The sequence below is a fragment of the Tursiops truncatus genome, chromosome 11 (assembly GCF_011762595.2).
Source record: "Tursiops truncatus isolate mTurTru1 chromosome 11, mTurTru1.mat.Y, whole genome shotgun sequence".
Lineage (NCBI taxonomy): Eukaryota > Metazoa > Chordata > Mammalia > Artiodactyla > Delphinidae > Tursiops > Tursiops truncatus.
The window spans coordinates 4,308,513-4,450,690 of record NC_047044.1 but is presented as its reverse complement, the minus strand read 5'-3'; the positions used below and the strand labels follow the sequence as shown (position 1 = coordinate 4,450,690).

At 43.6% G+C, this 142,178-nt stretch overlaps 3 protein-coding genes across 18 annotated transcripts; 2 read left to right on the top strand and 1 right to left on the bottom strand.

Annotated features, from left to right (window-relative positions):
- Nucleotides 1–16,179: 16,179 nt before the first annotated feature.
- Nucleotides 16,180–24,074, top strand: UPK3A (uroplakin 3A). Of its 2 annotated transcripts, XM_033865613.2 has the most exons (6): nt 16,180–16,231; nt 17,198–17,353; nt 18,229–18,508; nt 20,037–20,119; nt 21,974–22,106; nt 23,815–24,074. In XM_033865613.2, the coding sequence occupies exons 1-6, from the start codon at nt 16,180–16,182 to the stop codon at nt 23,972–23,974; spliced, it is 864 nt and encodes a 287-aa protein (XP_033721504.1). In that variant the 3' UTR covers nt 23,975–24,074. The 2 variants fall into 2 exon arrangements, with proteins under 2 accessions (XP_033721504.1, XP_033721505.1); XM_033865614.2 differs by lacking the exons at nt 18,229–18,508; nt 20,037–20,119.
- Nucleotides 24,075–29,762: 5,688 nt separating this feature from the next.
- Nucleotides 29,763–76,948, top strand: FAM118A (family with sequence similarity 118 member A). 15 transcript variants are annotated; one of them, XM_073788077.1, is made up of 10 exons: nt 30,497–30,758; nt 38,808–38,947; nt 40,672–40,798; nt 41,587–41,842; nt 44,930–45,151; nt 46,926–47,054; nt 48,238–48,523; nt 50,079–50,111; nt 51,978–52,061; nt 57,504–57,735. In XM_073788077.1, the coding sequence occupies exons 3-10, from the start codon at nt 40,752–40,754 to the stop codon at nt 57,656–57,658; spliced, it is 1,212 nt and encodes a 403-aa protein (XP_073644178.1). In that variant the 5' UTR covers nt 30,497–30,758; nt 38,808–38,947; nt 40,672–40,751; the 3' UTR covers nt 57,659–57,735. The 15 variants fall into 15 exon arrangements, with proteins under 15 accessions (XP_033721742.1, XP_033721747.1, XP_073644178.1 ...); XM_033865849.2 differs by having other exon boundaries at nt 30,498–30,758; nt 38,808–39,007; XM_073788078.1 differs by having other exon boundaries at nt 30,499–30,758; nt 38,808–39,007; nt 41,590–41,842.
- On the bottom strand, nt 59,534–134,090 carry SMC1B (structural maintenance of chromosomes 1B). Its single transcript, XM_019944565.3, has 24 exons — nt 133,905–134,090; nt 130,756–130,868; nt 130,462–130,665; nt 127,133–127,371; nt 125,174–125,432; nt 124,084–124,224; nt 107,202–107,284; nt 106,402–106,609; nt 103,625–103,810; nt 101,765–101,944; nt 95,497–95,643; nt 85,045–85,182; nt 84,631–84,747; nt 83,082–83,188; nt 76,772–76,913; nt 75,765–75,910; nt 73,847–74,000; nt 70,150–70,248; nt 68,143–68,299; nt 67,489–67,643; nt 66,348–66,499; nt 64,175–64,244; nt 61,025–61,135; nt 59,534–59,668 (listed from the first exon to the last, which is right to left on the bottom strand). Exons 1-24 carry the CDS (start codon nt 134,077–134,079, stop codon nt 59,576–59,578), a joined length of 3,576 nt encoding a protein of 1,191 aa, XP_019800124.2. The 5' UTR covers nt 134,080–134,090; the 3' UTR covers nt 59,534–59,575.
- Nucleotides 134,091–142,178: the final 8,088 nt, after the last annotated feature.

Sequence of the window (142,178 nt, the reverse complement as noted above, 5' to 3'; positions counted from 1 at the left end):
GTGTGACCCCGAGGGACAGGGCCAGCCATAGGAGTGCAGCTACTCCGGCGGGCAGCAGGGGACAATAGCGGCCCACCGCACCCCCTCAGGACACCCAGCCCCTGCTTCTCCTGATTCCCACCACCTGAGACCCAGAGCGAGGCCGACCAGCTACTTTCATTCTCGCGGGCGCTTCTCTCAAAGGGAGCGATGGCTCTGGTGACGGGACTTCAGGCAGCGTGAGCGGCCAGCGGGGTCTGTGTGCCGGCCAGGGTCTCCACACTGTTCCCTTCAGTCCACCTTCATGTGATGGCCAGAGTGACATCCCCAGACCTGAAGTCTGATCCTGCCACCTCTGCTTCCTTCTCACATAGAATAAAACCCCAGTTCTTCGCCTCTGTCTACACAGCCCTGTGCGTGATCCGGTGCCTGCAGACCTCGCCGAGCTCTCCTAGAACCAAACCAACAGTGATGCCACGGAGAGGGGCCAGAGGCTGCCTGTGAGCAGGGGCCTCCCTCTCGGAGGAGGAGACACTGACCAGGAGATCATCTCGGGGCAGAGGGTTCTGGGCCAGGATGGAGGTGCAGCTGCAGGCCTGAGGCAGGAAGTGCCTGGCTAAGGCAGGCCAGGGGGTCTGCATGGGAGACAGAGGACAGGCAGGACCCATGGCAGTTGGATCAAAGACGGGCTTCTCTTTGGTCTGCACCATATACTAAAAATATTTGAGTTAGTTGGAACAGAATTGAAAGCCCAGAAATAGACCCACACATATACAGTCAATTTATTTCATTTATTTATTTTTGGCTGCGTCGGGTCTTCGTTGCTGCGCGCAGGCTTTCTCTAGTTGTGTGGAGCGGGGACTGCTCTTCGTTGTGGTGCGCAGCCTTCTCATTGTGGTGGCTTCTCTTGTTGCGGAGCACAGGCTCTAGGCACGTGGGCTTCAGTAGTTGTTGCTCATGGGCTCAGTAGCTGTGGCGCACGGGCTTAGTTGCTCTGCAGCATGTGGGATCTTCCCGGACCAGGGCTTGAACCCGTGTCCCCCGCATTGGCAGGCAGATTCCTAATCACTGCACTACCAGGGAAGCCCTGGTCGATTGATTTTTGACAGAGGTCAAAAAGCAAAGCAATTCAGTGGGGAAAAAAAAGTGTTTCAACAAATAGTGTTGGATCAATTTGGACGTTGAAAGGAATAGTTGATAAATTGGACTTAACCCAAATTTAAAATTTTTGCTCTTTGCAAAACACATATCCAACAAAGGACTTGTATCTACAATGACGTTTCTCAGCCTTTTTTCACCCCTCCCTCCCTCACGGAGCCTTTTTAGGCATTTTTTTTTTCCTAATTGCCCCCATGAAATTTTAATAGCACAGATACTGCTTCTGTACTGTATGTATATATTCACGCTTTCTACATAAAAAGAACACGATTTTTTTCACTCCCTCAGAACCAATTTTCACCCCCTTGGGGGCAATACTGCCCCCATTGAAACTGTATGATCTAGAATATAAAAAGAACTCTATGACTAGACAATAAGACAGACAAACCAATTTTCATTTAACAGGCAAAAGATTTGAATAAACCTTTCACCAAAGAAGATGCAGGGATGACAAATGAGCACATGAAGAGAAGTACAACAGCGTTAGTCTTTAGGGAATGAGCTCTCATAATGAGGTAGCTCTCATAACGTCGGTAAATATTTGCAGAACTGGCCTGCATGGCTTCAGCCACATCCCTTCCCCTCTTCCCTGCCTCGGTTTCCCCGCCTCCAAGGGGGAGGAAGACTTGATGCTTTCCAGGGGCCATGATATTCCAGGATTCCTTGAGGATGCACCTCTTCTTCACGGCTTCCTCCTCAGAGCTGCTAATTACTGAGATCAGGAGCATGACTCCTTGAAGGTCCATCCTGTGACCCAGAATTTGCCCGAAGCTCTGTGCTCTGGTGGTCCAACCAAATCCACTCTGGGGGAACTTTGGGACCCCAGGAATCTTGGGGAGTCAGGGGAATCTTTCACCTTTGACTCCTCACTATTCCTGTGCACTGAACCAATAAGAGAAACAGACGCTATTTCCCGCTGTGCTTTGGTCTCCAGGAAGCTCAAAGCACTCCTCCTTGACTTTAGAAACGATGGAGGATCTCCCGTATCTACTCCTGGGTTTGCTTCCTTTTGAGCCCTAGGGAATGAGGTGGGTGGGATGTCTAGACACACATGTCCACGTTGGGTCCTTCCTGCTGCCACACGGATGCAGCAGCAGAAGCAGGAGGGCCTGGAAGGAGTTGAGCCGCTTATCCCAGGAGAGACGGAGAGAGCCCAGGCAGCAGACATTTCAAGTTAAGCCTTGTACATACCAGAATGACTTCCGCAAACCTCAATATGTGAACATTTCTTCATCATTAATTAAAACTGTTTTACGACTGCGTTAGTATAGAGACAAATATATCAAAGTTATACGCTAACATATTTTCCTCCTCCAAAAGCTCGTTCTCTTTCTTCTGATTCGAACAGAACTGGGATAAGTCAGCCTGATGGGTCTGGCCCATTCCCAGCACCGCCACCACCCCGCCCGGTCCCTGTCCGACCTGCGCGCGGGGCGCCGCCAGGGGGCGCCCGACACCAGCCCGCGGCCCCACTGACCGCGGGAAGGAGACAAGGGAGGGGCCAGCGCTCCGCAGGCAGGGCGGTACTCTGGGGGCTCCGGTCCCCTACAGTCCCCGCTGCACCAAAAACCCACTCCATGCACCTCATGGCCCCTCTTCTCCCTATAAGACCCAGTTGAGGTACCACCGCCTCCAGGAAGTCCTCTGGGCCTCTGGCTGGGCCAGGCACTTCCCTTGAGCTCCCAAAGCGCCCTGGGGCCCTGTCCACACTCAGTCACTGTTTCCTTCTCCCAAGACAGTGGACGGTGAGTCCTCAGGTAGGGATGGGCCTGGGTCACGTATGACCCCAGTATGGCCACTTGGGAAATGGTTTTCAGGTGAATAAATCTGGGAGCTGGGAGGCCCACACAGCTTTCCTGGGTGGTCGGTGGTGGAGGTCCTGGCCCCCCCACCCCACGAATGCTTAGGTGGGCACAGATGCTCAGTAACTGGGCTCCTTGCCTCCAACCCCGACCCATCACCTCTGTCTGTAACTTCTAAGGACTGATTCTTCCTCTTCCAGATCCGGGGTGGTGGTGGGGGACTCGCCCTCCTAGCCAGCAGGCCGCCCTGAGCCTTCCCGCTGGGCGAGCTCTCGCATCCGACGCTCATCGCCCCGCCCCCTCCACGGCCCCACAGCAGACCCTGAGTCCCCGAGACCGCCGCGCCACGGTCTCCCCTGGACGCGGCCCCCTGTGGGCTCCTCCCTGCACTACAGCTTCCTCCTCCCTGTTTCTCACGCTTTTCACGGCCACACTTCTTGAAAGCTCTCCCCGTATTTCACCCCCTGCTCACTCTTCCGCTGCTTCCTGCATCCTGGCTAGCAGCCCCTGATCCTCTGAGCCGGCTGGCATAAGGCCCCCGCGGGACCCCACGTCACCAAGTCTAACGTGCGCTCATCAGCCCCGAGCTATGTGGCCTCTGGCAGCACATGGCACAGCTGGTCATTCTCATCCCTTGGTGTCCAGCACGCTGCACGCTCAGGATTCTGCCGCATCACCCCGAAGCGGACCGCTAGAGCAGACGCCACTCTCCTCCAGGTGCTGTATTTTGCCCAAAGCTGAAAGCCACCCAGAACTGAACTACCGTTGTATTACCCACCCGAATGGGAAGCAAAAGGGAACGTGGCAGTCGCTGTCTGTTAAGTGACTGCTTACAGGCTACACAGAGTGTGGATGACATATGCCTTAGAGCAGAGTTTCTCCAACTCAGCACAGTGGACCTTTGGGGCGGGATCACTCTTTGCTATGTGGGGCTGCCCCGTGCACTGTAGGATGTATGTTGGCATTTCTGGACTCCGCCCAGTGGATGCCAGCAGCACCCCTCCCCATCACCCTGGTTGTGACAGCCCACAATGTCTCCAGACAGTGAGAGGGGTTGATTGATTTGTTTTTTGTTTTGTTTTGTTTTTTAATGAAGTATAGTTGAACTACAATGTTGTGTTAATTACTGTGGAAGCTAAGCAGGGTGGGGCCTGGTTAGTACTTGGATGGGAGGCTGATTTATTTTTAATAAATTTGTTCATGTGATCCTGGAGGCTCGGTAAGTCCAAAATCTACAGGGCAGCTGGCAGACTGGAGACTGCAGAAGAGCAACAGGGAAGAGCTGCCGTTCAAGTCCAAGGCCAACGGAGGCAGAATTCCTTCTTGCTCAGCAGAGAGAGGTCAGTCTTTTGTTCTGTTCAGGCCTTCGACTGATTGGACGAGGCCCACCCACTTTATGGAAGGTAATCTGTTTTACTCAAAGTCCATTCAATTTAAACGTTAATCTCATCCCAAAAAACACTTTCATGGAAACATCTAGAATAATGCTTGACCAACTAGCTGGCCACCGCGGTCCAGCCAACTTGACACATAATTAACCATCACAAAGGGATGCGTAAAAAGGAACTTCTTATAAAATCCTGAACTTGACTCAGCAGTTTTCTTTTCTTTTCTCCCGTATGAATCGGGCAGAGTTCTTTTGGAACTATTTTATTGTGTTGTAAGCGAAAACAACTAAGTATATATGTTCATATGATAGGAGTCAAGATTTTCAGATAAGAACATAAGTAACAATTATAGAATCAAATAGTGTAAGTGGGAGTACTCTAATGTTTGAACTATATTGGAAATAATGACACAAACTCATGATTTGAAATAACTACATTAGCAATTATTAATGATGATATATAAATATCTTCCTTATCCCCACGTGTGGGCCAGGAGCCTCCTGGTGAACCTGGGCCATCTTGATGAGTCACAGGGCAAGGAAGCTTTAAGGATCACTGCGGGGGCTTCCCTTGGTGGCGCAGTGGTTGAGAATCAGCCTGCCAATGCAGGGGACACAGGTTCGAGCCCTGGTCCAGGAAGATCCCATGTGCCGCAGAGCAATGAAGCCCGTGTGCCACAACTACTGAGCCTGCGCTCTAGAGTCCATGAGCCACAACTACTGAGCCTGCGTGCCACAACTACTGAAGCCCACGCACCTAGAGCCTATGCTCCGCAACAAGAGAAGCCACTGCAACAAGAAGCCCGTGCACCACAATGAAGAGTAGTCCCCGCTCGCCGCAACTAGAGAAAGCCCGTGTGCAGCAGCGAAGACCCAACATGGCCAAAAATAAATAAATTTAAAAAAAAAAAAAGGTTCACTGGGGTCATGTCAAGAGGACACAAGAGCCTACTTAAAGGGCCTCCCACTGGCCACAGGTCTGGCAGTTTGAGCACTAAAAGAAGTAAATTGACTGGGCTTGATTGAAACACGTTGAATCTATGAAATACCATGACTCCATAGTGACACATAAGATAAAAAGTTACCATAATATGCCCAGAAGGTGACCCTAATAGAATGTACTTGTGACGCTTATCATTCACTTAATTATTATATTGACAAGGAATACATTTGTTTGAAGACATTTTCCAACTCAAGGCAAAGACTCAATGGAATAATCCAATATTTCGTAATTTCCATTCATTGTAAATTGGGACTTGCTTCATAATCGTCTCTGGGGAGGGGCACATGGGTGTGAGTATAGACAAAATAATTGACGAAAGAGCTAATACTTGTGGCAGCTGGGGGACTGGTACTGGAGATTCATTTTTCCATTGCTCTGCTTTTGCAATATATTTACAGTTTTCCAGGATAAAACATTATTTTAAGTCAGGAGGATGGATGGAACAAAATTGGCAAAATGCTGATCACTGATGAAGCCAAGTGATTACGTATATTCTATTCTTTCTATTTCTGTTTGTGCTTTAAATTTCCATAGCAAAAAAAAAAAACATCTTTTCTGGGAATTCCCTGGTGGTCCAGTGGTTAGGGCTCGGTGCTTTCACTACTGGGGCCCGAGTTTGATCTCTGGTTGGGGAACTAAGATCCCGCAAGCCACGTGGTGTGGTCGCCCTTCCCCCCAAAAGAAATCTTTTCTCAGTGTTCACATTTGATAGAGTCATACCTCATTAGAATCTAAGATTTACAAGCTAAGCTCAAAGGCTGGGGAGGACACCCTTAGGTGGTCACTGCTCCAAGGTACCTTCAGCCATTGGGCACGGACCAGGCAAAGACCAGGCTCTCTCTGTGTGTCCCTCTCGACTCCCTTTCCATCCTTCCACCCTGCCTGCGCCCTCGGACCTCCATGGGCTGCACTGATGGGCTCCTTTCCCTCTGGTATTCTAAACCCCCCAGTGGGGTTACTTGTCTGCAGTAAGACTCTGCTAAACAAGGAAATGCCCAGGACTCATTTATTTATTTATCAAGTACTCATGATATGCACCATCTCATTTAATCCTTGCCATTGAGTCCTTATTATATACATTAGCTTATTTAATCCTTAGAGCAGATCGTGAGGGAGAGATTAAGATCATTTGCAAATAGGACACAGCGCAAGGTACAGTCAATGTGCCCAAGGCCACAGAGACTGACAGCAGATCTGGGGGCTTGACCTGAATGCCTCCCACCCTCTGTGGGGAACTATCCCGGGACCCTCCCACCCACCCAGAAGTTCACAGAGTCATGTGCCCTAGCTTTTCAGGCCTTTTAGAGTGGTGACCATTAGAGGGGTGGGTAGGATGAAAACATGAAATAGAGAATTCATTTGACAGCTGAGGTTACTGGCAGGGTGTTCAAATTCTGGCACTGGTACCCAAAGGGCAGCATCAGAAAGACCAGGTTGGAACTGCTCTATATCTGTGCTGGGAGAGGCTGAGAAATGGCCGGGGCTGAGGCCTGCGTGTCGATGGAAATGGGAGCAGAGATGGGACAGGAACACAGCCTTCTGAGATGACCCTGCTGGGGCCCGACTGGCTGGCTGCACTCAGCTCTTCCCTCCAGGGTCTCAGTGTCCCCACCAGACCGCAAGGGGGTAGATTTGGATGTACTCGCAGGCCCCTGCCGGCTGGCCGGGCCGTCCTAGGGTGGATGGGACGGGAACGGGGCTGAGCGCCAGTCAGATCAGGCAGAGGCCTGGAGTCCAGGTCCCAGTGTCCGGCTGTTCGTTGCCCACGGCTTGGGGAGGCCCCACCCCATGCCCTCCATCCATAGCTCCCATCCCTCCTGAACCCCTGAAGCACATCCTCTGCGAGGCAGAGCCGGCAGCCTGGGGCGCAGGGTCAGTTCCGGCAGGAGACTTGAGGAAAGGCACTGCAGCTGGTAACCCCTGTTTTCTCCTCTGTAAAGTGGGGGTGATGCCAGCCACCTCCCCAAGCTCCTGCAGGCATGAAGGGAAGTGATGGAAGGGGGAGGAGCCTGGGAGCTGTAAAGTGCCCCCCTTCTGCTCTCACCCTCCAGGCTCTGACCCAGAGGGTTGGCCAGGGTGAGGGGCCACTGGGGAGTGACCGGGGTGCCCGTGGCCCTGTGACAGACAGAGAACAATTCTCAGCCGACCCAGGCGTTTCAGGGCCCCCCATGCCTGCCAGCCTCCAGGTCACACAGACAAGGAGAGATTAATGTCTAATCTGGGCTCCATTCCAGAGACGGACAGACCAGTTTGTCACTGCTCAACCGGAGAAGGCTCACCTCGCCCACCACAAGGCGGGGGAGGTGGGGGGTGGGTGTGACGCCAGAGCACCCCTGACCCTCTTCTGCCCAACAGTACCCCCTTCGGCCTTGACACCGGGGCTCCAGAGAGCTCCTCCAGGACCCGTGGGTCTGACGGTCCTCAGGCCGCTGTGCCCGCACGGGACTGGGCAGCTCGCTGGCGGCGCTGGGGGATGTTAGTTACTCTCAGGTTGTAAATCAGTCCCCGCCACGCCCCTCCTGCCACCCTTCCGGTGTCACCGGGTGGGTGGGAGAAGCTGCCACTGGCTCCATAAACTCTCCGAAGCCCAGGGATGGGGCCCTCGTCAGAGAACCGGCCTCACAGACCTCAAAGTGGAGACCACGATGGGGTGGGAAGATCACCAGAGTCTGTCCGCGCCTCCGAGTGGCTGGGTGGCTTAACCCAGCCACTCGCCCTCTCTGGCTCCAGAGCCTCAACTGAATTATGTCTAAAACTGACGTCTGGATTCCCGCTCGGCTCCAAACCTGCTCTTCCCATCGCCTTCCCCGTTCGCTTAAGGGCGACTCCATCCTTCCAGCTCCTCGGGCCAGAGCTTGGGACCACCCTGGATTCCTCCCTTACCCACACCCTACATCCAGTCCATCAGCAGCATCCTGGTGGCTCAGCCTTCAAAATACGTTCACGGTGTGAACACCCCTCCCGCCTGCCGTCATGCCAGCCGGCCGCACGCCTCGCTACAGCTCCTTCCTGGAGGGCGTCTGGTGTGAACCGAGATGAACTTGGCACCTTCAAAGAGCCACCTCTCTTCTACTTATATTCATTAAAATTTTTTTTTTACATTTTGACTTTTATTAAATAGAACATATATATATATATATATATATATATATATATTTTATTTTTTCGGTACGTGGGCCTCTCACTGTTGTGGCCTCTCCCGTTGCGGAGCACAGGCTCCGGACGCGCAGGCTCAGCGGCCATGGCTCACAGGCCCAGCCGCTCCACGGCATGTGGGACCTTCCCGGACCGGGGCACGAACCTGTGTCCCCTGCATCGGAAGGCGAACTCTCAACCACTGCGCCATCAGGGAAGCCCAGAACATTTTTTATTAAATAAAAAAATTTTATTACATAAAAACCAAAAACATCTCCACTAGGCTATACCAAATTATAAGGATAATTGAAAGTGCTGGTTTCCCCACACCCTCCCTACTGCTGTTATTCTTTCTTTTTTTTTTATTTTTGGCTGCATTGCGTCTTCGTTGCTGCGCACGGGCTTTCTCCAGTTGCGGCCAGCGGGGGCTACTCTTCGTTGCGGTGCATGGGTTTCTCATTGTGGTGGCTTCTCTTGTTGCGGAGCGCGGGCTCTAGGCACACGGGCTCTAGGCATGCGGGCTTCAGTAGTTGTGGCACGTGGGCTCAGTAGTTGCGGCAGATTCTTAACCACCATGCCACCAGGGAAGTCTATCTTTTTTTTTAAATTGAAGTATAGTTCAGTTACAATGTTGTGCCAGTCTCTCCTGTACAGCAAAATCCTTTCACGGTGGCGCTTCCCTGGTGGCGCAGTGGTTGAGAATCCGCCTGCTGGTGCAGGGGACATGGGTTTGAGCCCTGGTCTGGGAGGATCACACATGCCGTGGAGCAACTAAGCCAGTGCACCACAACAACTGAGCCCGTGTGCCACAACTACTGAGCCTGCGCTCTAGAGCCCGTGAGCCACAACTAAAAGAGAAAAAAAAAAGCAACCACTGGACCACCAGTCCAGTTAAGAATCTGCCTTCCAGTGCAGGGGACACGGGTTCGATCCCTGGTCAGGGAAACTAAGATCCCACACGCCGCCTACTGAGCCCGTGCACTCTGGAGCCCATGCACCACAACTAGAGAGAAGCCTGTGTGCCACAAGGAAAGATCCTGCATGCCACAACCAAGATCCCGTGTGCCGCAACTAGGACCCAACGCAGCCAAATAAGTCAATTAATTAAAAAATAATAATAATATAAATAAAAATTCTTTCACTTATTCATTCATCAGACACTGCTGGGCATGTGCCCCGTGCAGGGCATGGGAGTCACTGTAACAAAGAAGATCCTATCACAGCACGGGATGGGCTCTTACTCTGGGGTTTGAGGAAGCAAGACACATTGCCGGCATGATGTCATCATAGTAGCCATGGCGTGTGTGGAGAGCCATGCAAGGAAGCCTTCCTGGAGGAAGAGGGATTTGGGCCGGGCCTTGGAGGACAGGTGGTTTCCATGGAAGAGTGTGGAGCACAGGCACTCCAAGCAGTGGGCACAACATGTGCAAAAAGGCCTTGGGCAGCTGTCTGAGGGCAGCAGTCAAAATCAGTCTTGAGAAAACATCAGTTGTTGATATCAAAGCTGGGGGACGCTGCAAAAGGCCGCATCTGTGGAGCAACAGAGGGCAAGAGAGAGCGTGGTGAGCTTGGGGACATGCCAATGTTCAGGGGGGCTCGTGCCCCGAGTTGGGGGAGAGAGGGAAGGCGGAGAGGTTAGCAGGAGCTAACCAGCCGTGTGAGGCCTTGGATGCCGGGGTAAGAAGCTTGGACTTTATCCTGAGGACGGTCAGGGCCCCTGAAGGGTTTTACGTGAGGAAGTGACGCCCAGATTTGCATTTTAGAAATGCCACTCTGGTTTCTGGGGGAGAGGAGACCAAGGAAGAGGCAGGTCTGTGCAGTGGTTAGGGCATGGATGATGGGGTCCCACGACATGGGTTTCAAATCCTCTCCCTACTTCCTATCTGGGGGACACTGGGCATATCTGTCTGTCCTGCATAACAGCGTCAGGCACTGTGCTGGGGTTAAAGACAAGGTTCCTGCCTCCACAGAGCTTACAGTCTAACAGGCTCAACCTCTTTGAGCCTCAGTTTCCTCATCTGTAAAATGGAGGTAAGAATCATACCTGCCTCTCGGACTGGATGTGATAAATGAGTTAACGTCCTCGACACATAAGGGCAATTGTTGTTATCATGTTATTCATCCAGGCAGGAAGGCATAGACAGGGCCAAGTGTGTGTGTCATGGGTGAATGCTGGAGTCCCAACCCCCAGTACTTCAGAATGTGACTGTATTTGGAGACAGGGTCTTTAAAGAGGTGATAAGGTGAAATGAGGTCATTAGGATGGTCCCTAATCCATACGACAGGCATCCTTACAAGAAGAGGCGATTAGGACACAGACACACGGAGGGAGACTATCTGAGGACACAGGGAGAAGGCGGCCACCTGCAAGCCAAGGAGAGAGGCTCAGAAGCAGCCAGATCTGCTGACACCTTGACCTCAGACTTCTAGGCTCCAGGATCGTGAGAAACTAAGTTTCTGTTGTTTAAGCCCCGCCTCCTCCCCGCCAGCCTGTGGTATTTGTCACAGCAGCCCTAGCAAAGTAATAGCATGTGTCTGGCAGGCAGGGCAGGACCAGAAAGGAGCAGATGGAGCTGAGTCACTTGGGAGACTCGCGTGGCCAGCACGTAGTAGGCATTCAATAAATACCTGCAGAGTAAGGTTGGATTCTACCTGAGCGGGCACCGAAACGAAGGCCTCTGATGGCCTGGAGAAGGAGGGTGAAGGTCTGGAGGCTCTAACTCCCCACACTGCCCAGCACCCCAGTCATGTTCACCCCACGACCGCACTTCACGCCTCTGCTCTGCCAGAGGGCACCTTGAGTACCCCCAGTTCACTGAGAAAGAAATTAAGGCTTTGGAGAAAGAACCAGAGCCAAGGCCCTGCTGGGGCTGTTCTGCAGGATGTTGGGGGGGGGGGGCGGGGAGAAGAGGCTGGGGAACGTGGAGAGAGGTGAGGGCTGCTGGGAACAACCTGGAGCGGGCGGTGGATGGGTGAGCTCCTGGGGCTGCGGTTTCTTTGTTCACATTTTATTTTGTTTCATTTTGTCTGAAAGTGACTTAATGTCACCACAGCTAAAAGCTTGGCTTCCAGGATATCTCAGATGTGGCCGAGACTAAGACCAAGTGCTCGCTGGGGTGACATCGAAAGAGAAGAGCTGTGGAAACCAGCTCAGGCCTCTCCTCTGGCCCTTGGAGAAACATTTCTGGGTCAAGAATTTCCAACCTATAAACTCTCCATGTTTCAAATTCAAAGGAGGTCCGTGCAGGGCTGGGTTTGTATAACCTTTCCCATTACAGAACTTCCTGCTCTGTGGCCTCCTAGCAAGCACGTAGTCCAGGCCAGGGTTCAGAAAGATGGTCCGATGGATTGAAATACACAAACAGATTTGAAGTCAGATGGAACTGACACAGTGCTGTAGTTGATTATACTTCAAAAACAAACAAACTCATAGAAAAAGAGATCAGGTGTGTAGTTACCAGAGGTGGGGAGTGGGGCTAGGAGGAACTGGATGAACTCGGTCAAAAGCTCCACACTTCCAGTTATAAGTTAAATAAGTACTAGGGTTGTAACGTACAACATGATAAATATAATGAACACTGCTGTATGTTACATATGAAAGTTGTTAAGAGAATAAATCCTAAGAGTTCTCATCACATATATATGGAATCTAAAAAAAAAAAAAGGTCTGAAGAACCTAGGGGCAGGACAGGAATAAAGACACAGACGAAGAGAATGGACTTGAGGACACGGGGAGGGGGAAGGGGAAGCTGGGACGAAGTGAGAGAGTAGCATGGACGCATATACACTACCAGATGTAAAACAGATAGCTAGTGGGAAGCAGCCGCATAGCACAGGGAGATCAGCTCGGTGCTTTGTGACCACCTAGAGGGGTGGGAGAGGGAGGGTGGGAGGGAGACGCAAGAGGGAGGGGATATAGTTGATTCACTTTGTTATACAGCAGAAACTAACAAAGCATTGTAAAGCAATTAGACTCCAATAAAGATGTTAAAAAGAAGATTGTTTTCCTAATTCTTTAATTTTGTGTCTATGTGAGATGATAGACGTTCACTAAACTTATTGTGATAATCATTTTATGATGTACGTAAGTCAAATCATTATGCTGTACACCTTAAACTTATACAGGGCTTTATGCCAATTATATCTCAATAAAACTGGAAGTAAAATATTAAGTCAGACGGAAGACTCAGGGCCCTGGAATGGGCCTGATCAAAAAGAGGACATTTTTAAAAAATTGGTATTTGCAAAACAAATTTTTGGAATGTCCACATGGGACATTTGGGCTGAAGCGGGAGGACGCATTGGCAGGTGTCAGGGCCTCTTTGTCACCCCAGTTTCCCTCCACTGACGCCAGTATGAGTATCACCAAGGAAAACGACTCGTATCTCCTGCACTTTTCCCTTCTTCAGAATCTGCAAACAAAAACCAGTACTTTGAAGTGGAAACTTGTTTATAAATCCAAAACGTTTTTTTGAAGAATGTTTCTGGGCCTCAGTAGATTATTATTTTAACTTTTTCCCCCAAATATTTTCTCCATATTTGGGCAAGAGGCTAAGGATTTTTGTTTGTCTTTTCATAAGAAACTGCAGCGTCTTGGAGAAGACAGTGAGACCCTGCCTGCGCTCTCTCGTGGGGGATTCTGGGCTGAGCCTCCAAGATCAGCTCTGCTGGCCTCTGACAAACTCTGGTTCACACACACACAGTCGCTGGACAAGAAATGTCAGTCCATAAAAATTCCTGGAGGAAAACCCCACCCCTTGCTCAAGAGTTCCTTATCTCGGGGCATTTTCTGTTCCCCGGAGATAAGGATCTGTTCTTCCACTCTTGGCAGGTCAGAGCGGAGAGGCCATCAAACCCCCACCCCATTTTACAGAGGGGAAACTGAGGCCCTGGGAGGGGATCAGTGCGTTTGTGGCTGAGCATAGAATCTTTTTCTCCCAACGCTTTTACTTTGAAAAATGTCAAATCTATAGGAACGTTTCAAGAAGAGTACAGTGAACATCCATACTTACCAATTGTTAACATTATGCTCCATTTGCTTTGTCTCTTATTTTCTCCCTGTTTCTCTCCTTAAATACGTGTGTGAGTTTCAGATATCAGGACTGACGCCTCACCCACAATAGTCCAGCGTGCATCTCCCTCTACAGAACCACAATAAGGTGGTCACACTCAGGAAGTTCAGTGTCTAATCAATATCATTATCCAATACGCATTCCGTAATTCAAATTTCTCTCTTTGTCATGCTGACTACCACAGTGTCCATTAGAGATTCTTTGTTTTCACCCAAGAATTCATCAAGGGTCACTCAGTGCCTTTATACACTAGTTGTTATGTCTCCTTCAGTCTACAGCAATTCTCAGCCTTTTGTTTTGTTGTTTTGCTTTTGCTTTTGCCTTTTATGACAGTAACATTTTAAGAGCATCCAGGCAGCTGGTTTGCAGAAGATCCCTCAGTTTGAATGTGTCTGCTTGTTTGCTGTTGATTAGATTCCGGTTAGACTTTTTGGCCAGGAAATCCATAGATGATGCTCAGCCCTTCCCAGAGCCATGATGCTGGGGAGCACGTGAGGTCTGTCCGTCCCATTATTGGTGACATCAGATTTGACTGTTTCAGTAAGTTGGTGTCTATAGATTTCTGTGTATCTTTTTTCCTAAAAAATTTGACCCTATGATTTTAACGTTTTCTGAGATGATTCCTTCTCGAATCAGTTATTACCAGGCTGGTTGTAAAATAGTGATTTTTGGTTTTGTCATTCTCTCTACATTTATTCGTTGGTGTTCTTCTTTAAAGAAGAATTTTCCCTTCTCTTATGAAACGTTTTTTAAAGTATCAGTATTGGGATTTCCCTGGTGGTCCAGTGGCCAAGATTCTGTGCTTCCCACGCTGGGGGTCTGGGTTCGATCCCTGGTCAGGGAACTAGATCCCACATGCATGCCGCAACTAAGAGCCCACATGGCACAACGAAGATCGAAGACCCCACGTGTTGCAACTAAGACCTGGCTCAGCCAAATAAATAAATATTTTTAAAAAGTATCAGTGTTGACTCATGGATTTGAATTTGTTAAATGGGGCTAAGTATGTTACTTTGGTTATTTATTTTGTGCTCAAATTTTCCCCAATCTGACCATTGGGAGCCCTTTCAAGTCCCTTCTGTGCCATCGTTCTTCGAGAGCTTCTTTACTTTCTAAGCTCCTCTGGACTTTCCCTGCCCCAGCCCTGGAGTCACCATCTCTCCAGGGGTCCTGGTGTGGTTTGCTGGCGGATGAGGTTTCGGGTCCAAGAGTGCTAAGTGAGCTCCTTGCAATAGGCTGTCATCCCCTCTATATCCTCTCAATAGACAGAGCTTGGGAGTCGTTTTGTTACTTTTTCATAATAATATTGCTAATTGAAAATACTCCCCCTTCCCCCACTCCAAATCCCCTTCATCCTATGGCGGGAAGCTGGGTCCTGACAGCACCAGTCCTAGGGTGCCCCAAAGTTGCTTCCCAGCTGCTCTGTCTCCCACCATCACCACTGCCTCACCAGTGAGGACAAGGATCTCTTTGTCCTTAGAAGATTCTCCACCAAGGGAGCACAGGCAGGCAAGCCTGTTCCAGAGTCCCTCAGGTACAGTCCTTTTCTTCAAGTGATTATACCAGCAATGTCATACACAGATTCACTAGTTACTGTTGGGCTCCAGTTTAAAATTTTCCCATGCTTTTACTTTTTGTTTTGTTTTGTTTTGTTTTGTTTGTGGTACGCGGGCCTCTCACCGTTGTGGCCCCTCCCGCTGCGGAGCACAGGCTCCAGACGCGCAGGCTCAGCGGGCATGGCCCACGGGCCCAGCCGCTCTGCGGCATGCGGGATACTCCCGGACCGGGGCACGAACCCGCGTCCCCTACATCGGCAGGCGGACTCTCAACCACTGCGCCACCAGGGAAGCCCCTCCCATCCTTTTACTTTTATTTTTAAAATGTAAAATCTAAGGTGTACTGGGAGATGTGCACGCTTCCTGATGCTGGAGGGAACCACCTGGTCCAGGTGAAGACCCCAACACTATTCTCAAAAGCTCCCCCAGGAAGCACGCCTTGAAAAGCTGATCCACCCCTTTTGAAACAGCCTTGGGCTGAGGGCAGCACTCCTGCGCTCCACCAGCCCCGGAGCCCACCTGCAGCCTTGGCGAGTCCCTGGCCTCCCGGGGCCTTGGCCTTGCGCCTGTGAACTGAAGGGCCACACCAGAGGTCTTCAGACAGCTCACAGACCCAGGACTTCCAGGTTTTCCATGACACCACTTTCACCCGTTAACCCATTTCACCTTCACAAGAGCCCAGTGAGTGGCACGTAGTAGGGTTTCCATAAATAGAATTCCATAAAGGAATCAGCGTCCTCACTTTACAGTGTGGAAACTAAGGCTCAAAGAGGGCGTGGTTTGCCCCCAAGGTCTCATTAGGCGAGAGACACCCTGAAAGCGCCGCTCCAGCCTCGGCACACAGTAGGAGCTTCGGTCAGGGGACGGGGAAGGTCCGGCGGGGATGGATTTGTGCCCTGAGCACCTCGCGGTCCGGGGGAGCCCGGGGCGGGGTTTATGCAAATATCCCGCGAGGAGGCGGAAGATTGGCTGGCTGCGGCGGGGGCGGGGCGCGCCGGGGGCCCAGGGCGGACAGGTGAGCGGCGGGAGAGGTGCGGTGTACGCTCGCCCCCTGGACCGCCCGCCCTGTCGCAGCTTCTCTCAGGCTATGCCTCCGCTCTGGGTCCTGCTGGCCCTCGGCTGCCTGCGACTTGGCTCAGGTAAACAGCGGATGAGAGGAGGGGGCTGTGCCCGGGGAGGGCGGGCAGCTGTGTCCCGGCGCGTGTCCTGCACCCTGATCCTCCTGAAGGGTCCCCAGAGGAGCCTGGATGGAAAGTGGCACCAGGAATGGGAACTTATTCCCTCCAGGAATGGGCACAGATGCCTGCTCTGTGCCAGGCCCTGTGCAGGCTCTGGGGACCCAGATATTAATAATAATAGCCAATATTGATTAATAAGCTTCTTCTGATGGGGATTCGAGGGCTCTGTGTTGGGTGCTGCAAGAGAAACACAGGGGACTGTGGGAGAGCAGAGAAGGGACTGGACTAGACTCATGGTGATGCTTGGACTCGGGACACGGAGGGATATTTCATGTGAAGGGGCAGCATGGACAAGTTCAGGGAGGAGAGGGGTGGCATTGTCTATCCTGGGAACCTCCCACCCATTGTCCATCGGTGTGACCGGAGCATGAGGTCAGGGGGTGCGCATGGAGGGGAGGCTGGAGACCTACGAGGCAAGACCCAGAGCTTCAGGACCTCACTGCCCCTCCAGAGAGGCTGGACCGTGTTGGAGGGCAGTGGGGAGCCAGGAAGGGGCCCAGCAGGAGAGGGACGCAGTCAGATTTGCACGATAGAGCGCAGAGGATCGGGTAGGGCTGTTTCCTAGGGTCCAGGTGAAGAGGGTGGACTCAGACCGGGATGATGGGGTGGAGAGATGCATAGGAGGAGCAATGGGGTTCTTGGTGACTGAATGTCTGTTGAGGGGAGCGAGAGAGAAGTAGTTCAGCTGGATTTCCTGGTTCTAGTCAGGATGGCTGGGTGGGGACGGGGATGCTGCCCGTGTCTGCAGAGGTGTGTGTGTGTGTGTGTGTGTGTGTGTGTGTGTGTGTGCGCGCGCGCGCGCAGAGCATGCCCATGGGTGTGGACAGTTCTGCTGGGGGTCAGCTCCTGGCCTCATTGCTCCTCCAGGTGTGAACCTCCAGCCCCAGCTGGCTAGTGTGACCTTCGCCACCAGCAACCCCACACTCACCACCGTGGCCTTGGAAAAGCCTCTCTGCATGTTTGACAGCCCGGAAGCCCTCCATGGCACCTACGAGGTGTACCTCTATGTCCTGGTCGACTCGGGTAAGGGTCCTGCTTCCTCTGGGCTGCTCTGAAAGGGGCTTTGAGCTGTCTGCAGGCAGGAGGGAAGGAGACAGGTAGAGGGGTGCTCCATCCCTGCAGTTAAACCACCCATTCACCTCACTGATGTGCACTGGTACCCGCCGTGTGCCAGCCCTGGGCTGGGTGATTGCGGTCCCAGACGTGCATCTGCCCTGGAGGGACATCCAGTCTAGTGGGGGGAATGATGACAGCATCCAGCACTGGGTACTTACATTGTGCTTCCTGCTTCGCACACCTTAGAGCTGATAGTTACAACCTGCCTGCAAGGTTAACTGTTAGGATGCTCATCACAGGGGCAAATAATCGGGGCTCAGAGAGGCTGAGCAACTCATGGGAGCTCCCGGAGCTGGAGAGCAAATCAGATTCTCTGGTCCTCAAGCTCAAGTCCTGCCCAAGGCTTCCCGCGGTAGTTCAAGATCGGTGTTTGGGACGGAAGCCATGCATTCGGGCTTGCTGGCTCTGGGCCAGCCCCGACCTGCTCATTGGCAGCAACCCTGGGATCTGAGAGTGGGGACCCGATGACAACCTCTTACGTTTCTAACCAGCAGCCATTTACAGCAGCTCCTGTGGGGTCATCATTTTATTCTTTCAGCAAAAGACTGCCTACCTGCGCCCACTCCCAATGTGCAGGCACTGCGAGGTATTTTCCTCCCATTTCACAGAGGGTCCAGAGAGGTAAAGTGAGTGGCCCAAGATCACCCAGCAAGTAAGGAAGAGACCCCAGGGCCCAGTACAGCACTGGCGCAGAGAGGATGCTTAGGGACGTTTGTTGAATGACTGAGTGAGTGACTAAGCTGGGGTGGCCAGGAACCTCACTCCCGGCACTGCCTCTACAGCCAGCTTCAGGAACGCCTCTGTGCAGGACAGCACCAAGGCCCCACTCAGCTCGACGTTCCAGCAAACAGAGGGAGGGAGGACAGGCCCCTACAAGGCGGCGGCCTTTGACCTGACCCCCTGCAGCGACCTGCCCAGCTTGGATGCTGTCAGGGATGTGTCCCGGGCCTCGGAGATCCTGAACGCATACCTGGTCAGGGTGGGCACCAATGGGACCTGCCTGTCTGACCCCAACTTCTGGGGCCTCTGCAACCCACCCCTGTCAGCAGCCACGGAATACAGGTGGGTGTGAACGGCTGCGGGAGAGGGGCAGGTGTGCCCCAGCCCCGACGTGGGGCGACCTAGAACCGGTGAAGTGCGAGAAGCCACCTTTCTCCGGAGCCTACCACATGCCAGGACCGTCCCGGCTGCCATAAGGGATTCCTGGCTTCCTGGGCTCGTGGCCGTGCACAGGGTCCTGCGCGCAGAAGGACCCCTCTTGGCGTAAGGCTCCGCCGCTGCCATCTTGAAATTCTTCACTTTTAAACCAGGGGCCGCATTTTCCTTTTTACACTGGGCCCTGCAAGTTACGCACCTGGTCCTGGCCCATCACCCATGTGGCAGTTCGTTTGACAGGGAAGGAGCTGTGGTCCAGAGAGGGAAGGGGGTCACCTCGAGAAAGGCTGGGGCTCGGCGCAAAGACTTCTCCCGCCTCCCTGCAGCGCGCCCTTTCGTGGCCCACCCATGAAAGGGTGCGCTTGCAGGGAGCGCACAGCGGCTCATCTTCACGCGTATTTCCTGAGCATCTTCTCTGTGCCGAGCTGGGGGCTCAGCCCTGACCCAGGGCCAGGTGTCTTACCCAGTGCCAAGCCTTGATTACACTCACCCCTGTTACCATGGAGACGCCTAGGTTGGGGTCTCTGTACCCTCTAGGCCACATCTGGGGCCCAGGCCATCCCTTACCTCCATCCTCTCACAGGGCTCAGCCATCCTCTGGCCTCAACCACTGGGCAGGACCTGAGTCCTGGCTGTCCTCTCCCCCACCCTCAACCCTTACCTCTGACCTTGGTCTTAACGTGGGAAAACCTCTCCCTCCTACTTGAGCCCACCCTACCTAGGGACACAGGGCACACATCCCAGCCTCTGGAATTCTCATCTTCAAACCTAGAGAAGCAGGGATTAAGCAAAACACTGGATGCTACAAAGATTTTAAGCGTCTTCATTTTTTTTTAAGTGTCAGACTAGTGGCTGTTGATTTCTTTGATCTCAGAACATCCATCATTTTTAACTGAGGGTGAAGAAGACCTAAAGTAGGCCACGGGTATTCTGTACTGTGTCACCTGATCTTCCTTTATGTTCTGTAACACTTGGTTGGGATTTTCTGCATATAAAGTTAGCCTTTATCACAGGGCATCGGGGTTGCCCGTGGATAGTATTCCTTTTTTTTTTTTTTAAGTCGCTTTTGTGAGACCAAGGACCAGGCTGGGAATAGAGGAAGGCAAAAATGCAAGAAGGACAGATGGGTCAATACTCAGCAAATCTGCTATGTGCACAATATATACGGCAGAGAAACAGAGGGGCTCCCGGAGAGAGAGCCTAGGCTCCGATGGCTTCCTGGATGAGGTGGCATCTTAGCTGTGGAAACACGTGGGCAAAGGTGCTGCCAATGCAAAGTCCAGCAGCATCCTGTTGCCAGAGCCCCCCACCGCCTCACTGGGGCCACCTAGATCTCCATCTCCTACGAGTCCCAGCTCTGCCCTGGTCCCTCCCCCTCCCTGTGGCTGAGGCTCTCAGGATGGAGAGAAGTCATCCCTGCTCCATTTCCTTCCAGATTCAAGTACGTCCTGGTCAATATGTCCACAGGCTTGGTACAGGACCAGACCCTGTGGTCGGACCCCATCCGCACCAATCGACGTAAGTGGTGGAAGTGAGCTGGGAGTGGTCCTCAAGGGAACCCAGGGAAGCACACTCATGCTGTCACTTGGAAAAGTCTCCCCAGATACAGGCAGGTTATTGGGTTATGAGGAAAATGCATGTTAAAATAGTTTAACCCAAGACTGCATCCTCCCTCCCTCCCTCGAGGACCAGGTGTCGTGACAGAGGAAGGTGGAGGATTTGCAGGTGTTTGGGCTGGCCGGCTGGATGGGTGTAACTGAAGACAGAGTCAGCCGGCATGTCCAGCCCTGATGGTGCATTTGCCTCCAAAGAGCTCAGCGTTTATCCTGCATTTAGACCCTAACGAGCCCCTTGTTGAGCCCTCACGAGGACAGCATCATTATTCTGTGAGGCGGTTCCAGAGGAATCTTAGCCACAGGGCATGAGCCCTGGAGGCAGCAGGAGCGCCATTCTCCTATGGTTTTTCTGAAATGGGGGGTCTTGCAGGCCCAGGCATCTGCCGGTGGTCCTGCCCTGTCCCCCTCAAGCCTCCATCTGAGTTCTCAACACAGATCCCAGGTTTATACACACCTAATCATGTCTGCTGAACCTTAGGGGCGGCAGAAGAGATTTCCTACGGTAATTTTGACGACCTGTGACCCTACCTTTAGAACTCCCTGGGAATTCCCTGGCAGTCCAGACTCTGCACTTTCACTTCAGCTGTCCTGGGTTCGGTCCCTGGTCAGGGGGCTAAGATCCCACAAGCTGCGGGGCACAGCCAAAAAAACAATTCCCCTGCCACCCATGGTCATCTTATGGGCCAGTTAGGGCTCTGTGAGGTTGCCTGAGGTCACATGGTTAGTGAGGGGGTAGCTGGGCAGGCATGCAGGTGGCTGGGGGCTCCTTCCTACCCTCTGCTCACCCCTCCAATGGCATGCCCATGCTTTGTGGTCCCACTGAAACAGCACTGCCCTAGGGCCGAGAGTCCCAAGTTCAAGCCCAGCATCTGAGCCTCACTGCTGGGTGGGACCTCAGTTTTCCCATCTGAAAAGTGGGAAGAAGAATCCTTGCTCTGCTTCTCCAGCAGGGTTCCTTCGGGTAATCCAGATAAAAACGCCAGGCCCAGCTCTCTTGGGGCAGGGAGACAGACCTACAGGCTTGAGGCTGGAGTCTGAGTGCCCTTGAACAGGAACTCAATCTCCCTGAGCTGCAGGGAGCAGTCTGCAGAACGGGGGTCTCACGGGATTTACAGAAGACACTGGATGAAAAGTGGCCACAGTTCACAGTGGGACCTATAAATGGTTTGTCCACTTAGTTCCAAAAGGGTGACACTGGCCAGAGCAGAGGGAGGGCACAGTCCCCTGACTCCGTTAGACTGGGGACCTTTGCTCCGCCTTTATTTTGTTTATAGTCTGTATCCCATCCGTCTCGGAAGACTTGAGTCAGTTCATAATTTAAAATTATGCAAAAAGACAGTTAAAAGAGGGTGAGAGGGCTTTCCTGGTGGCGCAGTGGTTGAGAGTCCGCCTGCCGGTGCAGGGGGCACGGGTTCGTGCCCCGGTCCGGGAAGATCCCACATGCCGCGGAGCGGCTGGGCCCGTGAGCCATGGCCGCTGAGCCTGCGCGTCCGGAGCCTGTGCTCCGCAACGGGAGAGGCCACAACAGTGAGAGGCCCGCGTACCGCAAAAAAAAAAAAAAGAAAGAGGGTGAGAGCAGACACGCAAGAGAAAGTTGGGGAGTGGGATGTGGTAGCAAGTCAGATAATTTCACCTGACCTGGGTCCTCGCTTCATCCCTGAGATTTTAGGCTTCCAGGGCAGGGGTCCCCTGTGCGTCCCTGGGAGGAGGCTGGGGGGGTGCAGCGTCTGGAGAGTAAGCAGCCTGCATCCCACAGTCGCTCCGTACTCGGCGATCGACACGTGGCCGGGCCGGCGGAGCGGGGGCATGATTGTCATCGCGTCCATCCTGGGCTCCCTGCCCTTCTTCTTGCTTATTGGCTTTGCTGGTGCCATTGTCCTCAGCCTCGTGTGAGTACCCGCCAGCTGGGGGGAGGCGCGGACAGGGCTTGGGGACACACTCCACCAGGAGGGTCTTCTGAGGTGGGGAGAGCCCGGGAGCAAGAGAGCTGCCTTCCACCCTGGGTGCGGTGGGGTCTAGTGAGAGGGGAGCAGGGTCCTGAGGTGTCCAAGGTCAAGTCTTCAGCTGGGTAGGGGGTTGCTGAGCACTGGGGCTTCGTGGGCAGATCCTAGCTCTGACACAGCTGTGCGTCTTGGGCAAGTATCTTATCCTTCTACGCCTTAGTTTCCTCTTCTGGAAAATGGAGATTCTCATCAATATTATCTGCCCCATGGAGTTTCGAGGGTTAAGTAAAATATTCCCTATAGAGTCCTCAGGGCAGTACCCAGGTACTAAATGGGTATTAGCTTCTGTTGTCATTATAATTCACTCACTTGCAGTACAGATGGGGAAACTGAGGCCTGAGGGGGGAAGGGTGGCCCAGGGTCACACCACCAGGTAAAACAGAGCTGGACCAGAGCTCCTGAGTCTCCTGACGCCACTACCAACTTTGATGTGCATCTATTTAGATCAGGACTGGAGGTGTCCCATGGGGTGTCTGGAGCAGCTAATGGGGCTGCCTGGTGGGAAGACAGGAATCCACTACTCCTGGGAGGATGGAGCAGGGGGTGAATCAAGGCAGCCGCAGGTGCAGGTACCACGAGAATCCAGAAGAGAATCTCCAGGGCAGATCCTACCTGGAGCATCAGGGTGGACTTCCTGGAGGAAGGAACAGCAGGCACAAATTTTTATCAGGACTGGGATGAATTGAAAACTCACAGGCAGTGTGCATCTCATCTGAGTTCTGTCCTGAGTTCTGTGTGTCCTTTGACACACAGAGAGGCAGGAGACCCAGGCGGCTTTAAAGATGGGGGGCGGGAGGGGGGGTTGCCTGTCCCAGCGCGGGTGGAGAGAGTGGATGGAAAAGCTCCTTGGAGTAGGTGAAATTACGTGGAAAGGTAGAGACTAGTCAGGCAGGAAAAGACGTGGGGTGGGTGAAGGATGGAGTAGGGAGCGGGCAGTGAACTTAGAAATCAGATTGCCCTCTGACATTTAAGTTAAAAACACAGATAATAGATGAGATTAGCCACCAAGAGACTGATCTGTCTGGCCAGACCTGGGAGCAGTCGGGATGTGGTGATGTCCTTCCCTCCCTTTGGGCAGCACCAAGGTCCTGTTATCTGACTTTAGCCTGCCTCTTCCATTCGTCCCTCCTACCATCCCCACCCCAGCTCCAGCTGCACACAACTTCCCACTCTTTCCCCAGACACTCCCTAGCCCTTCCTATCAAATGCCTGGAATACCTTTCTGTGCCTCCACTCTCCTCCTTTAAGGCCAGATTAACTGCCCCCTCCTCCAGGAAGCCCTCCAGTGGACTCGTCCACTCTGTCTGGTCATTGTGTGCTGTGGTCTGTCTCCCCATACAATCTTAGCTCTTTGGGGACATTTGTCCAGCTCACGGTAAGACCTGTAAATTGTTCACACAATTCCAAAAGAGTGATACTTTTCTTATCCCAGGGCCTGGCACACAGTAAGTGCTCTGGAAAGATTGGTCTATTGAATGAAGGCCTAAGGTGACCTCTGTGAAAGCAATGTCTAAGTAGAAAGGTCCCTGACCAGCTGAGGGGTTGGGGTTTGCTCTGCGCCCCTAACCCCGGCACTGTTCATCTCCTCCGTCAGGTTCATGGGCAGTGCTGACAGGGAAACAGCCCACGACTCCCAGATCACGCAGGAGGCCGTCCCCAAGTCCCTGGGGACCTCGGAGCCCTCGTACACGTCTGTGAACCGGGGGCCACCCCTGGACAGGGCCGAGGTGTATGTCAGCAAGCTCCAGGACTGAGCCCGGATGCCGCTTCTGGTCGGCCACAGTCTCCCCAAGGGGCTTGCTCAGGGGTCTGCAGGGGGCCATGTTCACACCCTGACCCCACCCAAGGCGAACACAGGGCCTGTTGGTCCAACTGCAGGAAAGCAGTTAATAAAATCTTCCCAAGATTTTGAGTTCAATAAAGACTTACAGAATGAATGAGTGAGATGCTGAATGAATGAATGAGTCGTCATTTTGAGGGTTTGCATTGTTTCTCTGGAGGGTGGGGGCAGGGGGCTAATTTTCAGTCAAAGCGAAGGTGGAGAGGGTAAGGAAATCAGGGCTGTTAGGGCACCAGGGTTGTCTGAGTCTCAGGCTCCTCCGGAAGATGGGAAATCAGCACCTCCCCTGAGGGCTTCGCGTGAGCTTTAGGGATTATTAGATGCCGTTTTGGGGTTTGCTGGCTGTGAGGTACCAGAAGCTGATCTGGGCCCAGGGTACGGCTCTGCTGGCAGCTCGTCCTGTCCCCCCCACCAACCCTGTATTCAGCTCTTTCTCTTTGGGGCTCAGTTTCCTCATCTGTAAAATGGGCTGATGTAAACAGTTAATTTCAGGGCCATGCACTTCTGGGTCCCTTCATAGCTTTCTCTGAGGACCCCAACACAGGCAGGCAAAAGAGGCTGCAGGACACAGGGGAGGGGCACCAAGTCCTCCTGGGGGACAGACGGGCTCTCCCAGTCCTGGGTCTGTGAGTCTCCACTCAGATAACTCAATTCTGTCTTCTGAGCCAGGTAGCAAGACTGCTTTCCTTTCTGGGATGTGCAAAACAAGTCAGTCCCACTTCCCATCACTGAAAGAAGAGGTTTGTCAGGGTACTTCCCCAGCGGTCCGGTGGTTAAGACTCCGTGCGTCCAGTGCAGGGGGCGCAGGTTTGATCCCTGGCTGGGGAACTAAGATCCCACATGCCAAGCGGTGTGACCAAAAAAAAAAAGAAGAGGTTTGTCAGAGCAGGGTTGCTTAAAGAAGGGACGCTACCTGACAGCTGTGAAGAGCCCCAGCAGGCTGATGGGGTGCTCTCCGGGCACCAGATCACGGATGCTGAGACATGTCCAGATGCACCAGAGGGGGCCATAGCTGACAAGGCAGGAGGCCTTTGACCCCTTTGGAATGGCATTCAGGCCCCTTCTGTGCAGCACAGGGGAGAGGAGGATACACCTTCATCTTTGGGCAGCATGGGGTTGGGGGGTGAGCTTGGATTCGAAGGCAGAAGCCAAGCTGTGGCCAGCTTCCAGCCAGTTCTATCCAGTCTGCAGAATAACCCAAGCTGGTGGGCGGGGGTGGGTGGGAGAGGCTGGGCTTGGCTCATGGATTCTGGGCTGGACTCAAGCTTCCCAGAAACTTCTAATTATAAATACCCACAGAAGCAATTTTTCTAGCTCACTTCTCAGATTCTGAAGGATCCTCTCCTCCCATGACTGAGCTGGCAGGGCCTTCAGAGCTGAGCTTTCCACCTCCACACCGATGCTGCTTCACCTTCCCTCCCATCTCAATCATGGTTCATCAATGAGCTGATCACTGTAGACATGCTGTGTGACTTGGGGCAAGGAAGTACCCTCTCTGGGCTCCTCTGACCTCATCTGTGCAAAGAGAGTCAGAATGTTTGTGAAGGTTGCTCCAAAACAGGTGATTTTTTCTGAGATCTAATCAATCACGAGGTGATGTCATTCAGTTAAATCCAACCAAGCCCTGAGCTCCAGGCTTGGGAAAACTCAGAGCCACCCATCCGGTCAGAGTAGAAATGCACAGAGGAATTGTCAAAGCAGAGCCCTGGACAGAGCATGGTCTGTCCTTTGACACACAGGGCAGTCCAGAAATGCTAGAAATGCTGTAAGAATCAGAGGTAGGATTCCCCTCCCCACCCAACCAGGGCTGGCATAGCCAGGAGGGCTTCCTGGAGAAGAAGGTGATTTTCTCAACTTTTCTCAACATATAACCTTTTGAGATTTTTTTTTTTTTTTCTGTCAGCGTAATTCCCTTGGGGCCCATCCAAGTTGTTGCAGGTATCAACAGTGCATTCCTTTTTATTGCTGAGTAAGTGTCCCGTGATGTAAATGGACCACAGTTTGTGTATCTGTTCTCCCACTGAAGGACATTTGAGCTGTTTTCAGTTTTTAGCTGTTATGAATACAGCTGCTATGAACATTTATGTAAAGTTTTTACATGAACATAATTTTAATTTTTCTGGGGTGAATACCTGAGTGCTATTGCTGGGTTGCATGGGAAGTGCATGTTTCCTTTTTTTTTTTTTAATTTAATTTTGGCTGTGTTGGGTCTTTGTTGCTGCACGCAGGCTTTCTCTAGTTGCAGTGAGCGGGGGCTACTCTTCGTTGCGGTGCTCAGGCTTCTCATTGTGGTGGCTTCTCTTGTTGCAGAGCATGGGCTCTAGGTGCGCGGGCTTCAGTAGTGGTGGCTCGTGGGCTCTAGAGTGCGGGCTCAGTAGCTGTGGTGCACGGGCTTAGTTGCTCCTCCGCACGTGGGATCTTCCTGGACCAGGGCTCGAACCCGTGTCCCCTGCATTGGCAGGCAGATTCTTAACCACTGCGCCACCAGGGAAGTACAGCACTATTTTTTATTTTAGCCATTCTGATAGGTGTGTAGTAGTTGTATGCCTTCACAGTCCCACACACAGTGTGAGAGTTCCAGTTCCTCCACATCTTCTGCAACACTTGGTATGGTCAGGCTTTTAAATGCTGGCCATTCTGGTGGTGTGTAGTGGTTTTGATTTGCATTTCCCCATAATAATGTTGAACACCTTTTCAGGTCCTTATTTGCCATTCATATATTTTCCTTAATGAAACGTGTTCAAAGCTTTTGCTCAGTTTTTAAAAACTGGGTTGTTCGTTTATTATTGAGTCATGCGTTCTTAGTATATTTTAGATTGGGTCCTTAGTCAGATACGTGTTTTGCAAATTACTCCCAGGCTGTGTTTTGCCCTTTTATTTTCATAGTGGTGTCTGTCCCTGACCCAACTTCCCTTTTCTTTATAGCCTCCCCACGCCCTGACACGTGTTTTTTTTTTTAATAAATTTTAATAATGGTTATGTTTTTTAAAATTAATTAATTAATTTATTTTTGGCTGCATTAGCTCTTCATTGCTGTGTGTGGGCTTTCTCTAGTTGTGGCGAGCGGGAGCTGCTTTTCCTTGCAGTGCGTGGGCTGCTCATTGCAGTGGCTTCTCTTGCTGCAGAGCATGGGCCTAGGCATGTGACATGTGTTTACTGGTCATTTCCCTTCTACACCGTCAGCTCCATGAGGGCAGGGGCTATTTTCCTGCTGTGTCCTCAGCTCCTAGGAGGTATTCATGCTGGTCCCCCAGCCTTAGCATGGCTGCTGGGGAGCAGGGGCCTGGATTGGTGAGCCGAGACCTCAGAGTGGCTTGTTGCAAACTTCCAGGCCAGGGGTGAGGAGGCCTGAGCTGGGGCCTGGGTGGGGGCAGACGGAACAGCAGAGAAGGAGGGCCAGAGAGGCTTCTCCAAGCTTCCCTCCTCCCTTCTCCTGCCAGCAAAGCCGTCCTGCTAGCTACACATGCCCCACCGGCTGCCCAGCACTGGCATCACAGTCCTACCTGCCAGCCTGCCCAGACATAGGTGCAGCACCAGGAGTTTCTACAGGAAATTGATGTGGGGGAAGGTAGGGGAATTCCCTGGCGGTCCAGTGGTTAGAACTCCGTGCTTTTGCTGCCGGGAACTAAAATCCCACAAGCCATACGGGGCGTAGTGTGTGTTATCTACGTAGGGTGTGGTCCAGAGGTATGCACACCTCAGGCCTTTACACCCGTGCAGGGCATCTTTGTGTTATGATGTGGGTCTTTCTGTGGCAACGGAACAACAACTTCCTTTCTAGGATGGAAGGATTGTCGGCTCATCCCTGATGTCTTTTCCCTCTTCCGGGGCCCCGCCTGTGACTCTGTCCCTTTTCTCCATTGTGCCAACACCATGCCCTTTCTGTAGCCAGGGATGTCCTGCAGCGGTTCCCAGCAGTTGCCTACCCTCCAGCTTGGCCTGGTTACTGTAAGTCTTCAGTGTCTGTTTTTCAGTCTGTTAAAGGGGAATAATAATACCTACCGCTAGGACGACTGATGGTGCGGTGAGATGCCTATGGAGAGCTTAGCACGTGGCACGCGGTAGGTGCTCAATAAACAGTAGTGTAAACACGCACACAAAAGCATGTCCACGAGGGCAACTTCTGCACAGAAGTGAGTGGGGTCTGTCCAGGGAACCGAGCCTTGTGGGTTCACGCATACACATATCCACTCCTGGGTTCAGTACCCGCTGAATGAGACGTGCTCACACCCATGGGGTGGAGGCTGGGATGCGGACTCCTACGCCCTGCAGCGCCCACACCATGTGACATACATCCGCACCCCAGCACCATGTCGGCTCTGTGTCTACCTGCCCCGCCACTGCCTTATCTGCTCTGAGAGTGTGCAACGCGGCCAGGTGGCAGTGCCTCCCAGTAATTTTCCACAGCTTGAGAGAAGCTGTGTCTCTCTTGGATATGGGGGAGGGGAGGGGAAGGCATTGTTTCCAAGGTGTCCCTTCTGCTGGCTTTGTCCTTGTAAGGCTGCCTGGCTGAGCTTTTGGGTGGAGGGGCTGAGACTTCCAGCCTGCACCTCGCCTGGAGCTGAAATGATTACTCTAGCTCCAACGTCCTGGCACACCCTGCCCGGGGCCCCGCTGTGCCTTGGGTCTGACCTCTGACAGCACCGAGCCCACAGGGTTCTATTTATCAAGGTCCATGCTGGGGCCTGGGGGCCTTGAGGGCAGGGGCTGTCTCCTACAGATCCAGGTGTAAGCAGATAGGTTAGGGGGTCCCCAGAGAAAAAGAATCAGGCATGGCTTTTTTTTTTTTTTTTTTTTTTTTTTTGCGGTATGCGGGCCTCTCACTGTTGTGGCCTCTCCCGTTGCGGAGCACAGGGTCCGGACGCGCAGGCTCAGCGGCCACGGCTCATGGGCCCAGCCACTCCGTGGCATGTGGGATCTTCCCAGACCGGGGCACGAACCCGTGTCCCCTGCATCGGCAGGCGGACTCTCAACCACTGCGCCACCAGGGAAGCCCTAGTTGTGTCTTTTGACTCCACGTTCACCAAGAGGTGAACCCGGTTTTCGGGTAACACAGGTGCCCAGCACCCAGCACAGGTGCTCAGGAAGTGAATTGCACTGTGTTCCGACCCTGGGTACAGGGCATTAGGAGCCGCAGGCAGTGGTGGTTAAATGTGCCTCAGCTTCCCCATCTGGAATAATAACGATGGCGACTTCCTCACCTTGTTCCAAGAACTAAAGGAACACAGGTAAGTGCCTGGTACCACATAGGAAGCCCACCTCTGCTCCTCCTTCACTCCTGACTCACTGGCCCCCACGGTGTTCGGGGCTCTGGGGCCCCAAAAGTTCACAGGCTTTTGAAACTTACCAGCACGACTTCCCTCACGAATGGGAGGCTCCCTGTAGGCTGGGGGTGGGGTGGGGTTTGTTAGCCAACTTTAAAACCCGCGGGGGGTGGGGGTGGGGGGTTGGGGGGTGCTGAGGAGAGAGGAAATAGCCATTAACTCTGGCTTGCTTGGGCAAGGCAGGGCAGGGAGGGCGGACTCAGGAAGGACGGGAAGGCTGGCTAGAGGAAGTGGCTTTTGATCCGGTTAGGTTTTCTTCAGGGAAGGGAAGGGCTTCCAGGGGCAGACAATGGGAGGAGGGGGCCACCAGAATAATAAGATCACTAGGGGACACTAAAGCAGCTGCGTAACGCTGTGCCGAGCCCGTCTATGCGCAACCTCATTTGGTTCTCTCAACCACCCCAGGAGGCGCGCACTAGCGTCACAGGTTTTACAGACGCGGAACCTGGGACACGGACGGGCGTGTGGTCACTGGGACTCACGGGATCCGAACCCAAGCTGGTCCCATTCTCAGCTTCCGGGTGAGAGTATTTCTTGATGAGGGAAGAGCACGGGTGGACACTCACTCATTCACATTTGGGCACCGAACGTGTGCCCAGCCCCCTTTTAGCTTCTGGGTACCCAGGGATGGACACGGCGGACAAAGTCCCGGCTTTCCCGGGGAGCTGGGGAGAGACAACAAGTATACGTAACTTCGGGTAAAATTGTGAAAGAAAAGAACGCGGGGCTGGGGGAGGGGACTGGCGATTTTAGGTCCGCAGGGTCTTTGGCAAGCAGGGCGTGTTTGGAGACCCGACATTGGCCCGGGTCTGGACCCAACTCGGGTTGGAGAATAGAAGCTGTGCATGAGTGTGGCCTGGCTGCAGAGAGGCGCCTCCGATTGCACTTAATGGTCTCTATATCCCTGCAAAGTGCGCCCGCGCCCATTTTGCAGATGAGGAAGCTGAGAACGCGCGGTGAGCAGCTGCAGGCGGAGCGCGGACGAAGGCTTGGCCCAGAGAGAGCCCTCCGCGCACTCAACCGCGCCTGCGCCGGAGATGGGGGCGGGGCCTCCGCGGAGGGCGGGGCCGGCGGCTAGGGAGCCGTTGGTTTTGGGGCGGAACCTTCGCGCGGCGGGGGCGGGCGCACGGGGCAAGGTTTTGCCGAAACGCCGCGGCCGGCCTCCGTGGGAGTCGCGGCTGGGGGCTGCGCGTCATCTACTCCGGCTCCGGCTCCGGGTGCGCGCGCCGTCCCCCCACCCGCAGACTGACTTCCGCCCGGCCTCGCCCAGCGCGAGGGGTGCGCGGCCTCCCGGAGCCCCCGGAGACTTGGACCGCTGAGCGGGAGGAGGCGGCGGGAGCGCGAGCTCCGACCAGCGTCTCGGCGGCGCCGCGGGTGAGCTGGCTGGTTGGGGAGGCCCGGGGGTGCCGGATGGAGAGCCCCTCAAGACCCCCGGCCTCTCTCGGGATCCACAGCCGCCTCAAGGACCCCAGAAGCTCGGTTCCCAAGACCCCCGTCTCACCCGCCCTCGGGAGCCCCAGCCCCCAGGACCCCTCGGGATCCGCCCCGGCCCCCGAGACCCTGTCGGAGTCCCCGGCCACCTCTGGCACCTACACCTTCAGGACTCTCGAGCCCCCAGACCCTTCAGGATTTCCCCTAAACCCCGATACCACCTGAGGCCCTCCCGCCGTTTCAGGGCCCCGGGACCCCTTAGGATCCTCGGTTCCAGAAACCCCCCAAGATTCCCTCAGGACCCCCGAGACCGTCCCTGACGTTCCCATCCCCGGGTTCCCTGAGGCCTTCCGCGCCATCTCTCCCTAGCTCCTCCCCCGGCTCCCTGGGCCGCCGTCCCCACCCTCGGCGTCTGCCCTGCCCTCTGCCACCGGCCCCGAGGTTCAGTTGCCAGTTGCCGTTTGCCTTCCTCTCCTTGCTGGTCTCGAGGCTGGGTTTCTCAAACCTGAGGTCCGTGGACCAATGCGGTGTCCGTGAAAGTGCTCCTGGGGGCTCGTGAATTCTTGATAATATAAAAGAAGTAGAGTCACCTGATGACCCTTTGTAACCAGGTAGGGGGTGTGATCTCAGTGCAGGCCGTGGCGTCGTGTTTACTGTTGCATTGAGGCCAGAGCAGGACTGGGTTTAATTTTCATGCTCTGCGGTGAGACTCATGGCTCCACAGAAGCGCCTAGAAAACAGATCCGATGTGGTGCAGGGTGGCCCAGCTAAGTAGGTGAGAGCCTTGGGGCGGATCAGGACGCTTTGAGCTTGTCTCCTAATTTTGTCATTCATGGAGCTAAGTTTTTTTTTTTTTTTTTTCTTTAAATGGCTGTGGTGGGAGAGAATTGTTTGGAGGAAGCAAGACCACATGAGAGGTGGAGGTGACCTCGACCCAGGGTGGTGGCAGTGAGGACCGTGGCTTCTTCAAGCACGGCTAAGCTTCTTAAAGTCTAGATCCAAAAGACTAAGTTTCCAGGAATTGGCACTGGAGCCAGAGATGACACAGTCCCTGCTCTCAGGGCCACAATGGAGGGGGGTAGTTAAGCACCTAGGTAGTTTTTATATGGCCTTGAACTTAGCGGGGGTGAGGGTCAGATTCTCAGGAAGGGGTGTTACGGAGAGCTTCTTGGAGGGGAGGAAAAGTGACAGGTTATAGGTGAGCTGATTCTTGAAGGTTGAAATAAAGAAGTTTGCCAGGGGCTTCCCTGGTGGCGCAGTGGTTGAGAGTCCGCCTGCCGATGCAGGGGACGCGGGTTCGTGCCCCGGTCCGGGAGGATCCCACATGCCGCGGAGCGGCTGGGCCCGTGAGCCATGGCCGCTGAGCCTGCGCTTCTGGAGCCTGTGCTCCGCAACGGGAGAGGCCACAACAGTGAGAGGCCTGCCTACCGCAAAAAAAAAAGTTTGCCAGGGTCACTCCAGGCAAAGGGACAGTATGTGAAAAGGTAGAGAGGCATGCCACAAAGCACATGAGATTTTGGAAACCAAGAAGTGGGCTGGAGCATAGATTCATCCTGGGGGCGTGGCTGGAGATGTAATACCTCCTTAATGAGCAAGGTCCTCAGGGGCTATTAGAGGGAATCCTAAGTGGGAAGAATCCAGCTTTGTTCCCTGAGGCCCACCGTGCCCTTGGCCCTTTCTTGAATTACTGCTTCTCCCATCCCCCTGCGTGAGTGATGGTCCAGCTCCAAGCTGCAGAAAGGTGGGCGTTGTCAGTGGAGAGGAGTGAGGGAGGTGTTCCGGATAGAGGAGACCAGAATGGGGGAAACTGGGAAGCCTGGCAGAGGGCGGGGTTTCAGGCGTGGAGTGGCAAGAACGGGCTGGGCCAGGGTAGTCAGGACCAAAGCAAGAGGAGCTCTTGAAGCCTGGTGGAGGATTTGGTATTTGAAGGGAGTGGGGGGCCATCGAGGGGTTTGAGGAGGGGAGTGAAGAGGGATTTTGTGATTTTGAACAATTGCTGGGTCTGGTGTGGGAGAATTGTTTGGAGGAAGCAAGACCACAGGAGAGGTGGAGGTGACCTGGACCAGGTGGTACCAGCGAGGACCTCAAGCACGGCTAAGCTTCTTAAAGTCTAGGCCCCAAAGACCTTTCCAGCTCTTTCTTGTCTCAGCCCACCGTTTTCTGCCTGGGGACTGATGCTGGGAACTTGTTAGTCCTTTTAGGGGAGGTTTTGGTCTTTTGCCCATAGGTCACCTAGGGCTTCATCAGGGTAACTGTGTGTCAGAGTGAGCCCAGCATCCACCCCGGAGGTGCACACGTGGCACAGTGGGCAGGGAGAGGAGAGGCTGGGGCTCAGAAGTGGAACCAGATCATGGAGTGTTTGGAAGCTGGGCTTGGGGGTCCTGAAGGAACTGGAAAGCCCTTGAAGGAGAGACGCGTTCAGATGTGTTGTGTCAGAAACGTCACTTTGGAGACAGTGTGGGACCAGAGGGGCTGAAACCGGAAGCAGGGTAGCTGTCAGTCCAGACAAGTTGTGAGGACTGCAAGGCATGGCGGAGGGTATGGATTAGAGATCGATCGAGAATAAATCCACAGGACTTTTGTTTGTTGAGGTCTGGACTTGGGTGAGGGGCAGGGAGACTCGCCAGGTACGATGACGCTGTACAGTAGAACTTTCTGTGATGATGAAAACGCCCTGGATCTGTGCTGTCCAGTTCACTCGGCACATGTGGCTGTCAAGCATTTAAAACGTGACTAGTGTGACCGAGGAACTGAGTTTTAAATTTTATTTAATTTCAATTGATTAAATCCAGGAAGGATACCCATTGCGTGCACTTGGTGTAGTGGGGATCGCACTGTTGTGGGCTCTGCTGTTTTAAGTGTTACCCCTTTTAGTGTTTGCAGCAACCCTGAGGTGTAAGATATTATTCCTTTTTTACAGATGAAGGAAACACAGCTCAGAGAGACGGAGTAACTCGACCCCATATTAAGTAGTACAGCTGATACTCGGTTAACTTCTAAGCCTGGACTCTTTCTGCTGGATCCTACTTCCTCCCTCAAAGAGCCTCAAGGTCTCATTCCCAGGAGAATGAAGTCCTCTCCAGTGGTGGCTTTGTTTCCCAGCTGAGCCCTCCTTATCTGTTCCTTATCTTATATTTGCTTGCTAAAGTTAACCGGACAGCTGTGTGGGGAGCTGCCAGCCCGGAGCAAACAGAAAGCTCTTCTGAGCTAGTTGTTTGCCCGAGGCTTCTTGCTGCCTCTAGTATCTCCTAATGCTGGCTGTTTCTCTTAGCATTTCTGGAAAATGAATGGAGCGAGGAAGCAGGTGAACCTGCAGATCAGCCAGACTGTGTGGCTTGGTATTTATAAAGATATGGTCGTAAAAAGGTACAAATGGGTACCTTACATGAAGTTTTGGGGTCACAGTGGACCAGCTGGTGCCCGGGATAGTGGCAAGATTATGGGACATAAGCCAGGAATGAGTTTATAGCTTGTCCCCGGACTCCCTAGGGGACCTTGACCAAGTCACTGCCTCTCAGTCTCAATTTTCACATCTGTTATTTAGAGTATTTGACATCGCGGAACCTTTAAGATCCCTCCAGCTCTAAAATTCTATAATTTTAGATTTCACTGGAGGTTTACTTTCTAGAACATCTCTTATTCCTCTTGGGATGGATAAATGCTGGTGCTGCAGCATTTGGCCTCTGCATTGATACATTTTAATAAGCCATTATTGGCTTATTGTTAAGTAACGTGTCTATTTGAGCTGTGCAGCATGTCACATCTGATGAACAGGCTGTTAAGCAGTGACCACTTCAGATGTTGGCAGTGTTCCTGGTAAAATGTCAGGTATGTTTGCTTGCCCTCCTGAGCTGCACTGATGATTGGAGAAAACCTTCAAGGCTCCATTTAGCATGGTGGCTGGCCTCTTAAAAGGGTTTAATGTCAGCGTTGGCCAGGTGAGAGGTAATAAGAGCCACGTCACAGGGTTGTTGAGAGCTTTACGTGAGAATGCACGTAAGGTGCTTAGTGTTTGCCCTTGAATCTAATAGGGGCGTAGAAAGTGTCAGTAATTAATGTTGCGTTTTGAACTAAACTGTGGCCTTTAAATTTTTTATTAGTGGTGGGTTTTGTTGTTTTCTCGGTTTGAGCTTATGTGCCCAAGCAACTCTGTTTGGAGGCGCTGGTTTCAAGAAGCAAATGAGCACATTTTGATCATTACAAAATAAGGACTTTTTTCCCCCTGCAGTTTATTTTGACTGAATAAAAAGTGATTCGTTAAGTAGCATGTTTTCAAATTAAGGTTTTGTATTTCCTGTAACTTGAAGAAAACAATTCATCCTGAAGATCTCTTACTAGTAGTGACTGGGTTAAGTTTTACCAGAATCCAGGTTAAATGAATATGTCATTGTGGAGAAGCAGTGTTGAGCCGAAAGCTTCCTGTTGCTGAGGGAGAGCAGCTGGCTGCTGAGGTGGATTATAGTAATAGATGAACATCTTAAGGTTAAGTGCCTTTCAGATATTTGACTCAAAATCTTCACAACAATCAGTGATGTGGATGATGGCATGCCCATTTGACAGATATGGAAACTGAGGTTCAGAGCGATCTCGGGGCTGGGGGATATGGTGGTGTCTCCTGTCTCCAGATTCTGTATTTTCTCCACCAGAGCCCCAGGTGTTGTGGTTTCAGGGCAAGCCTCTCCTTTGCAGTTCTGGAAGCTTAATTATTCAAGGTCCATTTGTACCTTGTTTTCAGCTCAGATGAACCTACTTAGGCTAACCAAACTCGCCAGAAATACCTCTACCAACCAGACCCCAGATGATTCGTTAGTGGTTAGAAGTCTGTCAAATGTACTTGAAAACTTCCTCTTGTTGCCGAATGATTTCTGCTTCTGTGGCCCCCCTCCCAGTTAACACCGGGAACCAGATTGCGTGAAAAAGGCAGTTGGAGGGACTCAAGTTAGAGAAAAGGGTGAGGAGGAGGATGTTGAGGACCAGGTGTGTCAGTGGCAGTGAGCTGTAGCCCCAGGCACTCCTGCGATACTCGGATGGAGCTGGGAAGAGCTTGCTTCGTGGCGGAGGCCTGCAGACCTGCCTGGGTGTAGTCACAGGGCGATTGGTTTGGCCTCATTTGAGGACATTCCAGTCCTTAGGAACCACACTGGCTACCGGGTTCCATTTAATCCTAGTATTAATATTCCAGGCCTCCTGTCTCCTGTGAGTAGCAGATTTATAAATCATTTCTTAGTGTGGGTTACTTTTGTAACAGTAGCAGAGTGTAATACCAGAGCTAGCTGTGTTGCCAGGCCTGTACATTAATCAAGTCATTTGTAGTCACAGTGACCTGACTTTTTCCACAAATTCTGGGGGCATCTTATTCCATCACTGTGGATTGGGTACAAGTGAGTTAAAAGCGAGCATTTGGAAATTTTCATGAATATTTGCGATGTCCCTGTGTAAGAGGAATATGTTTTGAGCGTATGTCTGCTGTAGGCCCCTCTTCCTTCATTGTCATCAGGGGCTGTACCACTTGGGAGCTCTCCTCTCCATGCTCTTATATACCACTCAAAAGCCACGTGATTATTTACAGGAAGAAGTTAAGTTTTCTTAAGAATATCTTTGAGGATCCCACAGACTGGAAACTTCTAATTCAGGGTTTGTACGTAAGTGAAGGTGTAATTTATAATAGAAAGTGATTCGTTTTAAGTTTTTTATTATGCTACTTGTAATAAAATACTGCTCTTTTTAAAAATATATTTATTTATTTATTTGGCTGCACTGGGTCTTAGTTTAGGCATGCGGGATCTTTGTTGTGGCATGCGAACTCTTAGTTGCGGAATGCACGTGGGATCTAGTTCCCCAACCAGGGATCGAACCCGGGCCCCCTGCATTGGGAGCGCGGAGTCTCAGCCACTGGACCACCAGGGAAGTCCCTAAAATACTATTATCGACAAATATTTTCTCCCTCCCCCCTCAAAACTTTATGGACCCTTTTCACTCATTGATCTGTGCTTTTTTTTTTTTGGTCTTGATACTTTTGTCTTTTTTCCCATCCCTCTGCTCTTTCTGGCTGTGTAGAATGGTGATGAGCCCTTCAAAGAACGGCCAGTTCTGTAGATCAGCACCTGGGCCTGGTTCGGCAGGACTCAGGCTGGCCTCGCTGGGGTCGCTCACGCAGTTGTGGTCATCTGGCCGCTTGCCTGGCGTTGAACGGTCCCTCGTAGCCTCGCATGCCTGTCGAGTGGACGGTGCTGGGTTGTCAGCTGGTGTGCTCTCCATAGGTGGCCGTCCAGGAGGCTAGACTGGGCTTTAGGAGGCTGAGTTCCAAGAGGACGGGCTCCAGTGTCAACATGCTTATCAAGCGCTCGCTTGCTTGTTTGCCGACATCCCATTGGCCAAAGAAGTCACATGACCCAGCCCAGAGCCAGTGAGAGTGGGACTGACTGCACGAGGGCCGGGGGACCAGGAGGCATGATGGAGCGGGTCGGGGAGGTCACTGACAGTCTGGTGCAGTGGAGTTAGGGAGCTGGGGAGCGGGACTTCGTTTTGCTAGCTGTAAGTAACAAGTTTGGTGTTTGTAGTTTATTCTGTTTTGCATTAGACTCAGTTTGGTGAACATTCATTTAGTGCTGGACACTAGGGATTCAAAGGATAAGTAAGGCAGTCTCTGGCTACTCTGAAGTTCATAAAATACTCATGATCTCCGATTTTAAGCAGAAAATATCCTATTCAGACTTTTATTCATGGCTTTAAATAAAAAGGACAGGAGCTGCTGATACAAATCTGTGTTGGGGCCTGATTTTGCTTTCAGAAAATGCTGATAGGTCCTGGAAAAAAAAATGGGTTACCATGGTGACTTGGCTTTGGGCCTGCAAAGTGTGGTGACGACACGGTCACCAAGGAAGCCAAAAGGTGCCGTGTCTAAAAGGTCTCTGAAGGCTTTTGTTCCTGTTGTCTGGAACCTGACTGGGTTGGAGGAATGGTGTTAGGGATGTAAGCAGAGCCCCAGAGGCTTGCCCGCCTACAGGAACTTCTAGGATCGGGCACTGAGTGCTTTGGAGGGAGATCTCCTGCTTGGCCCTTGGTTTAAAAACAAGGAGAGAGTTGGGGTACTTTCTAAGTCATTGTGAGATTTGGCTCGGATAATTATGCTGCTGAAAGAACAGGAAATGAGGTAATGTCTTTCAACATGCAGTGTTATAATGAACTGTAAACGTCTAAATATGGGCAGCTGTGCAGTTCATCATTACATCGTTATTGTGTTGAGATTTAATGTAATTGGGTACTTCCTGTGTTGGCTACTTTGATCCTTACAGACCCCCACCGGTATTAAAGCTTAGAGGCTCACCTGCCTATTGAGTCTGGAGCGTGTGCGGTTCTGTGGGAAGTGCTGCAGAAGCTTAGAGGCTCACCTGCCTATTGAGTCTGGAGCGTGTGCGGTTCTGTTGGAAGTGCTGCAGAGCCAGCGCCAGGCTTTCATCACGATCGGGAGGAGAGTGAGTGTTGAGCGCTCCAGCCGGCAAACCACCAGCCAGGAGCGCAAGCTGTCGCCTGTTATGTACATGCTCAGTGCTTGCAGTGGTAACTTGTTCTTCTGGAAAACTTTGAAATCACTTAATTCTGGAGTTAAGTCCAGCCCACAAAAGTTTAATTTGTTCATACCTTTTTGCAGATGTGTAAATGCAATGTGTAGGTTTTCCATTTGTATCTACCTTCGTACATATATGGAGCATCGAAAGCAGCTGAGCAATAATTGAAAGAACTGGAGAGAGATTTTGAAAGTTCTTCACAATGGTGACAGTTTGGGGCATGTGATTTCTTAAGCCATCGGTTGACCAGTGACTGTTTAAAAAATATTCTAAAATGTCTTGTAGAGCAGGATGAGGTAAAAGACTCCTTTCCAGGTGGGAAGGAGTAACTATTCTCAAGTGATGTAGATTATTTGGGGGAGCAGGATTGGGGGGCAGTTGGCTTAGTCAGCCAGTAAGCATCTTGTATTAACCTTTCACACAGGCTTGAACAGGAAGGACTCTGAGTTCCGTCATGCGGTGGAAGGTTGAGAAAGGAAGTCTGCGGCCTCCTGAGCTCTGTGACTCCAGAGGTTGAATCCAGAGCATCTTTCCTATGAGAGGTTCTCAAGCTTTCAAAGCTCGGTCAGTTAGCAGGATTTCCTATTTCATAGCTGTTGAAACTGAGGATCGACGAATAGTTAGGTCAGTCATTGGAATCTCCTGGCCGGGGCCCAAGGTTGCTTATTCTCGGGATTATATAATATAGTGGAAAACCTCAATATCTGTTCCTTTCCTTAGGAAATATCTAGTAGATAAAACAGAAATGGAACAATCTGACCTTTGATGACTCAGATAGTAACTCCACAGTGGGAAGGAGTTAGGGCCGATCACCAGCCTTGGGCAGGGGACGGGCATCAGGGAGCCGCACTTTCCTCGCCTGCAGACTGGTCTCTTAACATTTGGGGGAAGGTCACAGACACCTTTGGGAGTTTGAAGGGCGCTCTGGACCCTTTCCCATGAGCGGGGGTGGGGGGAGATGTGCACGGGCACCTGCACAGAGTCCTTTGTGCATTTCCAGGGGATGTTCTTAGGATCCTGTTTAGCTTTAAAATCTACAGATGCGCATAGAGTGATCAAGCCTTGTTTCCTTCCCCTGGAAAATTGTTTTTGGTGACCTAATTCTAATTGAGGGGGAAAAAAAAGATTATACATGTGAAAAGGTGGTTTTCAATGAGTGCTGGTTAGGCTGTGCAAAGCAGGCACTTAGGTGTTCCGCTGACCACTTTTCTGGAAAGCAGTTTGGCGGTAATGTGCTGAGATACTTTACAGAGTTCATATTCCTTAACTGAGCAATTCTGCTTGTCAGAAATCTCTCCTAAATAAATAATTTCAAAATAGACGAAAACTTTGTGCACAGAGATGGTTGTCAGAGTTACGGTAATGCCCTACATTGGGGAGGCAGGTAAAGTAAAGGATAGCGTATCAGCAAGATAGAATTTCATGTGTGTTGCTGTTACACTTATATTTAGGAATAGTTTTGAATAACATAAGAGAAATACTTTTATTAAAATGCATGAAAAAAGTAGGATATGACCTATGGTCTCAAATGATGTAAAAATTTTAAAGGAAAAAGTCTAGAGGGAACTCTAGAAATGCTAACAGTCATTGCTTGTAGGTAGTAGGATTATGGGCTTTTTAATCTTTTTTTTTTCTGTATATTTCCTTCTTTGCAGTAAATGTTAGGTAGAGAATTGGGGGGGGGGATGTGATTCTGGAAAAACGATAGAACATGGAGATAGTCTGGCAATAGAGACCTGGCTGATTCGAGAGTCGCGTTTTATGTAAGCTAAGAATTGACCTTTTACTTCGGTTATTCCCTTGGACTGGATTTCAGCACGGCCAAGGGGGGCCTGGCGTCTCCTCGGAAGACTTGCTGGGCGTGTCCTGGTCCCTCTCAGTGCACTGCTCGGTGCCCTCGAGAGCTCGGACAGGCCTGGAAACCCTTGTGTGTGGCTTTACTTTGTCGTGCCGTTGCGTTGCCTTCCTTCCGTGATAAGTCGTTTGTGTTCGTGTCACCTGGAAGCGGTTCTGGAGCAGAGTCATGAAGGGGCAGTGAAAACACCCAGTGCTGAACCGCTGCACCACCTGCGCTCCCTCACACTAGTTTCCCTTCATTTTCCCCCCAGTGTCGGGCTTTGCAGAATCTGGGTCTGAGACTTTGCCTGGCCTGTTAAGTCACAGAATTAGGAATGGGGGCTTAGGAACCATTTTGGGTGTATGTTCTTGTATACTATGCTTTTCAGTTATTCTAATTTAAAGAAAGCTCCAAGACCTTTGATTTTAATTCCACCTCATCTCTCTTCCAGGGTACTATTAAGAGAACATTCATCTGGGAAGTGGAAGTTGCTTCTGACCGATTGCTTCTGAATCTCTTTAGGATTTACAGATGGATTCCGTGGAAAAGACAACAGACAGAAGTGAACAAAAATCAAGGTAAATGAAGTCAACTGCACCCTCAAACAGGTGTATAGCTTCCATCACAAGTCTCCTTATATGTTATCTGGTACCTGGGAGGGTGAGCGAAGTGAGAACACCAGCTGGGGAGGGCGTCTCCGGGGCCAGGTAACTACCCTCTGCTCCAAAGTAAGGAACGTTCGCAGAGGCAACTCTCTTTCTGCCCAAGGAGGCGACGGTCGCCTGGCCTCCATACCGAGCAGCAGGTGACCAGAGGGTCACGTCTAAGGCTGGGGGTGCCACGTTTCACAGGAAAGAAACCTCTGACTGGGAGTGGGCGGGTTACACTTCTGTGAAGTGACGCAGGAGAAGGGGGTGCTTGCCGGGGGGTGGGTTGCAGAGGACCAGCATTTTGCCAGGAGTTTTCTTTTCTGTCCCTGTAATCAGGGATCATTTTATCACCATAGTCTGTATTTACAAGCCCTTTGCAGTTTTAAAGGAATTTAAATTGCTGAGATTTCTTGTGCACAAATACGTATCACTTAAGCGTGTGCTCAACACTATGGGGGACTCGAGATGAATAAGACAGTACTGTCCCAAGTCCCTTAGGAATGAGGATAGAACATGTGAGATTAATACACAAAAAGAAAAAGACACAGGCTCCGTCTTGCGGTTAGTATAACCGGGGGGACGTGGCGTGTGTGTTTGTGTCCAGCACGGGCTGTGTTTGACCCGACGCCTCTCGGATGTTCCCAGAGTGCATTGTTTTCTTCATGGTTGCAGTACTTCCACGTTGGCTTTCATTCTTTCCCTCCCTTGTTTTTAAGTAGAAAGTTTTTAAAAAGCCTCATCCGGAAACAGCCCCAGGAGCTGCTCCTGGTCATGGGGACGGGAGTCAGTGCCGCTGCGGCCCCAGGGATCCCCGCCCTGTGCTCGTGGAGGAGCTGCATCCAGGCCATCATCGAGGCCGCGGAGCAGCTCGAGGTGCTGCACCCCGGGGACGTGGCCGAGTTCCGCAGGAAGGTGACCAAGGACGGGGACCTGCTGGTTGTCGCCCATGACCTGATCCGGAAGATGTCCCCTGTAAGTCTTTTCGCACAAGTGCGTCAGGTCTCACTGGGGACACCTTGGCTGTGGGCCAGGTTGGTGAATGAGTCTAGCGTTTAGCCTTCTCCAAGCCTGCATCGTGTCTTTCTCACCGAGTTGGGCTGACAAGCCAGAAATCTTTCAGTTCATCAGAATATCGTCCCTTTAAACAGAGCGGGTGCCGAGCACAGTGTGGGCTCCTAAAACAGTCCTTGTTAAACAGGGCCTGGATAGGGGGCTTGTCTCAGGGAGGTCGCCGTGCTGCTCTGGGGACCAGCCTGGTGATCTCACCCTCGTTTAGCGAAGGGACAGAGCAGACAGGTCTGCGTTTGGTCCAGGCAGGCCAGCTGCGTCCCTTCACACGACTGGGGCTTCCCAGACATTGTAAGATGGGAGAAGACGGAGCTTCTTTGTCTGCAGGTGGAAAGGATCTAGCAGAGGAAGAGCGGTTGGTGATACAGGGGACACTCACTGAGTGATGCCCTGGAGCCAGTGGGGCGGGTGCAGAAAGGGCTGAGCTCACACAGGTCACAGCCAGGTCGTCATGGGACAGGACGCACACGGGGAGCTGGACGTGCGGCCGAGGCCCGAGGCAGCTTTCTTTCCCTTAGGTTTGTTGAAGAAGTATAGCCGTCATCTGAAGTTGGGGTGGGCAGATGTTGAGGGTTAACTGAGAAGAAAGCCTGAGAACTAGTACGCAGAACTTCGGCTGCTGCAGAAAGAAACCCCAAAGTACGTGGCTTGACTGTGATTGCGTTTACATTTCTCACATAAACATCTGGGTAGGCAGCCCCAGCGGAGCACAGGGGCTTGACGGTGTGGGGAACCCGGGCCCCCGTTTATGGCTCCGCCGTCTTCACCGTGCAGCCCACACCTCATGCTCAAGGTTAGCTGCCCCGACTCCTGCTGTAAATGATGTGTGCCTGCCAGCTAGTGGCAAGGGGACAGAGGGGCCGTGCGTCCTCCCTTACGGGGGCTGCCATGCAAGCCGCTCTGTTTGCATGGCATTGGCCGGAGTTGTACATGTGGCCATACGTGGCTTTAGCAGAGTCTGGGTGGCGAGGCCAGGTGCGGGTGCTGTGTTAATGGGGAGCTGGCACCGTGGGGCAGGGTCTTCGTGCTGCTTGCTTTGTAAATGGAGCTCTGCGTTCCTGGGCGGCTGCTTTCATGCTTCAGGGCAGAGTTGAGTATTGGCAGCAGAGACCGTGTGACCTGCAAAGCCTAAAATAGTTTGCTTCCGGGCCCTTTCTAGAGGAAGTTGCTGAGCCCTGTCAGGAGAGGGAGGGGCAGAGGTGATGGACCCGCGAAGGACCCCTCGGATGAGGCCGATCGTTCAAGTAGAGGCCAGCCAGGTGGATGCTTGTTTAGTCAAGGAGGTGAATCTTTGGAGCATATCTTATTCTCCTCTTTACTTTTGTGTATTTTTGAGAACTTCCATAAAAAAAGAGTTCAAGTGAGGCAGTCAGAATGGTTGTGTTTTCCTCGTGTTCAGCGGGTTGGGAACAGGTGCAGAGGAAGTGGAGAGTTGGTTTTCTCAGGGCTGGGGTTTTGCCCAAGGATTCCAGCAAAGCCAGGGAAGGGCGGGGAAGTTGAAAGCAAATTTCAGGAGTAACTGCAGTGTTACATTATGGAATCTAGGCTGCGTGATGGGAGAAGTTAGGCTGGCGGGGGAGGGAGAGACAGTGGGTCAGCACCGTGGGTCCCAGTGGGGTGAAGTCCCCTGGGAGCCGCGGTGCTAAGAGTTGGGCAGGGGGAGGGAGAGGCCGGCCAGGGCTTCTGGAAAGGGTCCTGCTGCTGGTCATGATAAGGTTTGGGGTGTGGATGGCGGAGATGGGACAGGATCGCTGGAGGAGGGTGATGGAGGAATTTAGATATAGGAAGGATCAGCTGCGTGGATGTGAACCCAGCGTGAGCTGTGACAGAAGCGCAGCTGGAGAGACTCGGCAGCGAGCGGATGCCACCCTCGCATCCACCCTGGTCCGGAGTGTGCGGTGCCAGGGATGTGGGGAGCTGGTCTTCAGGGCAGAAGGAGGCGAAGGCTCACGGAAGCGTGTGACGGGAACAGCGCGGGGTCTCCAGAGCCGGGAGGGACAGGAGAGTCTCGGAAGAGGGAGCACTGAGCCCTGGGATGAGCGACCACCTGGGAGGACGTGGGGGGGCTCTGGTGGACGCTCCCGAGGCCGATGGCGGCGGTGCCGGGGGCGGGCAGGGGCCGGCAGAAGCGTTTCATGTGAACGCACGGGTCAGGCTCTACCGCCGTCCTGCTGGCCCCGGGGCAAGGCTGGCTGAGGGGCGCTCATGCTGGGAGTGCGTGAAGCATCCTCCTGGCGCCACACCCCATCTCTCTGATCCCCTTCACAGCACAGCTCTTCAGGGGCTGTTGTATCCGCTCACCTCCCCTTGGAACCCAGCCCGGCCGGGCTCCCCTGAAGCCGCTCTGGTCAAGGCCACCAGTGACCTCTGGTGCTACATCCGGGGGCCCAGTCCCACTCCTGACCCTGCTCGGTCTCTCAGCAGCATGACACGCTGTCTTTCATCCAGTTCCCCAGAGCAGCAAGGCGGAGGAGACCAGTGCCTCTGTGGCTCCCGCGGAGGGGGAGGGAGCCCCGGTCTTCACTGTGGGCTTCAGGGCCCCACGTGATCTGGTTCCAGGTCAGCTGTCTGGCCTCACCTGCGGCACATGCCCTCACTCCTCTCCCGCCCTCAGCCCCACCTGTGCTCTGACCTCGGTGCCTGGCGCTGGCTCCTCCCCCGCTTGGACCACCCTCTCCAGAGCTGCCTGCCTCCCTTCCTCCGGCGCTCTGCTCGGAGGCCGTCCCGGGACCACTGGCCCGTCTGTGCTCTGCCGCGCGGCAGTGAGCCCCCTTCTCTGCTGGGCTTCCCCGCAGCGTGTATCACTGCTGACGTGTTTGCACGTTACCTGCCTCCCTCCCCCAGGGTTTCAGTAAACTCTACAAGGTCAGCCGTTTTCTCTTTTTTAAAAAACGACTGCATCCCTGGTGCCTAGAGTACTGTCGCCTGCCTAGGTGCTCGGTGGTGGCTGAGAGCCGGCGGTTTTGTAACTCCGGGTCCACCTCTCCATAGCGCACGGGCGACTCCAAGCCCAGCTTCTTCCAGGACTGCCTGCTGGAGGTGTTCGACAACCTGGAGCAGCACATCCAGAGCCCGCTGGTGCTGCAGTCCATCCTCAGCCTGATGGAGAGGGGCACCATGGTGCTGACCACCAACTATGACAACCTGCTGGAGATCTTCGGGCAACAGCACAACAAGCCCATGGTGTCTCTGGATCTGAAGGACAAGACCAAGGTGCGGGCCGGCCGCCGGGCGGGAGGCGGGAGTAGAGGCGGAGGCGCAGGCATGTTTGCACTGCTGCTGTGGTGTGGCACGGGCTGTCACCTCCCAGCAGAGGGCCCCATAGGAAGGGTGCTGTCAGCTCGCGGAGGCTCCTCTCCCCGCTGGAACGAGACATGAAGGGCCTGGGACAGGGCGCTGCCGCCAGCTCCTCAGGACCCCTCGTCTGCCTGCCCGGCTTCCGGTCTGCTTGCGTCCTGCACACCCGCAAGGGCTCTGTCATTGTAGGAGATGTGGGTGGTAAAGGCTGTGGTTCAGGAAAGCAAGATCACCTGCAGTCCTGTCGCTGTGAATTTTGGTTAATTTTGTTTATTTATTAATTTATTTTGTTTATTTATTAATGAACACACCGGGCTGCAGCACACGCCAAGCTTTTGTGCTGACATTTTCCCCTTAACATTATACTGTGAGCATTTTCCTATCAGACTGTCTTTAAAAGCATGGTTTTAAACGTAATTTCATTGTGAGACTAGATTATAGTTATCATTGTGAGCATATTTTCACAACTATAAATGATGCTACAGTGAAAATTCCTACACTTTTGATAAGTTCCGGAGAACTTGTTAGGGTCAAAGGGTATGACCGTTTTAAAGACAAACGATGTGAATCACCCACGTGTTCTCCGGAAAGATCCAGTCTACACTCCTGCAGCTGTGCGAGGGGGACTCCGTCTCCCATGTCTTGCCAGCACGAGGCGTTACTAAAAAACCTAACAAAACACATTTCTCCTGTTGGAAAGGTGCACATTTTACGCTTTTATTTCTTTTATTGCTAAGGTTGACCACAGTCTCATTGCATCGCTTGTATTTCTTGTGCGCCATGTGTGCCTGTGGATTTGTACGATCCCTGCCGGCTACGACCGCTGCCTGTACCTGCTTCACTGCTGGTGGGCAGGGGGTCCCAGCCCCGCTCCACACGCAGGGACATCGAGGCCCGTTGTGATGCTGTCTTACTCGGGACCCGGAGAAGTGTGGGAGCTGCCCTTAGGCAGCCTGTCTCCCGGCGCTTGGCCGAGGAATTGTGACGGGGCCCCGGGCGACGCCTCGAGCGGGCCCCCCGTGACACGTGGCAGGACACCTTGCTCCCGTGTCGGAGCAGCGTGGCGCCGTCTGCGGGGCTGCTCCCTGCTGTACCGAGGGCCTCTGAAGTAAGCTGCATGTGGCAGGGAACAGAAGTGCTGGCTCAGACCTGCTCGTGGGGGGCAGGGGCGGGGGTTACTCCATTTGTCTGGGGTTGTCAGTCGGCCCGCTGATGTGAGAGCCCGTGGCATGGAGATAAAAGGAATATACGTGATGTGCATCTTCTGTATCTTGAAATGAAGCCAGTTTAGAGCTATTTGATAAACTATTTTTTCTGTATATGTATATTTTTTCTGGGTGTACAAACATTGTATACCTAGCAGTAATTAAAATAAAGCATGTGACTTAGAAGTGAAAGCCTTCATCATCTCCCTAAGCTCGTCAGTCTTGACAGTGTGCTATAATCTGAGATGTTAAAGGTATTTTCCACATCACAGTGTCGGTCTCTGAAGAAGTTCTTTTCGATATGGCAGGACAGGAATAGCTAGCATTTAACACCTGAGTTTCTCTTAGGTTTAAAGATATAAACTGAAGCATCTCTTCCTGTTTCCCAGGTAGGTTTGAGAGGCCATGAGTCACTGTGGGTATTTTCCTCTTACGCCTGTTTTAAATACCAGTGTTCTTCCTCTGTCTGGCTTGCGCTTTGCTAGGTCCTTCAGTGGGCTAGAGGACACATCAAATACGGAGTTCTTCACATTCACGGCTTATACACAGATCCCTGCGGGATGGTGTTGGACCTATCGGGATACAAAGACGTTACCCAAGACCCGGAAGTCATGGTACGCGCATCCTGACTAGGCACTGGTCGTACCCCTGGGGCTGCGTGGCGGCCGCTAGCCAGCAGTGGCGGTGGTCTGAGCAGGTTCCTGGCCTCCAGGCCTCCTGCCCCTCGGGTCACGCCGCTGCTCTCAGCTCTGTCTCCAGGGCCCGGCACAGGGCCTGGCACCTTGAATAGACGCTCAGTGGACTTTCCGTGATCCTCTTACTCAGGGTTCCAGTTACGTCGCCTCAGCATGACTCACAGGCCCCTGCACGGTCTGCAGCGCTCTTCTCTGGCCACTCCTCTCTACTCATCTTTTTTCTCTGTTCATTCAGGCATCTCCTTCCCCTTCTCTATTTAGCAATCTCTTTTAGCTTTCAAAACCTAGTTTTAAAATTTCATTCTCTGTGAGGCTTGTTTGATATCCTGGACAAAATGAAGTGTGGAGAAACTGCCTGCTGGCTTTTATAAACTCGTTTATTACGGCACTTAAGAAACCACAGGTCTTCACTGATTCGCTGTTGAGCGCAGTGTCAGGCCCTCCCTCCCTCGCCCTCCGCCCTGGGCACAGGGGTGACGCCCTCACCTTGCCGCTACTGCACCTCTCTCTGAGGTGTTTGGGTGTCGGAACTGGTGATTCTCTGCGTGCCTGAGCGACCCGGCTAATAATCTTTGTTTCCCTATACGCCCACCCCCTTGGGTCCTTGTCACTGGTCTCCTCCTCAGCTTTCCTGCCCGCGCTCCCCAAAACCCTATTCTTCCGAGGCCAGGCCCCTCTCCGCAGAGTTCCCACCTGTGATTCACTGGGACAGAGGTCAATTCCAGGGCCTTACATATGCACAGCTCAGAGCTGAAAGAAAATTTCATGCTCTTATTTTATGTTTTAATCATTTAAAATTGTACATAACTGTAGAAGATTTGAATTGAGTGACTACGCTGACAAGATGGTGGGTGGGGAGGGGTGGGCAGTAGCGCATCTGCACGGATTTGGGGACGTGGATTTGGGGCCTGGGCCGCTTGCCCTGCCTTGGAGAGGAAGGGGCTCCCTTCCTTTTGCTGCTTTTCTAACTTTGCTCCTCTGTGGCTCTTGGGAAAGGCCGGTTAGGGAGCAACGATTTAAAACCACAAATATCTACTTTACGTCGTAAGATCTCACTCACTTTCAGATGAGCATCTCGATCTCCTCGTTGGTTCTTTCACAGGAAGTTCTTCAGAACTTGTACCGCACCAAATCCTTTCTGTTTGTGGGCTGCGGAGAGACCCTCCGTGATCAGATATTCCAGGCCCTCTTCCTCTATTCGGTGCCGGACAAGGCGGATTTGGAGCACTACATGGTTGTGCTCAAGGAGAGCGAAGACCATTTCTTTAAGCAGCAGGCAGACATGCTTCTGCGTGGGATCAAAGTTGTGTCCTACGGGGACTGCTTTGACTACTTTCCGGGGTATGTGCAAGACCTTGCCACTCAGATCTGCAAACAGCGAAGTCCAGGTATGGGATTTCTTTTTTCACTGTTCACTATACAAATCTGATAGGATTCTTCCATTTTTTTCCCCCTTTTTTGTAGATATAAATTACATACCATAAAATAAAATTGAGAGGTAATTTTACATGCCATTAGATTTACCAGTCTTCTAGTTATTATTTTTCTTAACGTCTCTGTGTACTTTAAAAATAGAAGATTAGGGTTATTGGTATGACAGTAGTAGCGTATAAATAGAACGTTACCGTCAAAGCTGTGCATATAGTTGTACGCATCTGCTCGTCACAGATGACATGCCATGCTTCAGATTACCTTAACCGAGAAAGAAAACTGCCCAGCCGGCTTCATCAGCTGTGATACTGACAGCCTGAAAAATGCAGATATCTCATACCTTTATCCTGTCACTACATTTTAAAAATTAAAACACGGCAGCACAAAATGATTTCATGAAGACTTTTCTTTTTTAAATAACATCTTTTCCCTGTTCTGCTGAGTGCAACACACCTTTTAAGTAATTTTCCTTGGCCCTTTGGGGAATTGATCATCTGCCAGGAACAACCAAGAGAAGTGAGCACTTAAATTGCTCGTCTTGCCATAAGGGCAGTTCATGGCTTTGAGTTTGGTGTCATAAAACACGGATGACGGCAGACTTCAAGAGGTCTGTATTGGCTGTCATGTCACGGTAATAGGCAACCCAGACATAGTCACCCACGCAGTGGAATTGGGTTAACCACAAAGCTGCCTGCATGTGACCGGCCATGAACTTGAAGACTAGAGATAACGCGAAGATCACGGGAACCAAATGCACAGATAGTCTAGCAGTCTAGCTTCTTCCCACTAGTCCTTTTCCGAATTGCTAATAATTAGCAAGATGGACTGACTTAAGTTGCATTCACATTAATAAAAATGTCATTAGGGTGGCAGTCTGCTTTTTTTTTACTAAGGGAAAGAGCAGGGAGCCGACACTTGCTGTGTTACACACTGCTGTGAATTTTACATCCTTGACCTTATTTCACTTTTGGTCACAGTATCCACTGCTACTAAGTAGGTGATTTTAGAGCTGATGAGATAGGCTCAGAGAGTTAGTGCCCAGGTATTTTGAAGCTGGGGCTGGGGTCCTGGACCGACAGCAGAGTGGAACATGCCTTCAGGGTGTCCCTGCGCGGGCCTGCGCGCGGGCGCTGCCGCTCCTGACCCACGGGGCCTCGCCCGGGGCTCCCGCGCCTGCCGCTGCTGGCGGGGCCTCCTGTCCCCACCCAGGCCCCCTTTTCCAGACCCTGGCAGCTGAGTGGACTTGACAGGCTGCTGGGGGCTGAAGGCCGTTTGGACTTGTAATGTGTGACCGTGTCCTTAGGGACGTCTGTACGCGTGTTCTTGAGGTGCTTCTCCTGCTGGGAGGGGCTGGTGGGTCAGCAGCAACCGCAGTCGTGGTGGCAGCTCCCCGTGCCCGGGCCGGCTCGGGGGCTTCACACGTCGGGGTTCAGCCCTCACGTCGGCCCTGGGGGTGGAGAGGAGGAAGCGCTGTGGAGTGGCCTCTGCTGACTGTTCTCCTTTCTTCCCCAGATGCCGATCGAGTGGACAGCACCACGTTGTTCGGTAAAGCACATCTTGGCTTTTGCCAGCCTGTTTTTTGCCTACGGGTTCCAGTGTTTTCCTGCTCTTACTTATAAAATCATAGATGTGTTTCTCACATTGAATACTTAGCCCGTGTTGCGTCAGGACAGCCCCGCCAGAGATGATAGATGGCAACACCTGCATGACAGTCCCTTGAACTGGGAAGCAGCTCTGTCAAACGTGGGCCATCCACTGGTGCCAGGAATAATTTCCTGTCCTGGAACCAAGAGTCTGGGGGAATTAGAACAGGAGTCTACTTGTATCATACCGTTGGGTCTAAGATGTAGTTAGTTTTTTTTTTTAATCGGATATAATTCCTTTACAGTGTTGTGTTAGTTTCTGCTGTATAATGAAGTGAACCAGCTCCATGTATACACATACCCCCTCCCTCGTGGCCCTCCCTCCCCCCCGCCCCCCGACCTAGGTCATCACAGAGCACCCAGCTGAGCTCCCTGTGCTGCACCGCAGGTTCCCGCGAGCTCTCTGTTTTACACGTGGTGGTGCATAATTTGACCCATCCCCTTCAGAGATTTTAATTGCAAAGGTTCTAAGTGTTGGTGTAAATTTTTCTATCTACTACGTGGTTGAAATGTCCATACTCATCTTGCAGGGCTCGACTCTGCCCGTTTATGAGTTGACCAGGTACGACTGCGCTCAGAGGCTCCCGGCGTCCACCCTGGGGTGAACGTAGTGCTAGGTTTCCCCATGCTGGTCAGTCACTTGGGTTAGAAGGGGCTCTGGTCAGTGGAGCCGGAGGCCTTGCAGCCCCGGTTTCCCTGCCCCTCTCAGCAGAGCCACAGATAGAAACTTGGTAGTGCCGCACGGGCTTCAGTTAAGGAATTGTGAAACAGGCGCGCTCAGCTTTCCGTTTCTCCCTTATCTCCGTGGGAAAGGACGCATTTATTTTAGCTGCGTTCTCTGACTCCCAGAGTCATCCATTTCTTTTGAAAAAAGCATTAACTTGATAGACGTCTGTAGCGTATGGTAGGGATTAGTTGGTCAGTGCTTCAGTAAAATCAGATAGGTGTTTTTTAAATTAAAACAATTTTTTAAATTGAAGTATAGTCGCTGTACAATGTTATATTTTACAGGTGTACGATATAGTGATTCACAGTTTTTAAAGGTTATACTCCATTTATAGTTATTATAAAATACTGGCTATTTTCCCTGTGTTGTACAATATACCCTTGTAGCTTATTTTACACCTCATAGTTTTTACCTTTTAATCCTCTACTCCTATATTGCTCCTCCCCCCTTGCCTCTCCCCACTGGTAACCAGTGGTTTGTCCTCTATATCAGTGAGTCTGCTTTTTTGTTACTAGTTTATTATATTTTTTAGATTCCACGTGTAAGTGATACCATGCAGTCTTTGTCTGACTTATTTCACTTAGCATAATGTCCTTCAAGTCCATCCATGTTGCTGCAAATGGCAACATTTTGTTCTTTTTTTATGGCTGAGTAGTAGTATTCCATTGTATTCCAAGATGTATTCCACAACTTCCTTATCCATTCATCTGTTGATGGACACTTGCACTTTCTTCCATATCTTGGCAATTGAAATCATGCTGCTATGAACACCGGGGTGCATGTATCTTTTCCAATTAGAGTTTTTGTTTTTTTCGGATATATACCCAGGAGTGGGATTGCTGGGTCATATGGTAGTTCTATTTTTAGTTTTTTGAGAAACCTCCATACTGTTTTCCACAGTGGCTGCACCAGTTTACATTCCTACCAACAGTGTACAAGGGTTCCCTTTTCTCCACATCCTTGCCAGCATTTGTCGTTTATGTTCTTTTTGATGATAGCCATTCTTAGATAAGTTTTTTAATAAAAATTTTCATCTTTCAGGTAATGCATGCCAGGACTGTGCAAAGAGGAAGTTAGAAGAAAATGGAATTGAAGTTTCAAAGAAACTCAGACAATCAGATACTGGTATAACGTCTTTTCTTTTTTTAAAAAAAATTATTTATTTATTTATGGCTGCGTTGGGTCTTTGTTGCTGCGCACGGGCTCTAGGCGCGCGGGCTTCAGTAGTTGTGGCACGTGGGCTCAGTAGTTGTGGCTCGCAGGCTCTAGAGTGCAGGCTCATTAGTTGTGGTGCACGGGCTTAGCTGTTCTGCGGCATGTGGGATCTTCCTGGACCAGGGCTTGAACCCGTGTCCCCTGCGTTGGCAGGTGGATTCTTAACCACTGCGCCACCAGGGAAGCCCTGTAATGTCTTTTCTTTTTTGCAGATTGGCCTTATTTGGAGGTGTTTTCAGTCATAGTGCTTTGCTTTAATACCCCAGCCTCTCAGTGGAAGGAATGATACATAGATCATTCCAACTGCCCAGAGGTTCCTACTTTAACAATTTGTTTATTTAAGTTAGCATGTTATTGAAGAAAAACTCGCCAAGTACACAAATTGTAAGCAGCCCAGTGAGTTTTCACAAAGTGAATACACAATTGCGAAAACTCCCTGGTTACCTCCAGTTCAAGAAACGAAACGGTGTCAGGAGCCTGCCCCTGCCTGCCCCTGCCTGCCCCAGGCCCCATCACTTTTTAGTCACTCCCTCGCTACCCGAGGGTGACCACTATCCTGATTTATGTCCTTAGTTTCCAGAGAAAACCACTTTTAATCATGTGTTTTTTGTTACCTCTATCACTGAATGAGATTTATTTAAACTATTTAAATATTTAGTTGAACTGTTTATTTAAATAGACAATCTCTGTCACCCCGAGGAAAGGGGATCTAGCATTCCCTCCCTCTCTTTCTTCCAGGTTTCCCTAGTCTGTACTTTCTTTCTTTAAATAGTGCACTTATGTTTTCTGACCTCTCGATATGAAGATGCAGCTGTAATGGCCCCTACCCTTCTCGCCTCCCCTTCCTCGTCTCACTTCCCAAAGCCCACCAGTTTTTACATCGTCAGTGTTGATCATCGTGGTCACGGACTGAGGGGAAAGAAGCCCTCCAGTTTGTCTATAGGTCGGTTCTAAAAGTTGGAAAACAATAGTTGCTTAAAAACACAGCAAGTATTTTTCCTGGTCAGCCAGCTGCGTGTTGTGTTCATGGGTCCAGTGCCGTGACTGCTGTGCCAGCTGTGGGACGTGTTCTTAGAATCAAGGTCCAGTGTGTTTCTTTCCCTAACGTTCCATTAATCACACTCCCATTTTTGGTTGTTGCGTATTGGTGGTGTTTGTGTTGCTTTTATTTTGGGGGGAGTTTCTAGATTCTTTTCTCCTTATTGTCCCCCAAAAATCACATTTCACAACGTTTTTAAATGTACGTATTCTCTCAGTCATACTGCCCCTCATTTTCCGAGTCATCCCCTGACCACCTGCAGGCGTGTCACCCTGGAGCCCCCTTCCTTGCTGTCCTGGATTACCGCCCAGGTCTGCCTTCTGCCCACCGCACCCACTGCTGCCAGAACCTCCTCCGGTAGCCCCTACAGCCCCCAGCCCCCCGAGGACCAGCTCATCACTGTTGGTTGGAGCGTGGGATTCTTCATTCATGAATCCCCCTTGGAACTCCGCTGTCTTAAGCGGCCAGGTTTCCTGTTGAAGAGGGTTTGCTGCAACCCAGGTCTCTGTGATTTGTAGGTGACCTGTTCTTTCTTTTCTGGAAGCTTTTAGGATCTTCTTTTTCCTTGCTATTAGAAACTTCATGAGGATGTGTATAGGTGAGCAAGGTTTTTATATACCTTGCTCAGTGTTTTCTTCCCTTCAGTTCTGGAATAATCGGGCTCCTCTGTTCCCTCTTCCTTCAGTCATATTAGTTGGGACCTCCTGGACTGATTTCTACTGTGTTTTCTCTAATGTCTTAATTTTCTTCAAAAACTTTCTGGAGGATTCTCAAAATATGTTCCATCCTTTTCTTTTTAATTTTGGGTGTTAAATTTTTATTTTGGGTGTTATTGTTCATTTCTGACAGCTCGTGTTTTCTGATTTAGTTTTTCTCACAGCATCTGTTGTTTTAGGACTACGGTATCTTTTCAAATCTCTAGAGATACCAGAGACTTCCCTGGTTATCTGACTACTCTGTTCCTGAAAACATGAGAATAGAGGATTTTCGGATAACAGAGTTTATTTTTTATTAGATGAGAAAACCTCAGTAAAACACTCTTAAACACCAATATAATCACCAAGAATTTCGGAGGGCTATGAAGCATTTAACGTGCTACCAGTTACTTACTAACATTTCAGTTAGGTCCGCAGTGCATACGTTTGAGCAGTACTGTGATACTGCATTTTCCTTCTACACCACAAGGGACGTGGACTGTTGAAATAGTTTGTTATGGATGTAAAAATTCATAATAAACGTTAAACAAGTAAGCAAACATGGCAGTTTTCTCAGTGGCTGCCTGCAGAGTGAGTTGGGCCCGGTGGGAGGAGGAGACAGGTGAGGTGGTGGCTCCTGCTGGCTGGCGGTGGTGGCGGTGAGTGTTGACGAGCCTTTTGAGGGGCCGGCTGAGTTCCAACCGCGGCTGACACTGCGCCCACCCCCCTTACATTTTGCACAACTACAGTGCACATATCTTTAGAGGAAGAATTCCATTTTGATAGTATTTTGGGTAAAATTCTTTGCAGACTTTTAGCAAATATTTGGATTGTGAATCCAGTAGTTAGGGACATCTGTAACTAAATAAAAAAAATAAAACTAGTGTTCTTCGAGTTGTTCCCTCCAGGACAAGAGACTCTCTTCCTCTAGTCTCCTTCCTGCTGCGTGTTTCCCTATGTCTGGGGCTCCTCAGTTGCCTGCCAGCATTTAAGAAGAAGGTGGGCCCGGGTGACTGTGCCGCAGTCTGCCGTGGATTTGCCGTGGCTGCTGCTGCATATGCGTAGCTTTTCTGCCCTAGGCCGCCCTCTGAATTGGTGCTGTGTGTATAGGGCAGCAGGGCGGACTGCCTGGTGGACTTGGCTCCAGAGCAGTGGGCAAGCCAGTCTGTGGGCTCCTCGGGGATCCCCTGGATGCCAGCACCCACACCGGCAGCCTCCTCTCCAAGCAGGTCTGTCTGTAGAGCGCGCCCTCTGGTCTTTCTTACAGAAAGCTTTGTCCTGCTCTGCATGTGGGTGAGACCAAGGTTCTTCTCAGTGCTGCTGGCCATACGTGCAGGCTGGAGGGCTCAGAGCAGCACAGCAGGCTCCCACCTGCAGGCAGTCCCGTTGTGCACATACCCTGAACCTTCACTCTTGTCTACAAGTCAACAGGCTCCCGCCCTGTGTGTGCTGAAATTGCCCCTCACTTCCAGTCCGCTGAGAAGGGGAGAAGCACTCACATTCTCGGGTCGAGACTTCCATAGAGCTTTGCAAATCTAATGTTATCATTTACTTTGTCCTGTGGTGGTATTTATAACTCAGAAAGCCATTTTTAGACAGTGGCCACTATTTCCATTATGGAGGTATTTTCAAAGTCTTTAGCACATAAGAAAAACCATAATCAGTTTTTGAAATAAAAATCCCACGGCAGATACCTTTTTAAGGTCAACTTTAATGTTTTGGTATTCCTTTCTTTTTGTTTAAACAGATGATGCTGGAGGGTCTTGAAATCTTTAAGACCAATAAAACCTGCAACTTGAAAACCAGCCTTCTGTAACCACAGTGCCATCCCAAACGATGAGGAATGTTAAGAGAACTCCACACAGGACCTCTTGATCTGAACCGTTAAATACCCCAAAAGAGCCATGCGGGTGTGTGGCCCTCAGAGGCTGGGTGAGGGAGTTAGGCGTTGTGTTGAACTGCTTGGGAGGTGACGCATACACGGCAGGTGTCCTTTGTGAGGACTGATACACAACTACCTCAGGGACCAAATCAATGGGCAGGGACATACCTGGTATTCCCGACTCCCATTTGATATGCCCTCTGTCAGGTGGTTTTTTTCTCTAATAAAAGGGGGAAAAGTAAAGACTGTCCAAGCAACAGTAGTTGCCAAAGAGAAAATAAGACACTAGACACTAGACACTTAAATTTTATAATTCTTGTGGAAACATCCGTTAGTGTAGAAAAAAAATTAGAAGTGTGTTTGTTACATTGTTAAATAGTAAAGAAGGAATGGAAACTGAAGGCACTGAGTCCGCCAGTGAGAGCGGTATGTTTTAAGAATGACTTGACCTGTAGGCTTCTTTGGAGTTGTGTAATTTCAGTTAGTACTTGGTCTCTAAAGAATGGCAGGTCTAACTGTTACTAAGAAGTGAAGTCTCCAGGAGCCAGAGGGCCTTTTCAGAAGCACAGGTCAGTGTCCAAGTGTGTCATGCAATGGATAACTGAGAATTTATAAGTGGAGCACAAGACCAAGTTCTAAACTTTTAAATTCCAAGCTTTCTAAGCCTTTTTTCTATGGGTTAAGGTCCAACCTTTCTGTTCTTCTCAAAATCCTCTCCCCACAGCCCATATTAAAGGATTTGCACAGAGTGAAGTAGGCAAAGCTTGCCAAGGGTCTGTAACACTTTAGACGTTGTCAGGGCAGATGGTGTGCTGAGCTGCGTGCTCGTGCCCAGGGAGTTGCTCTGTGGCCCTGGCGCTGTCCCTGCTTGGTTTCTGTGTCAAGGCTGCCTGTCTTGTAGCTCCCCACGGGTTTAGGGAAAGTGAAGCATGAAGTTGGGATGTGTAGGGAATGAGAGACAAGCCAGAGAGTTGCTTAAGACCTTTTTTGTTTTTTTTCTTTTTGAAGCATGGAAAACAAACCTTTTATGTTACTCTGGTCAGAAATAAAATTTTACCTTCAATTCTGTTTGCTCAACTTTTCTTTAGTTATGACAAGGTATGGTATCAGGTATTTAATGAGAATTTTTACCTTGAGTTGCCACTCAGTTGTGAAACTGATTACTTGAATGTGTTTATTAAACTTTTTGAAAAGCAAACTAAGTTGGCTTTTTTAAAAAAGACACATTTATAAAGTGCAATCCGGGCAAGATACGTGAATTTGAAAGTTGGTCATACATAGGGTGTAGCAATATTACAAGCATGGAAAATGATGTGAAACAGGATATAAAACTGGAAAAGTAAAGTGGAGCCAGTTCAAGACGAGCTATGAGTGCCACGCTGAAGAATCGGAGGCCTTCTTGTTGTAATGAGTGAATATATCTAGTCAGTTCTGCTGTGATTCTTATTTTAGAATGCAGATTTATTCCAACAAGATTGATATGTTAGAAAGAAACAATCTGAGCATAACTCGCTCACTTACTTATAATTTTGCTTCTGAGAAACACTGAGTCAGGGAGTGACTAAGTATGGATTTGTTTGCTGCCTCAAGCTGGAATAGTTTTTACATTTTTAAATGGTTATATTTTAAATAATAGTTACACAGACACCTACGCAATAGCCTCTTTGCTTCCTCATCGAAGCCTGAAATACGTATGACTCTCTGGCCCTTAAAGAAGTTTGCTGGACCTGCTCTAGGTGAAGGCGGGAGACTGCAGCCGGCTGCACAGAGCTGCGGGGGACACGCCGCCCAGCCCTCAGCTCCCTCAGACGAGCCTTCCCCCACTCGACCTCAGCAGCAAGCTTCACCCGATGGGTTGCCCATTTCACAAGCCAACGTCTGCGTGTTTTGAGATGAAGTGCCATATATGCTCTAGTATTTGTGAATTGCTTAACTACTTAGTGTGTATAAAACCAGCTATTTATTAAGTTCCTGTCTTTTTTTTTTTTGGACCCCATGTTTCCCATCAGCCGGTGGTTTTCATTGTGCACTTTTGCATGGCGCCGGGGTTTTCAGGAATGTGGGTGTACTGCGTTAGAACAAAACCGTGGTCCTACTCAAGGATCACCGGCGATCCACGAGTCCAAGTTACGAGACAGAGAGAACAGCCCAGGCAGAGAAAAGGGTCTACACTGAGCTCCGTGTCACCGAAGGGACATTTCAATGTAAAGTTGATGCCTTTCAAGGCAGGAGGCGGCGGTGATTTAGATGGTATTACCAGCACTGAAAAAAGGAACAAAGGACTAGTGGCTTCTGCTGTCTCAAGTTCTTAGAGACTAGCTGATGGAGCACAGGAAAGCAAGTTTTACCTGAAATAATGAATGTTGTTCAAAAGCGATTCCATTACTTCAGGAGGCCACTCCTTGATTAATTAATTAGCACTTGGGCCCAAAGCAGCCTTAAATACAAGACCACCAGCACCTTAGAATTTTTTAATTCCATTTTTAAATGGAAATGAAGTACTATTGAAAACTCTGCAACTTTCTTTCCTACCCCTAATAATGTACAGTGGGCCTTCCGTTTCCATGGGTTCTACATCTGTGGATTCAACCAACCTTGGATTGAAAATAGGAAAGGGGGGCTTCCCTGGTGGCGCAGTGGTTGAGAGTCCGCCTGCTGATGCAGGGGACACGGGTTTGTGCCCTGGTCCGGGAGGATCCCACATGCCGCGGAGCGGCTGGGCCCGTGAGCCATGGCCGCTGAGCCTGCGCGTCCGGAGCCTGTGCTCCGCAGAGGGAGAGGCCCGCATACCGCAAAACAAAAACAAAAACAAAAAGAAAATAGGAAAGGGAATTCCCTGGTGGTCCAGTGGTTGGTTAGGACTCCGTGCTTCCACTGCAGGGGTCACGGGTTCGATCCCTGGTTGGGGGAATAAGATCCTGCAAGCCGTGTGGTGCAGCCAAAAAAAAAAAAATAGTCGGGGGAAAAAAGATGCCAAAAATCAATACTTGGATTTGCCGCATACAGGCAACTATTTACATAGCATTTACATCGTATTAGGCATTATAAGTCATGTAGAGACGATTGAAAGTATATGACAGAATGTGCACAGGTTATATGCAAATATTATACCAATTTAAATAAGGGGCTTGAGCGTGTTGGATTTTGGCATGCGTGATGCCCACAGATAATAAGGATGACTGTTTACGTGGAGAAGTCAGTTGTTACTTGGGAAAACCTGTGTTCTTCAGTGTTTCCTTAACAGAAATTATATTCAGAAAAATTTAAATTGCATTGAAGGAGACATAATTTAATTTCACCTTAAAGTTTTGTTTCTAAAACTGTAGATGGTAGACATTTGAAATTAGACTTTTTTATTGGCATTTTCAATACTGACTTCAGTTCCTCTGAAATAATTTTCCATAAAACACAGGTTTAACACCTTAGAAACTAAGAGTTTCCCTTAAAGATTACTTAAACATACAAGGCGAGATCAGAGTAAAGATGATGCAGGATTTGAAAACTTTCTGACTGGCTTTCAAAAATGGAAGTTAAAACTATGGTGGTTTCTTTTTTAAACTTTCAGAGCTAACTCACAAAAAAATACTACCTGCTGGAATGGGGCCTGGGCACTCCTTAATGGAAGTGAGCTACAGCATCTTTGCCTGGTAGCAATTAAGCTTTTTCATAAGTGACACACAGGCTGTCTAGCTTTTGCTCCAGAAGTCTGTCACTCAAGAGTGCTGTGGGGTTGAACGGCAGAGTGAGAACAGTGACTAGCCTGGGCGCTGCGTGACTCTGCTCTTACAGCACAGGGGCATTCTGCGTCCTAACGGGCCTCCTGCTGCTTTCTCTTGTCTTCAGTATCTGGATACTGAGACAGATCTAGGGTCAAAACTCGGCTGAACATGCAGTCGTCATGCTGAAAGGGAGAGAAGACAGTTAAAAGTCAGTTCCTTTACTTAGGGAATAAGTGCTATTAAATGTAAAATAAGAGCCATTGGTGAGTCTAGATTTGCATTTGAAAAGGAACCTCCTTAGAGCCACCTCAAAAGGTATCACTCTGCATTACATCAGCTTTCTTTATTTCTTATATTAGTCTGGTAAAGGGCACCAGAATATGCCACCCGGAAACAGGCCTCTTTTGCATATGGATTGTTTTGAGCCAGAGGCTACTGAAAACCAGCAGATGTAGGAAAAGCTCCAAAAACCAGGCACACGTTTTCCTTTTGTAAAGGAAGTTTACATTTATGTAAAAGATGACACCCTTTCCACTCTTAACTCTTTATCAGTGGAGAAGGCACCTCAGTCTGCAGAGCAAGTCTGACTGAACAGCCCTTGTTTACTGTACTTCTCCTGGTCACCTTCCCATCACTTGCCTCCCCTGCCCAGAAGCCCCAAGACTCTTCCTCATTTTAGCCTAGGATGGTATTAAGTCCAAGTTCTAGCCAGCCCTTTGAGTTCCTCATTGCTGGGTGTACCCACGTGTGCACACATGATGCACATATTAATAACCTGTTTTTCTCTTGTTAATCTATCTATTGCTGGTCTAATTTACAGGGCCCCAGCCAGAGAACCTGAGTTGGGTAGGAAAAGGTTGTATCCCTCTCCTACACTGGTAATGAGAACTTCCATTTCTCTCTGGCAGCATATTTCCAGTGATCCCCTAACATTAATTAGGCACAGGAAGGGAAGTTAATTTTTATCTTAGCTTAAAGGAAAACACAGGAAGCAAAACCTAATTGTCCAAGAATTGAATGATTTGAATGAGTTGCCCTGCTCCATTAGCTCAGGTAAGTATTTTCGGTGGCTCAAGAAAGGTGTGTTTGAATTCTAGAAGTTACTATACAACTTGGAACTTGCCAATTTCTTTGTTTTTTTTTTCCCTTGGTTAGTTTTGGAAGATAAGTAGTTCCTTGTTCTACCACAATGCATTTGTTTTTGCCTACAACATTCAAACATTACAGAAATATGAAACAATATTGACAATTTATTCTAAGTTAGTATGTACTATTATTTTATAAACAATTATCATACTGTTCTGCAATTTTCGATTTTCTTTTTCACTTAAAATATATCTTAAATTTCTGTGTACTGCCATGGAAAAATATCTGAGTAGTTACTGTTAAGTCTTATTTGATTAAAAAATCATTTAAGCCTATATTTATAAACTGCAGAAATCAAACAGTATCTATAGACTTCACTAGGGACTTATAATTGTGCTGTCAGGACACTCTACGGTGATTTTTATTCCTCTCCCCCATTTACTTATCTTTACCTCTGGATAGATGCCTATCAGTGCATCAGCTTTGCAATATAACTCCTCTTTTAGGGAAATGATTATCATCTGAAACTGGTCCTGAGTCTGCTCTTTGATATAACTCGATACCTGGGAGGGAGGAGAAAGCACACATTTCATCAGTAAAGAAAGGTCTCGTCTCTCGGGGTCTGGAGGACAGTGATTCTGCATGTCTCTGAATCTGCCCATTTTAGGTGACAAGGCGCTTACTTCCCTTTCTGTTAATTCAGTAAATCCACTAAAACTGCAGAAATGGAAATAGCTCAGATTGTAAAATAAGAGGTTAGTAAAAAATATATAAACCTCATTAATTCTATACCTGAAAACTTGGAAGAATATTTTTTTAAGAATAAAGCTCTAACTTAAGATACTATCATGTGAATACGAAATCAACCTTTACAACAAGATAAAACCACCACTCAGATATTTTATGAGGGTGAAGAAGGGCTGGTATTTAAACTTCCAACTTCCTATATTGCCAACAAAGCCTCAGGGTGGGAAAAATATGGCGATTATATATGTATTCATAATCCATCATCAACTCATTTGGTTAGAGGGGAGCTCAACAGCTCCTTCAGGAGGCTTAATTCCAAGGAATGAGAATAAGAACAGATAGACTGGATAGAAATGGGTCTTGGTGAACAAACTACTCAGAATTTGGAGAATGATAAAGAACTTAGACTCAAACCACAGTTTAACAAGATACTTGCCAACTCCCTGGATCTCTCTGCAATTCCAGAGGGTGTCTTCTCCATGTGTATTGGTCCTGACTGCACGCAAGATTCTAAGGGCACAAGTTCTGGAAGGAGGAATGGCAGCTCTGGTTGAGGAATGAGTCACTAGTTGAGGTGAATGATGAGAGAGGAGGGAAACGGCTTTGGGCTAAGAGGCTGAATTCATAGAAGGAACTGCCGCATTAGAGGCAATGGCAGCCACTATGATACAGGTCTTTAAAAAGTCTTGGGATATTGATAGAATGGAAGAGGAGATGGGATGCAAATACGTAAGGCATGCATTTTGCTAGGAGAGTTGCCTGTGATCAATGCTGGGCACCCTGATCACAAGAGGGACTGGAAGCGCCTTCCAAGCTGCTCATATTACATCACTGCTCATACTGAGTTCAGCAGCGGGGTGCCAGGAACGTAAATCTCAAAGGGAAACTGGAAATTAAGAGGTTTTTGATACATAGGATAGGTGCAAATAGAAAAGTCTTAAGAAAGACCTAGTATGTGAAGATGCCACTAATACGAACATCTAAATTTTGCTAGAAGATATGGATCCCTTAAATGCTACAGAGAGAAGGGGCAGTCCACAGTGATGGATCCCACCCACCCCCCAGACCACACACAAAGGGTATGGGATACAAAGTACTAAAATTAACCTTCTGAGGGGAAATTTCTCCCAAATGAGTGAGGCTATGGAGTCCAGTTAGCTGATGCAGACTGGCTGGCATTCAAGAGAGACAAATCAAGATTTTCTTTTCTTCCCGTTTTCTTCCCCCAGAAATCCTGAAGTCTCTGGTAGGTCACAGAATGTGGCTCTTGCCTGTTCTCTACAACGTTCGGGGGACTTTGGATTTGTTTTCTAACTTCTGTGGGGGTGGTGTTGATGTGCTATTCTTATGTACGCTATGACATGTTTAAAAAGCAAGGTCCGGGACTTGGCTGGTGGCGCAGTGGTTAAGAGTCCGCCTGCCAGTGCAGGGGACACGGGTTCGAGCCCTGGTCTGGGAAGATCCCACATGCCGCGGAGCAACTAAGCCCGTGCACCACAGGTACTGAGCCTGCGCTCTGGAGCCCACAAGCCACAACTACTGAAGCCCGCACACCTAGAACCCGTGCTCCACAACAAGAGAAGCCACTGCAATGAGAAGCCCGCGCACCGCAATGAAGAGTAGCCCCCACTCGCCGAAACTAGAGAAAGCCTGAGCGCAGCAACAAAGACCCAACGCAGCCAAAAATAAATAAATAAATAAAATTTTTAAAAAAGTATAAAAAAATAGATAAGGTCCTAGAGAGGTTTGGGTTAGATGAATACAGCCTGGGAAATCTGAAAGATGACATTGTTGCCTAAAATTAGAAGTTACCACAGGCTGCAGCTCCTGAAAAATCCCCTGACTCTCCCAGGCATTACACATGAGGTTCAACAGAGTAACAAATCAGGGAGGTCAGTTTCAGAGACTCAACCTGTCAGGGTGGCACCCCAAGACTGACTACATCTCTCGGGGCTGGACTCATTAACCGAGCTCATAAGACTAAGGTATAAACCAGAATGCCAGTGTACAAATTAACAGAGATATATCTGTCAGCATGACCAGAGCAGCCTCCTTGTAAGCAGCTGTAAATGCAAAGCCCAGTCATTTCATTCATCCATTTCTGGAAATGGATGGCTCTGGAAGTAGGACCACAACACAGGGACTCTGCAGGATGGAGCTGTCCCAGCCCTGGGCAGTGACAGGCACTGCCAGTGTTTGCCGCTTTCCTTTGGTCACGTGTCCATGGTCAACCGCATTCTCAGGTCAAAAATTTACAGTCAGGATGTGTGGTCTGAGAGCCTGTCTCTCAGGTGGCTTTGTGTATCTATGCACTGATCTTTAAGGCTGACTTTCAGTTGTGTCCTTAGTTCCCCCATGGTCTCAAATACTGAAAACAGTGCAAGTGTAGTAAATGACTATAAATTTTAATAAACGAAGGGGAGCAGAATTTTGAACTTTAATTCCTTTGGAATTTTATTTAGATATGTTATTTTTGGACTTTATTAAACACTAATTTGGTCCTGTTTGCCATGTGGCCTACTATTAAGGTCTGCTGCTACTACTACTACTAAGGTCTACTACTAGGTCCCAAAAACCTAGATTTAGGGAAAAGCAAGTCACCCAGTAGCAATGTTGTGGATCCAGTATAGTGACTCTCACTTGACTCCCCAGGAACTCATTGAGGGTCCCCTAAACCTTGAATGAAAGCTACTACCCTGAATCATCTTGTTTTTAGATTTTTAACTTAGAAAAATCTATTTTTAACCAGCAATTATCAAATAAACATGTTCAGGGTAAATTGCCTTCTGACTGCTGCATCATGATCCTTGAATTATAGACACTGTACTGGAAATTAAAAGCAGAAAGGAACTTACTTTGCCAATGTTAGTATTGTCCAGGGCTGCATCTACTTCATCTAAAACAAAGAATGGAGCAGGCCGAAAACTAGAAAAAAATTATAATCGCTTAAGTTACAACTTTGTTTTACAAGACTTGGAGGAGAGGACTAAGAGTATTCAGGATAAATAAATAAAACACATCCTTTTGGATGCTTTTGTCTAGGTCACCAATGACCTCTATGTCGGTAAATGCAACGCTCAATTCTCAGTTCACATCCCAGGTGACCTTTGCAGATGGCACGGGGGGCGGGGCGGTCCTCCCCGTTCCTCTGACGTCAAGGACAAGGACATGGCCTCCGCCCGGTGCCTCACCCATTGCTCCAGGCCCCAGTCTCCTAGCAGCTCCTCCTCATCTCTCTAACTTCTTGACACTGCAGTGCCTTCGGGGCTCAGCGCTTAGAGCACTCCTCCATCTGATTAGCTCCCTTGGTGATTTCATCTGCTCTGGAGGTTTTAAGTATCTTCTATTGATAGTTCTGACCTCTCTCTTTAACCCTGGCCTCACGGGTCCAACAGCTTCCTCAACTCCATGTGGGTGTCTAGCGTGAACTCGTGCAAAATCAAACTCCTCACCTACCCCTCAAACCCATCCCTCCTGTGGTCCTCTCCAGCTTAGTGAATGGCAGCTCTTATCACTCCCGTTGATTAGGGTCCCTCCTACCCCACGCCCTGTCTGCTCCCACACTGGTCCAACCCGCCACGATCCTCCAGTCTGAGTGCTACACGAGTTTCCTAATCCTGTGCCTGCCACTGCTGCACACAGTCTATTCTCTACAGGCGCCAGGCTCCCTCTGGCCTCAGGGCCTTTGCACTTGTTCCTCATGTCTAGAACATTCTTCCCTTAGAATTCTCCCCTAGAACATCCATCCACGTGACTTGCTCCCTTATTTTCTTCAAATCTTTGCTCAGATACTACCTTTTCAAATAGGCCTTCCCAGAAGAATTTTAAATATTGCAAACCCTTCCCTGTTACTATCACCATTCCCTTCTTTAATTTTCTCTATAGCATCTGTCATTTTCTAATAGCCTCTATATTAGAGAATTACTTTACTAATACACCTTATTTATCATCTGTCTTCCTCAACTAAAATGAAGCATCTTTGAGACAGGGAATTTGTTTTCTTCACTGCTGTCTCTAATGTCTATTTTTGAAAAAATATTTATTTGGTTGCGGCACACGGGATCTTTAGTTGCGGCATGTGGGATCTAGTTCCCTGACCAGGGATCGAACCCAGGCCCCCTGCATTGGAAGCATGGAATCTTAGCCATTGGACCACCAAGGAAGTCCCTCTAATGTCTGTTAACACCACTCGACACACAGTAAATATTTAATAAATATCTGTTGAATAAATGGGATGGGGGTGACACCTAGTATTAGTCTTATTCTGCTAAGATTTACTTCACACAGGCTCTTGTTTAAGTTCCTGCCTCCTGTTTTCCCCAAAGTCCTCCTGCATTAATGGCATTTTCTTTTCCTTTCCTGTAATTGCCAATTCCTTTTCCTTCTTGAGACCAGTAGAAAACAGCTGTAAAACTTTTATGTTGATCTTTCTGATCATGATAATAGAGAGGCAGCATCATCTATACCTTAGTTCTTCATCTAATGCTTTGAATGTCAAAAGTTAATTGCCTTAATTTTAGCTAACATTTTTCCCCTTGCTTTATTTTACAAACGTTAAGTGTCACCATCATCAGTGGAAATGAGGAGGTTAAACATTTTTTTCAGAAGAAATACTTTAACATTCCTTACTAAATAGCAGATCTCTGAATAGGGACAAGGAAAATAATATACAAGTTAGGTGTTTTTATTTTGTTTGGCTTTGTTGTTGGTACTGTTTTTTGGCAATCCTGATTTCACATCTGGCCATTTGATACTCCTTTTTCTCCTTTATTTTCTATGAAGCTGGAATATTAGTAGCTACTGATAATAACAAATTGAATAAAAATCTGTCGAAGACTGAATTCTCTCTTAGATTTGCTGCCTAAATTGTTACAGGCCTACAGCATAACCTGACTTGTCTGGCTGAAAAAAAGTTTTGTATCACGTACGCTAAATATGACTAAAGAAAAGTAATTAACAGATCTTCTGTAGGAAGGTCTATTTGGTTTCTGCCCTGATGCAAAATCATATAGCTCACTGTGACCTTACCTGTGCACAGCAAACAGGAGAGCCAAAGCTGCCACACACTTTTCTCCCCCCGACAAATTATCCATTGGCATGAACCGTTTGCCTGGGGCCACACAGTTATAGCTAATTCCCTCCAAGTAAGGCTCTTCTGGGTTTTCTGGGCTAAGAAATGCCTGAAACACATGTTATTTATTTAGCAGCATCAGAAAAGCTATTAGTAAATTTCAACATGGAATTGCAACAGAGTTTAACTACAAAATACTCTTGGTTAGATTTTCCTCCATTTTGATGGAAAAATATCAATGCCTATAAATAATGTATTTAGCTCTATCTATATGTAATCACAGACAGCAAGGGTGTCTGGGGCGGGGAGTAGAGGGAAAGCATTCTAACATAAAGGATAAGGCCTTCCCATCAGGCTGCCATTCAAAGCTCAGAAGCATACGCTGCAGTCTTACTAAAACAATCTTCATTCAGTTCTTTCATTGGTCCTTTCATCAAATCTTTATTGATGAATCCTGTCCTGTAGTCTTACTTTACTGAAAATAAGTTATTTTTGGTGAAAATTCTAAATATATGATTCAGGATTACCTCAGTCATAAAAGGATCCCATGAGAAAGAGGGAAAAGCAGATAGATCAGATCAGATCTACATCTTTAGTCCACATTCAAGTCCACAGTATTTGCTGTGGATGCTGATCACGGAATGGAGAGATTACAAGGGGCACATCTAGATTTGAACGCTGCCTTTAGTTCTTTCCCTCTCCTTTGTTACTCTGGGCAACTCCACAGACCCCAGATCAACCATTTTCCCCAGATCATCTACATCACCCTAACTTTACTACAGAGATGGCTCTATAAAATCAAATTAGTACAGGTGACAGAATTCCAGAACTGAAAGAGAACCTGGAAACCAAATGCTCTAACCCACTCATTTTGCAGATGAAGAAGCAGGACCAGAGAGATTCTGACTTGTCCAGGCTGGTTAGTGGTGGAATGAGTAGGACCTAGAACACAGGTCACTGCAATGACCAATTTCCATGAGCTGACTTTGCCCGGTAAGTGGGTCATTCAGATAGTGTGGTGGCGATTTCCCACCAGAAAAAAAACACACCACCAATAACACGAAGTTCCCACTCATATTTGAGGTGAAAAATACGTACTTGGGCACTGTTGTTTCTGCAGAGCTTCTTGTAGATCTGATCAATTGCGACTGAGACGTGCTCAAAGCATTGGCTGAAAAGATTGTATCTCCTTTTTTTCACCTGTTCAAACTCTTGCCTACGTATTCTGGCTTCCTTTCTGCTGGCCTCAAAAGCTAAGAGAGAATCAATGTTCTTTATTTTGGAGACCACCAAGGGCTTCTCTTATTTCACCTTTAAAGCATAAAATATTTTTTAAACTAGATTTTGAGTTTGGTTGTCTTGAGTAAAATCTACCTTCAAAACACCTCAACTATTATTAATTCCAAGAAAATGACTTAAAACTGATGAGCCCTTTTTCTGGTAGGGCTGATTTTTAAATAATAATAACAAACTCCAACAGAGTATCTAATATGCCTCTTACGCTGGTATGAAATAAGACACTATTCTAAAATAATCAATACACCTGTCTTTAAATGAAAGCAGAACGCTTTTCAAAAGGAAGGAATTAGTGATTCAGTATTAAAAGTACATTACTATAAGATAATAGAGGAAAAAAAATATATAATAAAAACAAAGGTACAATTCAGGGGGGATTATTAGTAAATGTTATAGAAATCAAAGCTCCTAACACCCATGAATATGATATTGCTAACAACTAAAGCTTAATTTCACCGTCTGTGTACTCCTGAAACTTGTCTCTGACAGTCTTTAGGTTCTCCGGGGCTCTGAGGTTTGGGGCCGCTGTCCTCAGCAGGACATCTTCCTGGGATGCTACTTGTTGCCGTAGGAGTCTAAGGTGGGCCTCAATTTCTTTATCAGATTGTAGAGCCTATTATTGGCAAAGAACAGCAATGGTTAGCATGCCGTTTAGATCCAAACTGCTAAGGTACAATAATTAGGCACAGGGCCCTTCGGGATCTGGCCCGTCTCCCTCCGCATCCACTCCTGCCCTCCTTTGCGGCCCTCTCTGAGCCTGCAGTGCGGTCAGGTCACACTGCTGTAGCTTCCTGAAGTTGGCTGTGCTCTTTCATAGCTCTAGAGTCATAGATGCTGCTCTCTTGGAACGCGCTGCACCTTCATCTTTCTTAATCTGGCTAAAAAAGTAACAATTCACGTATCACTTCATTTACTCGTTCATTAAAAAATATTGATCATCTACTATGTATTAGACACTGAGGATTCAGTGATGAAAACTATTCTGTCCCTGCCCTTAAAGAGCTCACAGGGAAGTCAGACATGCAAACTGGCGTCTGCAACAGCGCGAAACCCTCCACCAGGCAAGCACAGGTATTATGGGGCAGGCAGAAGGGATCCAACCCATCTGGATGGGTAACACTTAAGCTGAAACCTAAACAATGAGCAGAACTAACTTGAGTGAAGCGAGAAGGGAAAAAGTGATGTAGGCATCACCTTCCAGGAAAATTTTCTTGACCCCCTCCCAGAGGGGTTAATTAATATCTGATAAAGGTGACATTTTAATTCATTGGGAAAAGAATTATTTAGAAGATGTTGAGTAAACTGGTTAACTTACGTACCTTTTAAAAAACAGATTCTTACCTCATACCATATATAAAGATAAATTTCAGATTAATTAAATAGGTGAGTGAAAACAAAAAAATCACTAACAGGAAGAAAATATTTATAAATATTTAGTCAGTAATGTCGTGGGGAAGGACTTTCTAAATACGAAAGCACTGAATAGACTATAAAATAGATCAGAACTTTATTCTGATTGCCAAAAGTACCACAAGTACAATGAAAAGAGCCCAACAAATGTAACAAAATGTATTAGAAACATCTGAAATTAAAAGATGTGGTAGCTACTGCTACTTGGTGTCCATTCTCCATTTCTTCCTTTGTAACAGAGCCCATGTTTGACCATCTCCCTCATACGTCCCAGGAACCCTGCTTGGTCTAAAGCTAAGTCCATCCCACCCCCAACAGTGATTGGTCAGGAATGAACATGTGACCCAATTTAGGCCACTGTGATGAGAGGACAATTGGTAGAGCTTTGTGGAAAAGCCTTTCTTCAATCTTTAGAACAGCACCACTACAAAAGGCAGTCTCTCTCTTCTCTGAGGGTTGTGGTTGGGTGGCTGGAAGGCCAAGAAAGGCTACAGTCATTTTGCCCTCATGAGAGAAGCAGCTTCAGGACGAAGTCAAAACACAAAGCAAAATATGGCTATAGGGTTAAGAGAAAGAGTGAGAGCTGCTAAATTAAAGAGACCATGAAACTGGATTCCAGGTTTGTGCTCTGTAGCTGTGAAGTATTTGTCGCCTACTGAGGGTACTGCACTGGGACACAGACAGGGCAATTCAGGATGCTGGAGTATGTTGGCTACTTTTGTCTATTTCAGGACTTCTCAAAGACTTTATTATTCATTCTGAATCTCCAAGAAGGGAATAGACTTTCAAAACACTGACAGAAACTTTTCTTCTTCGGCAAGACATTTCATGGTATTGGTGTTCTACAGAACACACAGTAAGAAACGGTGATATAAAAACTTTAAATGTTTTAAACATTTTATGTGTAACCTATTTAGACTATTTCTTAAAAAACCATTAGGAAATCTACTTTCTCCCCTAAATTTATGCTCTATCATCTAAAATTATTCTGCAGTATTTAAATATTCACTATTACCATGAGTTAGTCATGAACAACAGAAATCTTTCAATTACCTTCAAATCCTCTCTTAGAGAGCTGTAGTCTATCTCAATGGCGGCTTCTTTTTCATATATATCCATTGTTGCCTGGGTACTTTCTGCTTCAGGTCCCAACTGAAAAACATGAAGCCCTTCCCTTGTTATCTGAAATGGCGATCTCTACTCATCTGTCTGTCCCAAGGCCTCCAGTTGATTGCCACCTCATGCAGATTGAAAGTTAAAACCCTTATGTTGGCCTGCAAGGCCATGATGGTCTGGCCTCTGCTTCCCCTTTAACTTTACTTTGCGCCAGTCTTCCTGGTACTCGCTTTGCTCCCACTACACTGGCCTCCTTGAACAGACCAGGCACACGTCCACCTTAGGGCCGGCACACTGCCCTCTGCCTGGACACCCTTCCCCTAGATGTCTGCATCTCTTCATCTTCTACGTTGTCTGCTAACCAGCTGCCTTCTCTCAGGACATCCATGGCCTCTGCATCTAACATTGCAAACTCTCCTCCACCAATACTCTCTATGCCCTTCCCTGCTTTATATTTTCTTTAGCCTACAGCATCACCAAATACATAAATATTTTATCTGTTTACCATTTTGTTTCTGTGCCTATCTCTCCCCTAGTAGAATGTGAAGGAAGGGATTTTTGGCAGTTATACTCACTGCTGTGGTCTCAGTGCCTAATGCAATGCTGACAACATAGCAATATATTTCAATTTCAATATATATCACTCTGAATGGAGAGAGGAATAGGAAAGAAGGGACAAATACATGAGCACTTACTCAGCTGTAGGCTGGTCTTTGGTGTAATGCTGATACCAAAAACAAAGACTTACAAATTAAGAGAAAAAAACCCCTTTGTCACTCACTCTTTTCTAGACGTTCTCAGCTGAAACAAACCCAATAAAACTACTTTTGGAATTAAGTCTATATTTTATGTAATATATTTATGTTAAAATGGTTCACAAGGAAGTGGAACTTGAATACAACATGTAATGCTGAATCCCTGAATCTCATGGTTCCTGTTGATGTGATTCAACATCGTGTTTTTTATTAAGCTTCTATATGAGTCATCTGATGCCTTGTTATTCAAAGTGTGGTCAGTGGGCCAGCAAGAGCGGGCCTCGCCTGGGAGCCATTAGAAATTCAATCTCTTAGGAAACAAGATCCCCAGATGCTTCATGTGCACAGTATGGTTTGGGAACCAGTGATCTGGTATAGTCTTCCCCACAATAGAAGAATCTTCTATGAGAATCCTGGCAGATGTAGGTAACTTACCCTCTGTCTGCACACCTCCAATGGAAGGGAAATCTCAGGTTCTACCTTACAATGGTTGTAAGACAATGATTCCTTACAACTGTTGTAAGACAATTAATTCTATTCGGCGATCCTTGTCCAGCCCTCTGGAGAGTCACAATTTATACCTAATGCCTTTTCTGTTTTGGGCTTTATACACTACCTTGTATAGCACCCCTATCACATGGCTGCTACTAGATGTCTTGTAAAATTTTAATCAGGGAACTCCCCACTAGAGGCCCTCCCTCTTTCTAGTAGGAAGTGTTCCCTAGTAGAAGAAATCTGACTCTGTCCTAAATCCCCCAGCCCTAGTATCCCCCTTAGGACCAAAAAGAACAAGTAGGGGCCGTCCTCTATGACAGACCTTCTTCTCTTCGAGGGATAACCATATTCTCCAAGACTTCTCTTCCCAGCACGACACGGTTGGGGCCTTTTCACTATCGTGGACACTTTACTCTCAAAGAGCACCATGCTTAGCACGCGAATGCAGTGTCCCAGTGTGGCTTGATCAGCACAAAGTGGAGCAGAACTATCACTTTTTCTTTTTAGATAATGATTCACTATTAATCCAGCTTAAGGTATTAATACCTGCTTTGAAAGAGCCCACTATGAATATGAAAGTCGTTCACGCTAATAAACAAATAATTTCACACTCATGATGGGCATGTTGGAGAATACTTCTGAAAGTTCACACTAACTGAAAGAATAGGACCAAAGCAGCAGCAGGAGTACTTAACCAACAGCATTTACCTAGATGTCAGTCATTACAACTGCTTCTTCCTCTGCACTATTCTATGACGAACCTCTTCTAAAATTACACTGCCTTTTAAACAGACTTTCCATTTCTCTCTATATTATTGTGAGTACTGTTTTTCTGCTCCCATCCACTTCTGCTGTTACAGATGCCTCCCTTCCCTCTCTCTGCACCCTTAAGAGCAGACACGTGGCCCTGAATGAGCCAGAGTTCTTCCCCAGGATTCTTCTAACTGAGAGGGGGCAGGGGAGAGGTGTCTTTCCCCTCTGGTCAAAGCTGGTGGCTACAGCTGCAGCCCCACGAGGAAAGCTGATCTGAAAAAATAAAGCCAATACATACTGAGCCAGAAAGAGTTCTTGACAGTGTTCAAATTCCTGGACCGAGTCACGTATGAGACTGCCTCCATTCCAGCCCTAGCCCTTTACCTGCCTTTTCCCCCTTTAAAGCCATCTGAGTGGGGTTCAGGACACTTGTGGCCAGCAAAGGGTCTTCTCCTTTCCTTATCCTTTCCTTACCTTCTATCTGGGATGTGATCTCTGCTAAAATAGAGAAAAAAGACTTTTGGCCGAGCTGCGCAGCTTGCGGGATCTTAGTTCTCCATCCAGGGATCGAACCCCGGGGGCCCAGCAGTGAGAGCACCGAGTCCTAACCACTGGACCGCCAGGGAATTCCCAAGAAAAAGGATGTCTGAGTATATCACACCAGAATTATGCTATGAGAAGTGGTCAATATTAGCAGGAGAAAAACTGTTTTATAGTTACTTCAAATTGAAGAACTCAAAGGACTGAAGGCCTCTTCTGGAGTAGAAATTGGATGGAAATGCATGGATTTCTGACTGCGGGCAGAGCAGAAAGGGGAGGAGGGATGTGGAAGGGAGACCACAGAGATTCACTAAAGAACTCAGAGATAATCTGAGAGGTAAAAGAAATAACTATTTTCACCATCCTCTGGATTGGCTAACAGTAAGATATTCTTCCTGAACTGTATAGGCATATCTTTCTTAACATGAGTGACAGAACTAAGGGTATATAAACTTCCAGCCAGCCTAAAGAGTACTGTGCGATACAAATGTGACGAGGAAGAAAGGAAAGAGGCAAACAGAGAAACGTCCACCGCTGGCCGACGCTGGTCTTGCCCTCTGGCTCCGTGGGGCCTGCTGTTGCCTCCCCTCCCCCACACTCTCACCACCTGGACAGACTCAGTGAGGCACGTTTCTGCTGAGAGAGAACCACCTCAGGTTGTCAGTGAAGGTGCAGAGCAAGACCCCTCCACACACCGCGGACAACGTTACCAGACTACAGAGAAGTGCTCACGCCAGCAGGCCACTGGCACCTGGCCTGTGGCTCACACCGCCTCCCCAGCACCCCTAACTCCAACAGGTTCAAGTCTCTGACCCCTCTTGGGCATCTGTGCACAGGTAAGAGACTCTGGTCCATCCTGTGGGGCTCAAAGGACATGGATTAGCAAGAGAAATAGAACTGCACAAAATGCCCAGCCCTGTGGCATGAGGACCATCCTGCCTTTTTTCCCTCCTAGAGACGTTTTTTCTGCCCTTAAAGGAGCTTCAGAACAAGAGAAAGAATCTGCATAGATGCAACTTCACTAAGCAGCCAAAGGCCTTACATTAAGTTCCACACAACTGCACATATTTTAAAATCATTTGCTAGAATACCTCCACTTCAATGATGTCATCCAGTGACCCCAACAAAAGAATTATTTCAATGTCTTGGACTTTGCAATCAAGCAACATGTTATGTTTCTCTAACCGCTTCTGTTCCAGAGAAGTTTGAAGGATTACAACTTTTTTTTGCCATTTTCCCACTTCCCTGTAAATACACAGATATGAAAAAGTGATTATATTTTACTAATTATGTAAAGTTGCACCAAGGAAGAAAAACATGTTATAAATGTACATGAAAAAAAAAAAGATTTTTTCTTATGAGTGCTGTTAAGTTGCAGAGTTAGCCCATGGATGCTTGTAATTTAAACTTCAACACTCCTGATAAAGGCCATGAATATAATTATTTAATCCAAGGGAGGATTTTCAATAATAAACATTATTACTTTAATCAGGCTAGCACCAATACAGTGCTTTCCTAGTTACCTTATTTTTGTTTTAATTAATTAATTATTTTATTTTTGGCTGGGTTGGGTCTTTGTCGCTGCACGCGGGCTTTCTCTAGTTGCGGCAAGCAGGGGCTACTCTTTGTGGCAGTGCGCAGGCTTCTCACTGCGGTGGCTTCTCTTGTTGCGGAGCACAGGCTCTAGGCACGTGGGCTCAGTAGTTGTGGCTCGCGGGCTCTAGAGCACAGGCCCAGTAGTTGCAGCACGCGGGCTCAGTAGTTGTGGCTCGTGGACTCTAGAGCACAGGCTCAGCAGTTGTGGCACGCGGGTTTAGCTGCTCCGCGGCATGTGGGATCTTCCCAGACCAGGGATAGAACCCGTGTCCCCTGCATTGGCAGGCGGATTCTTAACCACTGCGCCACCAGGGAAGCCCCACTTACCTTATTTTTAAAGCTGTACAATTTTTCAAGCTGCATTTCTCTTTCAGTATAAGTTCTACATTTTAGAACATCAAACCAAGAGAAAGAGTCTCTTAGCAAGAGAAATGTCTTACCAGTTAAGTCATTATGCACCTGACAGTCTCAACTTTTTTTACTGCCACCACTAATGTAATGCCTTCTATCTTAATGAGGGCTTGGGAGTTTTACCAGTTGAAACAAGGTGGAACTTTAAAGAGGACCCAGAAGAAGGACCAGAAATGAAATTAAATAAATTAAGAATTATATGGTTTTTAAAAGTCTGATGACAGAGATGTGGTTCTGTTTAAACTAAATACGAGTTTTAAAAAAAAATCAAGAGTAAATGAACTTATTTCCGCTCAAAAATTTTAGACAAAGAATTTTCTGGCTGTATCTTGAAATACTAAAGGTCTTTGAACATTGTGGGAAATTGTGAAATGCCAAGAGGCTGAGCAAAAACAGAGCTCATTTCATCTGATCACTTATGTTTGTGTCAGTCACACAGGAAAGCAGATGTCACTGTGGTGCAACAAGCCAGCTGACTCAAAGTGTTATTGGTCATCATCATGGCAAACATACCTGCTTATTGTGTAACAGGTACTGTTCTAAGTACCATATGAACACTCACTTATTTAATCCTTACAACTATTCTATGAGGTAGGCACTATTATTATCCCCATTTTACCGATGAGAAAACGAAGGCACAGTAAATAAGCGGCGAAACTGGGGCATGGAACCATGCAGTGTAGTTCCAGATTCTGCGCCTCACCTGCTATGCTTTGTCACACAGACAGACTAGCAGGAGACTCCCCAACAGGAAGGTACTGGTGTCAAGGGGATTTAGGGAAAGGAACTCTTTATATAGGTCCATGTTTTCACCCACCAAAAGGAACTATTCACTCTAAACAACTAACCACCTCTCTTGGTTTTCCCCAAACTGCAATGCTTGATAGGTGTGATGTGGGACCAAAAGCAACAAAGGGTGTATATTCAAATAATAAGACTTCCTATAATAAAATTCAAATTGATGGTAAACATCTTTTAAACTCTGATAAACTTCTTAGTCACCTATCAACTGCCAAAAACTTCTTCCGTTCCTCTTCAATTTGAGCTTGGACTTTCTCAGTGTTGGTAATCTGAGTGACAACTGTGTCCTTAAGTTGCTGCCGTTTCTCCATGAGTTCATCCACAATTTTCAGACAATTTTCTTCAGCCTGAATGGAGATGATTTACATTGTAGATTTACCATCTTCCACATTAATAAGGTCAATAGATCATTTTATTATTAATACAACAAAACCAGCCATTCCAAGGTAAACCCCTATCCTGTAGGCTGCCTGAACCTCTACCACAGAACGTGACCCACCCTTGTTTACACTTCCGGGTAATCACTACCTACCTTTCTCTTTCACTTCGGAGTCATTTCTCAGCTTGCTGCCGTCCGACTTCTGTTTCCACTGTCAGTGAAAATGTCCTTGCTACCATGACCTCTTAATTGGCAATTTTCCAGATTCTGACCTCTTGAAATTGCCATTTTCCAGACTTTACCTTTTCGACAACTTTCCTCACTTCCTTCTCCCTCCCTCTCTGGGGCTTCTGTAACACCACCCCTTCTGGCCTCTTCATAACCTATGTGGCCTCTCCTTCCAGAACTCCATCCTCGCCCCACTGCTCTTCACTGCCTTCCTCTCTGGTTGGAGCCTCACCCACTCACATACGGATTCAATTTACTCCCCTAAACCGGCCTAGACTTCTGTTATCTACGTCCTCTCTAACTACCTGCTGGAAATTGCTATTTAGATGTCACACAGGGAAGTCATGCTCCACAGGTCCAGAATTTTCTCTCCTTAATCTCTCCTCCTATCCACCAAGTTAGAATTCAGGACTCACCGTGTCACACCCCTCCCAGTATCTAATAATTCATGAAGCTGTGTGGACTGTACTTCAAGTATTTCTCAAATGTGTACCCTGCCCCCACCTTCTATCACTATTAGAATTTTTCAGGAACTCAACAAATGTTTAATCATGGAAGAAAGTGATCATTTCAATGACTTCAGCCACCCATCATTAATTACCTTCTTTAGGTTATCGATGTCTTCTCTACCTTTCTGGATAGTTTCTTTTAATGTGTTAATCTTATTCAGTTTTTTCTTCAGCTGATTGCGACTATATTCAAGTTGAACATTAAGCCGAGTATTTTGTTTCTCAAATTCTAATCTAGTATAATAAAGTCAAGCATTACAAGTGGTAAACAGAGTCCTTCAATTATTTAAACTCTTTTTTAGTTTTTATTATGGAAAATTTCAAACAAATACAAACATAAAGGGAATACTATAATGAATTCCCATATAGCTATCACCCAACTCTAATAAAGTATCAATTCATGGTCAATCTTGTTTTATCTATAATCCCACTCATCACTCCTTCCCACCACTGGATTATCTAAAGCAAATTTCAGACATCTTATAATTTCATCTATAAATATTTTAACATGTATCTCCAAAAGTGAAGTGATTTTTAATACATAACCATAAACTACTATAGGTAGAAATGATAATAACATCTTTAATATCAAAATGCTATCACTGCCAAATTTCCTGGGTCTCATTAATTAAAAAAAAACTGCATCAGGATTCATACACTGCATATGAATATGTTTCTTAAATCCTTTAAAATCTATAGTTTCCTTCCCTTATCTTTCTCTTTAAGTAACAATTCATATGTTTATTCTTATTTAATTAGCCAATCAGTCTTTTCAAATAGCTATTCATTCACAAACTCCAAACTTGGGAATTTAAGAACATGTTCCTTCCTGATGTACTTTCCTACTTTGCTAGCTTCATAAAGTCCCCACAAAGAATTCCAGCATCAAAAAGACAGTCTCTTCAACAAGCGATGCTGGGAAAACTGGACAGCTACATGTAAAAGAATGAAATTAGAACATTCTCTAACACTATATACAAAAATAAACTCAAAATGGATTAAAGGCCTAAATGTAAGACCAGAAACCATAAAACTCCTAAAGAAAAACATAGGCAGAACACTCTTTGACATAAATTGTAGCAATATTTTTTGGATCTGTCTCCTAAAGCAAAGGGAAGAAAAGCAAAAATAAACAAATGGGACCTAGTTAAACTTGAAAGCTTTCGCACAGCAAAGGAAACCACTGACAAAAGGAAAAGACAACCTACTGAATGTGAGAAAATATCTGCAAATGATATGGCTGATAAGGGGTTAATATCCAAAACATCCAAACAGCTCATATAACTCAACATCAAACAAACAACAAGATTAAAAAATTGGCAGAAGATCTGAATAGACATTTTTCCAAAGAGGAAATGCAGGTGGCCAACAAATACATGAAAAGATGCGCAACACTGCTAATCAACAGGGCAATGCAAATCAAACCCACAATGAGATATCACCTCACACCTGTCAGAACGGCTATCATTAAAAAGAACACAAATAGCAAATGCTGGCAAGGATGTGGAGAAAAGGGAACCCTTGTACACTGCTGGTGGGAATGTAAATTGGTGCAGCCATGGTGGAAAACAGTATGGAGGTTTCTCAAAAAAAGAACTAAAAATAGAACTACCATATGACCCAGCAATTCCACTTCTGGGTATAAATCTGAAAAAACAAAAACTCTAATTCGAAAAGATACATGCACCCCAGTGTTCATAGCAGCATTATTTACAATTGCCAAGATATGGAAGCAAACGAAGTGTCCATCAACAAATGAATGGATAAAGAAGATGTGGTTTATATATACAATGGAATATTACTCAGCCATAAAACAGAACAAAATTTTGCCATTTGCAGCAACATGGATGGACTTGGAGGGTATTATGCTAAGTGAAATAAGTCAGACAGAAAAAGACAAATAGTGTATAATATCACTTATATGTGGAATCTAAAAAATACAACAAACTAGTGAATATAACAAAAAAGAAGCAGACTCATAGATATAGAGAAGAAACTAGTAGTTACCAGTGGGGAGAGGAAAGGGGGGAGGAGCAATATAGGGGGAGGGGACTGAGAGGTGCAAATTAGTAGTTATAAAATAAGCTACAAGGATATATTGTATAACACAGGGAATATAGCCAACATTTTATAAAAACTACAAATGGAGTATAACCTTTAAAAATTATGAATCACTATATTATATACCTATAACATATAATATTGTACATCAACTATAACTCAATAAAAAAGCCGTATCTCTAAAAAGAAGAATTTCAATATCAACTGTAGCTCATACTTTCTCCACCCACTCTCCCTCACATAGCCTGCTAATATAATCATTCATTTAAGAAACATTTTAAAGCACTAATTGTATCAGATACTGTGCTAAATACTAGTAATACAAAGGCAACAACAATAATGATAAAAACAAAGAGTCATATTTAATGAGAGGTTACTATATGCCAGACACCGTTATAAATGCTTTTACATGAATTAACTCACTTAAGTTATATGACTCTCTGAAGTTGGTAATACCACTATCCCTATTTAACAGTTGGGGAGACCAAGGCACAGAGAGTTAAGTATCTTGCCCAAGGCTACCCACTTAGGAAGTGCTGGAGCCAGGCATGACACACTCAGGCAAGGGCCAAAGAATCCCTGCTCTTAATCACTGACCATGCTGCTTGTACGAGTGGTTAAGAACAAACCCTTCAGGGGTTTATTTCTGCTGCAGGAGGCAGACGCACAGGCTGTGTACGAGTGGAACACTTCTTCACTTGGCTCCAGGATACCACTTTGGCTTTCGTCTCCCCTCACTGGCTGCTCCTTTAATAGTTCCTTCTTAACTCCTCAACTTGCTTACATAGCCTAGGATCTCTTCTCTCTTCTATCTACATTCATTCCCTTGGTGATCTTATCCAGTCACATGACTTTGAGTACCATCTGTATACTGACAATCCCCAAATTTATATTTCCAGCCTGGACCTCTCCCATGAATTCCTAACTTGTATGTTCAACTGTCTACTCTACTACACCTTCAATTGGATGTCACAGGCACCTCAAACTTAATACCTGGGATACATAATGGATAAGCTACTGTAAGTAATAAGAGGCATTAGCAAAGTTATCAGATGTTAGATAATTTAAAATTTGATACCATTTTTCTAAACCAGTAGAAGGCAACTAGGAAAATATCATAAAAATAGATACTAGTCATAAGAGGAAAAAAACTACAAAATATCTAGAAATTAAGAACACACAAGATCTTTATGGAAAAAACTTTAAAATTTTAATAAAGGATAGAGATGATTAGAATAAATGAAGATATATTCTATGTTCTTAGATGAGAGGACTTAATATTTTGAAGATGATCTCCCCAAATAAATCTATAAATCCAAAGCAATCTCAATCAGAGTTCCAGTTGTATTTTTATGATTGATTGGCAGAACTCCTTAGCAAGAAACGATATTGAAGTTCAAGCAGACTACAGAACAAGGAATATGACAGGGATAAAAAGGGGCATTTTATAAAGATAAAGGGATTAATTCAGCAAAAAGACATAATGATCCCAAATATATATGCACCTAATCACAAGGTTTTAAAATACATGAAGTTTAACTGACAGAACTGGAAGAAGAGAATGAGAGATCCAAAAGTACTTAGAAATTTCAACACTCCTCTCTTAGGAAATGCTAGACCAACTAGACAGAGAATCAGTAAGTACACAGAAGACCTAGCAACACCAATCAACTTGACCTAAGCGCCACTCAGAAAACACTCCACCCAAAAGCACAATGCATATTCATTTCAAGTGTACATGGAACATTTACTAAGATACAATACATGCCATGCTATCAAATAAGTATCAATCAATTTAAAAGGATTTAAATAATGCAAAATATATTCCTTACCACAATGGAATTATTAAAAATCAGTACCAGAAACATATCTAAATCCTCCCCCCACCACAACAATTTCTATTAAATTAAATAACGCTTCTAAACACCCCATAGGTCACAGAAAGAAACCACAAAGGATATTAGAAAATACCTTGAATGGAATGAAAATGAAATAAAACATACCAGAAGCAGTGGGATGCAGCTTAAGCGGTACTTAGAGGGAAATAAACAGCTTACATGAAAAGAAGAAAAGTGTAAAATAAATAAAGCAAGCTTCTACCTTAAAAAGCAAGAAAAAGAAGAGTAAATTAAACCCAAAATAAGTAGAAGGAAGGAAACAATGTAGTTAAGAACAGAAATCAACAACACAGAAACAGATAAACCATAGAGAAAACCAATGAAGCCAAGAGCTGGTCTTAGAAAGGATCCAAGGATCCAAAGGACCTCTAGCTAGACATCAAGAAGAAAAAAGACAAGACAAACTAGCAATATCAGGAATGAAAGAAGGCACATCAGTACAGATCCTACATAAATTGAAAAGAATAAAAAGGAAATATTAATAACTTTGTTAATAAATGTGATAACTCACATGAAATGCACAAATATTCCTTCCAACACACAAACTACCAAAACTCACTCAAGAAAAAAGATATCCTGAATAGCCCTGTATCTAATAAGGAAACTGATTTTGTAATTTAAAAATCTCCCATAAAGAAAGGTGGGTAGCCCAAGTGGCTTCACTTGAAAATTTTACCAAACTTTTAGGAAAGAAATAATATAAAAACTCTCCATGAGAAAACTCTCCATGAGAAAACTCCATTTTATGAGTCTGGCATTACCCTGATACAAAAATGTGACAAAGACATCGCAAGAAAAGAAAACTATAGGGCAATACTCTCATGAATATAGATACAAAAATCCTTAACAAAATTTTAGCAAATCAATCCAAAATATTTGAAAAGGATACTACAGCATGACCCAGTGGGCTTCACCCAAGGTATGCTAAGTTGGTTTAACATTCTAAAATCAATCAGTGTAATTCACCGTATTAATAAGCTACCCCCCCAAAATAAAGCCCAACCATACAATTATCCCAAAAGATAGCAGAAAAAGTATTTGACAAAATTCAACACTCATTCACGATAAAAAATTTCAGCAAACTAGAAACAGAAGGGAACATCCTCAATCTGCTAAAGGGCACCTTAAAGTTAATATCATACCTAAACGTTAAAGACTTAATGCTTTGCCCCTAAGACTGGGAATAAGGCAGGATGTCCACTCTCACCACTTTTATTCAGTACTGTACTGGAGGGCCTTGCTAGTGCAATAAGACAAGAAAATAGAAGGCATACTAATTGGAAAGGAACATATAAACATGTATGTGTATGTATATTTTCCCCCTTATTGTCATTTGTCTTCTCATTTTCTTCAAGATGCTTTTGCCATGCAATTTTAAATTTCTATACATTTGCAGTTTATCAATCTTTTCTTTTATGGCTTCTGGGGTCTGTCATACTGAAAGATCTTCCCTAATCTGAGATTATTTTTTTAAATTTTCTTATGACTTATTCTAGTAATATTTTTATGCTTTCATTTTATTTACATTAAAATATTTGATTCAGCTGGAATTAAATCTGAGTCTAAGGAATGATGTAGGGATTCAAGCAGGTTTTTTTCCAGGATGCTAACAAATGTATTCCAACTGAGTTACTGAAAAGTGTATCTTTTCTCCACTGATGAAATGCACCTTTATTTTAAATCAAATTTCCCTTATAGATCTGAGTATATTTCTGGACTCTGTGAGCCAGTACCTCAAGATTTAATTAAGATAGCTTTATCCTATGTTTTAAAATCTGGGAGTTCTAGTCCTTTCTCATTACCTTTTTCATATTTTTCTTAACTAGTTCTGAATGTGAACTCTAGAATCACCTTATCCAGTTAAAAAAAATCTTGTCCATACATGTATTGAGATGATATTTAAAGTACACTATAGATTAAATTAGGGAATACAACTTCTTTACAACATTGAGTCTTCCTATGAAAGAACTAGTTTGCCTTTCCTTTTAATTCACATTTCTGTATATAATTCTCAGTCTTGTTTGAAGGTTTCTTTATATATTGCTTTCACATCTTAGTTTATTTATAAGTAGTAAGTATTTTACCTTTTTCCTCTCTACTATAATTGGGATATTTTCACCTAATATATTGTCTCCCTGGTAGTTTGTTTATAGAAAGGCTACACAATTTCATCCATATATGGATATTTACAGAAAACTAAATAAATTTTAATAACCACTGTGTAATTATTTCCCCATTCTCTTATTTTGTATATTTGTGCTTTCTCTCTTTAAAAAATTGTGGAATAAAAGAATTAGATCTCTTTATTAAAATAGGAATGATTACTAGCTATTTCTTGACAAACTGAAATGAAGACTACCTCTGGCAAATTCCTTTAAATTATGAAATAATAGTTACATTTATATAAGAGTAACTGCTTACCAACATCTTTTAATAAAAATACCTTTTTTGATCAATTTCTTGTTGCTGTTTAACATGTCTGTTCTCATATTCACGAATATTTTCTACACCAATTTCTTCACAGAAGTGTTGAAAAATATCATCTTCAACCTTTTAAATTATTTTAAACCAAGTGGTTTAATAATTAATTTTAAGAAAATACATAGACAATGCTTAAATCTACGTTTTTCCCACCAAGATTTTCCTGGATTAGGCCGAAGCCTAATCCCAACAAGCATCACTGTACTCTGAAAAGTCAGTGCTTTCTCTTTCTTTAACTCCATAAACTACGCTTACCTATTTTCAAATTTCTTATTCTGAAAACTAAGTAAGAAAGCTCATAGCTGGCCTTTTAAGTGTTTTGCCCCTATGAAGTGTTTAATACAAAATCGGAAGTATTTCATTCACCAAAATATAACATGCTACATAAATACATAAAATATTCTTTATATTTGAGTAATATTTTATATTTGAGTAATACTCTTTATATTTGAGTATATTTGAGTCTTAAGCAGTGTAAAACCAAGAGGACTGAAGCATAGAATTAAGACTCAAAACACCTGGAACAACTAGAATGAGCCATATCTAACAAAATAACATTTAACATTAATATTTTTAAAGCCCTGCATTTATGTAATATTATAGGATAAGAGAGACTTGTTTTAACAACAGGACATGTTAAAAAACTTTCAGATTTCAGTTTAATATAAATTAAATATGAAAGTGATATGACTGACACAACAGTAAGCTATAAATTGTATAAGTAGATAATCCAAGCCATGGAAAGTTATAGTTCTATGTGCAGAGTTCCAGGGTACTCTGAACTGGTCAGATAGTATTTTTACATTATTTTTTGTTCTGGGCATTGACAAATAACAGAGTACCCAAAGGCTGGTTACCAGAATTGGTCTTAGATCCATAGTAAATGTAAATAACTAGGGAATTAGGGGTATTTAACCTGGAAAAGAGATAATTAAGGGGCAACATAAGTGTAGTTTCAAATCATGTGGTAAAAGGCAGAACCAGAGGCAATGGGTGAAAGTTATTGAGCGATGGTGTGACAAACAACTTTTTAAGGATTAGGGATAAGCAACAGCGGAATGAATTAAACCAGAAAGTGTCTGTCACTTTATAAGCAGAGGATAGATGATCATATCTTTGGTGCCCCAGAGCCAAGCAACTGTGCCTGGCATATAATAAATGTTCAAGAAAAAATTACTGAGTAAATACACAACCTTAAAAGATGACACAAATGACAAAGTTCTTTCCTTCTTGGTGTTAAGGGCAGTGAGAGAAAGAAAGTGGCTGCAAATTTTACAATGGACAAGGAGAGGCTGGAGAGCTGAAGAGAATAACCATGTATACTAGTCATTTTCTCTTGAGATTAGCAATAGTGGTTCTCAAAAAAAACACAAGGAAATTAATTTGGCAAACCAATAGAACTTAGCATTTATCAAACTTTGCTTTAGCACATATTGAAGAAGCCCTAAATTTGGTATCTGGTCTAGAACTATATTCCACATGCCATTTAGTAATAATATATCATTCATAACCTTATGTATCTTTCCTTCAAATTCCTCAATTCTTCGTTGCCGTTGTTTGATTCCTTCACTCAACATAGCACATTGCGACTCAATATTTAGCAGTTCACTTTGTAGCTGAGATTGTTCCTGATTACAAAAGAGAAAAAAATGTCTTTTTAACATGGCCATTTTAGCTTTATATAGTGAAGCCAAAAACATGATAGGTATCTTTCAGAATAAAAAGAGAATCTGTGAGATAAGGTAAATTCAGGTACAACTGGATAACAACATTAACAACCATAAAAATAAAGTAACTTAAAGAACTATAATATACCTCAATCATGGGGAAAAGTATAAAAACTACATGGTGCTTTATAAATGTAATTCCTGAAATTCTATGTCCTGGTTCTAATTTCCATCAAATTTTATGTAAGTCTATGTTACCTGGTAAAAAGCAGCAAGGTGCTTCTTTTTAATTATTTCTAGTTCACTTTGCGAATATTTGAGTCGTGTATGAGTTCCTTGTACTAGAGTCTGTATTTGTTTCAAATCTGCTTCCTTGCGAAGTGTCTTCATTAAATCCTAAAAAGGAAGGGAAATATAAAAATATTTTATAACAGACAACACTTTTACTTTTCACAGTGCTTTCATATGACATAATTCACTGCTTTTTACATATAACCGCATCCACACTCCACCTGCCCTTCTTCTGATACTGGGCAATTAAGTACATAAGTCATCTGGAGTAACCAAGATGCCATACAACATCCTCAAAAACCTAACTATCTTCCTAACAGGAAATGGGCATGAAGATGAGGAATGGGGAGTGCATGTTCCACCCAAGGCACAAAAATGGCATAAATGAGATCATATGATATGTGTTGCCTTGTTTTTAGTGCATCCTTGTCTTGCCTCATCCATTTCCTTCTCCCTTCACCCACCCTATTACTCAACCAAATTAACTTGCTAGTATATGTTCTTCTGTGTTTTTACTCCAAGTCCGTATATGAAAACGTGTATACATACTCACCTATATATGTTGTTTTTTTCAGTCTTGTTTTACAAATTTGGAATCACATTAAACATGCTTTTCTGCCTCCTGCTTTTCTCATTCAGTTACTCACAAAGGTCAACTGATAAAGCTCTGAATTCAGTCTTTTAATGGCTGTGTATTATTCCACAGTGTGACTGTAACAAAATTATTTAACTCTTCTCGTAATGATGGGCATTCACTTGGTTTCCAGGTTTTTGCCAACACAAACAGTGCCGCAATAACATACTTGTATGTATACCCTTAAATATTGGTGTTTTTACTTCCATGCAATAGATTCCCCAGAGTGAGCTTAATGGGTCAAAGGTATTCATGTTTTTATTATACTAGCTGGTACCAACTGCTTTCCCAAAGGCTACAATTCACATTTCTATAAATAACGTTATGAGTATGTGTTTCTTTACAACTCTACCAGCATATACATTTTCCCCAAGTCTTACTGATATGTCTGAAGTAACACTAATTTAATTTGTGTTCCCCTGAGTACTATATTCTATATTGAGCATTTTTTCATGTTTACTAGCCATATGGATTTCTTCTATGAACTGACTACTCTTATCCTTTGCCCAGATGTTTCTATCATGTCTTTTTCAAGTCATTTATAGAGCTCTCTGATACTGCAGAACCTATAGTCTTCATTTTAAACTTTAAAAAAAATGTATCCTCATTTAAAATATTTTTAATTCAAATTTTCAATCTATCTGGAATTTATTTTTATATGTCGTATTATGGGGCACAAAATTACTTTCCCTAGATGTGCCAATACCATTTACTAAATAATCTAACCTTTTCCCACCAAACTAAAACATCATTTTAGTTGTATATTAAATTATCACATATACTGGGCCCTATTCCTGAAGTCCTTATTCTTTTTCATTAATCTGCCCATTCCTATGCCAATACCACCTCAGCTTGGTTACAATGGCTTTTCATAGTATTCTGTATGCTGGTAACATACAATACTACCACAAGTTCTACCACACTCTCTTTTGTTATACCTATTTTTTGACTAGTCTCAGGAAATTCTTCCTTTGTAAGAATTAGAGGATCATTTTATCAAATAAAAAATTCTTGGTTTTATATATATATATATATATATATATATATCTTTTATTTTTTTTAACTGCATTTTGTCTTTGGTGCTGCGTGGGCTTTTCTCTAGTTGCGCGAGCAGGGGCTACTCTTTGTTGCGGTGTGCAGGCTTCTCATCGCGGTGGCTTCTCTTGTTGCGGAGCACGGGCTCTAGAGCGCAGGCTCAGCAGTTGTGGCGCACGGGCTTAGCTGCTCCGCGGCATGTGGATCCTCCTGGACCAAGGATCGAACCCGTGTCCCCTGCATTGGCAGGCCAGGGAAGTCCTCTTGGTAATTAAAAAAATTTTTTTTATTTATTTACTTATTGATTTTTGGCCGCGTTGGGTCTTCGTTGCTATGCCTGGGCTTTCTCTAGTTGCGGCAAGCAGGGGCTACACTTCGTTGCGGTGTGTGGGCTTCTTATTGCTGTGGCTTCTCTTGTTGCAGAGCACAGGCTTTACGTGCGTGGGCTTCAGTAGTTGCAGCACGTGGGCTCTGTAGTTGTGGCTCACCGGCTTAGTTGCTCTGCAGCATGTGGGATTTTCCCAGACCAGGGATTGATCCTGTGTCCCCTGCACTGTCAGGCGGATTCTTAACCACTGCACCACCAGGGAAGTCCCCCCTCTTGGTAATATATATATATATATATATATTTTTTTTTTTTAAAGGAAGCACTCTCTCCTTATGACTTTTGAGTGGTCTGTTCTCCTTTTTTTAAAAAAATTAATTAATTAATTAATTTATGGCTATGTTGGGTCTTCGTTTCTGTGCGAGGGCTTTCTCTACTTGCAGCAAGCGGGGGCCGCTCTTCATCGCGGTGCGCGGGCCTCTCACTATCGCGGCCTCTCTTGTTGCGGAGCACAGGCTCCAGACGCACAGGCTCAGAAATTGTGGCTCATGGGCCTAGTTGCTCCGCGGCATGTGGGATCCTCCCAGACCAGGGAAAGAACCCGTGTCCCCTGCATTGGCAGGCAGATTCTCAACCACTGCGCCACCAGGGAAGCCCTCTTGGTAATATTTTAATTGAACTTGCATTGAAGTTATATTAATTGGAGGACTTCTAACCCAAGAATATAGTATGTCTTTCCTTTCAGTTGTTTTGTCCTTCAATAAGATTTTTTTTTCTAATAGTTACTGTGCCTTTATACTTATCTTTATTCCTATTGTGAGCAGGAATTCCTATTCCTATTATTCCCTTTTTAGATGCTTTTTGATAGTATAGAGAAAAACTACACAGTTTTGTTTATTTATATAGCCCTTCCATTATCTTATTAAATCTAGTAGTTTTTAAACTACAGTCTTATTATCAGCAAAGAGTCAATTTTTCTCTTCTTTTCAAAAATTTATACAAATTATTTCATTTTGTGACTATATTTAATATAACTTCTAAGATCATGTTAAATAATAACAGTGATAGCCCATATCTCTACTTCCTGATTTTAACTAAAACAGTTTTTATGTTTTACCATTTAGCAATTATTTCTGTTAGTTTTGGGTAAGAGCTATTTTTTATTTTATTGAAGTGATTTCCACCAATTACTCTTCTACTTAGAATTTTAATTAGGACTAGCTGCTGAACTTTATCAAATGCCTTTTTATGTATGATCATATGATTTTTCTCCTGCCTTTAATTTGTTAATGTAATGGATTATGTTGATCGATCACTTAATACTGAAATACCCATGTATTCTTAGAAAAAATTTCATTCAGCAGATGTATTTTTCTTTTACTACATTGCTAAATTCTCTATAGTAATATTTAATTTAGAAATTACATATTTATACTCACAAGGGAAGCCAGTCTTTAGTTTTATTTTTTGTAGTATCTTTATAATATTTGATATTAAAGTTATACTGGGGCTTCCCTGGTGGCGCAGTGGTTAAGAATCTGCGGACCAATGCGGGGAACACAGGTTCAAGCCCTGATCCGGGAAGATCCCATATGCTGTGGAGCAACTAAGCCCATGCGCCACAACTACTGAGTGTGCACTCTAGAGCCTGCGAGCCACAACTACTGAGCCCATGCGCCACAGCTACGCACCTAGAGTCCATGTTCCACAACAAGAGAAGCCACCGCAATGAGAAGCCCACATACCGCAACAAAAGCGAAGAGTAGCCCCTGCTCGCCGCAACTACAGAAGGCCCACATGCAGCAATGAAGACCCAACGCAGCCAAAAGTAATAAATAAATAATAAATTTATATTTAAAAAAGTTATACTACCTTTAGTAAATAAACTGAGAAGTTTCCATCTTTTTCTGTGATCTAGAACGGCTTATGTAACATTAGACTTATATTAGACAGAACTGAGCTATAAACCCATCTGGTCCCAGTCTTTTTCTTCTTTAATTGTGGCAAAATATACATAAAATTTACCATCTTTATCATTTTAAAGTGTACAGTTCAATAGTGTTTAAGCACATTTTCATTGCTGTGCAACCAATTTCCAGAACTCTTTTCACCTTGCAAAACTTAAAACTAGACCCATGAAACAACTCCCCATTCTAATCCCCCAGGCCCTGGCAACCATCATTCTACTTTTCTGTCTCTATGAATGAGACTACTCTAGGTACCTCATATAAGTAGTAGAATCATACAGTATTTGTCCTTTTGTGACTTGCTTATTTCACATAGCTAACATCTTCAAGAGTCATCCATTTTGTAGCATGTGTTAGAATTTCCTCCCTTTTTAAGGCTGAATAATATTCCATTATATGTAGAGACCATATTTTGTTTATCCATTCATCTGCTGATGAACACTTGGGTTGCTTCTACTTTTTGGCTATTGTGAATAATGCTGTTATAAACATGGGTGTACAGGTATTATTCCAGACCCTGCTTTCAATTCCTTGGGGTATATACCCAGAAGCAGAATTGCTGGATCATACAATAATTCTATTTCTAATTTCCTGAGTAGCCACCACACTGTTTTCCATAGCTGCTGCACTATTTTATATTCCTGGAGTCTTTTTTCAATGAGAGATCATTCAACTAACCATGGCTTAAAAAAATGTGTTTTTTTTTTTTTTTATCACACAAAAGCAGTCTACAGTGATGCAGCTCCTCAACAATGGCATCAACTTTCAGCTTCTTAATACAATGGTTTTTATACTCAAGCTTGCTGTTTCTTGGTGCCAAACTGCTGCTGCATCTCCAAGCCTCTTGAATGCGTTCCAGTCAGGAAGAAGAAAATGCAAAAGATAATACCAACATTCCCATTTATATCTCCAAAACTGCCACAGGGCCACCACTAGCTACAAGGAAAGTTGGGAAATCAAGTTGCTTTAGTTTTTTATGATTCTACAATAGAGGCAAGCAAGGAAGGCAAAGGTTGTGGATAGGTACTGGGCCAACCAACTACACCACTGCCTGCCACTGCCTCATTTTTCAAATGTTCCACTTTTTTTCTGGTCGATCTTGGCAATTTATATTTTTCTGAACATCATCCTTACAGATTTTCAATTTTTTTTACTATATAATTATTTGCTTGTAAGATTCTCTTAAAATTATTTTAATTTTCTCATTCCTGATCTGTACATGATTACTTCTAACTTTTCTTCCCTTCATTGGAGTTGCAAAGAGTTTATCTATTTTATTAGTCTTTCAAAAGAACCAGCTTTAGATTCATTTTTCCCTTTTCTATTTGGAGTTTTCTATTTAGTTAATTGCAGCTTTAAAAATTTCCGTTATTGCTGTTTATTTTGTGGTGGTTCTAATTTCTTAAAGTAATAAATTCCCTTATATTTCATCTTTCTTCTTTAATAATGAAGGTATTTTCCTTTTGATGTAGCTTTACTGTATCTCAAAGATTTTGTATTCACCATTTTCAAGACATTTTGTAACTTTCTTCTTGATTGCTTGTTTGATCCCCAAACTATCTACAAGTACGTTTCTGAATTTTTATGTAGACAAAGATTTTTTTGGTCACTATTTCTATTTCATTAAATTATGATCAAGATGACGTATAAAAATCTCTACTTTAAAAAAACTATTGAAGTTTCCATTGTGGACAAGCATATGATCAGTTTTTAGTGTTTCATAGTTATTTTAAATAATATCTCACATTTATTGAGCACTTATTGTTTTGTAAAGTTTACATTAACCTACTTAATCCTCTTAACAATGCTATGAAATAGGTACTATTATTATCCCCATTATTATTGATGAGAAAATTAAAGCATAAAAGCATTTAAGTAACTTACTCAGAGTCACACTGCTAGTAAGTGTTAGAAATAGAATCTGGATTTAAGCTTATTGATTGTATTACCAATTCCTCTAAGTTACTGTTTTTGTCTACTAGATCTGTCCAGTTTTGAAAGACATACAGTGAAATGTTTCACTATAATTTCATTTTTATTAACTATCCTTGCTTTAAATATTTAGGTACTATGTGCTGCAAAGAGGTTTAAAATGGAAATCTTGTTTTTTAATATATAATGTCCTTCTTTATTCAATTCATTCAATAAATATTTATTGAAAGTTTACTATAGGTGAGGATTTTTAACCTTAAAGTTCACATTGTCTGATATTGTCACTCCTGTTCTTTTTTGTTTGCATTTGCCAGGTGTTCATCCCATAATTTTCAACATTCAATTTTAAGACAATTTCTTACAAATGACATTTAGCTGAGTTTTGCCTTATTTTAAGCTATGATGATCTTGGTCTTTTAATGGGAAACTTAAATCCACTCATGTTTACTGTAATGACTAATAAACAAAAATTTTATTTCCTCCATCTTACTTTTTATCTTTTATTCTTTTCATGCATTATTTTTGTTATTTGTTCCTGTGTTAGTGTACTTTTAAACACTCTAGTCCCACCAAGATACAATCTTTAGAATATTCTTACTTCTTCATCTCCTCACAGATAAGACCTCTGGAACATATTTACTTCTGTCTCCATCTCTAGTTCCCAGGTTTTGCTGAGTCAGTTTAGCACTATTCATTTATTATAATTAGGTCTGTTCTAATCCATGTGTTGCTTAGAGTACTTTCTCTGGTATTTTTGTCACATGGAGTATGTGCATGACATTATCTCTGAATCTGCTTATCTGCAGATTCCTGAAAGGTAAATGATATCTTGGGATGTAGCCCTTTTCCCTCGGTTGCCTATAGCTGTTATTCCAGTCTCATCTAGTTTTGTAGTCGGATACGAGCTTGATTTAAAAAAAAAAAAATACAAGGAATATTTTTTAAAGGGGGGTGGCGTATTTTCGTATTTTAGCCTTGCCTCTAAAACCTAGGACTTCTGTATTAATGTGTGGCTTTTCTCATTAAACCTACATGGAACTGCGTGTGTCCTTTCAATTGGTAAATTAAGGTGGATCCTCAGTTAGAGACATTTCTTCTTTTTTGTTTAATTATTTCCTCTCCTCTGTGCTCCCTTTCCTCTTTCTGAAACTTATTATTCTCTTAAAGTCTCTATTTTTCTCATGATTTCCTTAGCTTTGTGATTTTTCCCCCTCATTGAGATACTGTTCCACTTGGTCTTCCAGGTTATTAATTTGGTTCTCAATAATGGCAATCCCATCCCTCAATCCACCTACAGCATTCTATAGTTTAGAAATACATTTATTAGTGCCAGAAAGTCTTTTTTTGTGTGTGGGGACAGAGAGAGGGTTGACACTACATTGTATTTCCTTACTGCTACTTTTTTGTTCAAGTGTTGATGGCTCCTGGAACACCTCAAATGCATTTGTGCATTTCTTTCCCTACTGAGGATCAGGTCTGGGTATTAAGGTATCCTAAATGGCAGCTGCCCCACAAGCAGTCTCTACACCCAAAGGCCAGCAATTACAACAGAAAACTGTCAGTGTCCCACTCTGAGACGGAGGAAAAGACGTCTCTCTGGTCTCTTTGGCCTCTCCCAAACTCAGGAATAGGGAGGCCACAACCTACTAATATTTAGCTTCATGGGGTTCAAGACTACGCATATTCACATGGGACAAATATTTAACCTCCCCCCCAGGATTCCCCTATGTCCTGATTCTTCTCCCAGCACTCTTCAAACATCAACAGAAGCCCTGCATCAGCTTTTCCTGGTGGCCTCCCCCAGAACCCAAGACATCATTTGCACCCAACTCCCCACTAGGTTCAGGTGAGACACACAGGTAAAGAGCTTAGTATAAACATGGATAGGAAGCCAGATTCATTTCAAGTTGCCACCTTCCTAGAACTTTCTCTGTGCCTAGGCCTAAATTTGTAAAATCTTTAGAAGCTGAATATTTATTTATATATCTTACTTAGATCAAAACATAATTTGCAGTCTTATGCTTACAGAGAAAGATTAAAATTAGCGGAGTAACCTTGCCAGAATATCTCCTTGAATCAAAAACTGGTCATTTGTATACACAAAGGAAGAAAGCTAAATAGGAAAAATAAATAATCTAAAAGCATTCTACTGACTTAGTATCTGTTAAGGTTGACATTTCAAGTAAGTGTGTGTGTGGGATTACAATATTCAACAAATGATACTTTGGAAGGAAGCATTATTGAATTTCTTTTGTCATTTTCAGAAAGAATAAGGTCTTTCTGAGCATGACACTGAAATCCAGAAATTATAAAAGATTAATAAATTTGGCTACATAAAGATTAAAAATACATGTATGATAAAACAAGGTCAAATGTCAAACAGATACTGAATGGCAAAAAGGAATAAACTTTTGATACACACAATATGAATTTCAAAAGCACTAGGTTAAATGAAGAAAGCATAACACAAAAGACTACTTACTGTATGATTCCATTTATATGAAATTCTAAGTCAGAAAAAGCTACAATGATAGAAAGTAGATTGGGTTGCCAGGGTCCAGAGGGTCCAGGGGGTACAAAGGAGCCCAAAGGAATTTTGGGGGGTTATGGAAATGTTCTATATCATGATTTTGGTGGTGGTTACACGACTACATACATTTGTCAAAACTTATTGAATCATACACTTAAAATTGGTGACTTATTGTATATAAATTACATTTCAATATAGCCGACAAAAAAAGTTGAATAGAGAATATATTTCCGGGGCTTCCCTGGTGGTGCAGTGGTTGAGAGTCTGCCTGCCAATGCAGGGGACACGGGTCCAGGAGGATCCCACATGCCGCGGAGCGGTTGGGCCCGTGAGCCATGGCCGCTGGGCCTGCGCGTCCGGAGCCTGTGCTCCGCAACGGGAGAGGCCACGGCAGTGAGAGGCCCGCATACCGCAAGAAAAAAAAAAATGGGGAAAATATATTTATAACATGAAATACTGAAACATGAACATGAATATATTTACAACATACATGACTAAAGGGTAATTTATTTATAATACAAATAATTCTTAAAGTAGGTAATAAAATAACAAATACCTAATAGAAAAACATGCACAGGAAATAAATAAGAATTTCACAGAAGAGGACTTCCCTAGTGGCGCAGTGGTTAAGATCCACCTGCCAATGCCTGGGACATGGGTTCCAGCCCTGGTCCGGGAAGATGCCACATGCCATGGAGCAACTAAGCCCAGGCGCCACAACTACGGAGTCTGTGCTCTAGAGCCTGCGAGCCACAACTACTGATCCCGTGTGCCACAACTACTGAAGCCCACGTGCCTAGAGCCTGCGCTCTGGAACAAGAGAAGCCACTGCAGTGAGAAGCCTGCGTACTGCAATGAAGAGTAGCCCCCGCTCGCTGCAACTAGAGAAAGCCCGCACGCAGCAACGAAGACCCAACATAGCCAAAAATAAATAAATAAACAAATAAGTTTATTTTAAAAAAAAGTTCACAGAAGAAAAAAATTACAAAGAACCAATAAATACATGAGTCAATGCTCAACCTCAGTTATTAAGAATTGCATATTCAAACAATTAGATTACACTTTTTTCTTTACCAGATTGGCAAAGATTAAAATATTTGTTAGTATCTAGTGTTGCAATCTAGGAACATACACACTCTACTACAGGTTTCTTTTGATGGGAACTTAGCTGTATCTATCAACATTTTAAATACACACATCCTTAGACCCAGAAATTCCACATGTAGGAAATCATCTTAGAGGTACAAGTAAAGATATAACAACAAACATTTATATAATGCTTAGATTTTTGCCAGGCATTGTTTTAAGTATTTTACCTGGAATATCTGATTTAATCTTTAAAATAATTCTACAAGGAAGGTCCTTTTATTATCCCCATTTTACAGATGGGAAATTAAGGTAGAAAGGGGCAAGGTAAGTTGCCTAAGGTCATACTGCTGCTGGTAAGTGGCAGAGTCAGGATTCAAACTCAGGCAGTGTGGCTATAGGATTTATATTCTTAGGCACTGTGTTATTTTCCCTCTCTAAAGAAAGTTTAATGCTGCATCATTTGTAATAGCAAAAACCAAATGTCCATTTTTAGACTCTGGTTAAATAAGCAAAATCTATATAATGAAACGCCAGGCAGGATTCATTAAAAATAAAATGGTTCTCTATATGCTAAAATGAAAACATGTCCACGTTATGGTATTCAGTGAAAAAGCTTGCTGCAAACACCATCAATAGCAAAAGTCCATAATAAAACAAATCAGAAAAATAACACATATGCTTGCATACACAGAGTACATTTCTGGAGGTTATGTATCAAACTATGTTTAACAAATACCACTGAGATGTAAGGATGGGTAAGGGAAAGATTTTTATTTTTTACTTTATTCCATTCTGCATAATTTGAATCTTTTAAACTATAGGCATGGTACTTTTATTACCCAAGAAATTAGCTTAAAAACACAATTACTCTACTTGGTATTCTACAATTTTTACAACATGGATTTACCTTTAATTCTTGGATTAGCTGAGTTCTCCTGTCTCTTAAATTCTTTAATTCTTTCTCATCCCAGCATCTAGCCTTGTATTTTAAGTCACTTGACCCTCCAGAGATGACTCCAGATTTTAAAAATAACGTTCCATCAAGAGCTACTGTCTGTAAAAATTAAAAATATTTTACCTTGGAGAAATGTACATAAAGATAAAAACAGAACGTAATATGACAACTTTCACAGCTGGGACTTTGTAGATGAGAAAAACTACTTACTGAACTCCACTAATAAGATAACTAGCTTATGAGGGACACCAGCCAACAAACTCAAATACAAAACCCTGTTTTGCTAAGGCCCAAACAATTCTAGGCAACAAATTAGCAGCAATTTAAAAATTTCAAAATAAAATTATATATTAGTTCTAAACATATTCAATATTGAGAAGAAAAAACCAGGAGTATTTGTATTTAATATCTCATAGTTTGTATTATATAATACTGTATTTTAAAGAATCTGACATCACATGTCAAAGACATACTATGAAAACAGCCTTAGTTACTTTAGGATATCAAAAATATCACATTCTCTAAAATGAATATGAAACTGGGACCAAGAAAAAAACTTAAATGGAGTCAAAGGTATAAAATAGCTTAAAGTTTATAGCCCTATGAGTAACCATATGCTTTACAGAATAAATGAAAGCAATTCTCAGTGTTCTGCGAATGTTTCTAATCAATTAGTCAAAGCAGAGGAGACAGGCTGTGGAGGACTAAAACCACGTAATGTGAACTAATTTTAAAAAAAGCTAACAGGAATCTCATTCATTCCTGCATTCAGTCAAACATTCTCTTTGTGGCTGCTGTGTTTGAAACATTCTATACTGGGGACTGGAGTGACCAAAAGGGAGTGAAATATGGTACTGACCCTTAGGGAGTCATGCTGGTAGGAAAAAGAAACATATAAACATATCAGTACAATGTAAAGTATGAGACAATAAAAACACAGAGTAATCTGGAAGCTTAAAACTTGGGTGCTCCAACCCAGCCTGGAAGGTTCACAGAAGGCTTCCAGTGGAGTTGAAGGCGTTCACTGTATCTTATCAGAGGTACTAGTTAGAAGTACATTAATTATATTTAACAGAAAACTTAGTTTATTTCTCTCTTGCAATTACAGAGGTAAACATTCCAGCGTATGTATGGTGGTTGCATAGTTAACAAAAAAAGACTCCCATAATATTGCTCTACCATCCTTAGTACTTGGATTACTCCTCAAGGGAGACAGGCATCTTATTTTCTGGAAGGCCCTGGGGGCTCCCTCCCCTCCCAACGGTTAGCTTGGCAATGAGTTTTCTCATCAGGTCTGAACTTTGGAAGGACACTAGATCTCTACTGGATACCAACAGCCATGGCATGGAAACTGAACTCCTGTAGATAAGCTCTGGTTGGTCTGGAAAGCAGCTTCCCTGACCAGGAAGCCCACTGTTACGTGATCAGCTTACTCCTCCGACCTCCCCATAAAAATATAAAGTGGTATGGAGGCAGCTTCCCCCTCCTGGAACACTTTTAGCTCACGCTGTTTCTGCCTGGCCAAAGCCCACCTCTGTGGAATGAAAGCTGAGGAAATACACAGGCTCCACTGCTTCTCTGCTTTTAAGTTGTTCTAAATAAAGCTTACTTTACATCTACAGTGTGTCACTAGTGATGTGTGTGTCAGTGTTTCTTTTATGACAATCTCAAGTCATTTTGTAGTCCAAGACGACTCCTAGAGCTCTAGCTATGTGTCTGTATTTCAAGAAAGAAGGGAAAGAATGAGGCTGGTAGACAGGGCAGATCACAGAGTTCTCAGAATGTCATCACAGGAAGAATGTGGATCAAATACAAATGAGGACTGATGGGGCTTGTGGAGGGGGCTGGGGGATTAGCACTGAACAGTCTAACAGCAAACAGGAGAGTGAAATGGTCAGATATGAACTTTAAGTACACCAATCTGGCAAGTATCTAGAAAATGGGGTGGTCCAAGTGAAGCCAGAGGTGATGGTATGAAATCAGCCAATACCTACAGTGAAGAAAAGGAAAAAGATTTGAGAAATATTTAGGTGGTATAATCAGAAAACCTTGGGAATTGTAGAGGTTACAAGGAAATCCATGAGGAGAAAACAGAATTTCATTGGTTAGAATAGTGGTACTAAGAATTGAAGAATACAGGAGAGGGATCAAGATCTAGGAAGAAGAACCTGAGTGTAGTTTTATACATGATGATTTTATAGTGCTTGTGGGCTAATAGTTTACTTATTTATAATGTATATCTTGACTATTTCCTAAAAGAAATTATTCTTTTATAGATTATAATAAAGATTATTATAATAAATATAAATATACAATAAGATAGCTACAAATAATAATTAGAGATAACACATTATACTAGGTGAAAAAAGAACAAAGTATAAATAATTTAGACTCTGATGAGAAATCAGTAAATTCGATCAAATAAGTAGGAAGAAGAAAAATTATTCAATATATGATGTTGGGACCGGTAATTAACCATTTAGGGGGAAAAAGCTAATACTTACATCTAATAATACATATTAAAATGAATTCTAGATTAAATTAAAATATAAAAGTGATACGATTAAAAAAAAGTGAACTTAAGTAAATATATTTTGATCTCATAGTAAAGACTCAATTATACACACACCAATACCTGTAAAGGTTAAGGGTAAGATAGTTGATTAGCAAATATATGGCATATGTACCACAATACTCAGCAGATCTTTCTAGGGTATGGTTGCCAGACTTAGCAAATAGGAATACAGGATGCCCAGGTAAATTTGAATTTCACATAAACAACAAATAACTTTTAAATGTATGTCCAAACATTTTATCTGGCAACTCTATTCTAGAGGACATGTTAGGGATGGTTATTTTCCTTTTTGAGCTCTTTTTCCCAAAATGAACATTTATTAACTTGTGTTTCCGATATGTAAAAGCCAAATGTAACACAAAGGAAAAAAATCCATGGGCTGGCTTGGAGAGAAGAGAGAGAAGTGTATTGAGAACTTTGAGCTAAGAATCTGTCATAATACACATGGTGTTCTAATGCCAACTCTCTCTTCCCAGCCATACTTGGGCAAGTCAACTTCCTGTCTCAGAGCAGAGGGACAAACGGTGTTCTGAGACTCTTTTTACTTTCATTGCTTCGTTGGCTGCTGCTGTTGTCATGGCAACCATTTACCATACTGTGCTTGACAGAGTGCATTTATGCTATTCAATTCTATGTTTCAACCCCGTGAGGTAAATATGATTTCCATTTTATAGATTGGGGCTTAAAGATATTAAGAAACTTGCCTAAAGTCATACACAGGGACTAAAATTCCTAAACCAAAAGTTGGTCAAACATCTATGTCCATGTTCTTTTTTTTTTTAATGTCCATATTCTCAATAACCACCATGTTATAGACCTTCAATTCTAAAAATGCAATGGGCAACAATTCATAGAATTACAGGGTTTTTTTTTGATAGTTTCTAGGTTTATTAAAATAATTTACTTCTTCTAAAAGTAAATTTAGTATCAAATAACCTATTTACATTTGATTTACAATCAAATTCCTATTCTGGAAGGACTATAATTTCTATTTCCAGCCTGCAAATTCCTTAACTTATAGCTTACAGTGGTTGCTCAGTGCAGTAATCCTATGCCTACTTTGGAGGTTGCATTCCTGAAAAAATACCACGGCTGGCACAACTGGGATCTTATATAAAACAAGGAGTTGGAGGAATTTTTAAATAGCATTAAATAAAAGTTCCAGAGAACATGGCTTAGGAAAAGGAGAAATTTTTTGGCATTAAAAATTTGCCCTGAGGGCTAACCAATCATTCCACTGAGCCAGCTTCAACTGTTTCAAGAAATACTGTTTCAGTGTTACAAGTAGATCCTCTATAATTTTTGTGTTATGCAGATTATACCTAGTTTTTAAGTTGCCTTTCACTGATAAGGAAAATAATATACTTTAACCTTTGCTTTTATTTCTGAATGGGTAAAATATTCATGAGTTCAAAATCCAAAAAATACAAGAGTAAAGAGTAAGAAATCTCCCTGGCATTGCTAGACACCACCACCCAGTTATCCTCCCCAGAGGTAATCGATGCTGTCAATTTCTTATGTATTCTTCCAGAAATATTTTTGCATAAACAAACACACACATATATCTCTTCTTTCCCCATTTTTTACATAAATGGTAACATACTACACTCTAGTCTACTTATTACTTTTTTTTTAACTGAATGTATCTTGGAGATTGTCTGACACTTGTATATAAAGAGCTTCATTCTTATTTAAGGTTGCATAGTGTCCCATTCTATGAACGTATTATAATTTTATTGAACATAGTCTTGTGCAAATTGTTTCCAATTTTGCTTGCTACATACAGTGGTTCGATGAATAACTCTTTATATATATCATTTCATATACATGTGTATGTAACGTTCTGAAGAAGTACAACTGCTAGAATTGCCCTTCACAGAGCTGGTACAAATTCACACACCCACAGCAGTGAATGCAAGGGTCTCTTTCCCCATAAAGTGTTATCAAACTTTTTTATGTTGATCAATCTCACAGGTGAAAATAGTATTTCAGTGTAGTTTTAATGGGCATTTCCCATATTTGGGGTTTTTTTGGTCGTTTTTTTGGTCACGCACATGGCATGCAGGAGCTTAGTTACCTGACCAGGGATCTAAGCCGCGCCACCCACTCCCTACCCTGGCAGTGGAAGAACAGGATCGTAACCCCTGAACCACCAGGGAACTCCCTATCCAAATGTTTTATGCATCCTAAAACACAGAGAATATTCTTCAAGTGGAATAACAGTAATAGGAAGAAGATAAGACTCCCTGGAATATACTTAATGTAAAAATATGACAAATAAACCTGATTAAAATTTTCAAATAACGATAAGAACAAAATACAGCCTCAAGGGGTAAGGCATGTTACTGTGGACAAGATATAAACCATAAATATATGTTGAATGAAGGAAGGGTTAAACACAATCGTATTTTCATGTGACTTCTTTAAATTGACCACACAAATCTTCAAAAATCAATTTTACAAATATTCAAAAATCAATTTTACCATAGTTAATTAGGTAGCAAAATAAGGAAGATACTGTAGTCGCTCACTTATTACACCTGCTTAAATTTAATATGTAGAAATCAATGACAGTGATTACTAAGACAGTGATCACATTATCATTAAGATAATTATAGATATAACTACTAAAATGTATGAGAAGTTAATCATATTAGACAAGTCAATACATTTAATACTGGAAATTCCTATCTTTCATAAGAATAGCCCAAACCCCCCCACTTTGTGTTAATTTGCGATTCTGGACATTCCAGATCAAATACGTAAAATGACTAGTAAATAAAAAATGACTATCACTTTTTGAGAGCTATTTCCTAGGCACTATAAAAGCATTTTGCATGTTATTACTTATTTTAATCCTATAACTCTATGAAATAAGTACTATTATTTCCCCAAATTTAGATGAACAAACTAAAATTAGAGGTTTAGAAACTTGCCTAAAGTCACATAATTAATTACTAAGTAGTATCACTGGTCTTACTCCATAGTTTATGCCCTGAGGCATTGTGTTACATTTCATCACAGATGTAGTTTTAAGAAAAACTATGTCAGATAATTCGAAGAATTTAATACTGCTTAACTAAATACAAACTCTATTTCAATTGACAGTAAAACAATATTTTTAAAACCAGAATTACTCCCTTGAGAGACTGGTATCTAGTAACCTCGTTTCAATTGTGCTATTTCTACAACTTCAAAATGTGTTAAAACCTTGAATGTGTAAAAGGACAGTTAATATCTCCATTGAGCTATGGAAGAATTAACCCAGAATGTAAAATAAGCACCTAAAATCTTTTCTGGTATTCAGAAACACACGTATTATATACGTAAGTACAGGGAAAATCTGAGATTCGACAGGGGCATTTATTGTATATAGAGTAAAAAAAAATTAAGAGCTTTAGGCTCTCACTACAGTAAATCTAACGTCCAAAATATGATTTATGATTTGGGGAAGTATTAGAGAAATTAATTTTTTGAAAACTGAACATTATAAAAACTACTGAAGCCATTAACATCTTAGGTTCTATTTTAGTTTCCCCTACATAAGAGAACATATGAAAGCATATATAGATATTTGTGTGTGTAATATGTTAGTCTTATAAATACTGCTTCAAATTATCCGAAAGTACAATCTAAGCCTCTTACTTTCCGTCTTTCAGGTCCATTGAAGGCAATATGCCTTGCTTCTTCCACAGTCTCACAGACAAGGCCATTTCCACACACAAACTGAATTACTTTCTTCAGCTGAGGAAACTGAGTCTTTATGACATCAATCGCCATTTTACAGCCTTTAATCTCCCGTAATCTTTCATTGATTGGTTTGATCTAAACGGTTTAAAATATACTTGATATATTAGGTGTATTAAAATAAAAACCAAACACTCAGTACATTCTTTTTCAACGAATATACATAAGCATGAAAGCAAATGATTAGTAGTATGTACTTATACACAATAAAAGTTTGACAAGAACCTGATGAACAATATCCCACCTTTGGCTTGTGTAATATTTTTTAAAAATACACTTCATCAAAAGCCAGAAGATATAATTTCTAGATTCAACTCTGTCACTAACTAGTTGGGATAAAGCAACAGATGAGAAGCCCTTCATGCTCTCAAAATCATAAAATCTAGTGGGAGATAATACCCATTTACATACTTTCAAAAGAGTGGCACAACAGCATGGAACTCAGAAAATCATTTTAGGCTTAAATGATCAGGAAAGCTTTTACATCTTCTTTGACATGACTTTTAAGTTGGGTCGATAAAGAGATCAAAAGATGTCTGCAATATATTACTGAAAAACAGCAAGTATAATTTCATTTTTGTAAAACAAAACAAAGGGAAAACCCTATATACAACCAAAATATATATACACACACATATATATATGGAGCATATATTTATATAAATTTGTATGGATGGAAGCAATCTAAAATAGTTGTGATAAAGGAATTGAGCACTGAGATGAGATAGGAGTATTTCCTTTATATTTGATACACTTCTGTATTATATTTTTAAAAAATGAGTGTGCCTTGAAAAAACTCTTAAGCATGAAATACATAAAACAGAATTTTAACAGGCAGATGAACTAGGTTAAATAGTTTTAGTGGGCAGAAGGTATAAACAAAAGTGTGAAACTACAAAAGGCCAAGTCTGAACCATTAATACCCAGTTAGCATTTGCTGAGCCCCTCCTCTGTGCCAGGCACTGTGCTAGGTGTACTACATGTAGTGATTCCTTGCAAAAATACAATAAGGTAAGGACTAATTCCTCCACTTCACAGATGATGAAACTGACACTCAGAAAAGTTAAGGACAAATCAGTGAGAACTAATTAGAAGGAGGGCTACCATTTAAACTCAGGTCAGTCCAACTCTAGGGCATGTGCTCCTAACCACTATGCACACTGCCTGCAGTTCAGGGACTTGAAAGCTGGACCAAGTAGAACATTTCCTTTATTAAGCAATGAAAAGATCACTGAAGGATATCAGCTGTGATAATGATGGAGTTCCTGCCTCAGGAATTTAAACTTTGGATGCTCCAAGGCCTTTCAATACATACCTCAAGGTTCAAAATTTGGCTTGCTCCACACCAAGAGCTGACATGTATATTTACTGGACCACATATTTACAACTGAGACTCTGGGTTGGCATTTCACCGACAGAACATATGTCTTATCCATCTCCTATACTTTGCTATAGGACAAAATAAATTGCTGGCTAGTAGGCAGAGTGGTGCACTGCTAGAGCAATGTCCTTGAAATCACCAGGGTAAATTATGGCAAAACTAGATTAGGAAGAAATGATATGAAGGCAAGAAAGATAGCACCCACTTGATACTATTCTTTGCCTGCCAATACATTAACACCAGCCATTTGAATGAATGACTAACTGGCATCCAACTTACGATTTTTTCAATCACTACCATAGTCTCAGGCAATAAAGACACACTTTAAAAGACAGAATTATATCACTACTAAATACTAAGGATTATAAATTACTTACATCAAGGTAATCTAAAGCAAGGAATGTCTCAGGTTCAGCTCTTTCCTCCTTCAGAAATCGAATACAATCTTTTGCTACCTTTTCAGAGGCTACAACAATGGCAAACATGTACCGACCAAGAAGTTTAGTAACAGCCAGCTGGTATTTCTTATGTATAGGATGACACAGGTCAAGCAGTCTTCCAAACTTAGCAGGTTTCAAAAAAGGAGAGAAAAACAAATACATTAATGAGGAACATATAATTCATTGTTTTCTAATGTAACAAAGCAGCATAGACCAAAAACTAATTTTCTAAATTATAAACATGATAATTTAACAGTCTCATTCAAATGGAAATAAATTTCATTATGAAATATCCATTTAGGTGTGTCACACTTCATTCAACAAAAGAGTAATAAGGAGGGATTAGTCATACCAAGGTATTAAAATATTTTACAAAGCTAGCAATTAAATAATATTCATTCATTCCCTTATTTATTAAATAAGAAACTGCTGAGGCACCTACTACATGAAGGCACTGAGCCACAAACCGGGTAAACACGCCTGAGTAAAACATCCTCTCTGACCTCACAGAGCTTTCAGACTAGTAGGGAAGGAAGATATAAATAATCAATAATTGCATGCATGTACAAAGTAGAGTTATAACAGGCACTGTGATTAAGCACAGAGAGCTCTGAGAATATGTATCAGAGACGAGGCTGACCTGAGAAGCCAGGGAAGGCTTCCCACGGAGAAGTGTTTTTGGGGATCTGAAGACTGGTCAAGAACCAGACTGAAGTTCAAAAAGTCTATTAAATGTCACAATGCCACCCGTCCTGTACCAATGCTCCCTAGAATGTCTGCAGATTCAATTTTACATCTTTAGACTCTTTCTTCAATGTTAGGTTCTACTTCGAAATACCAATTTCTTCATGATAGATCATCATTGTCTTTAATATTTATTACCTTGGTCTTTGTTCTTCTCAATTTACCTATGATTAACTCAAGCCTTACTTCTAGGTCAGTAATTTGATTTTCAGCTATGTAATCCATTCCTTGTTATTTGCAATTTATTATTAGTTCAGCAGTGTTTGTTCTTGATTTGTCTCCTTAGCTCTACATTTTTCTTTTTATTTTATTCCGTTTTAGCTCATATTTGAACCTGATTTTATGAATTCAAGTTCTTATTAAATTGTCCACAGCACAGAACACTTATGGGGGATTTTGTCCTGTAACCTTCTTCCACAAGGCTCTTCGACTTCTAAAAGCCTTTTAAATTATTCTTTCTTTTTATTATTATATGTACCTATAGATGCCATATCGATTCTCTTCACCTTCCCTATATTTAATGTGGGCAGCTCTGGGCAAAGCTTTTATTTTCTGTGACGGATAATTTTTTTGATTGTCTCACCTAAAATTGAGATGGTTATCTCCTCTGAGCAACAGATGATGGACCAAGTATTTTTTGTTCTATATTCTAAGTATTTTCTGATCTATTTCCCATCATCTAAGGGCTTAGACGGCAGGGGTAAGAGAGCTGTGCTAAGGCTGTGCATATGCTTTACTTGAATACCTGAGTTTTGTTCTTTCTTCTCAGTTTTTAATTAATATCCCATACCAAGGTTTCTCTCCTTGGGGGAAGAGAACAAATCCCATTTTTGGGGAGAGGGTTTTGATTTGGCTTCTCAATTTAACAAGGAGCCCTAGAGCCTTCACTTCCATCTAAGAGAAGCAGAGGTCCATGTTCTCCGATTCTATTTTAGTGATAATTTTTACTCTAAAGGAAACAAACATATGAGTTTGCTTCTTTCTAGATTAAGGGATAATAAGTGAGAATTCTCAGGAATTAATCGATGTATCAGTTTGCCTTCTGCATAATTAAGAACAAGCAATGCTATACTTCAATCTTTTTAAAGAAATTCTGGACTATTACCATTTTCTGAAGGTTATAGCATGATGTATGAGCCCCTTTCCTCTTTTGGTTGTTGAACTAGTTTCTCACTAGTTTTTGTCATTCTCCTTAGTATTAGGGGAAGAATTCTGTGACCCAGCCTTATTCCTCCATCATTGTCTAGAAGTTAAGACTAACACTTAAGAGTCAGAAAGGCAAAAAGGATGCTGTAAAGGAAACGAAGATGGGAGGCCAGAGCGACAGGAGGAAAACCAACAGAGTGTAGTATCATGGAGGCCAATGGACAGGTGTTTCCAAAGAGTGCAAGCGGTTAACACAGGGTACACTGGTGTCAGTGACAAGAGAGTGAGATGCCAGACCCCAATTCCGAAGGAAACAATTCTGTGAGGCTGACTCCCCAAGCAACAGTAGTAGATATTACTACTAGTTGTTAGTAGTAGTAGATATTGCTATACTGGGGCTAATGAAATACACTAGTAATACTGGATAGCAGTCACATTTGGAGAATAAAAATTCACTGTTTCAAAAGTATGCCAACAATGTCTACTGAAAAAAATATTTTTAAAAACCTGAAATCATGAAGAAATGAGGTTTGAGGACATGTGTCTATGGGCGACAGACTATTTCATGCACCTGTGTCCTTTGGGGATGTTGGCCATACCTGGACTTTCTGGGTAATGTGTTCCTGTTAATGTTTCTCCCCAATAATTACTTATCTATAGACATTACTGGGAGTTATTTACATTTTACCTCAGTTATTTACTATTATGTTTTAAATATAAATAATAAAACACAAAACTTATAGATTTCTGAAATAACATTACTTCCTATTAATGGCAAAATTTTAATCCCAAATAAGAAAGCTTAGCCTTTTTATTTCAATTACCACAGAATCTGGGTGAAGTCTTTTAAGGTGTTCCAGAACCTCTGCTCTCTTTTGCTGACGTTTTCCCTCATGGTTATCAATTCCAGCATTCTGCAGTTCACTTCTAATAAGATTCAGCTCTTCATTAACTTCAGACATTCTTGATTTTGTCTTTTCAATTTCATCCACTAGGGTTTCCTCTTGCTGTTTTTTCTCTTTCAAGAAATTCCTACACAACAGTAACAATAATACATTATACAGCAAAAAGAAAACCCAAAATTTAGGAATTACAAGATACAGTATACTCTAGTCTGGCATTGCAGGGGAATGGAATAATGCTCTATCAATTTTAAACGATGAAAAATACAATATAATAAACTTAGCACCAAACATGGACAAAAGATATTTTAATCATTCTTTCTTGATCCAAAAGATACATATTTCTGGATTCTGAAAAAGAAAGGATAGGTCACTATAACCAGAGAAATCATCATAAGCTTAATGGTAAGTAAATACCAATTAAAAAGAAATTCTTCGTGGTAGAATACTTAGGTGGTGCTAGCTTTCATGACATACATTTATTATAAAATATCGATACCAAAAGAGAGTTTTAAGTTTCACCACTGTTAGACATTTATATTTTCAGAACTTAAACCTTAGTGGTCAAGGATAATTTTTAATTATCTACAATGAAATAAAAAAACAATGGAGGACAAAGACATTATGATACAGTGGAAGTATTCATCTGATGACTATACTACAAATATCGAGACCCCTGAGATACAAGAAAGCTGCAAGGAATTTGTTTTTACTATACTTACATGCATGTTTTTATATACTCCTCCAACTTCTCTATTCGCTTTTTATGATCTTCTATTTGTTCTTTTATTTGTTTTAGATTTCCCTAAAATAGGAAATGAAATCTGAAATCAATTACAGCAAATCCAAACAAAATTGATTACTTTTCACTATATGCCCAGAACTTACTATAACAGCATACATTGTTCTAAATTTGAAATATATATAACCACATGAAAATTCTTATAAGAGCACATTTTAACTTTGAAAAGGCAATATGGTACAGAGCTTTGAGGTTTCAAGGCTCAGGGTTCAAATCCTGGCTCCATCATTTATGTCCTGGCTGGAGATACCTGATCTCCAGCAAGTTTACTTTGGTAACTTCAAACCCCAGGGAGATTATTTTCAAATATCTATATACAGTTCTTATCTCTCTCTCAAACTAACTCATTCAATAAATGTTTATTCACTGCCTACCATGTGCTAGGAACTACAGATATAATAATGAACAAGACAGAGTCCCTGCTCTCAAGGACTAAGGTTTGGTGAGAGAAACAGACAAATAAGTAATTCCGACAGAGTGGCTCAGCACTATAATTGTATAGGAATCTCCGAGGCAGCTATAGGCTTGTGGAAGGAGGGCTTCATGCTCCACATTCACCTTATCACCAAGTCCAAGGATTGTGGTCGTCTCCAATTTGTTTCTCACCTTTAACATTCTCCCTGTCTCATGCATCCTGCACATTATAGCAAGATTAATCTGTCTTACTCCATTACTAAGTGATCTAAAACCAGGAGTGTACAAAAGTAAAAAACACAATTCTTTTTCAGTATACAACAGCAAAAAAGAGAAGAAATACCAGTTTTCAAGTGGTAAAGGATAAAATATACCATGAAGTTAATGATCTCATTTTACTCATTTATCACAGAAATTCACCGAACAAACATCTACTATGCTAGGTGCCAACAGCTATAAAAATGATTAAGATACAATTCCTTTTCTCCAGGGACTCCCACATTTTGAAATTAGAGTCCCCATATTGAAATTCTGTTATCTCACTTAAGAATTCCATTCAGGCTTCCCTGGTGGTCCAGTGGTTAAGAATCCGCTTGCCAATGCAGGGGACAAGGGTTCAAGCCCTGGTCTGGGAATATCCCACATGCCGCGGAACAACTAAGCCCATGTGCCACAACTACTGAGCCTGCACGCCTAGAGCCCGTGCTCCACAACAAGAGAAGCCACTGCAATAAGAAGCCCGTGCACCGCAGTGAAGAGTTGCCCCCACTCACTGCAACTAGGGAAAGCCTGCGTGCAGCAATGAAGACCCAATGCAGCCAAAAATAAATAAATAAAATAAATAAAAGTTAAAAAGAAGAATTCCATTCAAAGAGACAGGAACAAGATTAGCTAACATCAAGGACCAAGTTTAGTCAACTGGAAACACCTGCCTCTGCCTTTACTCTGGCCAGTCCCAGGGCTTGTGTCAGGGCCTGGATGCTCCGTTGGACACATCATGGGGGATAATCAGACTGCCTTGACACCAGGCATTCTGGATTCAAGATGCCAGCTGATCATGCCAGTTGTCTAGAAAAACCAACCCCTGCCCAGCCCCTAGTGATCTTGGTCTGTGGAAAGTTATAGCCCTTTCCACCTGGGAACCACCAGTCCTGTGGGAGACCAAGTATGAGTACAGAGTTTTTCATCTCTTTCCACCCTGATATGTTATTTCTTCTGTCAGTGTTTTTCTATTCAAAAGACAACAGAGATTCAATCAACACTTACCGACATCTACCAAGTACATGGGACTTACAATAGGACACTATTACGAATCCTGCCTTTAAAAAGCTTCCAGCCTAATAGAGCTATACCATTAACTGTACTTTTCCTCCAATCTGATAAAAGCCCTTAGACAGAAACAGATTAAGAACAATGGGTGATTAGATGAGGAAGAAACTATTTTTCAGGTTTTTTTTTTTGGTGGGGTGGGGAGAAAAGGCAAACCAGGGAAGACTTTGTGGTGTGGGTAACTATTGAATTGAACATGTAATGATGAGTAGGTTTTTCCAAAATTAGCATGCACAGAGGCAAAAATGTGCAATGAGAAATCAGTGTATAATTTTATAATGTGATACAAATTATACCAGTGTTTTAAAAGTAATTACTGATATGTTATACATTTTTCTCCTTCCACAAAATGTCCTCTCTTCTACTCATATGATTATCAACATATAAGTATATTATCATATACTACCCTTCATATTTGTTTGTATTTTCATCTGCTAACTCACAAAGAGACTACAATGAGAGGCATACAGTGTAGGATTAAGAAGGTTCATTCTGGAGACAAAGTGTTTAGAATCAAATCCCAGTTCCTCCACTTACTAGTTCAGTCAAGTGAACTATCTCGTGCCTTGATTCCTTCATTTTTAAAATTCATTAATCCAACAAATACTTATTATCTGCTCTAGATCAGGAACTATTCTAGGTGCTTGAGATGTACCAGCGAACAAAACAAACATCCCTGCTCTTGTGCAGTTTACATTCTAGAGAGGGACAGTAGACAAACAATATGCAAATTAAACAGTATGTTAGGAGATAAACACTGGGAAAAACAGAGCTAGGGTAAGGGGAGCAGAAGTGCACTGGGGACTACAATTTTAAATAGGGTAGTCAGGGTAGTAGGTCTCATTGAGAAGGCAACATTTGAGCAAAGACTTACAGGACATGAGAGTGTTAAAAATTAAGAAATGTAGGGAAAGCATGTTCCAAGCAGAGGAATAGCCAGTGCAAAGGCCCTAAGGCAGAAACATGTCTGATACGTTCCAGGAGGCCATTACAGCTAGACCACAGAGAACAAGAGCAAGAACAGAAAAACAGGAGGTTTGAGAGGTAAATTGGGGTGGAAGGGGCAAGCAGATCATGTAAGTCTATGTAGGGCACTCAAGGACTTTGACTTAAACTTTATGTGCAAGGGGAAGTCACTAGAGGACTTCAAAAAGAGCAAGTTTCATGATCTGATTTAGATATTAAAAGCATCACTTTGGCTGCTGTGCTGAGACTATTATGAAGGAGACACAAGAGAGAAAACTTTCAGGCTACTACACTGATCTAAACAAAAAACAAAAAGATGGTGGCTTGGACCATGGTGGTAGCAGTAGAAATGGAGAGAAGTGGTAAGATTTTTGGTATACTTTGAAGGTGGAGCCAACACAATTTCCTAAAAGAGTAAAAGATGGACTCCAAGATTTTTGACCCCATCAACCAGTAAGACTGACTTGTCATCATCAGAGATTGGAAAGACTATGCTTGGGGTGCATTTGGGTGTGAGCAGAAGTTCAGTTTGGGACTTAAGTTTAAGATATCTATTCAATACCCAGAATGAAGATGATGAGGAAGCAGCTGGATATATGAGGTTGTGAGCTAGAAATACAAACTTGGGAGTCATCAACAGATGGTATTTAAAGCTATAAGAATACAGAGGGTATGGCCAAGGTGGAGGAGTAGGAAAACCCTGAATTCACCTCCTTCCATGAGCATACCAAAATTATAACTACTTATAGAGTAACTATGAGAAAAACCTGAAGACTATCAGAAATGATTTGCCACAAAAAAAGATATAAAGAAGGAACCACGAGACAGGTGAGCAGGGCAGAGACATGGTACAGTCAGGACCAATACCCCCGGGTTGGGGACTCATTAACAGAAGAAATATGACGATCATAGAGGTTCTCCCCAAAGAGCAAGGGGTCAGAGCCCCACATCGGGCTCCCCAGCCCGGGGGTTCTGCACCAGGAAGGTGAGCCCCCAGAACGTCTGGCTTTGACAATGAGCAGGGTTTACGTACCAGAGAGCCAGAGGACTGTGGGAAACAGAGACTCTCTACTCTTAAAGGGTGCATGCAAAATCTCATATGCTCTAAGTCCCAGCACAGAGGCAGTAGTTTGAAAGCAGTCTGGGTCAGATCCACTTGCTGATCTTGGAGAACCTCCTGGAGAGGCAGAAGGCAACTGGGATTCTTCCTGGGGACACAGATGCTGGTGGCAGCCATCTGGGGGAGCTCATTCTATAGTGATGACACCAGTGCTGGCAAGCACTGTTTTGGAATCCTCCCTCTGGCCTAAAACTGCCCACCAGCAGGCCTGCACTGGTCATGTGGGGTCCAGGCCCCACCCACCAGCGGTCAGCAGCAGCCCTGGGCCCTCCCAAGCTGTGCAGCCAGCCATGCAGGACCTGGCCTCACCTATCAGTGGGCCAGTAGCAGCTCTGTGCCCTTTAGGCTGCACAGCCAACCACATGGAAGCCTATCTCACCCTCCAGCAGCCGCAACCACGCACAAAGTAGGGCCTTGCAGCCAACAGGGCCAGGGGCCTGCCCCACCTACAGCATGCCCAAGTAGTTACCTCCCTGCCAACAGAAGGGTGCATGCAGCCCACACAGGGGGCACCAGAGGGGAGTGTGCTGCTGGGCCCCACAGGACATCTCCTACGTAAGGCTACTTCTCTAAGATTAGGAAGTAAAAACAACCTACCTAAAACATAGAAATATACACAGAGAATTAGGTAAAATGAGAGGACAGGGGAGTATGCTCCAAATAAAGGATTAAGACAAAACCTCAGGGGACTTCCCTGGTGGCGCAATGGTTAAGACTCTGTGCTCCCAATGCAGGGGGCCCGGGTTCGATCCCTGGTCAGGAAACTAGATCCCACATGCATGCCGCAACTAAGAGTTCACATGCCATAACTAAGGAGCCTGCCTGCCGCAACTAAGGAGTCTGCCTGTTGCAACAAAGGAGCCCACGTGCCGCAACTAAGGAGCTGGCGAGCTGCAACTAAGGAGCCCTCAAGACACAACTAAGGAGCCCATGTGCTGCAACTAAGGAGCCCACATTCTGCAACTAAGGAGACTGCAAGCAGCAACTAAGACCCAGCACAACCAAATAAATAATTTTTTTTTTTTATAGAAAGACAAAACCTCAGAAAAAGAACTAAAGAAAATAAAGAGGAGCAATCCACCCCATAAAGATTCTCCAAGGTAATGATCGTAAAGATGCTCACTAAAGTAGGCAGAAGAATGGGCAAACACAATGAGAATTTCAACAGAGAGTTAGCAAATATAACAAAGAACCAAACAGATTAAGAATACAATAACTGAAATAAAAAGTTCACTAGGGGACTTCCCTAGTGGTACAGTGGTTAAAAATCCGCCTGCCAATGCAGGGGCCACGGATTTGATCCCTGGTCCAGGAAGATCCCAGGTCTGGGAAGATCCCAAATACTGCAAAGCAACGAAGGCCATGCGCCACAACTACTGAAGCCCACGTGCCCTAGAGCCCATGTGCTGCAACTACTGAGCCCGTGTGCTGTAACTACTGAAGCCCATGTGCCTAGAGAAGCCACTGCAATGAGAAGCCCACACACTGCAATGAAGAGTAGCCCCTGCTCACTGCAACTAGAGAAAGCCCATGTGCAGTAATAAAGACCCAATGCAGCCAAAAATAAATTAAAAAAAAAAAAAGTTCACTAGACGGAATCAACAGAAGATTAGATGAAACAGAGAAATAGATCAGCAATCTGGAAGACAGAGTACTGGAAACTGCCCAAGCAGAACAGAAAAAAGAATTTTAAAAAATGAGCATAGTTTAACAGACCCCTGGGACAATATCAAGTGTACTAACATTAGCATTACAGGGGTCCCAGAAGGAGAAGAGAGAGAAAAAGGGGCAGAGAACTTATCTGAAGAAATAATAGCTTAAAACTTCCCTAACCTGGGGAAACAAACAAACATCCAGGTCCAGGAAACACAGAGAGTCCTAAATAAGATGAACCCAAAGAGATCCATACCAAGACACTTTATAATTAAAATGGCAAAAATTAAAGATAAAGAGAGATTCTTAAAAGCAGCAAAAGAAAAGCAACTAGTTATGTATAAGGAAACTCCCATAAGACTATGAGCTGACTTTCCAGCAGAAACTTTGCAGACCAGATGGGAGTAGCACAATATACTCTAAGTGATGAAAGGGAAAAACCTACAATCAAAACTCTACCAGGCAAGGCTATCATGCAAATTTGAAAGAGTGAGAATGAGTTTTACAGACAAGCAAGCAAAAGCTAAGAGCTCAGCCCCACTGAACTGGCTTTATAAGAAATGTTAAAGGGACTTTTCAAAATGGAAAAGAAAAGGATACAACTAGAAATCTGAAAATTATGGAAAGAAAAATCTCACTGGTAAAGGCAAACCTACAGTAAAGGTAGTAGATAAACCACTTATAAAGCTAGTAGGAAGGTTAAAAGACAAAAGCAGTAAAATCATCTGTAACCACAATAAGTAGTTAAAGGATATACAAAACAAAAAGATGTAAAATATGATGTCGAAAGCATTAAACTTGGGACTTCCCTGGTGGCGCAGCGGTTAAGAATCTGCCTGCCAATGCAGGGGACACAGGTTCGAGCCCTAGTCTGGGAAGATCCCACATGCCACAGAGCAACTAAGCCTGTACGCCACAACTACTGAGCCTGTGCTCTACAGTCCACGAGCCACAACTACTAAAGTCCACGTGCCTAGAGCCCGTGCTCTGCAACAAGAGAAGCCACCGCAGTCAGAAGCCTGTACACAGCAATGAAGAGCAGCCCCCGCTCACCGCAACTAGAGAAAGCCCACGCGCAGCAATGAAGACCTGACGCAGCCATAAATAAATAAATAAATTTATTTATTTAAAAACAAAAAAACACATTAAACTTGGGCTTCCCTGGTGGCGCAGTGGTTGAGAGTCCGCCTGCCGATGCAGGAGACATGGGTTCGTGCCCCGGTCTGGGAAGATCCCACATGCCGTGGAGCGGCTGGGCCCGTGAGCCATGGCCGCTGAGCCTGCACGTCTGGAGCCTGTGCTCCGCAACGGGAGAGGCCACAACAGTGAGAGGCCCGCGTACCATAAAAAAAAAAAAAAAAAAAAAAATTAAACTTAAAGAGGGAGTAAAAATGTGAGGTTGTTAGAATGCAATGGAACTTAAGATATCAAAATAATCATATGTATATATGAATCATATATATTATGTGTTACATATGACATAACATGTTCATATATTATATATGAACCTCATGGTAACCACAAACCAAAAGCCTATGACAGATACACACAAAAAAAGAGGAAAGGAATCCAAATATAACACTAAAAATAGTCATGAAATCACAAGGGAAGAGGACAAAAGATGAAAGGAATAAAAGATAATTACAAAGTGACCCAAAAACAATGAACAAAATGGCAATGAGTACATACCTATCAGTAATTACTTTAAATGTAAATGGACTAAATGCTCCAATCAAAAGACATGGAGTTACTGAATGAATTTTTAAAAAATGTATATGCTGCCTACAGGAGACTCACTTCAGATCTAGCGACACACACAGACTGAAAGTGAGGGGATGGAATAAGGTACTCCATGCAAATGGAAACAAAAAGAAAGCTGAGGTGGCAATACTTATATCAGATAAAACAGTCTTTAAAACAATGATGGGCATTATTATATAATGATAAAGGGATCAAACCAACAAGAAGATATAACAATTTTAAGTATATATGTGCCCAACATAGGAGCACCTAAATACATAAAGCAAATATTAACAGAGATATAAAGGGAGAAATTGACAGATACACAAAAACAGGAGGAGACTTCAACACTCCAGTTACATCAATGGACAATTCATCCAGACAGAAAATCAATAAGGAAACACTGGCCTTAAACAGCTCATTAGATCAGATGAAATTAATAGATATATATATGACATTTCATGCCCAAACAGCAAAATAAACATTCTTTTCAAGTGCACTTAGAACATTCCCCAGGATAGATTGGATGCTAGGCCACAAAGCAAGTCACAATACATTTAAGAAAACTAAAATCATATCAAGAATCTTTTCTAACCACAACAGAGACTAGAAATCAACTACAAGGAAAAAACTGCCCAAAACACAAATATGTGGAGACTAAACAATTACTACTAAACAACCAATGGATTGATGAAGAAATCGAAGAAGAAATTAGCAAAAACACCAAGACAAATGAAAATACAATGATCCAAAATCTACGGAATGCAGCAAAAGCAGTTCTAAGAGGGAAGTTTATAGTGACCTAAACTGAGGTAGCAGCTTTGAATGGGAGAAGATGTTTGCAATCAATATATATGATAAGGGGTTAACATCCAACATAGAAAGAACTCATACAACTCCACATAAAAAAAAAGACCTGGACTTCCCTGGTGGCGTAGTGGTTAAGAATCTCCCTGCCAATGCAGGGGACACAGGTTCGCTCCCAGGTCCGGGAAGATCCCACGTGCTGTGGAGCAACTAAACCCATGTGCCACAACTACTGAGCCTGCACTCTAGAGCCCACAAGCCACAACTACTGAGCCCACACGCCACAACTACTGAAGCCCGCACCCCGAGAGCCCGTGCTCCGCAACGAGAAGCCACTGCAGTGAGAAGCCCGTGCACCGCAGTGAAGAGTTGCCCCCACTCACTGCAACTAGGGAAAGCCTGCGTGCAGCAATGAAGACCCAATGCAGCCAAAAATAAATAAATAAAATAAATAAAAGTTAAAAAGAAGAATTCCATTCAAAGAGACAGGAACAAGATTAGCTAACATCAAGGACCAAGTTTAGTCAACTGGAAACACCTGCCTCTGCCTTTACTCTGGCCAGTCCCAGGGCTTGTGTCAGGGCCTGGATGCTCCGTTGGACACGTCATGGGGGATAATCAGACTGCCTTGACACCAGGCATTCTGGATTCAAGATGCCAGCTGATCATGCCAGTTGTCTAGAAAAACCAACCCCTGCCCAGCCCCTAGTGATCTTGGTCTGTGGAAAGTTATAGCCCTTTCCACCTGGGAACCACCAGTCCTGTGGGAGACCAAGTATGAGTACAGAGTTTTTCATCTCTTTCCACCCTGATATGTTATTTCTTCTGTCAGTGTTTTTCTATTCAAAAGACAACAGAGATTCAATCAACACTTACCGACATCTACCAAGTACATGGGACTTACAATAGGACACTATTACGAATCCTGCCTTTAAAAAGCTTCCAGCCTAATAGAGCTATACCATTAACTGTACTTTTCCTCCAATCTGATAAAAGCCCTTAGACAGAAACAGATTAAGAACAATGGGTGATTAGATGAGGAAGAAACTATTTTTCAGGTTTTTTTTTTTGGTGGGGTGGGGAGAAAAGGCAAACCAGGGAAGACTTTGTGGTGTGGGTAACTATTGAATTGAACATGTAATGATGAGTAGGTTTTTCCAAAATTAGCATGCACAGAGGCAAAAATGTGCAATGAGAAATCAGTGTATAATTTTATAATGTGATACAAATTATACCAGTGTTTTAAAAGTAATTACTGATATGTTATACATTTTTCTCCTTCCACAAAATGTCCTCTCTTCTACTCATATGATTATCAACATATAAGTATATTATCATATACTACCCTTCATATTTGTTTGTATTTTCATCTGCTAACTCACAAAGAGACTACAATGAGAGGCATACAGTGTAGGATTAAGAAGGTTCATTCTGGAGACAAAGTGTTTAGAATCAAATCCCAGTTCCTCCACTTACTAGTTCAGTCAAGTTAACTATCTCGTGCCTTGATTCCTTCATTTTTAAAATTCATTAATCCAACAAATACTTATTATCTGCTCTAGATCAGGAACTATTCTAGGTGCTTGAGATGTACCAGCGAACAAAACAAACATCCCTGCTCTTGTGCAGTTTACATTCTAGAGAGGGACAGTAGACAAACAATATGCAAATTAAACAGTATGTTAGGAGATAAACACTGGGAAAAACAGAGCTAGGGTAAGGGGAGCAGAAGTGCACTGGGGACTACAATTTTAAATAGGGTAGTCAGGGTAGTAGGTCTCATTGAGAAGGCAACATTTGAGCAAAGACTTACAGGACATGAGAGTGTTAAAAATTAAGAAATGTAGGGAAAGCATGTTCCAAGCAGAGGAATAGCCAGTGCAAAGGCCCTAAGGCAGAAACATGTCTGATACGTTCCAGGAGGCCATTACAGCTAGACCACAGAGAACAAGAGCAAGAACAGAAAAACAGGAGGTTTGAGAGGTAAATTGGGGTGGAAGGGGCAAGCAGATCATGTAAGTCTATGTAGGGCACTCAAGGACTTTGACTTAAACTTTATGTGCAAGGGGAAGTCACTAGAGGACTTCAAAAAGAGCAAGTTTCATGATCTGATTTAGATATTAAAAGCATCACTTTGGCTGCTGTGCTGAGACTATTATGAAGGAGACACAAGAGAGAAAACTTTCAGGCTACTACACTGATCTAAACAAAAAACAAAAAGATGGTGGCTTGGACCATGGTGGTAGCAGTAGAAATGGAGAGAAGTGGTAAGATTTTTGGTATACTTTGAAGGTGGAGCCAACACAATTTCCTAAAAGAGTAAAAGATGGACTCCAAGATTTTTGACCCCATCAACCAGTAAGACTGACTTGTCATCATCAGAGATTGGAAAGACTATGCTTGGGGTGCATTTGGGTGTGAGCAGAAGTTCAGTTTGGGACTTAAGTTTAAGATATCTATTCAATACCCAGAATGAAGATGATGAGGAAGCAGCTGGATATATGAGGTTGTGAGCTAGAAATACAAACTTGGGAGTCATCAACAGATGGTATTTAAAGCTATAAGAATACAGAGGGTATGGCCAAGGTGGAGGAGTAGGAAAACCCTGAATTCACCTCCTTCCATGAGCATACCAAAATTATAACTACTTATAGAGTAACTATGAGAAAAACCTGAAGACTATCAGAAATGATTTGCCACAAAAAAAGATATAAAGAAGGAACCACGAGACAGGTGAGCAGGGCAGAGACATGGTACAGTCAGGACCAATACCCCCGGGTTGGGGACTCATTAACAGAAGAAATATGACGATCATAGAGGTTCTCCCCAAAGAGCAAGGGGTCAGAGCCCCACATCGGGCTCCCCAGCCCGGGGGTTCTGCACCAGGAAGGTGAGCCCCCAGAACGTCTGGCTTTGACAATGAGCAGGGTTTACGTACCAGAGAGCCAGAGGACTGTGGGAAACAGAGACTCTCTACTCTTAAAGGGTGCATGCAAAATCTCATATGCTCTAAGTCCCAGCACAGAGGCAGTAGTTTGAAAGCAGTCTGGGTCAGATCCACTTGCTGATCTTGGAGAACCTCCTGGAGAGGCAGAAGGCAACTGGGATTCTTCCTGGGGACACAGATGCTGGTGGCAGCCATCTGGGGGAGCTCATTCTATAGTGATGACACCAGTGCTGGCAAGCACTGTTTTGGAATCCTCCCTCTGGCCTAAAACTGCCCACCAGCAGGCCTGCACTGGTCATGTGGGGTCCAGGCCCCACCCACCAGCGGTCAGCAGCAGCCCTGGGCCCTCCCAAGCTGTGCAGCCAGCCATGCAGGACCTGGCCTCACCTATCAGTGGGCCAGTAGCAGCTCTGTGCCCTTTAGGCTGCACAGCCAACCACATGGAAGCCTATCTCACCCTCCAGCAGCCGCAACCACGCACAAAGTAGGGCCTTGCAGCCAACAGGGCCAGGGGCCTGCCCCACCTACAGCATGCCCAAGTAGTTACCTCCCTGCCAACAGAAGGGTGCATGCAGCCCACACAGGGGGCACCAGAGGGGAGTGTGCTGCTGGGCCCCACAGGACATCTCCTACGTAAGGCTACTTCTCTAAGATTAGGAAGTAAAAACAACCTACCTAAAACATAGAAATATACACAGAGAATTAGGTAAAATGAGAGGACAGGGGAGTATGCTCCAAATAAAGGATTAAGACAAAACCTCAGGGGACTTCCCTGGTGGCGCAATGGTTAAGACTCTGTGCTCCCAATGCAGGGGGCCCGGGTTCGATCCTTGGTCAGGAAACTAGATCCCACATGCATGCCGCAACTAAGAGTTCACATGCCATAACTAAGGAGCCTGCCTGCCGCAACTAAGGAGTCTGCCTGCTGCAACAAAGGAGCCCACGTGCCGCAACTAAGGAGCTGGCGAGCTGCAACTAAGGAGCCCTCAAGACACAACTAAGGAGCCCATGTGCTGCAACTAAGGAGCCCACATTCTGCAACTAAGGAGACTGCAAGCAGCAACTAAGACCCAGCACAACCAAATAAATAAATAAATAAATTTTTTTTTTTTATAGAAAGACAAAACCTCAGAAAAAGAACTAAAGAAAATAAAGAGGAGCAATCCACCCCATAAAGATTCTCCAAGGTAATGATCGTAAAGATGCTCACTAAAATAGGCAGAAGAATGGGCAAACACAATGAGAATTTCAACAGAGAGTTAGCAAATATAACAAAGAACCAAACAGATTAAGAATACAATAACTGAAATAAAAAGTTCACTAGGGGACTTCCCTAGTGGTACAGTGGTTAAAAATCCGCCTGCCAATTCAGGGGCCACGGATTTGATCCCTGGTCCAGGAAGATCCCAGGTCTGGGAAGATCCCAAATACTGCAAAGCAACGAAGGCCATGCGCCACAACTACTGAAGCCCACGTGCCCTAGAGCCCATGTGCTGCAACTACTGAGCCCGTGTGCTGTAACTACTGAAGCCCATGTGCCTAGAGAAGCCACTGCAATGAGAAGCCCACACACTGCAATGAAGAGTAGCCCCTGCTCACTGCAACTAGAGAAAGCCCATGTGCAGTAATAAAGACCCAATGCAGCCAAAAATAAATTAAAAAAAAAAAAGTTCACTAGACGGAATCAACAGAAGATTAGATGAAACAGAGAAATAGATCAGCAATCTGGAAGACAGAGTACTGGAAACTGCCCAAGCAGAACAGAAAAAAGAATTTTAAAAAATGAGCATAGTTTAACAGACCCCTGGGACAATATCAAGTGTACTAACATTAGCATTACAGGGGTCCCAGAAGGAGAAGAGAGAGAAAAAGGGGCAGAGAACTTATCTGAAGAAATAATAGCTTAAAACTTCCCTAACCTGGGGAAACAAACAAACATCCAGGTCCAGGAAACACAGAGAGTCCTAAATAAGATGAACCCAAAGAGATCCATACCAAGACACTTTATAATTAAAATGGCAAAAATTAAAGATAAAGAGAGATTCTTAAAAGCAGCAAAAGAAAAGCAACTAGTTATGTATAAGGAAACTCCCATAAGACTATGAGCTGACTTTCCAGCAGAAACTTTGCAGACCAGATGGGAGTAGCACAATATACTCTAAGTGATGAAAGGGAAAAACCTACAACCAAAACTCTACCAGGCAAGGCTATCATGCAAATTTGAAAGAGTGAGAATGAGTTTTACAGACAAGCAAGCAAAAGCTAAGAGCTCAGCCCCACTGAACTGGCTTTATAAGAAATGTTAAAGGGACTTTTCAAAATGGAAAAGAAAAGGATACAACTAGAAATCTGAAAATTATGGAAAGAAAAATCTCACTGGTAAAGGCAAACCTACAGTAAAGGTAGTAGATAAACCACTTATAAAGCTAGTAGGAAGGTTAAAAGACAAAAGCAGTAAAATCATCTGTAACCACAATAAGTAGTTAAAGGATATACAAAACAAAAAGATGTAAAATATGATGTCGAAAGCATTAAACTTGGGACTTCCCTGGTGGCGCAGCGGTTAAGAATCTGCCTGCCAATGCAGGGGACACAGGTTCGAGCCCTAGTCTGGGAAGATCCCACATGCCACAGAGCAACTAAGCCTGTACGCCACAACTACTGAGCCTGTGCTCTACAGTCCACGAGCCACAACTACTAAAGTCCACGTGCCTAGAGCCTGTGCTCTGCAACAAGAGAAGCCACCGCAGTCAGAAGCCTGTACACAGCAATGAAGAGCAGCCCCCGCTCACCGCAACTAGAGAAAGCCCACGCGCAGCAATGAAGACCTGACGCAGCCATAAATAAATAAATAAATTTATTTATTTAAAAACAAAAAGACACATTAAACTTGGGCTTCCCTGGTGGCACAGTGGTTGAGAGTCCGCCTGCCGATGCAGGAGACATGGGTTCGTGCCCCGGTCTGGGAAGATCCCACATGCCGTGGAGCGGCTGGGCCCGTGAGCCATGGCCGCTGAGCCTGCACGTCTGGAGCCTGTGCTCCGCAACGGGAGAGGCCACAACAGTGAGAGGCCCGCGTACCATAAAAAAAAAAAAAAAAAAAAAATTAAACTTAAAGAGGGAGTAAAAATGTGAGGTTGTTAGAATGCAATGGAACTTAAGATATCAAAATAATCATATGTATATATGAATCATATATATTATGTGTTACATATGACATAACATGTTCATATATTATATATGAACCTCATGGTAACCACAAACCAAAAGCCTATGACAGATACACACAAAAAAAGAGGAAAGGAATCCAAATATAACACTAAAAATAGTCATGAAATCACAAGGGAAGAGGACAAAAGATGAAAGGAATAAAAGATAATTACAAAGTGACCCAAAAACAATGAACAAAATGGCAATGAGTACATACCTATCAGTAATTACTTTAAATGTAAATGGACTAAATGCTCCAATCAAAAGACATGGAGTTACTGAATGAATTTTTAAAAAATGTATATGCTGCCTACAGGAGACTCACTTCAGATCTAGCGACACACACAGACTGAAAGTGAGGGGATGGAATAAGGTACTCCATGCAAATGGAAACAAAAAGAAAGCTGAGGTGGCAATACTTATATCAGATAAAACAGTCTTTAAAACAATGATGGGCATTATTATATAATGATAAAGGGATCAAACCAACAAGAAGATATAACAATTTTAAGTATATATGTGCCCAACATAGGAGCACCTAAATACATAAAGCAAATATTAACAGAGATATAAAGGGAGAAATTGACAGATACACAAAAACAGGAGGAGACTTCAACACTCCAGTTACATCAATGGACAATTCATCCAGACAGAAAATCAATAAGGAAACACTGGCCTTAAACAGCTCATTAGATCAGATGAAATTAATAGATATATATATGACATTTCATGCCCAAACAGCAAAATAAACATTCTTTTCAAGTGCACTTAGAACATTCCCCAGGATAGATTGGATGCTAGGCCACAAAGCAAGTCACAATACATTTAAGAAAACTAAAATCATATCAAGAATCTTTTCTAACCACAACAGAGACTAGAAATCAACTACAAGGAAAAAACTGCCCAAAACACAAATATGTGGAGACTAAACAATTACTACTAAACAACCAATGGATTGATGAAGAAATCGAAGAAGAAATTAGCAAAAACACCAAGACAAATGAAAATACAATGATCCAAAATCTACGGAATGCAGCAAAAGCAGTTCTAAGAGGGAAGTTTATAGTGACCTAAAACTGAGGTAGCAGCTTTGAATGGGAGAAGATGTTTGCAATCAATATATATGATAAGGGGTTAACATCCAACATAGAAAGAACTCATACAACTCCACATAAAAAAAAAGACCTGGACTTCCCTGGTGGCGTAGTGGTTAAGAATCTCCCTGCCAATGCAGGGGACACAGGTTCGCTCCCAGGTCCGGGAAGATCCCACGTGCTGTGGAGCAACTAAACCCATGTGCCACAACTACTGAGCCTGCACTCTAGAGCCCACAAGCCACAACTACTGAGCCCACACGCCACAACTACTGAAGCCCGCACCCCGAGAGCCCGTGCTCCGCAACGAGAAGCCACTGCAGTGAGAAGCCCGTGCACCGCAATGAAGAGTAGCCTCTGCTTGCTACAACTAGAGAAAGCCTACACGCAGCAAAGACCCAATGCAGCCAAAAATAAATAAAATAAAATAAGTTTATAAAAAAAGAAAGACCTAATTAAAAAATGGGCAGGGTACCTGAATAGACATTTTTCCAAGGAAGACATATAGACAGCCAGCAGACACATGAAAAGATGCTCAACATCACTAGTCAGCAGGAAATGCAAGTCAAAACCACAATGAGATATCACCTCACCCCTGTCAGAATGGCTATTACAAAGAAAACAATAACAAGTGCCGGCGAGGATGTGGAGAAAAGTGAACTCTCTTACTGCTGGTGGGAATGTAAATTGGTGCAGCCACTATGGAAAACCTTATGGAGATTTCTCACAAAATTAAAAATTGAACTACCTTATGATCCAGCAATACCACTCCTGAATACTTATGCAAAGAAAACAAATACAATAATTAAAAAAGATATATGCACTCCCATGTTCACTGCAGTACTTTTTACAATAGCCAAGATATGGAAGCAACCTAAGTGTCCATCAATAGATGAATGGATAAAGATGTGGTATATTATATATACAGTGGAATGTTACTCAGCCATAAAAAATGACATACCTATCCTCATTGTTCAAATTAAGAAATCAAAGTTCAGAGAAGTGAAATGATTTACTTATACCAGCACAGGTCAGTGACAGGACAAGACTGGATGGAAGCCAGGTCTGCCTTACTCTAAGGCAGAACACTGTAATGCTGTCTTGATAGTTACCTCTCATGTAGACTATTAAGCTCCTCTTGGGCTATGTCCTTAATGTTTCCAAATGACTTTTCACCTGCATTATGATACTTGTTTTTTTCCTTTATCAACCCTCCTCCTAACCTCACTGGACTAACCTACATGTAAGAATAGACAATATCATCTGCCCACACCTATCATTATACAGGTGCACATAAAATGCTTACTGACTATATGAATGAAGACACTGTGTGTTTATATCTTAGACCATGAAAGAGCACCTAAATGATACAATACTAAGCAGTCTAACAGGTAATCCAGAAAATTTAATTAATTCCTTATGTCTGATGTAAATCCATTTATATACTGAAAAACCAATACAAAAAAGGGAATAAAATTTCATGAAAAATAATTCTAAGTCATTACTGCCCAAACCAAGGTACCTGAGCTTCCCCATGCCTCCTCTTTTCAAATGCCAGTCTTTCTTCATCAGCCTTTTGTTCCCACTGCAGCTTTTCCAATTGTTGGGTCATTATAGCCACTTTCTTTCTTACTTGTTCCTTAAGTTCTTTGTATTGATCCAGCTGTATAAAGAGCATTTAAACATTGCTAACTCACTTAAAGAAGCATGAGAGGAAATTCTTTATATGCTATCCTTCACTAGCTGATAATTAAACTTATCAAAATTATGTTTTATATAAATTAGGCCATAATTAGCCATTTTCTCTGGCTAAGATAGCATGAACGTAAAATGAACGTCTTCTTATTTAAAACTGTTTAGATAGATCAATAAGGTATTCAAAACCAACTCTATAAGGTCTCTGTAAGAAATTCTTAAAAGAGAAAGAGCATTAAAACTCATTAAAATTCTTAAAAAAGTTCAGAGAAAATTGTGTATTTTTCTATTTATACAGTCACAATTATTTTAGTATATATATTGTGATATAAGGTTATTATAAAATTAATGAAAGAGATAAATGACAAATTTAGTTGAGGGACTATTTGAAAACTCAATTATAAATTTTTGGATATCTACTATTGACTTATAATTAAATCTTATGTACTAAATGGATATTAATCACTTAACATTTTAAATAATCTTAAGGAATCAATTTCCCTTTTGTCAATTAAGTGATCATGTTTTCTTCACAGCCATATATTATCTGACTTTTAAGTTTTTACAATATTCATGAGGAAAAAAATGATTACCTTAAAAACATAAGAATATAATTTAATTACCTAACTTTTATTACAAAATGATACCCTGTAACCTTGGTTGAAGTATTTCCTATGACTTTAATTAACTCATAAATGTTATAATGTCATCTAATTTTATGAAGGAAAAATAGCCTACTGTAAAGATTAAATTTAGATTCTACAATAGGCTGAAAAATTTAAATCCTCATTAATTTAAATTCTGAGGAAAATCTCCTAAAATATCAGAAAGAGAGGTCATCCTTTAATTTTTTTCTAATTAAAAGGAAAAGCTGAAACAATAGAAACAAATAATTTCCCATATGTCAACTTTTTCACCTGACTGGCTTCTAGTTCAATGTCTCGCCCTTTACGTAAAATTTCTTCCTCAATCTGCTTTTCAAAACTTCTCCATGCACCATCTAAATCAACCAGCTCTGTCTCTAAGGCCTTTATGTCATCTTCCTGTTTAGAACATTGTTTTTCACTGTCCTTTATTGATTTCTTAGCCACATCTAACTTCTTGAGGTGGTGAGAAGTGTTTTCTTTAGCTTTAATGTATTGAGGCCTCTTCTGATTTAAAAGTGCTTCAAGAGATCTAAAAAGAAAAATAAAGTTTGCTTTAAAGGAAATTTAATTTTATAGTATATAAAGGGAAGAAGTTCTTTTGATCAAATTATACATTTAAAAAGAAACGATAAAAATTGACTTTCAGAGACTATGAGCGGATCAGTGGTTACCAGATGGCGGGGGAGAACCAAATAGGTGAAGCATAGGGGAATTATTTTTTTTAAATACATTTATTTATTTACTTATTTTTTGGCTACATTGGGTCTTCATTGCTGTGCTCGGGCTTTCTCTAGTTGCGCGAGTGGAGGCTACTCTGTTGCAGTGTGCAGGCTTCTCATTGCAGTGGCCTCTCTTTGTTGTAGAGCATAGGCTCTAGGCACGCGGGCTCCAGCAGTTGTGGCTCGCGGGCTCTAGAGCACAGGCTCAGTAGTTGTGGCTCACAGGCTTACTTGCTCCGCAGCATGTGGGACCTTCCTGGATCAGGGCTCGAACCTGTGTCCCCTGCGTTGGCAGGTGATTCTTAACCACTGCGCCACCAGGGAAGTCCCAGGGGAATTTTTTAAGAGTGATAAACTACTCTGTATGATACTGTAGTGGTGGACATATGACATCATGCATTTGTGAAAACTTACAGAAATTTACAGCACCAGGAGTGAATCTTAATGTATCAAATTAAAAAAAAAAATCATTTAGGAGGCCGAGGGATCCTAGACAGAATGTAGAATGTGACAAAAGAATCTAACTGTATTACAAATGTATGAAACAACCTTATTGAAGAGGGTGGGGGGAAACGTGCTAACCTAAGTAACTCTGGAAATGAGTAGAGGCCACAAAACTAAAAGCAAAAGGGATTGTACATAAGCCTTGTACTCTAGTTGATAAAGTTGCTTCCCACAAGGATATGGGTTAATAATTCTTATATTGCCATACACGATTACTGGAATTGAACAATTAAGCAAATGGATGGGAGACTGTGGAACCCAGATTTCTTACTGTTGGAATAGGTGGTTACAGATAAGCAAGAAAAGGTCAACATCAATAACGATATGGGACTTCTCTGGTGGTCCAGTGGTTAAGACTCTGCACTCCCAATGCAGGGGCATGCATTTGATCCCTGATTGGGGAACTAAGATCCTATATGCCGCGTGGTGCAGCCAAAACAAACAAACAAAAATAATAATGATGTCATGCTGATACTATGATATCTTAGATAGATGATATGTCATATAACATATATGATATATATTTTTTAAGTTTTGGTATAGCCACTTTATTTATTTATTGTCCACATCATGCAGCTTGTGGGATTTTAGTTCCCTGACCAGGGATCGAACGGGGCCCTCAGCAGTGAGAGTGCAGTCGTAACCACTGGACCACCAGGGAATTCCTCATATATGATATTTGACATCCCTGATATAATGTGATGATAACGGCATTTTACCTCTGTGGTCTTCTTCCCCCAAACCCATAAACGCTAATTATGAGAAAACTAACAGACAAATCCTAATTGAGATACTAAAAATATAAGATGTTATAAGTGAGAGAAATTGAGTGTGGGGAATATGGGAACTCTCTGTACTATCTTTAGAATTTTTTCTGTATATCTAAAAGTATTTCAAAGTAAAAAAGTTTACTTAAAAGATCAACTTTCAAAGTGTCACTTATATTTTTATTTTTTCTATCAATCTACATAAAATCCAACTGTTAATAACTATCTTGAAAACTCACTTTAATTCTTTTTCTGTTTGTTGCAGTTGTCTGCTTAACATTCCATGTTCCTTCTTCTTGGCTTTAACTGTGTTTTCATGACTAGAAAGAGACTCTTTTGTGACACTCAAATCCTTATTCACACGCTCTAACTCACTGTTTAGAAAAGAAATTTTTTTCTCATTGTGATACAGTTGGAAAAGCTGCAGTTGTATCTTGCTTTTTTTCAGTTCTTCAAGGAGACTCTGGTAACGTTCTGCCTATAAAACAGTACAATTCAACAACAGTTAAAAGGGAGTATATTTTACATTGACCTTTCATAAACTCAACTAGAGTGCCAACAAATGATCCCTAATGAATTTTTATTTTCATCATTAACAAATGTTATTCTTGCCAAAAGTACCATTATTTGGAGAAGGCTTCTGCATATGCTTCTACAATAAACCAGTAAAGGACTTTATTTATTTTCTAAAATTTCTTTCTTTCTTTATTTTTGGCTGAGTTGGGTCTTTGTTGTGGTGCACGGGCTTCTCATCTCAGTGGCTTCTCTTGTTGTGGAGCACAGGCTCTAGGCATGCGGGCTTCAGTAGTTGAGGCTCACGGGCTCTAGAGCTCAGGCTCAGAAGTTGTGGCGCATGGGCTTAGTTGCTCCGTGGCATGTGGGATCTTCCCGGACCAGGACACGAACCTGTGTCCCCTGAACTGGCAGGCGGATTCTTAACCGCTGCGCCACCAGGGAAGCCCAGTAAAGGATTTTATATTCATGCACTCAGTGGTATGGTAGTAAGAACCATGAAGGGCCACCCACTAACCGAGTCCTGTCCCATTTTTGTCTTGACCTCAGAGTTTGGCAAGCATGTCTGACATCAGCTTCCTCATTTGTAAACTGAAGGAAGTTATATGACTTTTAAGGTCCCCAGAGACTTTAAATTCAATGATTCCAGGTAAAATTCCTTCTATAGGATGTAATTTTTTCTAGGAATAGAACTAATAGGACTATTTTAAAGTTCTAAGTTATATGTGAGATGGAAGAATTTCTTTAGTATTTGTGCTATTAATAAAGAAATAAAGGAAAGTGCTGCCTTAAGAGGAAAGCTCTTAATCAATGAAATATTCCAAGTACTGGGTAAACGGTCATCTGCCAGGATGTTGTAAAAAATAACTGGGAAGGTGGACTACTCTAACTGTCCTTATAATTTTTAAAGGTCTTCAATTCTACACTGCTGTAAGCTGTTTGAGTATATTATGCATACTATAGTTTGACTTTCACTTAACACCACCCCTTTCTACTGACAAAACCAAGGACATACACATACATACAAAAATGTGAAGAAAACAGAGAAACATCACTAATAAGGAACACATCCACTTTTCATTTATTTCTTCAAATATTTATTAATTGCCTATTGTGTGCCAAGCCCTCTTCTATGTACTGGAAATATAGTAGAAAACAAGATCGAAACAGTCTCTGCTCTTGTAAGTTTATAATCTAGTAATTTTAATGGGGCAGGGAGGGAAGAAGAGGAGTCAGAGATGAAATAAGCAAACAAATAATACACAAGATAATTTCATACAGCAAAATATGCTACAAAATAGGGACTTCCCTGGTGGTCCAGTGGGTAAGACTCCATGCTCCCAATGCAGGGGGCTCAGGTTCGATCTCTGGTCGGGGAACTAGATTCTGAATGCATGCCGCAACTAAGAAGTCCACGTGCCACAGCTTAAAAAAAAAAAAAGATCCTACATGCCGCAACTAAGACTCGGTGCAGCCAAAATAAATAAATAATAAATCTTAAAAAAAAAATGCTACAAAAGAAACAAAATAGAGTAATGCAATAGTACCAGGGAAGGGATGCTAATTTAGATTGGGGGCGTGGACAGCAAATGCCTGCCTGAGTAAATGGCTTTTTTATGAAAACTTGAATGAGAGTACCAGCCATGTAAAAATCAGGTGTACAACTATCTAGGGAGAGGAAATAGCAAAAGCTCCAGGATAGAAGGGAGCATGGTGTTTCCAATAAATAATAAAGGTCAGTGTGGTAGGAGAGTAGAGGAAGTTAAAGCTTCAGCGGTGAACAAGGGGCAGATCAGCAGGCTGGAAAGGGAGACTAGATTCTCAGTGCAATAGGAAGCACTGCTCTCGAAGAGATTTTATGCAAGACAAAATCTGATTTGTATTTGAAAAAGATTACTCTAAAGGCAAACAGTTATCAACAATATACAAGGCACTACATTAGACATTGTGAAGGGCACCAAGAACTACCACAGAGGGACTTTCCTGGTGGCGCAGTGGTTGGGAATCCGCCTGCTAATGCAGGGGACACGGGTTTGAGCCCTGGTCCAGGAAGCCCCCACATGCCGCGGAGCAACTAACCCCACGAGCCACAACTATTGAAGCCCACGCACCTTGAGCCCTTGCCCCACAGCAAGAGAAGCCTGCGCACTGCAACGCAGAGTAGCCCCCGCTCGCCACAACTAGAGAAAGCCTGAGCGCAGCAACGAAGACCCAACGCAGGCAAAAAATTAATTAATTAATTTAAAAAAAAAAAAAGAAAGAACTACCACAGAATGGCATTCACAAAGTGTGGCTATGGCCTCCTAGAGTTTTACAGTTTCACTCTTTAACGAAACCCCTGAGGTCAAAACTAGTTTCATAATAATACTCAGATTTTATTTGCCTTTTTCACTGTGTTGACATCTGCACTGATGCTGTAAAAGCCAATGGAGGGTAAAGCTGCTAGGTCTTAGCACAAGTAAGATTTAATACAGAAGCAGATATGAGAATTCATCTGTCTTCTATTAAGCCAGATATTAAGGAGATTATAAAAAGGTAAAACAATACCACTCTTCTAATTATTTGGTTTTAGAAAACTCAGTTATTTTTCATAAAAATATGTTACTTATGTTAATATGAAATGAGTTTATTATTATTTTTACACTAATCATTAAAATATATTTTTTAAATGTCTCAGTTTTAATTTTAAATACAATACATATAAATAGATACAACCCACATGAACAGAAACTCTTCGGGGTCCTCAATAATTTTTAAAGTATAAGAGGACAAGATCCAAAAGTTTGAGAGCCTCTGCAATGTAAGATATAAATCCCTCAAGTTTAATTTTAGTTGGGAAAATCAGACATCTTTGCAGTGCAGGTTGTCCTGCCTATTTGGGAGAAAAAACCCGAACAGTGGAAAATACATCAAAAAGTTTATCTCTGATGAATAATGGGCTTTATTTGTCTTATGTTATTAAAAGAATCTTTTTAGTAACCCCACACCAATACCTACAATTCTAACACAAAGTTTTTGTATCCAACACTTAATTAGTTACATCATGACACCTTACCTCTTCCTTCTCTAATTTTGCATGTTTACGCTCTGCAGCTACATTTTTTTTCTTATTAAAATTAAACTGTGCATCTTCTTCGGCTTTCTGTAACTTTCTTTTCTTTTCCTCATATTCTCCTATAAGCTCTCCTGAAGTGCTGATTTCCTCAAAAAACTGCGTTCTTTCTTTGGGTTTTTTCAGTGAAATTGACTCCACAGTTCCCTTTTAAAAATAGTTAAGCACACCAACATATAAAATATAATGATATATTTTCAAAATCACGAATAAAATAAAATACTACAAGCTATTTACCTGAAAAACTAGACAGTTCCGTGCTTTGACTATTATGCCTATCTTTTCTAACTCTGTGATATAAGCAGAACGACTCACAGGACTATCATTAAAACAATATTCTGAGCATCCCCCTAAAATAAAAGAATAAAGGCTGTTATAGGAAGTATAAATACCAGACATATATCAACAACTACTGAAAGCTTAATAAAATTTTTTTCTTACTGAAATAGCCAGTTATGCAATAATATACATGTTAATAAATGCATTTAATCAGTCAACAAATATTGAGTGTCTACTACATGCCAAGGAGTGCTCTACAGCGGTGAACATAACAGATGTCTGACCTCAAGGAGCTTATATCCTAATAATGGAGACAGACAAAAATGAGATATGTAAGTAAAATGACTATCATGCGAGGAAGTGTTAAGTGCTAAGGAGTAAAGTAGAGGTAGGAAGGGGGTGTGGTAGTCTCTGTGTAGGAGAAAGAGGCATTGAAATTTTAAATAGGATGCTGGAATGGTCTGAATGTTTGTGTCCCCACTAAATTCATATGATGAAATCCTAACCCCAAAGGTGATGGTGTTAGAAGGTGAGGCCTTTGGGAGGTGATTAGGTCATGACAGAGGAGCCCTCATGAATGGTATTAGTGTGCTTATAAAAAGATCCTACAAGGCTCCCTAGTCCCATCCACATGTGAGGATACAATGAAAAGTCTGCACAGAAGAGAGCCTTCATCCAACCATGCTGGCACCCTAAGCTTATATTTTTAGTCCCCAGAACTGTGAGAAATAACTTTCTATAGTTTATAAGCTAAGAAGTCTGTGGTATCTTATTATAATAATGGACTAAGACAGATGAGCTGGGAAGAAGAACAGAGCTGGAGGCATCACACTTCCTGATCTGAAGTTACATTACAAAGCCACAGTAATCAAAGCAGTGTGGTATTGTCATAAAAACATACAGAACAATGGAATAGAATAGAGAGACCAGAAAGAAATCTAAGCATCTATAGTTAACTGATCTTCAACAAAGGTGCCAAGAACACACAATGGGGAAAAGACAGTCTCTTCAATAAATAGTGTTGGGAAAACTGGATATCCACATGCAGAAGAATAAAATTGGACCCTTATACAAAATGGACACCATACACAAAAATTAACTCAAAATGGATTAAAGACTTAAATGTAATACCTGAAACTATGAAACTACTAAAAGAAAACATAGGGAAAAAGCTTCCTGACATTGCTCTGGGCAACGATTTTTTTGGATATGATACCAAAAGCACAAGCAACAAAAGCAAAAATAGACAAGTGGAATTGTATCAAACTGAAAAGCTTCTACACAGCAAGGGAATCAATCAACAGAGTGCAAAAGGTAACCTACAGAATGGGAGAAAATATTTTGGAACCACTTATCTGACAGGGGTTAATATCCAAAATGAATAAGGAATTCATATAACTCAACAGCAAAAAACCAAATAACCCAATTTAAAAATGGGCAAAGAACCTGAATAGATATTTCTCAAAAGTTGACATACAGATGGCAAACAGGTATGTTAAAGGGTGCTCAATAGTAGGAATCACCAGCAAAATGCAAATCAAAACCAGAATGAGATATCACCTCACACCTATCAGAATCAAAAAGACAAAAGACAAGTGTTGGTAGGATGTGAAGAAAAGGGAACCCTTGACTACTGTTGGTGGGAATATAAATTGGTACAGTCACTATGGAAAACAGTATGAAGATTCCTAAAAGAATTAAAAATAGAACTACCTTATGAGCCAGCAATCCCACTTCTGAGCATATATACAAAAAAAATGAAATCTGTACCTTGAAGAGTTATTTGCACTCCTATGTTCATTGCAACATTATTCACAATAACTAAGATATGGAAACAACCTAAATGTCTTTCAATGGATGGCTGGATACAGAAAATGTAGGAATATTATTCAGCCTTAAAAAAGAAGGAAATCCTGCCATTTGTGACATCATGGATGAACCTGGAGGACATTATGGTAGTGAAATAAGCCACATACAGAAAGACAAGTATTGAATGATCTCATCTATATGTGGAATCTAAAACAGTTAAACTCATAGAAGCAGAGAGAAGAATGGTGGTTGCCAGGGGCTTGGGGGAGGGGGAAATGGAGAGATGCGGGTCAAGGGGTACAAAGTTTCACTTATGCAAGATGAGTAAGTTCTGGAGATCTAAGTATAGCAATGTGACTATGGTTAACAATACTGTATAGTATAGTTCAAATTTGCTAGGAGGGTAGATCTTAAGTGTTCACACACACACAGAAAATAGTAACCGTGTGAGGTGATACATATGTTAATTAGCTTGATTGTGGCGATTATTTCACAATGTATATTAAAACATCAAGTTATACAATTTGAACATATACAATTTTTATTTGTCAATTATACCTCAATAAAGATGGGAAAAAATAAATTTATGATGGTTTATTAAGTAAATAGAGTAAGCTAGGGACTCTGACTGAGATGGAGATTTTTTGATAAAAAAACTCCAAGAAAGTGAGAAAACTAACCAATGAAAATATCTAAGTGATAAAGTGGTGAAATACTTAAATTATGCACTAAGGTATATGTACATAATAATAAGTATTTCTAAAATTATCTGTGATTGAAGTTGAGGAAAGTTAATAAGAGTATTTATACATTAGAACATTAGAACCATGTTGTAGTGGCAGACTGAAAACAACAAAAAACAAAACCAAGAAACGTCTACTTACAGAGGCTCTGTAAACTCCCAGCATAAATAGAAAAAATATATATACATAACTCTCAATCTTGTTTACTCAGGAAATACAGGGATTCATGAATAAATCATAACAAAATACAAAGTCAAACATTTCACACAATTTGCTTTTTGGTGGTAGGAAAAACTTCCTAAACAAACCAAAAATACGCATTTAGTTAGTTCATCACTAGGAAAACCAGAGATAAATGTAAACAAAGAACCTCAGGAAGGACTTTTATGACATCACCGTCTTTGAGGTAGACTCCCTCCTTCATTTTAGCCGAATAACCAGGGAGAAAAATGCTACTTGACAGTAGGGGAATTTGAATAAATATGTCTGCTTAAAGAAAAGTCCGGTGTAGAATCAAACAGGTTCTATTACTTGCTACCCAAGATAAAAAAATACCTCGGATAGTCCTTGCAAATGTTTTCTCTTCTCCACTTTCTTCCACGTATACAATTTTTACACTTGCAGAAGAAGAAACAGGTTTTCCAATATGTGCTCCATGAATAAGTTCTTGAATAGTTTTCACTCTTAAATTAGCTATTTTTTCTCCCATTACAAAACTAAGTGCATCCATTACATTAGATTTTCCTGGGGAAGGAGAGAAAAAGTTATTTATTCTTAATGATGAAAAACCTTGCCCAGAGCCAAAGAAACCGGGCTACCAAGGGCCAATACACGTATCTAAATAGTACTGTCTTTTTTGTATTCAAAAGGCATGTGACGGAACAATTTTATGTAGATAACTGGTTTCTATGTAGCTATGGTAGAGTATTAAGTTATCTAAATGTAAGGATCTATACATGGATCTAAGCCCCAGCTCTCTCCCACTATTAAGTATCATACCATGGCAAATCACTTAACTTCTCTGAATTTCAGTTATCCCCACTTTATAAATTTTAAGTGTCACATATTTTTAAAAAATGGCTACCTCCAGGATTTTCCCAAAGGCTAGACTAGGGTTGCTAGAACATTTATGATTGGTATGTGTTGGTAGTGCAGAAAAGTTATATAGCATGTCCAAGCTTGCTATCTGCTGAAAGTCCTGCTTACAAGGTTAGCTGGCATCATGGGATTGGGATTTGGATTCTGTGAGGGTTTCCACCACTTTCTGATAAGAATGTTGCACTGTGCCTAAACTGTTTATATAAACAATATGATTTATGCTGAATACTTGCTTTCTTTGTAGGGGTCTGGAATTTTGGTATGTGCTAGGCAGAGGTGCTTATGTGACCATTTCCCAATAAAAACCCTACGGGTTGAGTCTTTAATGAGGTTCTTCGGTAAACAACATCTCACAATGTGTTGTCACAACTCGCTGCTGGAGGAATTAAGCCTGTCCTGTGTGACTCCACTGGGGGAGGATTCATGGAACCTTGCACCTGGTTTCCTCAGAGTTCCTCATGTGCCTTTTCCCTTTGCTGAGTTTGCTTTGTTTCCTTTTGCTGTTATGAGTAACAGTCCTGGGTACAACTATATGCTGAGTCCTGGGAGTCCTCCTAGTGAAACTGGGGGTAGTCTTGGGGACTCCCAACTCAAATGGCAAACTGTTCTCCAACCATGAGCCGATAGTTTAAGACAATTTCCAAGGTGCAACGTCATTTCAGCTACTACCATCTGTACGTAATTTTCTTTCTTTTTCACATTCGTTCCCTCATATCCACAAGCAGTTTAAATTTCTAGTGCCCAAAGCAGGGAAAGTAACATAAACAAGAGAATACTGCCAATCACTGGAAATATGGCTTAGTTTTAGAAGTTCATGATCTTTCTAAAAAGAACTAGAAGTGGTTAAAAATGCTGCAAATGTATTTAACTAAGTCTCAGTTAACTAACAGGTATGAAACATGGCTTTTTTGGGTTAACTGATAATCTGCAGATTGAGAGCTATTGTAAGATGGTTACATATATAGGACCAAACGAACAATTGAATTATTAAGTCTGACAGTAACAGAATTAAACAGAAACTGGTTTGGGTCAATCCTTATTGAAAGTCTGCCTAAAATAAACACTTCCCCATCCAAATTCATTTATTACATTAATTCTTTTGTGTGCTAGGTCATAAGGATACAGTAAAAGAACAAGAGAGATACAACTCTGTCTAATGAATGTTATAATCTATTAAGAAAGTCAAACAATAAACAAAAAAGAATTATATATTGTAAGTATCATGAGGAAACAAACTGAGTGATGAAATAGAGGGTAACTGGGAGAGGTAACTTCAGATAGGATGGTCAGGAAACATTTGTTAAGTGCCTAGCTTAACAACCACCTGTTGGCAAAAATGAATGAATTAATGAACCAAGTTAAGTTTTGTAATGGTCAGAGCAGGAACCTCTGCTATAAATAATTCAAAACCAACATCAGGAAAATAATAATTCTGGAAGAGTTACCTTTTAGACTATCATCACTTGATGAAGATGAACCAAATATTCAAAGACATAAAAATTACAGTATCACTCTCCCATCTCAAAACCTCAATATTTGCCACTCATTTGCCCTCTTAGCAACAGCTGGTAAGTCCCTTTTATTTTTTAATTAATTAATTAATTTATTTTTGCGTGTTGGGTCTTCGTTTCTGTGCGAGGGCTTTCTCTAGTTGTGGCAAGCGGGGGCCACTCTTCATCGCGGTGCATGGGCCTCTCACTATCGCGGCCTCTCTTGTTGCAGAGCACAGGCTTCAGACGCGCAGGCTCAGTAGTTGTGGCTCACGGGCCTAGTTGCTCCGCGGCATGTGGGATCGTCCCAGACCAGGGCTCAAACCTGTGTCCCCTGCATTAGCAGGCAGACTCTCAACCACTGCGCCACCAGGGAAGTCCCATAAGTTCCTTTTTGATTTCAGCTCTGCGTATCTCTTCCAATCTGCTCCTTCTTTACCATCCTTCTAGTTATTTAAGTACTCCTTACTCCCAAAAGCCTCCTAGCTGGACTCAACCTTCACTCTCTTGCCTCTTCAAATGCATTCATTCATTCTACAAACATTTATAGAACACCTATTAATCAGGCATTCTCCTAAGTACTCAGGCTAAAAAGAAACAGTATGTAGAATTTTCCCCTAAGGTACTTACAGTGGGGAATATGATCAATTTTTATTGAACCCCATTTTGTGCCAGACACTCCACATCTATTATTTTATTCAGTCTTTGCAATAATCCTATGAGATAGATATTTAATTTGCATTTCATAAGTAAAAAAGCAGAGGCTCAAAGTCAAACAAATCATGTTTTGGGGTTAGGCGTCTGATTCCAAAATCTATACTCTTCCCACTAAAAGGAGGAAATTATAACTTACTATAGTAAGTTCTAAGATAAAATTAACACAAAGAACTATGAAGCATTTAAGAGAAGCACTAACGACTGGAGACTCTGAGTAGACTCTGCAGGAGATAATTCTGGGCTAAGTTTTAAAGAGTAAGTAGAAGTTTGGGGAGGCAGTGCTGAAGGTAAACATAACCACTCCAGGAAAAGATGATAGCTTGATCATTAGTACAAATGGGAAAGCAAGGTACCATTCCAGTGAGAAAAGGGTAAGTAATAATACAGAGGTGGAGCAAAGCTTACAAGGTTGGAAATGATAAGAGAGAAATAAACTTCATGCTGAAGATTATTTGAAGCCATAAAGGATTTTAGGAATAGCAGTGATGCTTTCAGATACATTTTATAAGGATTTCTAAGATAACAACCCACCAGAAAAATGAGCAAAGAACATAAAAGGGCAATTCAGAGAAACAGAAATACAAAAGGCCCTTAACCATATGAAAAGACACTTGAGCTCAGTCATAATAAGAGAAATGTAAATTAAAACTGTTTTGACTACCATTTCTCACTTACTAGACTGGCAAAAATCCAAAATTTTGAAAACATATTCTTAAACAGGACCTCTCATTAAATGACTGTTGGGAGTACAAAATGGTACAACCACTATGGGGGTGATTTGGCAATAGCTACTAAATTATAACTTAGCTCTTGAACCAGCAATTCCACTTCTGGAAATCTATCTCCCTGATACATGTGCAAAACTACACAATGGCAAATACACAATTATACAATTATAAGTCATTTCTAACAGAAGTAGATTGGAAACAACTTAAGTGTCCAAAAATTAAAGGACCACTTGAAATAACTATGTAGCCACACAATGGAGAATTACACAGCAACAAGAGAACAGAAGAGGAAGTGGGAAATGAAAAAAGAAAAGTACATAACAGCATATATAGCAAAAAACCAAATACGAACTTTTACTTAAAGAAAAAGTGTGGGGTTGGGAATAACAATACACACATATTTCCTAGCATTTGCATAAAGAAACACTGAAGGATAATCAAATTAATGGTTATGTATAGAAGGTGAAGAAGAGCGGGACACAGAAACTGAGTTGGACCCCTTCTGTTTGCCTCACCCTGCTTCTGCCTTTATCCACAAGCTCTCATGCCTTTGAGCTTCTAGTTGGATTTGGCCAATGGAGAGCCCTGGCAGGAGGGAAGAAGGGAAAAGAGTGAGGTCAGGGTATTTACTTCCCTATTTTCCTCTGTAAGGTGGCTTCTGACTTGCTGTGCCCTTCAACACCAGGTCACTGGCTTTTTGAAGCTCCTTGTGGGTTCCTTCCTCTCTGAGCCTTGGGGTGGCAGCAGCTCCACTGCTGCTAGCTGTGTGATCCCTCTATTCATTGGGATTCCTCTACAGCCCTCCCACACCTTTGTAATTAGTCCCTTTGTAAATAAATCTTCCTCAAACTGTCCTAATTTGAGTGTGCCACTTGTTTCCTGTTGGGACCCTGACAGATACAGGGAGCAGGGGTAGAAGCAAGATTTCTGTGTATACTTTTCCATAGAGTTTTGACCTTTAAAGTATGTATATGCATTCCTGATTTTTAAAAAAAAAACCTAAATTGAAAAAATCCCATAAATGAAAACAATCACAAACAAGTAAACTTAACTGAATATTAAATTGGTAACACAGGCATACTGAGAAATGATTTATTTCAAGGGACTTCAGATCACAGAATTCTGACTGTACGTTCTTAGTAGGATCCATTCTAAGAACCAAAATGAAGTACAAAGGAATTTCAAATTTCCTTCAGTTGCTTTATCATTTATAATGTTATGGTGGTTTAAGACAGTTTTCTTTATATTTTAAGTTAACGCAAATAAGTAATTATATTAGTCATATTAGGAAATAAGATTTTCAGAGTAAGAAAAAATATTCACAATGACAAAAAGCAAGAAACAGTGAAAACACAGTTAAAAGTGAATGGAGGGACTTCCCTGGTGGTGCAGTGGTTAAGAATCCACCTGCCAATGCAGGGGACACGGGTTCGAGCCCTGCTCCAGGAAGATCCCACATGCCGTGGAGCAACTAAGCCCATGCGCCACAACTACTTAGCCTGCGCTCTAGAGCCCACGAGCCACAACTACTGAGCCCACGCACCTAGAGCGCCCATGCTCCGCAACAAGAGAAGCCACTGCAATGAGAAGCCCGCGCACCACAACGAAGAGTAGCCCCTGCTTGCCACAACTAGAGAAAGCCTGCGCACAGCAACGAAGACCCAATGCAGCCTAATTAATTAATTAATTTTTTTTTAAAGTGAATGGAAAAATATCAGCATGAACTCAAATTTTAAAAATTACTGTAACATGAAAAGATGTTCAAAATCATATTAGTAATTAGGAAAAAGCAAATCAAAACTATAATGAAATATCACTTCACATCAACTAGGATGGCTAAAAGAAATCACACAAACAATAATAAACAACTGCTGGTGAAGATGTGGAGAAATCTGAACCCTTATTCATTGACAATGGAAATGTAAAGCCAGACACAAAGCGCCACATATTGTATGATTCCATTTATATGAAATGTCCAGAACAGGCAAATCCATAGTGACAGAAAGTAGATTAGTGGTTGCCAGGGAGTGGGTAGAGAGGAGATAATGGGGAATGATTACTAATGGGTACAAGGTTTCTGTTTGGGATAATGAAAATATTCTAGAATTAGATAGTGATGATGGTTATACAACTCTATGAATATACTAAACATCACTGAAGTGTACACTTTAAAAGGATGAATTTTATGATATGCAAATGACATTTCAATAAAGCTGTTATTATTAAAAAAAAGAACAAATCTGAAAAAGCACTTTATGCATTTTCTAGCCCCATCCTCTGAAATGACCCAGAACCACTGTTACCCAAAGGCACTGAATATTCTAGTTCCCAGATGGCGGTCTTTAATACCTTAACTTCTAAAAAAAAACCAGAAATCATTGGAGAAGTGGCTACTTCCAAGTCTGAGGCAGAGAAAACTGAAGATAAGCCTGAAAACTGGGACATCTTACGTTAGAAAGCAAGGAAGCTTTCAAATATTAATGAGGTCATGACCAAAGGACACAGGAGGCAGCTTGAAGGAACTCCCACTGATTAAAGTTATGAAAATCTGAGCATCACAAAGAATGATTTTGGTGGATTAAAAACACAGTGTACCGGGCTTCCCTGGTGGCACAGTGGTTAAGAACCTGCCTGCCAATGCAAAGGACACGGGTTCGAGCCCTGGCTCGGGAAGATCCCACATGCCGCAGAGCAACTAAGCCCGTGCGCCACAACTACTGAGCCTGAGGTCTAGAGCCCGCAAGCCACAACTACTGAGCCCACATGCCACAACTACTGAAGCCTGTGTGCCTAGAGCCCGTGCTCCGCAACAAGAGAAGCCACGACAATGAGAAGCCTGCACACGGCAACAAAGAGTAGCCCGCACTCACCACAACTAGAGAAAGCCTGCGCACAGCAATGACGACCCAACACAGCTAAAAATAAATAAATTTATAAAAAAACAAAACAAAACACACTGCACCAATGAAAATCTAGGTGTCCTTTTTTTTTTCTTTTTTAACAGTATCCACCTTGTGAGCTGCTCAGTTTTCTCTGCTTCTCCTTGCTCAAGAGTAGGACAGAAGCGAATACATCTGTGAAGCAAAATGAGTGTCTTCAGCTGAGCAGGCAGCAAGAAAGGGAGGATCACTTGGGAAGTTCTTCAATGCCTGATTAAGCTGTGCCAAGTTCAGAAATAGTTTGCTGACCCCTGCTCTAGACTCAGAAATGGAATGTTGCATAGATGACAAGAGAGAAAAATAATAGGATTTAAAAGAAAGGTGAAGACAGCAGAAGCAAGAACAACTACAATCCTGCAGCCTGTGGAACAAAAACCACATTCACAGAAAGATAGACAAGATGAAAAGGCAGAGGGCTATGTACCAGATGAAGGAACAAGATAAAACCCCAGAAAAACAACTAAATGAAGTGGAGATAGGCAACCTTCCAGAAAAAGAATTCAGAATAATGATAGTGAAGATGATCCAGGACCTCGGAAAAAGAATGGAGGCAAAGATCAAGAAGATGCAAGAAATGTTTAACAAAGACCTAGAAGAATTAAAGAACAAACAAACAGAGATGAACAATACAATAACTGAAATGAAAACTACACTAGAAGGAATCAATAGCAGAATAACTGAGGCAGAAGAACAGATAGGTGACCTGGAAGACAGAATGGTGGAATTCACTGCTGCGGAACAGAATAAAGAAAAAAGAATGACAAGAAATGAAGACAGCCTAAGAGACCTCTGGGACAACATTAAGCGCATCAACATTCACATTATAGGGTCACAGAAGGAGAAGAGAGAGAGAAAGGACCTGAGAAAATATTTGAAGAGATTATAGTTGAAAACTTCCCTAACGTGGGAAAGGAAATAGCCACCCAAGTCCAGGAAGCACAGAGAGTCCCATACAGGATAAACCCAAGGAGAAACATGCCAAGACACATAGTAATCAAATTGGCAAAAATTATGGCAAAAATTAAAGACAAAGAAAAATTATTGAAAGCAGCAAGGGAAATACGACAAATAACATACAAGGGAACTCCCATAAGGTTAACAGCTGATTTCTCAGCAGAAACTCTACAAGCCAGAAGGAAGAAGCATGATATACTTAAAGTGATGACAGGCAAGAACCTACAACCAAGATTACTCTACCCGGCAAGGATCTCATTCAGATTCAATGGAGAAATCAAAAGTTTTACAGACAAGCAAAAGCTAAGAGAATTCAGCACCACGAAAGCAGCTCTACAACAAATGCTAAAGGAACTTCTCTAAGTGGGAAACACAAGAGAAGAAAAGGACCTACAGAAACAAACCCAAAACAATTAAGAAAATGGTCTTAGGAACATACGTATCGATAATTACCTTAAACATGAATGGATTAAATGCTCCAACCAAAAGACACAGGCTTGCTGAATGGATAAAAAAACAAGACAGCATATATATGCTGTCTACAAGAGACCCACTTCAGACCTAGGGACACATACAGACTGAAAGTGAGGGGATGGAAAAAGATATTCCATGCAAATGGAAATCAAAAGAAAGCTGGAGTAGCAATACTCATATCAGATAAAATAGACTTTAAAGAATGTTACAAGAGACAAGGAAGGACACTACATAATGATCAAGGGATCAATCCAAGAAGAAGATATAACAATTATAAATATATATGCACCCAACATAGGAGCACCTCAATACATAAGGCAACTGCTAACAGCTATAAAAGAGGAAATCGACAGCAACACAATAATAGTAGGGGACTTTAAAACCTCACTTATACCAATGGACAGAGCATCCAAAATGAAAATAAATAAG

Bases quoted from the DNA above. Each gene is read 5' to 3' on its own strand.
- UPK3A (XM_033865613.2), top strand. From the start codon at position 16,180: ATGCCTCCGCTCTGGGTCCTGCTGGCCCTCGGCTGCCTGCGACTTGGC. The intron at 16,232-17,197 runs GTAAACAGCGGA...TTGCTCCTCCAG, and splicing joins CTGCCTGCGACTTGGCTCAG to GTGTGAACCTCCAGCCCCAG. The intron at 22,107-23,814 runs GTGAGTACCCGC...CTCCTCCGTCAG, and splicing joins GCCATTGTCCTCAGCCTCGT to GTTCATGGGCAGTGCTGACA.
- FAM118A (XM_033865851.2), top strand. From the start codon at position 40,752: ATGGATTCCGTGGAAAAGACAACAGACAGAAGTGAACAAAAATCAAG. The intron at 41,843-44,929 runs GTAAGTCTTTTC...ACCTCTCCATAG, and splicing joins TGATCCGGAAGATGTCCCCT to CGCACGGGCGACTCCAAGCC. The intron at 45,152-46,925 runs GTGCGGGCCGGC...GCGCTTTGCTAG, and splicing joins ATCTGAAGGACAAGACCAAG to GTCCTTCAGTGGGCTAGAGG.
- SMC1B (XM_019944565.3), bottom strand. From the start codon at position 134,079: ATGGATGCACTTAGTTTTGTAATGGGAGAAAAAATAGCTAATTTAAGA. The intron at 107,285-124,083 runs GTACCTTGGTTT...TTCCTATTTTAG, and splicing joins GGAGGCATGGGGAAGCTCAG to GGAAATCTAAAACAAATAAA. The intron at 84,748-85,044 runs GTAACATAGACT...TTTTGTAATCAG, and splicing joins ACCTTGCTGCTTTTTACCAG to GAACAATCTCAGCTACAAAG.